General features: G+C 36.5%; 1 protein-coding gene across 1 annotated transcript; it reads left to right on the top strand.

Moving 5' to 3' along the window:
- Nucleotides 1–5450: 5450 nt before the first annotated feature.
- Nucleotides 5451–89559, top strand: TINAG (tubulointerstitial nephritis antigen; the record flags this gene model as incomplete). Its single annotated transcript, XM_080699729.1, has 11 exons — nt 5451–5802; nt 16847–16910; nt 17976–18065; nt 22194–22308; nt 32844–32967; nt 35835–35985; nt 38452–38632; nt 39927–39972; nt 43549–43672; nt 77643–77688; nt 89425–89559. The coding sequence occupies 11 exons, from the start codon at nt 5451–5453 to the stop codon at nt 89557–89559; spliced, it is 1428 nt and encodes a 475-aa protein (XP_080555855.1).
- Between the last annotated feature and the right edge of the window lie 32337 nt (nt 89560–121896).

Here is a 121896-nt window from a genome sequence, read left to right as displayed (position 1 = left end):
GTGTGGCCGGCATATAAATTCAAAGGATATGAAATCAGTATGTAGAAGAGACACCTGTATTCACATGTTTATTACAGCCCTGTTTAGTGTAGTCAAGATATGAAATCAACCTAAATGTGTGTTGATGTGTTGACAGATGAAAATAATATTCTGTGATTTGTGACAACCTGGAGATATTATGTTAAATGAATTAAGTCAGGCACATGAAAAATGGTACATTTTCACTTATATGTAGAACCTAAAAAAGTAGAACTCATACAGAATCAAGGAATAAAATGGTGGTTACCTGAGGCTGGTGTGGTATGGGAGATTAGAAAGATATTGCCCCCAAAATGTACATGTTCCATTAGGAAAAAGGAGTAAGTTGAAGAGATCTATCTCACATCATGTCAACTATAGTTCACGGTATCCTGTATTCTTACATCCTATATGTCTATATCTGAAAATTTTTCAGAAGGGCTTTTAAGTATTATCACTATCACCACAAAAGAAATGATAAATATGTGAGATAATTAATATTAAATAGCTTGATTCAGCTGTTCCCCAGTGTATACACAATTTCGAATATGTTGTACACTCTATAAACACTTTTTACATACATACACAAATGGATAAGTAGATAGAGGTTGTTTGTGGGTTGGGAGAGGGTCTTGATTCTTCAACATTATAGGTGAGAGGCTGGAGAGTATGAGCTTTGGCCAATAAATCCTTTAGATAGTGGAAATTCCAGCTAGGTTGGCCTCAAGTAGCAAGGATGGCAGCAATATAGGCTGGGTGGCCCTGGTGTCTGCTACTGTCCTACTACTAGACTAAAGTAACTGTAAGAGAGAGAGGTTGAAGATGTATGAAAACTAAGAAGCAAGGAAAGAAGAGAGATAAAGGGTGGCACACTGAAAGTCACAGATGGAGGAGTCATCTGGAATCTGAATGACACCTCATCTTCTGAGTCTGGAAAGAAGATGGGAAGGATGGTGTATGCAAAGGTAGACAGGCTCATGGGTTGATGACAGAATGATGTGGGGTTAGCATTGCTCTTTGTTTTCTGATAACTTCTGCAAGAAGCTCATCTATTAAACAAGTGAGGGGACAAGTTAGGAAAGGGAAACAAAGAAATGTGAGTACCATTTAAGAGCTCAGCTAAGAGATGGCACATACCTCTAATTCCAGTAATTGAAATCACCCAAGACAGGAGGATGGCGGGCTCCAAGCTGGTCTCAGCGATTTAGCGAGACTCTCAGAAACTTAGCAAGATCCTGTTTCAAAATTAAAGTTAAGCCGGGCTAGGTGGCACGCGCTTGTAATCCCCGCGCTTGGGAGGCGGAGACAGGAGGATCGCGCAGGTTCGTAGTCAGCCTCTCTGGCTTAAGAGACCCTGTTTCCAAATAAATAAAAAATATAAAATTGGTCTGGGAGTGTAGCCCGGAGGTAGAAGGAACCCCAGTACCACACAGAAAAATTAAAGTTAAACAAATGCTTGAGGTATAGGTCAGAGGTAGAATGCTCCTGGGTTCAATTCTCAGTATCAAAAGAGGCGAGGCTGGAGATATAGCGCAGAGGTAAAATGCCCTTAGGTTCAATCTCTAGCACTAAAATAAAATTGAATAAAATAAAGCTTAGCTAAGATATAACCACAAGATTTGGAATTAGTGGTGGTGCCAATTTAGCATAGGGAGAGAAAATGCAAATGACAGGACTTGTGCCCTTATTAAATAGATACGTATTGAACACCTACTAAGTGTCAGGCACTGTTCTGGGTGCTGGCAAGAAAACAGTGAACACGATAGATACAATTCCATGATCTTGTAGAGCTTACAATCTAGAGAGGAAATGCAGAAAATAAGGCCAATGGATAAAATTATAGTACATTAGAAGAAGGATTTAGTATTTTAGATAGGAAATATGGGCAAGGCTTCTCTCAGCAAGTGCTATTTGAGAAATGACTTGAAACAGGAGAACTGGTTGTATACAACTGTGACCCCAGTACTTGTGAGGCTGAGACAGGAGGCGTTCAGGTTTGAAGCCAGCCTCAGCAAACTAGCAAAACCCTGTTTCAAAATAAAAAATAAAAAGTAAAAAAGAGCCGGGGGTTTAGCTAAGCTGTGGAGTGCCCCAGGTTCAGTCCCCAGGTGCCACTCTCCCCCAAAAAGAGGTAAGGTATGGAGTCATGTGAATATCTGAGAACATATATTAGAGACAGAGAGAAGAACAACTTCAAGTGTTTGAAGAATAACAAGAAACTATGCTAATGAGACCAACATAAGCAAGGGAAGGACAAAGTGATATGAACCAAAGTCAGGGAAATCCCACGGGTGAGGCTTCATCTTGCATGGGACCTCCTGCTCTGTGGTTTTCCAAATGACTCAGTGCTGGAATTTGAGGGAAGATGAGGTGTGAGCCTAGAGCTGGTGGTGGGGAGGGTGGGAATGGTGACAAAGCATATTTCAAGTAATCCTTGAGAAAGAAAGTGAGTCTGAGAGGGATCTGGTACATCTGGAACCTTATGAAGAAGTAGAGAAAAGTCAGCAGAGAAGAAAATCACACAAGGCAAAAGGCAAAAAAGTTTCTAGGTAAAAGAGAGACTTGATAGCGATTAAATGCTGAAGAGAACTATTGACTTACCATGGGTGATATATTAAGTATTTTGTATCATCTCAGTTAAATTTTCCACACACTACAACATTTATATTTATCACATTATTGTTATAATTAAATATGAAATTTGATATATTAATATTGTAGCATATCAACATTATAATTTATTATTACTATTATTACCCCAAATTTGTAGATGAGGAAATTGAAGTCTTGAGAAATAAGTCCCTTTCCCCAGGAGGATGCTGACTGTGGAGGGCAGGATTAAGATTTGAACTGCATTAGTCTAGTTCTTATGCTCCTCTTCTATTCCCCACATTGATTGTGTAGCTGACAAATAAAAATGGAGTATATTTAATGTGTGGGACTTCATGTTTGATACACATATATATTTGAAATAATCACCATCTCCAAGGTATATTATCTCAGAGAACTGCCATTTTCTTCCTTTCTTCTTTCTTTCCTTTCTTCCTTCCTTTTCCCTCTTCCTCTCTTTCTACCTGTCTACCTTCCCTGTTATCACCTTTTTTTTTTTTTTTGCAGGTCTGGGATTGGAACCCAGGGGCCTTCAACCTCCGACCTACACCCCCTGCCCTATTTTTTATTCTTTATTTTGAAACCGGGTCTCACTGAGTTGCAGAGGGCCTCGCTAAGTAGCTGAGGCTGTCCGCAAACCACAATCCTCCTGTCTCAGCCTCCCAAATGCTGGGATTACAAGCGTGCGCCACCACACCCAGCTGTTATCACTTTTTTATATCCTGTTTCATCTTTATTTTCTTCCTTCTTTCTGAGCATACTTAAGATCTAACTTCTCAAGCCAGGAGTGGTGGCACACACCTGTAATTCCAGTACTTGGGAGGTTGAGACAGGAGGATGGCAGGTTTGAATACAGCCTCAATAACCTAGAGAGGCACTCAGCCACCCATTGAGACCCTTATCAGAATAAAAATAAATAAATAAATAAATAAATAAATAAATAAATAAAAGGGGCTGGAAGTGTAGCTCAGAGGTAGAAGGTTCCTGGGTTTAATTCCCAGTGCCACAAAACAAACAAACAAACAAACAAACCCCAAATATCTAACCTCTTAGGATGATGGAGAAGATCGAGGTCTAATGATGATGGACACAGGGACTGGGTATTATGAGATTATTGGTTGCAGTTGATGGGAACAAAGAGAGGACCATATGGTCATTTAGAGTCAATGGATGGCAAGAAAGCAAAGGCTGCATTTGTTGACTAAAGAGACAGGGGGATGATGAAAAGTGACATCAGATAATATAGTTTAAACAACAACAACAACAACAACAACAACATAAGCTGGGCTAGCCAGTGGCACAGGTCTATAATACCAGTACTTGGGAGGCTGAGATAGGAGGATCACAGGTTCAAAGCCAGTTTCAGCAAGCTAATGAGACTGTTTCAAATAAAAAAACCAAACAGGGCTGGGGTGTTGTTCAGTGGTAGAACCCTCCTCCTGGTTTCAAACCCTAGTACTCCATAAAATAAAGAAAGAGCCTGGTGTGGTGACACACACTTGTAATCCTAGCATTTGGGAGGCAGAGACCAGAGGACCAAGGTTCACAGACAGCCTCAGCTACTTAGCAAGGCCCTTTGCAACTCTGTCTCAAAATTAAAAAGACTAAAAACAAATAAGACTGGGGGTGTAGCTCAGAGGTACAATGCCCCTGGGTTTCACCTCCAGTACTGAAAAATAAGTAAATATAAATAAATAAATAAATAAATAAATAAATAAATAAATGAAGGAAGGAAGGAAGGAAGGGAGAAGGGAAGGAAGGAAGGAAAGGTCAGACCCCAAGTTGAAGACCTGTTTTTCTGGAACATATCTGAGGACCAGTAAGTTGAATTAAGGTCATAGAGCAAATTAATATCTGCCTTGGGGACCAGAGTCCATGTTTCTGATTGCTAAGATAGGTTTTTTTCCACTTGTCCACCCAGCCATTCCTGCTGAATCATCTGCTGGTTACTTATCCCATATCCAAAGGGAGTTACTGTAGTTAATGAATAAATAGCATGTAGCAAACCCCACTGTAAACGCATAGCTCTATAGACATAGTAAAGACATCTCGACCTTTGAGTTTTCTTGACACCCGCCCCTGGCTGTTTACAGAGAGCACTGACTTTTCATGGCTCTAAGTTGCCTCCCACCTTTTCCAGGTTTCCACTGATGCTAAGTAGGGGCTCAGTTGGAGAGAAATAAGGTCACCCCCAGGGAATTTCTAGCTGAATCAAGCTCCACTAAACCTTGAAATCAAAATGCTTTTGGTAAGTAGATAGGGTACAGATGGGAAATCAAGCCAGTATGTGACTGAATAAGATTTAGAGCATCTGTTATTGATATGACAGATCCTAGCAGACAACCTCACGAGCTCGATCTTGGTTGCAAGTGGGTGGAATCAATAATTGCGTTTGTGTTTTTGAATTTCTTGGACCTTGCCTATAATTTTTACACTGATAGTTTGGACCATGCATATACCAAGGAGGTTTTTAAGGATCTGTATTTATAAGGAGCCAACAATATTCAATGTAGCATCAATGCATAAAATTATAGGTAGATGTTTTGATGGCGATGTTATTTTTTACATGGCATGAAATATAAAATTGTAACTCTGGGGGAATAACAATAAGGTATTTCTAACGTTTGTATTGTCTTGGGCAAACATTGAAAATCTTGATTAATGTTTAACTATGGGAAGTATACTCAGTTCAAATAAAGGATCAGTTTCAGGGCTCAGGCTGAGGTGTCTTGATGATTAAAGTTGACGCTCTAAGGAGAAGCCCCCAAGACCAAGGATATTGGAATTAACTGAAAGTGGGAGAAGTACCCAACCTCCAGAGAATGGGGACCGGATATAAGATCTTACTCTTTTCTTATCTGACTACAGAAATTTGGATGGAGAGACATTATTTATCTCAAAGAGAAGTGGCCTCGGGAGATTATTTCACTCGGAATCACAGCACTTTGGAAGGTACTCGATTCAAAAGAGCCATTTTCCAAGGACAGTACTGTAGAAGTTTCGGTTGTTGTGAAGACAGAGATGACAACTGTGTCACTCATTTCTATGAGGCAAATGCATTGTGTTACTGTGATAAATTCTGTGAAAGGGACAATTCTGATTGCTGTCCTGATTACAAGTCCTTTTGTCTTGAAGAGAAAGAATGGCCCCCCACGCAGTCTTGGTATCCAGAAGGTAGGCTGTGGGGTTGTGTTCACAACTTATCCTTGTTTATTTTTAAGATCTGACCACCTTTGTCTTTCCTGCCTCTCTCTCTCCTTCACTTCCTTTCTTTTTCACTTTCCTTCCTTCCCCGTCTTCTCTTCCCTTCAATGAAATGCAAATGATTATTGTGGTTGCACACATAACTTCTTTGGACTGTTAAAGCTAATTTGGCTCAGGGAAGAGGTACTTGCATCAAATTGACACCTTCAGGAAAGTTCTGATCTGATGGCAACGAGTGCTGGTCTGGATACAGGGACTTAACGTTCTAGAACAATGACTTAAAAATCTTTCTTTCTTAAATGTGATGATATCAGAGATCCCAGATTTTTTTTTAGTGTAACCTCTTAGAAAATATCATGAAAGTCTGATAACCTGCAGATTGATGTAACATTTTTCTTAGTATTTCCTGGGGCTAATAGATCCCTACCATGGCAATCTGTGGTATTAGCAATGCTACTGAAAGCAGGATAAAAACACAATAGTCAGTTACTGCCTAAGCAATACCAAATATTTTTCGTATGTATTTTTGTTTTGTTTTGCCAGTCTGGTTTTTTTAAGGTTATTAAAAAAAAAAGAGGACTCCAGATAAAGTAGCAGTAAAAGTCTAAGGTTGAGTGGTTATATGCAAATGAATCACAAAGAGAATAGTGATGTTTACTATATTGGTCTAATTATATGAGAACAGCTAGTGATTGTAAGTAATTGATATAACCAAGCTCTGAAACAAAAACAAACAAACCCTATGTATACACTTAAGTGAGGCTCCACCTTCCTGTTTCTCATTATACCAAATCTTCCCAACAGAAATTCAGGCTTAATGAGAGCTCTGTCACATCACTGCAAATGGGGGCTCGTGACTAGAAATTATAGTTAGAAGACAACTTAGATAAAACAGGGACTTGATATCCAGAAACAGAACTAGTTTCAAAACCTAGATGCTGGTGCCTTCGTTTTCAATAATGTCATCTTATTTGTAAAATTTAAAGAAAAATACTTCTTTAAGTTATAAATGTATTATTTAAAAATTTCCACAGGACTGGTATTTATCCCAGGGTTTGCATTTTAGAAATGGACAGCTCAGCAAACATTTAGTTTTCAACATACAAAGTGTCAGGTAGTCCGTTAGGAATGGGAAATCAAGTCCTTTACCAACAAGTATTTATTGAGTATCTTGTCAAGATGTAGGGAATATGTTTGGTGCTGGGCCAACAAATGGGGGTGGGGGAAGATGAGGTCTTATTCTCATGAAAGTTATAGTCAATCGTGGAGGACTGTAAGGCATTTAATGCATTTGCTGTATGACTGCAAGTTGTGATAAATTCTCCAAGGAAAATATTGAAGGTGCTATGAGAAGATGCAGTGTGATATAGCACTCATAGGTAGCAAAACATGTGATGTGAAATGGAGCGGGACATCAGTGAGGGAAGACCTTTCAGCTCAGACTTAAGGAGTAAGGGCTGAGGTGACCTGGTGAAAGGGCTGACAGAGGAGTGTTGCAGACCAGAGAGTGAGGGGCCTGGCCTGGTCCAGGAACTGGACAAAGGCCATTGTTTCTTGGGAGTAATGAATGACCAAAGGAGGGGTAGTGACACGAGGCTGAGAGGAGAGTAGAAGTTATGGAATGCCAGGCTTTATTGACCATGTGAGGTACTGGGATTTCTTTTGTTGTTGTTATTGTTGTTATAAGAACTCATTGAAGGCCGGGTGTGGTGGCGCTGAAGATCACACCTGTGTTGGGAGGCTGAGACAGGAGGATCTCGGTTTGTGGACAGCCTCAGCTACTTAGTGAGGCCCTCTGCAACTCAGACCCTGTTTCAAAATAAAGAATAAAAAATAGGGCAGGGGGTATAGCTCAGAGGTAGAATGCCCCTGGGTTCCATCCCTATTACCACACACAAAAAAAGAATTCATTAAAAGATGTTAAGTCAGAACAAGGTCAGCTTCTTAGATGTGTGATGTGTAGTCATAGAAGACCTCGGTTCCATGCTTAGTTTAATGCTCTTATGCTGCTATCCTGAAATTCTTATGATTTTTTTTAACAAAAAGCTCCCAATTTTAATTTTCTCTTTGGTATCACTAATGATGTATATGCCACATTTTGAGCAGTATAGGTAGAATAGAAAATAAAGTAGCCTAAACTAGTTTTGTGTCTAATTATAGACTCAGATGGCATAAACATGGAAACTCCCTAAGACATGTCTTGCCCCTGAGGACCTTATAAAGACACATAGGAGAAAATTGCTATGGGAGCAAAGTACTCACTCTGATGGGACCCAGGACATTAGAACTGAGTCATAGAACATGAGCGAGGGCCATTTAGGGAAAGGAATGAGGGGGATGGGTTTGAGGACACAGGAAGTGCAGGATGAGTTTGTAAGACCCTGCAGAGTGCAGAGTCAGCAATTAGGGAGGAGGGAAAGAGAAGTGAGGAGGATGAGATAAGGAACATTCTTGAGTGATACCATTTGAGATTGTGTCAGAGGCCTCATTTTTCATTTTCATTTTTCAAGTTTCTAAAATGTCCTTAAATAAAATTAATTTTTTCTCCTTAGTGGCCTTACTTACTCTGTTAATTTTTGGGCACTTAGAATATTATTTTAAAATGCATTTAAAAAGTATTCTACAGCCAGGTGAGGTGGTACACACTTGTAATCCCAGCATTTGGGAGGCTGAGACAGGAGGATTGTGGTTCATGGACAGCCTCAGCTACTTCGTGAGGCCCTTTGCAACTCAGTGAGTCCCTGTTTCAAAACAAAGAATAAAAATAGGGCTGTGGGTATAGCTCAGAGGTAGAGTGCTTCTGGGTTCCGTCTCCAGTACTACAAACAAACAAACAAACAACAGTATTCTACAGTTATTGCTGCTTTAGATAAATACCATTTATTCATAAATGTTCATATACTATCTGACGTCCTTTTCCAAATCTCTTATTAGATACAATAATTCATTTTATTTGCACAATAAAGATTTTCATATCAAAACCCCAAATAAACTTTATGCAGAATGGAGAAATCGTAGGTGAGCTTCTTTAAAGATTAGTAACAAATCATGGATGTCTGAGACCTTTGCTACTGTTTTTAAAGAAAGTACTTGTTAATGCTTTAAGAAAAAAATAAAGTGAAATAGTCTAAGAAAGAGAAAAAGATATCATTATGTGTAAATGATGAGATGATCTACAACAAAAAATAGCATTAATGGACGCAAAGCTTAGAAATCAAATATTTTAGCCAGGCGTGGTGGTGGTGCACACTTGTAATCCCAGCAATTGGGAGGCTGAAACAGGAGGACCGCAATTCTCAGACAGCCTCAGCTACTTAGTGAGGCCCTTTGCAACTCAGTGAGACCCTGTTTCAAAAATAAAAGAATAAAAAACAGGGCTGGGGGTGTAGCTTGGAGGTATAATGCCCCTAGGTTCCATCCCCAGTACCGCAAAACTGTTCGGTGACACCTGGAGATTTTTTTTTTATTTATTTTTTTGCGATCCTAGGAATGGAACCCAGCAGCATTCTTACCTCTGAGCTATGCCCCCTGCCCTACTTTTTATTCTTTATTTTGCAACAGGATCTCACTAAGTGGCAAATGGCCTCACTAAGTAGCTGAGGCTGGCCGTGAACCGCGATCCTCCTGTCTCAGCCTCCCAAATGCTGGGATTACAAGAGTGCACCACCATGCCTGGCAACACCTAGACTTTTCATTTGGCCATGTGCTTCACCATTTGCTCTTTTCTCTCTCTGGCCAATTTCTTCTATTTCCTGCCAATGTCAATGCACCTGTAGTTTCCGTGAGTGGAAATACTTGCTGTTGCTCAATATTCTACTTGTGTAGATGTACATGGAAGCCCTGAGCCCCTACTTTTGTGTGTATTTTGAATTCGAAAGACGGGGACTATTTTGAAAATGCAAGCATTTCGAAGGTAAAATTTTAGCCAATTTTCTCTATTTTATCAATTTGATATGATTGTTAAAAATTAGTGAAGTTAAATACCATGAAAATACAGATTAATATATGCCTGGGCATGATACAGCATTAGCTGGCAATCATATTTTTGTTTCAAGTGTAATACCTAATATTGACACGATCAGGCTCTTTCTTCAATCAGGAGAAATTCACCAGCATATCGCACATAGTAGAAACTTAATTAACATAGGTCTCTGTAGCATACATAAGTAGCACACTTTTTATTGCCTTACTAACCTATTATTCCTTTTTCTGAGCTCAGATTTTTTGAATTCTTTCCACGGAGTAAAAAACCATCCCAAACAACCTTCAGTTCTTAATTCATTCATAATTTTATTCCACATTATTGAATAGGGCAGTTATTTTATGTCAACTATATAGAAAGCTTCTTAAGGGGAAGTATGGCAACTTATTTATTGTGTACTAATTACAGTGCCATCAGACAGAGAATCTTAGTAATTATTGATTGAATTTGGATGAACTTGATATCTACAGTGTTTTTATTCTATTCAAATTTACTATTTGTTAAACAATTTTATTTCTATGTAGTTGTAAAGAATATTTTAGAAGCATGATTTTTAACAAATGAAGTAGTTTTGAAACATGTTTGTAAATATCAGGACACTATTGTTTATTCTTTGTTTCAAAGGGCAATTCTTGCATTCTTCTCAAAGTTGGCACCTTAAGAATAATTGATGGCATTTAAGCTTGTTATACATCTATCCCTGCAGTAGGCATGGGAGTAATGAGGAAAGAGTATCATAAGGCCCAGGCCTTGAGAAATGACCTCTGTCAATAAGAAGATGTAGATATATGAAACAACTAGATAACCATTTTAGAAGACGAATAATCCAATGCCACAGATATGTTTATTGTGGACAATAATATAACCTGATAATCTCAACTAGGAAGCAGATTATATTAAAATGGCCGCCACTTATTTTAAAAATACCACACACCAGAGAAGATTGTATCAGACTAGTGATAACCTTAATTATCACACATATTTTTAACATATAAGGATATTTTGCCTGGATTCTCTATGTTATCAGAGACCAGGCTCCATCCAACTTTCTGCTCTACCATTATAGTCCTGTACTATACACTTTATTTACGACCAATTTGGTTCCTCATGCTCCAGGAGCCGCATTTCATATTTAAGTCCCAGTCAGTAAAATGGAGAAGAGCAAGTTCTCCATATATAACGGGACACTCTTGTGTGTACCTCTGATCCCACTTCTTTGACCAGAACATAGTCATATGGCCATGCCAACCATTAAGAAAGACGGAGTACCAAAGCTTGTCTCGTTCTGTTTCATTTTGCTGTGTGAAAATGTGTTTCCCAATGAACTGTATTCTGCTACTGAATAAAATCCAGTAAAAAATGATACTGGGGGCAACCACAAAGGGGGCTCTGCCAAACATAAAAAATGTGCTGTGTATGTATAACCCTATAACTCTGAACTTCATTATAATTTGTAATTAAAATCACCTATGAAATTATATTTTATAAAACTCATTAGAATAAAATATTTTTTGTGGTACTGAGGTTGGAAGCCAAGGGACATTCTACCTTTGAGCTACACTCCCAGCCCTATTTTTATTCTTTATTTTGAAACAGGATCTCACTGAATTGCAAAGGGCATTGCTAAGTAGCTGAGGCTATCCGGGAACCGTGATCCTCCTGTCTCAGACTCCCAAATGCTGGAATTATAAGCGTGTGCCTCCATGCCAGGTGTGCACCACCATGCCAGGCATAAAACTTTAAAAAATAGAATCTAGCATCTGATGAGTGTGGTGGCTCACACCTGTAATCCCAGTGCTTGAGAGGATGAATCAGGAAACGTGCAGCTTAGCAATTTTGTGAGATTCTCAAGCATCCTAGATAGATCCTTAGCAACCTAGTGAAGTCCTGTTTTTAAAACAAAAAGTATAAAGGGATTTAGAATCCACCAGGCATGGTGCTGCACACCTGTAATATCCCCAGTGCTTGGAAGGCTGCGACAGGAGGATCAGAGGTGCCTGGCCAGCCAGGCCAACCTCAGCCACTTAGCAAGCCCCTTAGCAACCTAGTGAGACTGTGCTTCAAAAAAAAAAAAAAAAAAAAGAGAGCCAAGGATCTAGCTTATAGGAAGAATGCCCCGGGTTCAATCTCCAGCAACAAGCAAAAAAGAAGAATCATCCCAAAACGGAGTGGATAAAATTGATTTAAGTGATTATTTCAATTTAATATTATCTTTCCTTTGCGACGTTGCCCAGTCTGGTCTTGAACACCTGGTTTGAAGTGGTCCTGCCTCAGCCTTCTGAGTAGCTAGCACTATATGAGTGTCACCACATCTGGCTTCAATTTTGAGTTTTGGTATCATAGTATAAGTTGTAGTACTTTTGATTTACCAAAATGTATTTGAGCTTTTCTGATTTAATATATAAGATTCTATTCAGAAAAGTAGTTGGTACTTCTTCAATTTTGCTCTCAAGCTAGAATTTTGTGAAGACTGTAATTGAAGGTCATATTTTAGGTAAAACATGTTTCTGGCATAGTTTTTGCTCTGTGCATTACAGAGGTAAGCAATTAATCATTTTATTTAGTAGCAAAAAGTTCACATTAAACTAAAATTGCTCTCATGAAGGCAATTCTTCCTTTTGTTTTATCTTGCTTTTGGAAGTAATTGGTTGAAAACTCAGAGTACTACACAAAATTGAAAAACTGCAAAATTAACAAACTAGAAAGACATTGGGATATTATTTATACTTTTTCACATATATAAAGCAACTTTCATTTGAGATGATAGGCTGATTATTCACTAATCTATTAGATATTATTTTTCAGTGGTTTACTTAGGTGGTAGAGCATAGTTTTTTATTATGCAAAGAGACCTTTGAATCAGCAACTTGAAACTGAGTACTTTAAGGTCTATAAAATAAACATGTCACTTTCATGTAGATGAAAGAATATATAAGTAAATATCTTCCTTCTGTGCTTTCCTCCATAACTTATGGTAACTTCCAGTAATTGGAATATTCAAATGCCAGGTACAGAAAAATGAGAATAGAATTTAAAATGGAGCCCGAGTGGATTTTCTAGATAAAATATTTTGGTGCAGAAGATCTAAAAGAAAATATAGTGTACCATTACGAAATTACACAGTGATAAGAAGACATGAACTAATCCATATCACCTCCGAAAGCTTCATGACATCTCAGGTTTTGCCCTCTTAAGTGTTTCCACATCAGCATTGCCTAATAAATGTACTGGAGACACATGATGACATGGCAGAGGAAGGGCTCTTACTCTCAGAGTGGGCAACAGAGAATAAAAAATATTCTTCCTGAGTGCTTGACTCAGTACACAGAACCAAGATCAGTCTGTGGGTGCCAGGATGTAACAGTACAAGATGTGGACCTTAAGAGATGGATATAAACCATGGTCACAAAGATGGGATACGCCATGGAATTATTTTAGCTAACCCACATAAATTAAACGCTGTTAATTTAACCAATGAGAGCCGATTAATTATATCTATTATGCTGATTAACAAGCCACTGATTTTTACCAATGAAAGCTCATTTTGGACTTCATTATGCTAACTCTAGGACTGATGAAAATATGGATAATGGAAGCTCTTGTAGCTGTTACCCCAGAAGTCTGGCCTCTCAGAATAAATTCTACTGACCACCCCTGGGGTGTGAGTTCTTGATGAAGGCAAATAACTGCTTTCCTACAGTGCAGTTTAGACCAGCACAGATATTTCTAACACATTGCGAGGAAGTATTTTAAAATAAATTACAAACATCCTGTTATCACCTCTCCTCAAATCAGCAAGACCAACTATTTCACTCCAAATACTTGATTTGCCTAATCTGGTCTTAAGGGTTGTTAGGTTGCAAAAACCTCTAGATTTTAATAATTATTCATTTTTTATGTTGAAATACTATGTATGTAACTAATTTGACTAATGCACTCTGAGAGTGCTTCATACATATTTTACTGAAATAGCAAAGCTACCCAATAGAAATTTTCTCATTTCTCTACCATCATAGATTTCAACCTACTTTCATCTGAGTTATTTCTTACTGTGAATTGATTTTCCCTCCTGGGTTCTGAATACCATCTCTTTGTATTCTCAAATTCTTCATAATTTTTTTTTCCTCTTTCCAAATACACAAATTTTTTTTCTTCTAAATTAATCATCAATTTACAAAATGTCCTTTGTACCTTTCAACTTACAAAAAAAGCCTTCCCTTGACTCCAAGCTCTTAACCAGCTGGCATTCTATTTCTTTCCTCCATTTAATATCTGAAAAAAGGCTTGCTTCCTTACTTCCAGGTGTTTTATGGACCCATTCCTACAGCATGCAGCTCTTTGCTAGGCCACACTCTGGAAGTGGTCACCGGCAGCTTCCACATCTGGAATGCACTATTCAGATGTATGCTGTCTTGTTCTTGACTTCTTAGTAGAGCCTCACACAGATGACCATTTTGTTTCTATGAAACACCTTCTTCTTCTGCTTTACACAATAGTATCTCCTCATTAGTCATGAATTTCCTGCTTCCTCCTTAGTTATCCCTTCCCAGTTTCCTCTTCTTGATATCTGTTAGCTGGAGTGCTTTGAACTCAGTACCGAACCACATTCTTTTACCTATAAATGCTTTCTCCAATAGACACTTATTTACTCTCAAGTGTTAATTCAATATGTTGGTATTCATCAAACACGACCAAGTAACTTGGAGGAAAGAATATTTTCTTATGGTTTCGGGTTCAGCCACAGACCTCCGATCTCAGGGCATTGCAGCAAGAGACAGAGACAGGGAAACACAGGGACTATGTCCCTCACAGAAGCAAGAGAAAAAGTGAGGGGAGGGGACCGTATATAATCCCCAAGGCCGCACCGCCAGGTACTCCCTACTGGCCTCGGCCACCACCCAGATAAACTTAATTAATTTAGATGGATTTAATTAAATCCATTGAAATGGCCTTATCCATTGCTGAGGTTACAACCGTCATGACTCAGCTACCTCAACTCCAAACACTAATTGATGATCTCAAGGGTCTATTCCATCTCTAAGTATAGCAGAGAGTCTTTTTCCTTTATTACTTTTGTAATTTCTTGTTTCTTTGTCCACACAACCAGTATGTTGGATACTCGAGAATCACAAGGTCTGATTAAAAAGTCTGTTTTGTTTGGGTCTCCGCTCTCTCTTTCAAAATGGTCAGGAAGTACTCCCCTTGCCTTTTAGTCAAAACTTGGATTCTTACAAAAATGTTTGCTTCTCTAAGGTAACATATCTCCTAGACTTTTTACCAACAGTATGTCAGTGCAGTTATTAAATATATCCAGTCCTGTGTAGTAATAAAAACTCTGGATCTGATTGAAGGCTAACTCTTCCCTCAACTCAACTGGCCACAGTAAGAAGCTTGTCAGGAGAGTCGTGGCTCCCTTCTCTCACCTCAAGATTGTAGAGCCTCCAGACGCCATGAGAAAGGGGTAAATAGATCCAAGTAGGCAGAAATTTAGACCCAGTAAGCAGAATATTGAATGGCTGGATGACAAAACTGTTTATTCTGAGGAGGGGCAGTTGTGAAATGTTTTCTATGAATTTTTTTTTTTAAGGTCCAAGACAGGCTGGATGTAGTGGCACATACTTGTAATCTCAGTACTTGGGAGGCTGAGACAGGATGATCACATATTCCCGACCAGCCTCAGCTACTTAGCTAGGCCCTCCAAAACTTAGTGAGACCCTGTTTCAAAAATAAAGAATGAAAAATAGGCCTGCGGATGTAGTTTGGAGGTAGAATGCCCCTGGGTTTAATCCCCAGTACCACAAAAATAAATAAACAAATAAATATAAATAAAATAAATAAAATAAAAGTCCAAGACAGCTAGTTACAGAAGCGGTTTTTGTATCATTGTGGCTAGTGCTTAAACCAGGTTCCTGGGAGAATATATGAAATGTTTTTTCTATGGTTTTATAAATAAAAGATTAGCATTTGTTTTGTTTAATTAGAGATCATGGATGTGATAGGCCAATTATATATTTTTTTGTGTTTCACTAGACAAAATAGAGTTTCTTTTGGTAATCCAGCAAATTAAATTTTCAAAAATGATTTAATTTGTAACTCAGGTACTAGTTTCATAATACTTTATTGATGTTTTTCATATAATGTTGAAGCACCATTGGTTTTCTTTGATCAGTCCCATGATCTTGTAAATCTGTTAACAACCAATCTCAGTTAATAGTTGAGTAACAGACTTTGAAAACAAATGGCTATAATTATATTGATTTCATTAATTTTCTTCTAATCTAAATTATGAAGGAAAAATAAAATTGATCTTTGTTAGTAAGGTTCAAAAAATGGTTTTCTATTTTGAACCACAACTATGAATTACTTGCTCCAGTCTTCTGCAAGTAAATAATTATATTCACTTATGAGATTTGATTATTTTTTAATGAGAAATGCTATAAATTGATTAGTGTTATATTGCTTAACTATTTAAATGTATTAATTATCTTTTCAGCACAGTTAGTGATTATATATTTATATATTTATATATTTATATATTTATTTATTTATTTATTTATTTATTTATTTATTTATTTATTTTTGTGGTACTGGGGATGGAACTCAGGGGCATTCTACCTCCGAGCTATATGCCCAGCCCTATTTTTTATTATTTATTTGGAAACAAGGTCTCACTGAGTTGCAAAGGGCCTCACTAAGTAGCCGAGGCTGGCCAGAAACCCGGATCCTCCTGTCTCAGCTTTCCAAATGCTGGGATTACAAGCGTGCACCACCACGCCCAGCTGTGATTCATTTTTTAATATTCTGTTTTTCACACTTTAGAAATCCTCTATGAAAAATTAAGATAAAAGCTCATGAGATAAGACTGGAAGAATTTGATAGATACACCTTAACAAAAAACAGGTTTGAATTTCTACTGGATTGATACTAAATATTTTTACATGTTTGCAAAACTAACCGTAATTTTACATTAGTTTTTGTTCTTATGTATTTTACTCACCTTGGTTTTCATTTGTGTTCATGTTATATTGACAGGTTGCTTCAGAAATGGTCAACGTTATGAAGAAGGATCAGTAATTAAGGAAAACTGCAATTCCTGGTAATGAATTTAAGTGACACAGAACAAAGTGCTATTGTCTGTGTGTTTTCTTCAACTAAGAGTCATATCTGTGAAACACATGTATTATATGCAAATAATCAAATACAAATATACAGAATCAGATGTCATAAGACGTGACATGTGTATACATTTTTATAAGCCTGTTTAGTGAATGTTGAAAATAAAATAATACATTAATATTTTTTTTTTCTTTTTGGTGGTACTGGGGTCCTGGAAACCCTTCTACCTCTGGGCTACATTCCCAGACCTATTTTTATATTTTTATTTGGAAACAGGGTCTCTTAAGCCAGCGAGGCTGGCTTCGAACCTGCGTGATCCTCCTGTCTCCGTCTCCCAAGCACAGGGATTACAAGCGTGCGCCACCACGCCTGGCATGCATGAATCTTTTAATGCCTAGGTTTGATAATGAGTTTTCATCAGATACATTACTTACCCATCAAAATTTTATTTTATTTTATTTTTATTTTTTTGGTACTGGGGACTGAACCCAGGAACATTTTTCCTCTGAGCTACATCTCCAAGCCTATTTTTTATACTTTATTGTGGAGGACCTCACTAAGTAGCTGAGGCTGGTGGGGAACCTGTGATCCTCCTGTCCTAGCCTCCCAATACTGGGATTACAAATGTACGCCACCACACCCAGCTACATATCATAATTTTAAACATTTTTGGAGACTATAGGAAAGGTCTGTTTTTAAGCATAATAAACTATGTATAAATACAGAGAGCTTTAAAAGAATGACCTGCAGAGAAAGTTTCCAAATACAAGTATACTGTCTCTACTATCCAAATTGTCCTATGTTTTTAAACATCATTATCTATATAGTCATTCATTTATTAATTACCTGAAGCAAAGGTTAAGAGCACACTGAGTGGTAGTTAATGCATGTTTCAAGATACATTTTCACTAAAAATGAAAAAGCCATATGGTAAACATTAATCAAGAAATTATGTTTTTGCCTTAGCAATGTACAGCTCTTGTTACTAATTTTGGAATATGCTCCATGAAAACCAGGCCGTCTTGTAATTTTTCTATTTTTGCAGCACATGCTCAGGAAAGCAGTGGAAATGTTCCCAGCATGCATGTCTCGTTCGTCCAGAATTAATTGAACACATCAATAAAGGAGACTATGGGTGAGAGAAATCTTGCTTCTAAGGCTTCTTGGCATTCCCAACTACTCCTCAGCTCTCAAACAATGTGTTGTCTATCAATTATTTCTAAAAAATGGTCATTATTTAAAAAGGAATAGCAGAGAAACCGGGAGATAAAAAGGCATTAAATTGGTAGAGCCTCATCTTAAATAACCTAGAAAAGAGCAGTTTCATGGGGGCAATAAGAGTAGGAGAGGGAGTTTTACATTGAGTAACTATTTAGGCAAAATCGAGAAATTGGCAAAATTGATTTATTCATGTCGGCCATTGACCATTTCCTCTCCGTTGCTGTCTTCACCAAGCCAAGCAGATGATCAGCTATCCTGGGTATCTGACCTTCGAGGACTTTGTTCTACCTTGATAATCTCTCAGATTAACAAGTTACTCTAGGAAATTTCCCTGCAGTGACTGATAGTCAACTTTACTATAATTGACTCAGAAGGCAGGCTGAGTCACTTTGCTTTGCTAGAACTATGTTACTATGAGTGACACTAAGACTTTGGAAATAACCGTTGGTTGCTCTGATATAGATTAGAACACTAGGCGACTTCTCCTCTTACAGAGGGGATTAAGCTATAAGCACCAACATCTGCGTTACAGACCTGAAAGAAAGAGAGGTAGGCTGGCCAATATCTACTGCATCATTTTCCCGTTGCTCGTAATCAACTCTCTGCATACTCTTGCTATCATTTCCCACATTCTGGAAGTGATTTTGTTTTAAAAAATTCTGTTGTTAAGCAACTAGAAAAATGAAGTAATCCTGAGATATGCATTTTAAAAATAAAAGTATTATTTCCTTCTACTCATAAAGCCATTATGTTTCCCAGCACTAAGGGACATTAAACAACAATGGACCCATTATGTTTTCCTGAAAGACACAAAATAATGTCACATTTATTGACATTAATATTTTTTATCATGCATTTTAGTTATATATCATAGTGAGCTTCAAAGTGATACTTAAATCATTTTAAATTCTTCTCTATGTGTGTTTAACTAATATTTTAGGTGATAACATCATAACATTTAAGTATTTCTAGAGGTAATGAATTATTTTTCTGTGGCTTAATGATATTTGAATTGTTCAAAGAATGTCATTCTTGAAACATGAACTGTATTGGGTTCCTAAGAGGATTCAAATGCAGGGCCTAAATAGCATGTACTTACAAAATACCATAGTAGAGCAGTCTACCTTTCCACTCTTACAGAGCACGTGAGAAACAACAGTGCAAACCAGTGTGGAAAGTACACAAGGGGTGCAGAAGTTACTGGGAATGTGCCATGCTCTCTATCAGGGTAGGCTTAGTTTTTTCACATATGAAAGATCTTCCAGGGTGTGAGTCACAGTTCTCTAAGGCTTGTCCTGAGCCTGAGATGGACACAAGTAGGTTGCTCACTTTTGTGCAAATCAAGCCATGGGCCAACCCAACACTCAAGGTTAGGGAAATAGGTTCCATCTCTTGATGGAAAGAGCGACAAATAATTTGTGGCCCTTTAAAATCAATCACATCTCAAAACTTGATGTGTCGTATGTACTCAAATCTAGTGTACTGGACACAGTGGCCCTGATTTTTCATAGGTTTCCCCAAATCAGCATATCCCAGGATGGTTAACTTTTTCTACTTATCCTGCCTCTACTCAGTCAACCAAGCCAGAAAATCTGAAGTTAGTTTGATTCTCCAACTCTTCTCCACCTGTATAAAATCTCAGTCATTATGTTCAGCTATTTCACTCACTACATTTCTCTAGTTTTTTACTTCTACCATTTTTTGGGCTCTATTTTAATGCATTTCCTTATCAAGTCTAGTTTGAAATAAACTGATTTGCGTCTCTCTGTTCAGTTTGATCACACTCCATTCTATTCTTTATACGTTCATAGCTATTCTTAAGTAAAGCCTTGTTTTTGCTCCCTGCATGCTTAAAAGTCCTTCTTCCATATGGAAATGTAATTATCCTTACAAGAAATGACTATCTAGCTGAAAAAGCCCGATAATAACTCATCTCTTACACCCTCTCAGCCCCTGTGATCTCATTTGCTCTTGTCTTTTATCTGCCACTCCCTACATGTGCAACCCAACTCCAAACCTGCATGCCTTGCTTAGCAGTTGTTTTTGTGCAACTTGTTCAGACCTAGTTTCAAAGAAAAGTAAACAAATAATTAAAAGAGTTGGGAATAGCCAGGAATGGTGGTGGTGCATGCGTATAATCCAAGCACTTGGGAGGCTGAGACAAGAGGGTCATACGATTGAAGTCAGCCTTAGCAACTTAGTGAAAACCTGTCTCAAAATAAAAATATAAAAAAATAGAAAGGGTTGGGGCTATAGCTCAGAGTTAGGGATTAATATCCTTGGGTTTTTGTTACCTTTGTTTAGAACAAATAGTCTATTTTTACATTTGACCACCAAACTCATTCTCATTCATCTTCACTGAACATTAAATTTACTTTCTATAGAATTGTGTCATTTTTGACAATAAAGGTCACCTACTGAAGTCATTTCTTTCTTTGTAGACTTTGTTAGGGTGTGAGCTCCTTGAGGGTAGAGAAATATATTCATTTCTGTGTACAACAGATAGTATGATAGCCAAATTAAGAAAGTTCTATGAAGGCTAAATTGGGTTTAGGGAAAGTGGAGAGTTTAGGTCAAAGATGATGGTGCAGGGTAATAAGGGTAGTAGAGCTTTTACAGATGTTTTGGTCATAAGTCACGGTAAAATATGCATTTTTACTTTATGATCTAATATACATACTTTCTACCTCCAAGCTACATCCCCAGCCCTATTTTTTATTTATTTTGAAACAGGATCTCATTAAGTGGTGGAGGGCCTCACTAAGTTGCTGAGGCTGGCTGCGAATCTGCGATTCTCCTGTTTCAGCATCTCAAATACTGGAATTACAGGTGTCCACCATCTTGCCCACCTATAAATAATTTTGATGATTAAGCTAGATAAAATTTCATTTTTCTCATTTTTCATTTACTGTCTCCAAGAAACTGTATCTTCAACTGTCAATATTAAAATTGGAAACAAAATATATTTTCCTAAGAGCACAAAATATGTTTTTAGAAAAATTTGCACTTAACTGAATGTGCTGTCATTTGCCTGTAATCCTAGCACTTGAAATTCTGAGACAGGAAGACCACAGATTTGAAGCCAGAAAGTCAACGAGCCCCTGAGGGAGAACCTGTTTCAAAATAAAAAATAAAAAGGCTGGGAGTATAGGTCAGAAGTAGAATACCCCTGGGTTAAATCTTCAATATCCCTTCAAAATGGACTGTATGTTACGTAGTTTCCCATAAGTTGATTTTATATCATTATTAGTAACAAGATTATTGAGTACTTGACACAATTTAATTCATTTAATATGAAACTTTCAGTATCTAATTAATTATCACTGAAGTCACTTTTTAAAAGCATAACTATTTTGTCTTCAATTTTCCTGTTACTTTTTTGTACCAGGCCAAATTTTTTCAAATCTGCATTGTAAAGAAAGTAGATTACCCTATTTAATATGCAAGTACATTTATGTAAATTGAAGCTTTTTTTTTTTTTTTGGTGGTACTGGGGTTCCTGGAAGGCCTTCTACCTCCGGGATACACTCCCACGGGCTACACTCCCAGACCTATTTTTTTTTTAACAATTTTATGTGGAAACAGGGTCTCTTAAGCCAGCGAGGCTGGCTCCGAACCTGCGTGATCCTCCTGTCTCCGCATCCCAAGCGTGGGGATTACAAGAGTGTGCCACCACGCCCGGCAAATTGAAGCTTTTTAAAACAATGCATGTGGTGTGGTGGTAACTGCATCTGTTGGCCTTACAAGCAATCTCTTTACAGCATTTAAAGATACCATTTTCTTAGTTTTACTGTGTATTAATATGGCCTTAGGTACCTCATATGAGTCATTAAAATTATTGAAGTGGACCAATTAAGGAAAGGTGTCTCAGAGGCTTATTAGAATAATCGATCGTGCATCACTGATATGAAGGACATCCAGCCTGCAGCGAGAGTTCCAGTTCTGCGTGATTTTCTGCTAGGAACTTTAGAAGTATAAATGAACGTGTATTAAAAAGTGATATAATATGCACATCTACATTTCTTCTTCATTGGTAAGGCAGATGGACAGCACAGAACTACAGCCAGTTCTGGGGAATGACTTTAGAAGATGGTTTTAAGTTTCGCCTTGGCACCCTGCCCCCCGGCCCCCTGCTCCTGAGCATGAATGAAATGACAGTAAGTTCTCCTCATGACTCTTATCTGTTCACATGTTTGCATAGGCGTGCTCATAGGTGTGTTAAACATTTTTAAAAATGTAGTGAACTTTATGTGATTTCAAATTCACAGAAATACAATTTTCTTTTGTCATCTAAATACAAATCTCTGTACCAAAATGGTTGTGATGTCCCTCAACATCCAGTTATACCTCTATCCTAAATAATGACTGGTTCTTTACCTTGCCAATAATTTCACAGAAATACATATTCTGATGGCTGTTCAGTTGTTTGCTGTATCAGTGCTTCAACAAGTCTTGGTTCATCGTTTTACTTTTATTACTAGTTATTTTGTGAATTTGTCAGAACTCTGTTGATGTCTCTTGGATTATCCATATCGTATGATATTGAAGTAAATGCTGACACCTTCAGACAAGTATTTTATGATGATTAACAAAAATCTGTCCTTGTCGGACTTGGTAGCATATGTCTATAATTTCAATACTTGGGAGGCTGAGACAGAAGGATCATAAGTTTGAGGGTAGCCTCTGCAATGTAGCAAGATTCTTAACAACCTACCAAGACTCTGGTTCAAAACAAAACCATAAAGAGCTGGGGGTGTAGCTCAAAGTTAAAATGACCCCGAGTTCAATCCCCAGTACAACACACACACACACACACACACACACACACACACACACACACACACACACACAATTTAAAGTAAAATAAAATAAAAGAAAGAAGGAAAAAAACAGATTTGTTCTAAAATATTCTCAACATTTCCATTAAGAAAATACCTTGAAATTTTGCCCGATGAACTGGAAAGCTTGTGAAAATTTTCTCAAAGTTTTCTAACATTCTGATAGTTCAGGCTCTTGTGTTGGGTTTTGCTTCCTTTTGAGGAGGTTCACCTGATAGTAGGTATCTTGCATGAGGAGGCTTCACCTCTTTAGGTACTGCAGACTCTAATGTCCAGAGCTGCGGTTTTCACTGTGTGTGGTGTTCCCAGGCACAGACACGTCCAGGTGAGACATCAGTCTATCCAAGGCTTGTTGCTAGTGCCCAGGGCAGAGCAGGGCTTCCAGGTTACTGAAGCACAGCCTCGCTAGTCTGCAATGAAGACATCAGGCCCGACCTGCTTAGGGACTTTCAGCATCTTGAGACAGAGGGAATGTTGTTTGCTGTGGGATGAGTTGTAAGCCTACTGGTGTCTCGTTAAACATTTAACTTGAGCTTTGCCTACAAGATGTGATTCGAGTCAAATGCCAGTAGCAGGGTATTACTGGTATTACTAGCTTGAGTATTACTGGTATCAGAGAACACAACACTAACTGACATTTATCGAGCAGCTGTATGTTAAGCAGAGAAGCACATTCATATTTTATCTCATTTAATTTCCTTAGCAGCACAGTGTAATGGGTGGCATCATTATCTACATTTTAAAGATAAGCAAGTTAAGATCAAGAAAGGCTAAGTCGCAATGAGATTTTGTGAGGGTAAGAGCTGTACCAGAATTAAATTGCAGATCTGGGACATCTAAGGAGATCTGTCCCTCAAAATAGTCAGCGTTCCAGTAGAGTCCATTGGCTTTGGCCAATTCAAAGCAGTAAAAAGCCATTTCATCTTCTAACCGAGGCTAAGTTTCATAAGAAGATCAGCTTCTCCCACAATCAGTAAGATTAAATCTTCAGAGATGTAGCTCAGTCAGATTCATGGTTTTTAGTGACCTAATTTTATAATCAATTGGAAAAGAGTCATTTATAGTCTGGCAATTTTCTTTTTCATTTTTGTTCCTAACTAGGGAAAAAGAATCAGAAGCCTTAAGAAAATGCCCCATTATTAGGGTTGTACTTTCACTTTCTTCTGTTGAAGGACATGTTGCACCAAACATTTATTTAAGATTCTTTATACGTATCCTTGGGATTATGCCTAACATTTCTTATTTTAAACTTTAATTTTTGCATCTAGGAATGATTTGTATTGTATAGAAAACAAGGTACATTTATTTTCCATGTTGCCACTCATCATAGCATAAGAAAGAAAATCTAATTAAATAATTTATTGGCTCCTGGGAAATTGTTTATATAAAAGTCTCAAAGTGATATTTAAATAAAAATTCTCACTGATTAGTAATTTAGGAGAATTGAAATTATTAGTGCCATGACTTCATAAACACAGTTGCCAAGTAGTTCCAGGAAAGGAAAACATTAAGGAAAATTCTGCTGGCCTATGAGCCCATTACTCACTTATGATGTAAGGCAAAAAAATAGCTTTTTAGTTCTAGGGCACAGTAGCTTGATGACTGATTCTGAGTGTTGGAGTTGTCCTAATATCTGTTCAAGTAAGAGAGAATCAGAAATATAACAAGTACTTCTAGGAAAAACATGAGGTCAATATGATCTGTATTGCAATGGAAGTCATAAAAAGAGCTAAAAATTGGGTTAATTCTTAGCCTGGGGGGGGACTACATAGAAAATACCCAATGCATGATAATGAACTGCTTCTAAGTACAGTAAAAGTGGACTTTTTGTGTGTTGTTATGCTACTGGATAACTGACATTGTCTCTCATCCTCTCTACTTTTAGTTCATTCATTCGTTCATTCATTCATTCATCCACCTATTTATGTGGTGCTAGAGACTGAATCAGAGCTTTTGACATGCTCAGCGAGGACTCTCCCACTAAGCAAAAACCTCAGCCTCTTGTTCATTTTTAGAAGTGTATTTTCAATACAAAATGAACTGTATGGATAGTTGGGATATGTGGTTGCCGAGAGTGTACACAGTTGCCTACTTTCATCATACTGAGAAATTTCACTGTCCCCTAATCCCTGGATCTCTCCATTCCCTGGCCACATTGCCTGGAAGAGTTGGGATTGAAGAGATTGCTTTCTTCTGGGTGAGAACAATAACCTTTGAATCCTCCCCAATTCCTAGGAAAGTTTTCTCTCCCCAGCTGGTTCCCTGGCTTCATTATTTAGCAGAAATCACAGAGCATGCTTTAACCCATTAAGTTCCAAGTTTTAAAATCTACAGCTACTTAAATGACACAGGTCCATTAAGATAGGTTGTAAATCATAATCTAGATCTCATACAGAAATCAATATTATAGTTATTATAATATGATTATATTACTATTCTCATTGTATGAAAAAATATGTTATATATTATATTTAAGTTTTTAACCTTAGATGATGGAACAAAATGGGATAGGAAATAATGAATTCAGTTAAAATCGTGAAATAAGAATGCTGGAGGGAGCCAAACTCTATTTTGAGGTAAAATAGAACTTTCTCAGCATCTCATAATAAAACAATGAGAGCCACTAACTGTTATGGCTGTATAAAAGATTGAGATCTTTTTGAGCCAGCAGAAGCATCACAGTTGAAATCACACTCAAGGGTCCCTGTAGGCTGGGGCTGTTGCTCAGTGGTAGTGTGCTTGCCTGCCGTGTGTGAGGCTCTGGGTTTGAGTCCCCGGACCAGAAAAGAGAAAGTCCTGAATTTGTCTTATTTTTTCCTCTCCAAATTAAGTTTCAAAGGAAGCAAGTAGTGAGTCAAGGGAAATACCTTTGGAAAAAAATAAAAATAAATATTTACAAATTTAGGGTTTCTTCTAACTACTCATAGATTTCTGAGATTTTTTATTTGATTAGAAATAACCTTGTCTGTATGAACCTCTCACTTTTTTCCTATTATACATGTCTCCTGTGTAAGCAGAAGCTCTGTATAAACCAAATCACTGTCTATAGAAGGGAAAAACGTAGTTATAGAGTTATGTACTTTACACAGTATTAAACAAAAGTGACCTTTTTTGCCCATAAAATTGATATTTGTCTCCCATACACCTGCACATAAAGCACACGTTCTCCGACATACAAAATACAGTAAGTACTAATGGAGCTACAGAGAAGGGTCCAGTCAGATGCTTTGTAGAGTCTATGTTCAAGCGCAGAGTTCCTTCAGCTCACCTCACAGTCTTCTCATCCATAGAGGTAAACAACCAAGGACAGAAGAAGATGCTGGTTTTTATTACTGTCCCTGGATTAAATATCTTAACATTCAAAACGCATCCAAATGTTTTCATATGCTTTTCAAGTTTCTTTCCTCTTTCCCTTCTTTTCAGAATGGGACCCCAAGCCCTTCAGTAAACTTTAGGAAACACACACACACAGAGTATCACTTCTTGTTCACCTGCACTTGTGACAGAATGTTTTATCTCTTACATCAGTTTTCAGGATTTCAATTTGATCTTTCTGTAGTAGCCACAGCTGGATGCATGACACTGACATAATTGAACACGACTCGGCTAACATGGTGGGCCTGAATTGAACACTGCAGGCTGGAGCTTCAAAAAGAAATGTGAAAATTTATTTTTTTACTCTATGTGAACAAATATTTGTGACTTTTGAAAAGTAGACTCCTTATGTCTAACATCCCACTACTTGGGAGGCTGAGACAGGAGGAACACAGTTTGGAAGCCAGTGTTCAGGGACTTAGTGCAGCTGTTTCAACACGAAAAATAAAAAGAGCTGGTAGTATAGCTCACAGGTAAAATGCCCCTGAGTTCAATCCCCAGAATCACACACACACACACACACACACACACACACACACACACACACACGGGCTTTAATCTTATTTACAATAAAAATGATATGAAGTAAAATAAAGTAGAGCCGGGTGTGGTGGCTCAGACTCGTAATCCCAGCATTCGGGAGGCTGAGACTGGAGGACCACGGTTCACAGACAGCCTCAGCTACTTAGCCAGGCCCTCTGCAACTCAGTGAGACCTTGTTTTAAATAAAGAATAAAAATTGGGACAGGGAGAGTAGCTTGGAGGTAGAATGCCCCTGAGTTCCATCCTCAGACCCACAAAACAGTAAATAAATAAAAAAGAGAAATAAGATATTTTGTATTGGGTCCAATTGTGACCATTAAAGACCATAGACCTTATTACTACTTCTCAGGACCTCACATAAATGGAATTTGTAAAAAAAAATATTGCAATGATGACAAAATTCTCTTTAATTTTCAAGACCACATTTCTTAGAAATGTTTGGTTAATCAGCTCCTTCCTTTTTAATTACTTATTAAAATTCCTCAGAACCAGTGTTCTAAGAGCTCATTTTGAGAAATATAATAGTTCATCCACTTTCTTATTATACATTTTTTTCAATTTTAACACCTCTGAAATGGAAATTCTTTCCCTCATTTGCTGATGTGTTCTAGCAGCCTTAATGGTAATTATGTGTGCTGTATTGTTATGATTAGACTCAGCTCTGAGGGACAACACTGTAAATGACAGAGCATAAATAAGATAGAAATTGATCTCTGCCTAGTAGATCTAGAAATTGGTTGACTTGGCCTCTGGGGTGTTGGGCACCCACCCCTCTTTCTTCTTGTTGGTCCATTGTCCACAATGTTTACTTCCAAGGTGCTATGATGGCTCCAGAAGACTGCCCCATGCCTACTTAAAATACTCAGATTCCTGAAATGACAAAGTATCAAGAAAAAGGAGTCAAACTCAAGTGTCAATTGTTTTTTAAAGAAAGTTATCAGAAGCTGTCAAATGACACTTTTGCTTACAAGTCATAAGCCTGAAAATGGTAATAGTAGTCCAGGGCCCAGGAAATTCAGTCCCTTTTTTGACCTTGTATGTGCTGAGATAAAAATTCTATTCCTATGAAGAAAAAGGAGAACTGGACAATGAGTACCTGCAACACTACAGTCCCTGGATAGTGATATTAACAAGATCATTAAAAATTACTCTATATTTAGAAACTAGAGAAATACCAAAGGATAACTCTTTAAATGTTAAGGCATGAAGGCAAATATCACTGAAGACAAGATTCTCATTTAGCCACTAGCAACCAGAAAATTAGCTCTTTCTTTCTCCATATCAAATAGTTCAGAAGAGATTTCTTGGTATTCAGGGCCACTGACCCCGGACTGGGAAGGCCAGAACATAATTATATCTTCTGTTGCTTTGCTTGGTTCTTAGGTCTCTCTGATTACCTAAATCGAAGTGGGGCAAGAGTGCAAGTGGAGGCAGAGGGGGTAATTTACACAGTGGGTTTTGTGTAGGTATAAAATCAATAGTAAGGACAGAAGGGGTAATTCACACAGTGGTTTTGTGTAGGTGTAGAGTCAGTAGTAAAGACATACAGAACTTATTCTGATATTCTTGAGACAACATATCAGTTTTTCTCAACCTGCTCTGTGATTAAATTCTCATTACTCCTTCAGAGATTTTAATTTGGTTAAATGCAGGAGTTATCATATAAAATTATCCAGTGTTTATCATTGCATTTGATTACCATATTTGTCCATGATATCGCTAACGTTTAGTGCCTAAATAAAAATATTAAAGCAGGAAAACATCAGATTTAAACTCAGATTTGACTAATGTTTATTTGGAAACATAATTAAATTATGACTGATTTTTTTCAACTAGAAATATAAAAAATTTAAAATGTCCATATAGAAATAAATCTAAAAACATTAGTAGTTTTTCTACATGCCAACTGTAAATCCACTGAAAAGAAATACAGAAATTATTCTATTCGCAAACCTCCAAATCTATTAAAGTCTTAGGAATAAATCTAAACAAGGAGGTGAAAGACCTCTACAATGAAAATTATAAAACAATAAAGAAAGTGAAGAAGATCTTAGAAGGTGAAAGAACCTCTCATGCTCTTGGACCGGAAAAATAAATACCATCAAAATGGCCGTCCTTCCAAAAGTGCACTACAGATTTAGTGTAATCCCTATTAAAATATCAAGGTCATTCTTTTCAGATATAAAAATCATAGCAACACATACATATCGATGTTTACAGCAGAACTCATAATTGCCCAACCATGGAACCAGCCTAGGTGTCCATCAATAGATGAATGGATTACAAAATTATGGGATATATACACAATGGAATTCTACTGAGCCATAAAGAAGAGCAAAATTATGTCATTTGCAGAGAAATGGATGAAATTGAGGAACATAGCTTAAGTGAGATCAGTCAATCATAAAAAGTGAAAGGTCAGATGTTCTCCCTCATATACAGAAGCTAGGGAGAAATTGGGATTAAGAGGTACTCCAGACAAAGGAGGAGAAACCTTAGAGGAGTGAAGGAAGGGACCCGAGGGAGTGGGAGGGGGAGGAAACTTGAAAAGGGAAACACCTGAATGGACATGATGTTCATACACAAACTTGCCAAAGCCAATCACTGTACTGAACACAGGAAGGAGAGAAGGGAGGCAGAGAGGGAATGAGGTGGGGACTGGGGGAGGGCTTAATGAGTCCTGTGTGCATGTAGGCCTGTTCACCCTGAACTTGGGATGGGAGAGGGAAGAGGGAAATTCTCTAAAGCACATGATGTACTTTAACAAACATATCAAAGGCAATCACTAAGCCAAGCATAAGAAGGAGGGAGGGGGAAGAAATGGGGCGAGAATTGGGTAAGAGCTAATTGGGTGATGTGTGCATGTATACCTCCACCATCTTTTATCCCATTAAGCTGTATGACTACAATACACCAATAAAAATATTAATAAAAATGTATGATTACAATGAACCAATAAAAATAAATAAATAAAATAGTAAATAAAAAAGTTTAAATCTGGCTTTAAAATAAATTTCTAGCCAGGTATGGTGGCGCACACTTGTAATCCCAGCATTCCAGAGGCTGAGACTGGTGGATCCTGGTCTGTGGCCAGCCTCAGCTACTTAGTGAGGCCCTCTGCAACTTAGTGAGACCCTGTTTCAAAATAAAGAATAAAAAATTGGTCAGGCGGTGTAGCTCAGAGGTCAATCCCCAGACCCCAAAAAAACAAAACAACAAAAAATAAATAAAATACATAATTCCTTGAAGACTAATTGATTTCTAGTACCAGTTTCTAAAAGCAGTTATTTTGTCCTGCTTATTTTTACTTGTACACTCTGAAAAACACTCTTACTATATAGGGGGATATGATAATTGTAGAATGATAGAATACAACATTTACTTTGTATTAGATGATCTGATATCATGAGGCCAAAAAAATGCAAGTTAATAAGTGGCCGATCAGCTTCAAGTCCTAGAAGCTCATTTTTAGGAAAAGCAATATTAATAGAGTGGCAAAAATCTTTGAAAATCCAATAAATGAACTTTATGAATTCATCTGGTTTAGTTGATTAGTAAAAATGTTTTCAATAAAAGTGTCATTTTAAGTTGTAGTTTCTCTATCGCTTTATCTAATTGAGAAGGATTGCCCATTTATGCTTTTTTTATTTTTAAAGAGTAAATCGTAAAACAACAAATGCATGCTGGTATAGGCACTTAAAGTGCCTACAGCAAAAAACATTTTTAAGAGATGAACTCTACCTGATATGTATTTTATCATTATTATTACCAAACTGAACATCTCCCATGTGCACAGTAGTCTGGTCTTCTCTGAACATGGAAAATGCATTCTGAATAACCTAACCCTTCGGAAATGTATTTGGAGTAATTGTTATATCTATTGCTTCAACAGAGCAGAAGGGATAGCCCTTAAACTTTGTTATTAAATTGAACATTTAAAGTGATAAAAAGTGACACTCTACCTTTCTTCTGGAAATTTGAAGCAACTTAATATGGCAAATGCTTAAATGTACACTGATAAATCGATAATAATAACATTGGAAGGTAGGAGTAATATACAAGATGTGCATTTCTGTCCCATTTAGAAAGCACCTTTGGAAACTGTTTTACTCAAAGCAATAAATTTATTCTGCTCCAACTCTGAGTTTTTGCTGTGCGGCCTTTGGCATTAGAATCCCAAACCACTTGGCTTTCAGATGGTTCCATTCTTTAAGTTATCGGCCGCCACCGTAAAATAATCTGCTTGCTGTTCTTGGCACTTTCTCCCATCATTTAAGTAGCAATGGTTTTAGCAATGGATGCAGGATTTAATATCATTCTTATCAGGCATTAGTAATTATTTAAATCAAAACTAATTCATCCATTAATGTTTAGATTTATAAATTATTTGTGATGGATACCTTTTCAAGCAGAGATGTGAATTCTAAACTTTCCTTGCTTTAGATTTTGAGGCTAATATATACTTGTCAGAAATACTTCTTTGCAAGATATCAGATAAGTATCTTCACTTGCTGAATGCATATTACTGAAACTTTTAAGTAGGTACAATTTTATCTTTTACAGACATTTTATTTCTGCCTCAAGGCACTGTACCTATGTATTTCTGATAAAGATGGGTAATTATAGGAATGGAGCAAAGTGTTAAGAATTTTAAAATTAAGCCTAGTTCCAGGAGTAAATTTTAAGTAGATGAGAGGCCTTAAGCTTGTCTTTTAGCTTTTAGAAGTCATTTACCTTATCCATTTAAAAGATCCAAGAGTTGGAGGTGATGGCTCACACCTGTAATCCCAGTAGCTGGCAGGAGAATCACAGGTTTGAGGCTAGCGAGGTTCCCTGCAAAGTAGAGAGACATTGTCCCAAAAAGAAAAGAAAAAAAAAATAGTTCCAGGAGTGTGTCAGAGGTAGAACGTCCCTGAGTTCAGTCCCCAGAAATACACACACACACACACACACACACACACACACACACACACACACCACCCCTCTTGTTATGTCGCAGAGATATTGAGAATATAAAAGAAAATATGGACTATCAAAACACCTTGAAAACTTTAAATCACTCTCAAAAAATGATAAGTGAGGGTGTATGTGCGTATGTATGTGAACATAAATACGTAAGTAAAGAAAAGTTAATAAATGAATTCTTACTTGAATCTGAGATGAGCCCTGATTTTTTGGAAGTGAGATTAATCTCTCTCTTGTAAAGTTTAGAATACAGTGGGTATTGTATGAGAGATTTTCTTTGGGACAGAAACAGAATAAATTCCATAGCAGTTAATTTGCCTGTTTAAAAGATAGCAGTCAAAATTGACCTTGCCAGGATTTTAACGTGGGCTCTAAAGACATCATGGTGTTGTATGTTTGGTATTACACACTTCCTAACGTCCTTTTAATCTTCAAGGATTTTATAAACATCAACCAATTCATTTCAATTTCATTTCTCAGTATCTGGTGTAAAAGTGATGCGTTCCTTGGGGCTCCCAGTGTGTTAATAGGTAGTTACTATAAATACCTAATTTCAAGATTACTTCTGCCTAGAATCACAGAAATTCTCCAAACTGTGAGGGACAGAGAAGTGAGTTTCTTTATGAGAACAAATTTAAATAACCTCATGTGGTCTTTCACATGGATGAGCAAACTCTGATCAAAATGACAGAAACTGGCGGACAGTTTTACACCTCATGGTAACTCGGAAAAATCATTCTATGCATTGTTCTTATGGTTTTGCATAGCGTTGCAATTTCCCACGTGAAGTTGTCATTTTTAAAGACAGCATGAAATAAAAACCCTATGTAACTACATTTTATTCAGAAACTTGAATGTACAAAATAAATTGTAGGTCATTAAAAACATTATAAAAGATCATGAACGCTTCTCCTGTTGGTTGTTGGGATTCATTTCGGAGGATCTAATATATCTGACTCTCTTTCCTCTAGGCTTCTTTACCTGCCCAAACTGATCTTCCAGAGATTTTTATTGCTTCTTATAAGTGGCCTGGATGGACTCATGGTCCACTGGATCAAAAAAATTGTGCTGCATCTTGGGCATTTTCTACTGCAAGTAATAAAGTCATTTCATTTACTTCTTTACAAAGTCCTCCTTAGAACTGAGACTCAAAGTGTAATTAAAAAGTTTTTTTTTTAATTAGAATATCTAAATGTTAACATGTGGTCAATTACAATAAAATCTTATTCTGTCTGGAGAAAACTATTTGAAGACTATAAATTTCAGAGTAGAAGTGTCTAATTTTAAGTAGAGAGTGAGTAAGAAGTTCAACAGAGTACAGATGTCAAAGTTGTTATTTTCTGTGGGTGAAGGCCAGATGATAAGAAGAGTATGAAGGTTCCTCTTTGCCCATCATATTACCTGCAATCCCAAGACACACATAAAAAATTTAAAAATCTAAAAATTTTACACCAAAAGTTTACACCAAAATTTGCCTAAATTTTACACCTAAAATATCCTAAAAATTTTACAATTTGGAGTGGTGGGTGTACAAATTTTACACATGCTTTTATAAGATTTTTAAAATTCTATGGTTACTAAACTATTTTGAAGTAAAACTAAGTAACAGTTACTCAAATATGCTTCATCTAATTTTAAGTATAAATAAGTAATTATATATAGTCTGGCTTTCAAATGATATAACTGATATTTTAATAAGTATAACTTCAAATTCATGTTAATATTAATCCAAGCAATGTAAAGAATACTTGTTTCATGGTTACTTTTATAAAAGTCGGTAAGTCCAATAAATAAATGACTCAGGCTAACCTTAAGATTTTGATATCTAAAATTATTCTCGAGGAAGTATAGGTTGTACTTAAGCAACTAAATAAAAACTGACATGGTAGAACTGGCCACTATCACAGATTTTCATAAAAAAATGGCCTAGCATTTGTAGATAACTCTAAAGATAGATTGAAAACACTGAACCCACTGTGGAGTGAGTGCATTGGCTCATAGGAAAGCCAGCCACCAAGCCGGCCTTCCTTGCAGTAGAGTCATGTCCTCTCTGTCCACAGATCATTGCCTCAGAGTCTGCTGGCTCATTCCAGAAATGCCTTTGGCAGAACACCATGCTGGCTAAGCTCACCTCTGGACTGGCCACATGGACACTACTGCCTGCCCTGCTGTGTTAATGCCCTCTGCCCATTCGTTTGCCCTGGCTGACTCAGGGTCACACAGACATAACCACTCAGGAGAACACATTTAACCTATATAGACTATTCTAGCCAATATAGCCAATTCAGACTATTGTAAATTTATATTATGCAATATCTAATAGCATATTTTAATGTTCATAACGTGATATAAATGATTATATTAGGCCTATTTCAGTAAACATGTATATATATATATACACACACACCTGTTATTCTTGTTATATATATAAAATATATAAAAAAGTGAGTAATTTTTAGCTAACTATGGTTATAACTATCATTAACTGTTAGAATTACTAATCAGCATTACTCATTAGTTTAATATAATAAAGTAGTTGAATATAGCTAAACATTTATATATATGTATATACCACATGTTATAATATTATATATAATTGGTGATATGTGGTATCATATAACTATGGTTAACTATTATGGTTCTATCAATTAATATTACTAGTTACATATATATATATATATATATATATATATATATATATATACACACACATTACCCATTTATGAATTAATCTCCTAGTCATCTGTTTACATAAATTTTTGCTTTGTTATTAAGTTAATTTCTCTCCTCAACACAATTTTTATATTTTTATTGGTGCATTATAGTTGCACATCATAATGTAGCTCACATGATAGTGACATATATGCACACAGCACTTGGGGGGACCACTAGGTCATAAGTACTGACTGTAGCATTGGAAATTATAATAGTGAACAAACAAGAGAGACTAAACTAGGGAAATGTGTCAACTAATAGCTGAAATATACATGTGTCACTATTTTGATTATTATTTAATGATTAATTGATATGAATAGTGGGAACATGAAAAAATCCGGGTAGATGTTATTTTATTTTATTGTGGTACTGGGGATGGAACCTAGGGGCATTTTGCCTTCAAGCTATACCCCCAGCTCTATTTTTTAGTCTTTTTTGTTTTTGAAACAAGGTCTCACTGAGTTGCAAAGGGCCTCACTAAGTAGCTGAGGCTGTCTGCGAACCGCGATCCTCCTGTCTCTGCCTCTCGAATGCTGGGATTACAAGCATGTGCCACCATGTCTAGTGGGTAGATTCTATTTCGATAACATATTTTGTTGTTGTTGTTGTTGTTAGTTACATTCAGTTAAAAATATATTTACCCATAACTTTATGCAAGACACTTTGTAGGTGAAGGAGATAGAAGTATAAGTAATATAGCCAGGCGTGGTGGCGCACGCTTGTAATCCCCGCGCTTGGGAGGCGGAGACAGGAGGATCGCGCTGGTTCGGAGCCAGCCTCGCTGGTTTAAGAGACTCTGTTTCCACATAAAAATGTTAAAAAATAGGTCTGGGAGTGTAGCCCGTGGGAGTGTATCCCGGAGGTAGAAGGGCTTCCAGGAACCCCAGTACCACAACCAAAAAAAAAAAAAAAAAAAAAGTATAAGTAATATATAGCTCTTACCCTCAAAGAATCTGCCACTTGACAGGTTTCTTAACAAAAAAGAGTTAAAAAGTGTACAAAACATAAAAGGAACAAGGAGATAAGTCAGTAAGTTAATGAAGGAATACCAGTATAAGACAAATTCTATGACTGAAATTATGATTCTGGCGAATTGGCTAGAAGACATATTAAGGCATTTGTCCTTCATTTTAAATGATGTATAGTTTTGAATATGAGTTTAGAATTTAAACAAAAAGGTTATCTAACATTACTAGAAGTAGCAGGCAGTGTGCCATTTGAGTATTAATCACTGTTCTCTGACACAGGTGTGGCGGCTGACCGAATAGCAATTCAGTCCAAGGGTCGATACACAGCCAATCTGTCCCCTCAGAATTTGATCTCCTGCTGTGCCAAGAACCGTCATGGATGCAACAGTGGAAGCATTGATAGAGCTTGGTGGTACCTGAGAAAACGTGGGTAAATAGAGCCCAACATGTGTTCCTATGATTCGTATGAGCACAGTTAAATTAGAGTAAGGCGGGGCGTGGGGGCGCACGCTTGTAATCCCCGCGCTTGGGAGGCTGAGACAGGAGGACCGCGCAGGTTCCAAATAAAATATACAAATAGGTCTGGGAGTGTAGCCCGGAGGTAGAAGGCCCCTGGGTTCCATCCCCAGTACCACCAAAAAAAAAAAAAAAAAAAAAAAATAGAGTAAGGAAAAATCTTCTTAATAAAACCAGGCTACATCTATATAAATATAATAAACGACATATTTAAATATATTCAATCCTTGATATTTATTAAGATTAGAAGGTATTGGAAAGAATCATTAAAGGATGCATATGGTTCTAGATAAATTCATGTGAATTTTACTTTTGAAGACCCAAGCAAACATTTTCTTCTTGCTCTGAGCCAAATGGTTCTACTGGGATCCACAGAGAGAATAACCAATGCTGTTGATAGCTCTGTCATGCTTTTTAGTTAGCCAGGTTGATGAATAAATAATTTGAGAAAAATTGGATTAAAAACCAAAGAAATGAAATAGAAAAAGCCATTTTCAATTGCTTCAGCTCATCAGCATCACTACTTGTTGACATCTCATTTGGTGAAAATTGAAAGGTTGTGTTTTCCTCCTCTCTCATCGTCTGGTGATGTCAACACAGGTCCCCTGCCTCTGCTGTAAGAACAGTTCTACTGAAGAGCTGAATAATTCAGCGCAGGAACCCATCGCTGACAAGCAGCAGCGTGAAAAGGGGCTCGCTTGTTCTTTCATCCACTCAGCGCTCCTGATCTCCGTAGAACAGTTAGAGGCTGTGGAAGAGAGAAATGTTAGATACTGAAGGGTGACAATCCATTTAAAGTTTTTTTTATATATTTTCCATAACAAAATGATGCTTTGAATGGACATTGCGAGCTGATATCGTTTGGCTGGCTTCTGTTTGGTACTGTGACAAAAGCAAAGGATCTTCAAAATATAAATGATCATTGAAGCCAAAGTAAACCTCACTGTATTCATTCTATTGTGCTACGGTCACAAAATATGGTAGTCTGGGTGATTTAAAAAATAGATGCTGTGCTCTGCAGGCTACAAAGTCTAAGATCAAGGTCCTGGCTGATTCGGTTCTTGGTAGGGGTCCTTTTCCTGGCTCACAGATGGCCACTGTTTTGTGGTGTCTCCCAGGTGAGAGAGGGCTCTGGTGCATCTTCCTCTTGTTATAAGGGCATTGATTTCATCCCAGAGGGCCCACTCTCACAACCTCGTTTCAACCTAATTATTTCCCAAGGTCTCAGCTCCAAATGCAATCACATGGGTGTTAGGGCTTCAACACATGAACTTTAGATTGATGCAATTAAGTCCATAGCACTAGGCATTTAATGCAAATGTAGCATATTTACTGCAGCATTTAAATTTTTTTTTTTTTTTAGTGGTACTGGGGTTCCTGGAAGCCCTTCTACCTCCGGGCTACACTCCCAGACCTACTTTTTATATTTTTATTTGGAAACAGGGTCTCTTAAGCCAGCGCGGCTGGCTTCAAACCTGCACCATCCTCCTGTCTCCGTCTCCCAAGTGCAGGGATTACAAGCGTGCGCCACCATGCCCGGCTACTGCAGCATTTTAAAATGTTTGAATGTTTTTAATGGCTTCATTTGCATCATGCTCCTTGCTCAGTCTCAGACTTTATTGTACATTATTACATTTTCTTGAGCCAACTTTAGTGGATATTTTTACATTTTTCAGCATTAATTATCTATAAACCACGTGGTTTTAGTTCCCTTATAATATGCCTCTTTATTTAATAAAATTATATTAGATTTGGAGGCAAATAATGTGTACTTTGGTATGTTCAGCTTCAATATCATAAATCAAAATATTTTTATTATTCTGTATAATTTATATATCTGATCACTTTCTATTTTATTAATTTTAAATATCATGTAATTATGATACTGTTTCCCCCAAATTATTATAAACTATAGGCATAACAATTAAAGGCTTATGAAGAAAGTATATAAATTAATAAAACAACAACAATACAACCATCATTCTACAACATATGTAATTTATTAAAATATCTTTAAATGATCAAATTATAATCTTTTTCCTATTTAATTTGGCTTTTCTACGTTATTAGTATATACACAGGTCGAAGGTGTCTTTTCCCTATTAATATTACCATAGCCGTTATCAATGGCCACTTTTCATGTTTGTGAATCATTTATCAACAAAGGATTGAAGTAAGATTTAAGAATTATAGTGAGGAAATAACTGGGTAGGGGAGAATACAATGTCATTGAGCCGCTGTGTGGGAGTCAGGTGACATTTCAAAAGTTACATATGTAGGTAGCCAGCGTGATTTATGAATGTTCAGTAAAAATGAATACAGATGGGATATTGTGATATTTCCTAACTATTATCTTTGCTTTTGGGCTTATTTCTCATAGATTGGTATCTCATGCATGCTATCCACTTTTCAAAGACCAAAATGCCACCAATAATGTCTGTGCCATGGCAAGTCGGTCTGATGGGCGGGGAAAACGGCATGCCACAAAGCCCTGTCCCAACAACATAGAGAAGTCCAACAGGATTTACCAGTGTTCTCCTCCATATAGAGTTTCTTCCAATGTAAGTCTGGTTACTTATTGATGGCTGACATCCTTCAACATAGGTAGCTCCTCTAGTATAGCTACTATTTTAAAATGACTTAACACTACTACAGCCCAAATTAAAATTTTATTTCAGATATACTTTGTTATGTTCTTAGAGTGCTCATTAAAGATTTTTCAGTTTGGGTGAGATTTCTAATCTTCATAATATTAACAGTATAAAGGATTGGCTGAAACTAAAATATGCCCCATGAAATGAAGTTTTAAGTTGTGTGTGTGTGTGTGTGTGTGTGTGTGTGTGTGTGTGTATGAACTTATGAATCAAGGACTAGAGCAAACCTTTTCTGTGAAGTTTTCCTGATTCCTTTTTAGTTTGTGTCCATGGCACTTTATGCTTGTCTTTATAATAGAACTTATTATATGATAATAAAATTTGTTGTGCTTTTATGATTATACTATCAAAATATAAATATATTAAGGATAGATGCACAGTAAATATCTCCTCCTCCTCCTCCTCCTCCTCCTCCTCCTCCTTCTCCTTCTTCTTCTTCTTCTTCTTCTGTACTGGGGATTGAACCCAGGGGTATTTTTCCTCCAAGCTATACCCCAGCCCTAATTTTTATTCTTCATTTTTTTAACAGCCCCTTACTAAGTAACTAAAGCTGGCTGTGAACCTGAGATCCTCCCGTCTCAGCCTACCAAGTACTGGGATTAAAAGAGTGGGACACGATGTTTCTAGTTTATACTTTGTGCTCCATGTGCACGTAAGAAAAGGAAGGAAGGAAGGAAGGAAGGAAGGAAGGAAGGAAGGAAGGAAGGAAGGAAGGAAGGGAGAAAGAGAAGGATAAAACAAATTTTCTTACCTCCTAGTCAGGGCACATTGGGTGGTAACAGAAATATTTGTATTGAAGCAACTAGGGAATCTCCTTAAACATTCATTTGTAGTGGTTCTTATGATCCAAATGTTGATGGTAACTTTTCTCCAGTGATAAACCTGGCTTTAAGCTTCCCTGATTATTTTTTATCTGAGACCATGCAAAGTGATTACATTTTCTTACCTCTCCCATATTATTATTTAGTGCTAAAATTTAATAAAATAAATGAACACATCATGTCTTTAGCAACCTCATCAATGTGATCTTTCACATGTAAGTATTTTGAGGCATGAACAAGAATAAATTGAAAACTGTCAAGTCATTTGGGATTATATAACGCCCAAGCTGATTGCACGGCAGCTAATATTGTACAACACGCAGTAATCTTAGGATGGCTGATAACAAAGATGATGCCTTTTGATTTATTTTTTATTCCAGGAAACTGAGATAATGAAAGAAATCATGCAAAATGGACCAGTTCAAGGTAAAGTTAAGTGGAATACAGTTTTGTCTTACTCATTCCTTAATAAACAACATTACGTTGAGTTCATGTAAAAAAAAATAGCAAAAGGAAAAAGATTACTTTCAGGGTCTTCATAAAGGTTCAATAGTTCTCAAATCAGCTCTGTTACAGGAGAGATGCTCATCAAATCACTTCATTAGCTGCCATTTCATTTTAAGGAGATAGACTCATTCATAAATTGAACTCTTAAATATTAATGGCACATTTGAAAAAAGTCTGCTATGTCTTTTCGAAGTGGTCATGAACCAGAGTCCAACATGTAGTGCCAAGTGCTTAAATTGCAGTGGGCTCACTATCCATTCGATCATATTTCAGAATCATATATAATGGTAGATATTTAATTACCTTCAGTTTAAGTGGATTAGGTAATGGATTTTAAAAATTGAGGATTCATAGTAGAAACAGAGTAGATATCTTCTTTTTTTTCTATTAGTTAAAGGAAAATCAAATAAGTCAGTATGATCTTTGTGTCTTACAGAAAGCTTTCAAATCTGACCAATTTTGTAAATGTGTTATTAGGAGTAAATTAACAGAATATAATAAAAATATATGGTAACATGCTATATGTTGATTTTGAGTTTTAAGATATTATCTCTGGCCAGGAGTGGTGGCATATGCCTGAAATCCCAGTATTTGAGAGGCTGAAATAGTAAGAATTAAATTGCTGAGGGCCTCACTGAATTGCTGGTTCTAAGTCAGTCTCAGTAACTTAGTGAGGCCCTCAGCAATTTAGCAAGACCCTGTTTCCAAATTAAAGGGCTAGAGGTGTAGCTGAAAGGTAGAATGCCCCTGGGTAAATACCCAGCACCCTACACACACAGATATACATTTCTATAATAGTTCCTTTTGTCTATTTTTAAAATTTTATTTTATTTTATACCAATAACAGTGATAAGGATAAATTCACAAAATTTATTTCCTGTGTGAACATTGTGTTGAAGTGTGTGGAAAATAAATTCAGTGAGGCTTGAAATGGGAATTCAAACTGTGAATACTGAAGGCCCCCAAATGTTTTATCAAGAAGTAGAATGAAAAATAAGCCACAATTAAATTTAAAATATTTGATATATACTTAAGGAAGATTTGGCCACTTCTTGTTTCTTCTTGCATTCTGAATTAATTAGTGTTGGTTCAATACATAGCAGGAACCATGGATTTTCTAATTGTGTTTAAATAGTTTATTTACTTACTGAGAAAACAAAGCTTACACTAAACGTGTCCTGAATTTAATTTAATTTAAAAAATCCTGGACCTTTCACAAAATTTAAAACAAATGAAAAAAGTTTTTTCCTGTTCCAGCTGTGAAGTTTATTAGTTGTTGTAAGAGTAGGGAAATTCGTGTCTGACTTCAAATTGGAAATTGAAAGGAGCAAAGACATTTATCTCAAGATGGACTTAAAATTCCAGCTTTGGCATTTTCCACTTAGATAACTTTTGGCAGTGTTAACCCTTCTAAATCTTGGAATCATTGTACTTCCTCTTCAAGGTGTGTTCTCTTGTTAATCAGCCAGAATAAATTTGAATCTGAAATTAAAAGTTGAGGATACCTAAGGTTTACTTTATGGGTATATGCATAAATGTTCACAGATTTCATATGATGAATCAAAAACAAAGAGAAAATTCAAAGTAATAAAATTAAAATGCAAATTATTCATTTGTTGAGAACCTGCCACCTGTCAGTCAGAGCAAGGAGTAAGAGAGACCAATCATGAAGGCCGCTCTCTTGTCTTCATGCATGTTAGAATTCTGTATAACGAGTCTACTTTAGCTTTCCAAGAGCAACATTTCACTGTAGTAGCTTATATACTTACATATTTATGGATTCATCAAGCCTGGTCTGGTGTCAGAAACTGAAGGAAGATGGCATCTTTGTGTTAATTACGACGGCTTCTCACCTGTTTCTTTAGTTGGTAATACTTTTCAGCAGTGAAGAATATATTTTATTCATGGTGCTCAGAAAGGGAATGAATCGTTAGAGTTAAGGAGTCAGTGGTTTATAGAGGAAGGGGAAATCACTAGCAATGCCTTTGCATTTGTGAATGGAAAGCTGCTGGGCTCTTGCTGTAGATGCAATGTGCTTGTCTGCTCATGCAGCCTTCCCCCGGCTTAATACAAAAGGTTGTCAGAGCAGTCGAATGGTGAATAAATAACTTTGCACATTCTTCAGAAATGAAAATAAGTATAAGTGATGGAAAAGAGGACAAAAGTAGAAAACTGCATAGAGTGCAGTTTTAGACATTCTTCAAATCCCAGGGGAATGTGTTTTAGAGGAGATAGAGAAGATTTGGCCTCCTTTGAGACTGTTTGAACGGCATCAGAACTAACACGTAACACTAAAATAGGCAATACAAAGTGGAACATTGGAAGATTATATTTGACCTTGGAGGGAAAACCTCATTTTGGGAGCTAGGAAGTGTTAGTGATCTTAGCTCCTATTTTATTTTAAATGCATGTCAAACTAAGATGGACAAGTGTTGTGCATAGTCATCAAAGTATACGTATCTAAATCTAATAAAAAAATCTTCAATCCAGCGAGGCCTGGTGGGGCATGTCGGGAAGCCTAGTACTTGGGAGGCTGAGATAGGAGAATGGGAGGCTCGAGGCCACTCTCAGCATGGGTATGGTGGCACACACTTGTAATTCCAGTACTTGGGAGGCTGAGACTGGATGATAGTAGGTTTGCTACCAGCCTCAGCTACTTAGGCCTTCTGCAATTTAGTGAGACTCTCATTCAAAATAAAGGATAAAATTAGGGTTCGGAGTATATCTTGGAGGTAGAGTACCCCTGGGTTCAATCCTGGGATGTAGCTCAGAGGTAGAGCATCCCTGGATTCAATCTCTATTACAAACACACAAATAAATAAAAACACAAGCAAATTAAAAAAGAAAAACAGCACATAATACAGAAAAGAAATAATGTAGGTGGAGGAGGGAAGGAGGGCCTTATGAAGTACAAGCTCTCCTTTATAAATAATACAACATTGGCTTAGCTTTCCAGACCTGGGCGGATGAGACCCTGTCAGAGTATTCTTTTGCCAAGGTTTTGCTGTTTATTCAAACTCTGCAAGGGAAGGTGTGTATATCTTTCTAAGGATTAAAGACAATTGCTTTAAGCCTGGTTTCCCCAGCTCACCTTTCTCTGCTGGCTTAATGGGGATTTTAAGAGGCTTCTGGTGAGATGAGGTTAATGGAGAAACAGCAATCACTGCAGTGTAGTGGTGCTTGGCTGCAAGGGGCTCCATTTCTCGTAATAGTGTCTGTGTTGATTAAGATTTGAGCAGCGTTTTAAAGGTACAACATGTACTTAAGTAAAAGTCTAAGTAGCTCAAAATTGTTTTCATAAGAATGTGTGAAAATATTGTAACCATTAAGTAGAAAAGAAAATTAGGTTGATTGTGCATTACCTTTCCATAGTCAGATCTTTGCAATTTACCCATGGATTTTTTTTTTTTTTTTTTTTTGGTGGGAGAATTTCTGGAGACTTTGAAAGATGACTTTTTAAAGCTGTGTCGTTTGTCCTGTTGGGTTTTATTTTAGCCATAATGCAAGTCCATGAGGATTTCTTTCACTACAAGACAGGGATTTATAGACATGTTATCAGCGCAAATGAAGAATCAGAAAAATATCGAAAACTCCGGACGCATGCAGTCAAACTCACTGGGTAAGGCAAGTTCTCAAAAATCTTCATTATTTGGCATATTGTTTTTTATTTTTGGAAAATGAAACCGAAAATTAGAATATGTAGTGCATTTATATACCAGAATTCACTTCTTTATGGGAGATTCTGACACAAATTTAGTAAGTCTCTGAACCTTGCTATTATTTTGTCATTATTTTAAGGAGAACTAAAGACACAGTGAGTATTCTTAGAAAGATGATCATTTCCTGACTCTCACTTTTGAATTTTGTCCGTAAGAGTCTGTTCTAAGGGCAAAGGAAATATGTTATTGGAATAGATTCTATATATGGCATAGTCAAAAGGAAGGTGCAAATTCAAAGTATATTATGAGCTGACAAGAAGGTTTATAATGGAATTACTAAGGATAGCGATTAAGCAGAAGGAGGGGATAGGGTCACCTTTAACTGGATGTAAGGTTATGCTGCATTCATGTAAGGATTGAAATTACATTGATCAATCTTGGAAGTAAAATATAATCACCTTTACAAGGGCAAGAAATGTGTTCAAATTTTGTGTGTTGCTTAGTGCCTCAAGAGTAGATAATTTCACAAATAGGCCCTCCTCTGAAAGATGGAGTCGTCATGAAACCACTTTCACCTGGACCTTCTCAATTGCATTCTTACTGTGGCCAATCTGTAAATTTCACAAAATGTCTCACTCCAATTCAAATATCACAGAAAAGTTTTCTTGTTTTGTTTCCATGCAAAACTCTAGTCTTACACCAGGCGCGGTGGCACATGCTTGTAATCCCAGCATTTGGGAGGCTGAGACTGGAGGATTACAGTTTGCGGGCAGCCTCAGCTACTTAGTGAGGCCCTCTGCAACTTAGTGAGACCCTGTTTCAAAATAAAGAAAAAAAAAATAGGGCAGGGGGTGTAGCTCAGTGGTCGAATGTCCCTGGGTTCCATCCCCAGACCCGCAAACAACAACAACAACAGCAACAACAACAAAACTCTAGTCGTTTCTCAACCTCCATAGTAAATCACTTTATTCCCTTTGAACATATTCTTCTTGACACTATTCTTGAGCCTGCACAAAACAACCTTACCTACAATTGAATAATTATATTCTACTGATCTTGGAAATTGCATCAATCCTAAAATGTATAGAAAACTTATTTTGTAGAATCTCTTCTTCTTTTTTTTGGTACTGGAAATTGAACCCAGGGGTATTCTGCTTCCGAGCTATACCCCAACCCTATAGTTTATTCTTTAATTTGAAATAGGGTCTCATTAAGTTGTGGAGAGCCTCACTAAGTAGCTTAGGCTTGCCAAGGACCTGGGATCCTCCTGTCTCATCCTCCCCAAGTATTGAGATTACAAAGCCATGACCGGCTTTGTAGAATGTCTTTAATCACCATCTTTCCCTATTTTAAATACTCTATTATTTGAATTATTAAATTACTACATGCCTTGAAATCTAAAATACAACTGATTCTATGACTTAACCTTGATTCAGAGATATCAAAATATATGCATCTCAAAATTTAAAAATACAGTGTTTTCTGCTTCATGTTTCTATTACCTTCTTCTACATAGTCTTCCACTATCCTACTTGTCACTACATTTTTATCTGAAATGCCTTTTCTTTTCTATTTTCTCTAGTTTCCATATATGAGAAAAAAAAACATACGGCCCCTGACTTTCTGAGACTGGCTAATCTCCATTAGTATAATATTATAAAGCTCCATCAATTTTTCTACAAATGAAATAATTTTTTTCTCTATGGTAGAATAAAACTTCATTTTTTGACATATATAAATGTGTCACTTTGAATTCACCATATTGTATGATCACAATGCACAAATAAAGTTATTTCTAAAAATAATAAAATATATGCTGTTTATTTTAATGTAGGATATTGATCCTTTTTTTTTTTTTTTTTTTTTTGGTGGTACTGAGGTTCCTGGAAGCCCTTCTACCTCCAGGCTACACTCCCAGACCTATTTTAACATTTTTATTTGGAAACAGGGTCTCCTAAGCCAGCGCGCAGGGCTGGCTTCGAACCTGTGCGATCCTCCTGTCTCTGCCTCCCAAGCACGGGGATTACAAGCGTGCGCCACCATGCCCGGCTGATAATTTTTTTTTTTTTTTTGCAATACTGGAGATTAAACCAGCTAGCATTTTACCTCTGACTTACACTCCCAGCCCCATTTTTTATTCTTTATTTGGAAAGAGGGTCTCACTAAGTTGCTGAGAGCCTCACTAAGTAGCTGAGGCTGGCTTCAAACCTGTGCGATCCTCCTGTCTCAGCCTCCCAAGCATTGGGATTACAAGCGTGGGCCACCACACCTGGCTGATGCTGTTGTTTTTTAGCTTTTGGCTGCATATGATTTCTCTGCTCTGACCCACCTATTCTTCTACCTTTTTTGTATTTGTTGTTTATTCTCCAAATGGCTCTAACTTTTGAAATGTTTAAAATTTTTTCTTCTCATTCATTTGGTTGTTATTTAAAGTCTTCTTTGAGTTATAGTTAGAGAATTCATGTGTGTTGTTTCTTTAAGTCTTTATCTGACTCTTCCAGTCCCCTTGACTAACTCCTTTCGAGCCCTATGTTCATTTCCTGCATTCTTTAGAAATTTTTATCTCACGTCTATGTGTTTCACTATCTGATTAGCACTTCTGACTTTTACAGTCTGCAACCTCTTTCACTCTGACCCCAACAGTTCTTTGTATGTTTCCAAGGAATTATTCCATTCAACACAGCCGCTAGTTCACAGTCTCCTTTACTCTATGCTATACTTTCTTGGTTAAAATCCCATGGGGAATCTTCTCAACCACTCTCCCAGATAGAACCTGAACTCTTTCTGGATGTATCATCTTAGCTTGGCAAAACCTCAATTCCAGTTCAATACAACTCATTCTGTTTCCTGCCTGCGGCTGTACATCTGAACATAGCTGGAAGAAACTAGTAGCTTTGCTGACTTCACTTTCATTTATCATGACTAATTTCAAGTAGTGGTCTAATACCAACAGGCAGGCACTCTCTGAACTTTGTTTATTCTCCTACTCTTCAGGCAATTATCTCAAAACTTGTCCTTTTTCCTTGAATCCCTGATACGTCTCCGCCTTTTACTCTTAGATGACAACCTTGTGTTCTATTTCACTGAAAAGACAGAGGTAATTAGAAAACACTTCCTGGAATCAGAAGTACCACCCAGCAGTGCATACTCCCTCGTCATCTTCCTTTCAACTTTTACAAAACTGAATCATCCTCACTTCTACCTAAATCTCTTTGTATATATTGTATACTCCGACCCCTCTAAACTACTTAATAACAGAGACAATTTTTTTCTTTTTATGCCTACTCTCTCTAATACATTTCATTTCTGCTGTTAACTGCTGTCATTTCTCAGATTTTAAGGAGGGGGATCAATCAACCAAACTAACCAAACAAAAAACCTTTATTGTACTTCTTTCCTTCTGTATCTCATTGACTTTCTTTCCTTTTTCTCCGTAGAGCAAACTCCTAGCAAGATTTGTCTGTGCCCACTTTCTTAATACTTTCTTCCTCCAACCTCCCAATTACTTTCTCCTTGTCCCTTTCTTCTCCTCAAACATACTTATTGCCAAGTTGCCAGTGGTTTCCACTCTGTTAAAATCTAGTGGTCAGATTCCGGACATTCCTCCTCCTTCTGTGAAGGATTTGCTTGGTGGCTACAACTTCCAGTTTTTTTTTTTTCTTTTATGTTTTCTGTACTTCCATGCTCCTCAGTGTGGCATGCCCCCATTTGAGGTCTTGGTCCTCTTTTCCCTTCTATTCTCACTTACAATCTGCTGAACTCATCAGTCTCTGAACTCATCCTGGTTTTCAGCACCATATAAGAGCTGCACCAACTGAATGATATCTCCAGCCAACAGCCCTCTTCTGCACTCCAGATTTATATATTCCATGGTCTATTTAGTAGCCCCACTTATAAACAGCTTATTAGCGAGGTAGATGCCTTACATCTAAGGCTTCCAAAACAGAACTCTCAATCTTCTCCTCTGTCCTTTGGAACACATTCACAGTTTTCCATCTTAGTGGGTGACAGTTCCATCCTCCTGTGTGCTCTGGCTGGAAACCTGTGGGTCCTCCTTTATTCTCTTCCTCACAACTTACTTTCAATTGGTCACACGCTCTTGGCTCCTTCAGCTCTGTCCAGAAGCCACCGCTCTTCACTCTTTGGTCCTTACCTGAGCCAGCGCTCCCCATTGGTTTGTACCTGGGTTGAGGAAGTCACTTCTGGTAGGTGTTCCTGCACTTACCTTTACCCTCCGACAGTCCATTTGCAACAGAGAAAACAGGCAGTTCCTTTCAGAATATTGGTTAGATCGTGTCACTCGTTTGCTCAGAGCCCTATGATCCCCATGTTTCCAGAGTCAAAGTCAAGGTCTTTAAGGTGGTCCAAAGGACCTGCAGACTCCCTGGGTAACCTGCTTCCACCCAGGAAAGTTTCTGGTCCCAACTTCTATTCACTGGTACCCTGTCCTCACTGCTTCTGTGGTTCTTTCTTGTGTCATGAGCACCCACCTCAGGGTGTTTCTTAAAATGGTCTCCTACCAGGTATCTAAGTCCTTAGTTTCTGTGTCATCCTCCAGTTTCTGCTCAGATCTCACCTTCTCAGTGTCCCCCACCCCCACTAATATACTATTTAATCTTCTACTTGTCCACAGTTCCAGCAATTCGGAGTCCCCTTACCTAATCTCTTTGATAAATGTTCATATAATTATCACTTTCTAACACAGGGTATAACTTAATTGCCCTTTTACATGATCATGCATTATCTGTCTCTGGTACTAGAATGAAGCTTCACGACAGTGGGTACCTGTGTTGTACAAAGATATTGTCAAGCTACCTACTACTTTGCTGGTCTGTAATACAGATGAGGTGTTTCTAGTCAACAAATGAATTACTTTTTAGCTTGTTTTCTAAGATTGTTCTCCTTTGCTATTACTCAGGTTTTTTTTTTTTTTCTTATTTAGATAACCCAGGTGCCTTCTACCTTTCAGTTTACATCCCAAGCCATTTTTCTTTCTTTCTTTTTGAATTGTGAAACAAAGTCTCACTGTGTTACTGAGGGTCTCATTAAATTGCTGCGGTTGAACTCGAACCTGTAATGCTCCTGTATCGGCCTCCAATTACTGAGATTATAGTTGTATACCACCAGCACTATTATTTAAATGGGGGCAAGTATGTTAAAAATAGAGAGAAGTTAGAGGTGAGAACAGAGGCACTCCTCAGCTTTGATTCAAATTTCTAAGTGTTGGATCTTCACCATCAGGTCAACCCTTCCTTTTGCTCTGGAGGTACATCCGAGCTTACCTTGCAGCTCAGAAGGTTTGGTGAGACATATGATACACCCCTTGAAGCATCTGCTGCCATGCGCTATTATGTGTCAGCCTTTTATACTACACTCTGCTCATCTTTCAACCATCACTTCTGGAAGGCAGGTTGTGACTCTGGTAACCCAACTATCTTCCAGTTTTCAGCGGAACCTCCGAAGATTAGGGAAGAATAGTGATGGTATCTCAGGTGATGGCTTCTTGCTGCCACAACCTGCAAATGGCTGTCACTATAGAAAAGATTTTTTCTATACAAGTCAGAAGTAAAGGGGCAGGACTGTGGTGAGCGTTCTATCTCTGTATCCATTCTTATTTTTGTACAACATAAAATGAGTTTTTTGATTCTCAAAATTATGTTTGGTGATTATAGCTGCTGGATTCACTAAATATGAAAAAATCCATTGAGGTTTTAAAACTTGTTCTGTTTTTCTCTCTTCTTAATTGGTTTAGTGTTTTTTTCAGGAAGGTGAAAGGAATGAAATTGCCTTCACACTGTTCCTGTACCTGGAAATTCAACTCTAGTTTCATTTCCCATCAGTTCAAAAGTCATAGTTTTCTAAACTTCCTGTGTTTCGTTATCAATTTTAATCTTCAGTGACATTCTTGACTCAGAATCATTTCCTCACTGCACATTAGATGAAGGATCTAAATTTTCTTATCATTCCAAGGACTCTGAAAATGCCAGCATTGACAGGGAACCCAGGTCTAACTGACAGATTATCGGCTCTGCCACCTCCTTAGGCAAGCCAATCATTTCCTCACTCTACTCCTGACTTCAGCCATGCTGGCATTGAATGAGATGCAAATATGTTTACATTTAACCACGATATGACTGTTTGTACATTCTCCATACTCTGTGTTGATTGTCGTAGTATGTTAATTTTCACAAACTCCTAGAAAATTGGGACCTTTCTGAAGTTACCTCATTTATATGACAATTAACAAGATTAATTTTGTTAGTAGGCACATTACTTTGGGGAAATACATCTATTTTTCACACACATTTTAGGGCACTTGGGCATTGTTAAGTGCCCTGGAGCAATGCATTTTCATTAATTTCCCCGTTAGAATTTTATTTGTTAATTACTACATTCAGGAAATGAATGCACTAATGAATTAGAGGGTAATGAAATAGCTCAAGTAAGTTAATGCTCCTTGTCAAAGAGCTAAATACACTAAAATCAAGTACCTGATAGATTTATCTCCACAAATTGTTTGCTGCCCTTTCTGTAGAAGACAAAGCTATTATTACATTTAACTTAATCGAAAAAATGAATTTTATCTAATATAAATTGTCCAGCATTGAAGAATACAAAGAGTATTAGTGTGCAGTTTTACTTGTATGTTTAGGAAGTGAGGCAGATACATCCATCATTGATTTTAACATAAGATGGTAACAACTGCACATTTCCACATACATGCAAAGCACAGGATAATAGTGCATGGATTTATGCCTTCCTAATGCCTTTTTTGCTCATAATCCGGTTGTACTTCTGTTTCCAAAAATCTCTGCCCATCTGAACTGTAGATGCAATAGATATAAAAGCACTTAAATAAACCCTGAAAATCCACGTATCTTGAAACCAAGGGACTATTTTATACACTCTTAATTAGAAAATATTACTGATTAAACTAAGAAGCTCCTTTGAATGTAAGACAGATCCTAATTTTAGATGTGGCAAAAGGTGAAAATGCATGTCATACAATCAACAAGATGTGGCATTTGAGATTTCCATCCAAGCCAATGTTCTCTGTTTCGTCATATTCCCTATCTCTATGCCCATCCCAGTTCGTCCTATATCCCTGTCCCCCCCAGGTTCTGAGCTTAATTTAACCAAATTCTTCATTGGTAGAGAGTGCATAAATCTCATTTATTTTGAATATGATTCTCATGAACCACTGCCCAAATTTTTATGAATAAATTCAGAAGGCCAGAATTTTAGAAAATTAAAGGGAAATAATTGGAGTAAAGGTTGATTTTTCTTTATATTGTTATCCTTGTTTGAGGAACAGAACCATTTTGAAGATACACTCTTCATAGTGCCAAAAGAAAATAGTAAAAAATTTAAGACATGCATATTTTGCCATGAGAAATAATGACTTATGAGTTTATTTATTTGACAAGTATTTATTAAGTACCTATTTGTGTCACATATTGTTTGAGGTGCGGGGGATATACTCATGAATAAAATAAACAAAGATTCTGGTCCTCATCAAAATTACATTATTCGAATTGACATATAACTATTATAATAACAAATATATTTTAAATATCCAGAATTTTGACACTAAACTTTTTATGTGTGTTCGGATTGAGAGTATCAAGTTGTTTTTTTTTTTTTTTTTTGGTGGTACTGGGGTTCCTGGAAACCCTTCTACTTCCGGGGTACACATTCCAGACATTTTTTATACTTTTTATTTTAGAAACAGGGTCTTTTAAGCCAGCGCGACTGGCTTCGAAACAGCACTATCCTCTTGTTTCTGCCTCCCAAGCAAGGGGATTACAAGCGTGTGCCACCATGCCCGGCTTCAAGTTTTTTTCTTTTTATTTATAAACATTTAGTAGTTTTTTCAGGGATAGAGGAGATAAACTGTTGTGAGATGATGATTAGAAAGAAAACATTCATTGGAATAGTCAAAGGTCATATTAAATGAGAACAAAGAGTATTTCCCAAAGTATCATGAATATTAATTGCTGTTTTTTGTTTAAATTAAACATCCTAAACACATCAAAAACTGCTGTTGAAAAATATTTTTTTATTTTTCAATTGAGCATTTTCCAATAATTACTGCAAAGAAATCTGGTTTGAGTGAATCATCAAAAATGAGTCCAAAATATTTATAAATTTTGATCCAAATTTATTATATGACTTAGAAGTTGGCATAAATGGAATGAGTTCCAATTTTCTCTTTTCTGTTTGTTCAACAAATATCAAAAGGTAATCCATGGTGTTCCTGGTACTATGTTGAGTATTAGGCCTGGTGAGCAAAATAATTCTTGAGCGAGGCATGGTGGCACACGCTTGTAATCCCAGCATCTGGGAGGCTAAGACAGGAGGATTGCGGTTTGCAGACAGCCTCAGGTACTTATAGTACGTCCCTTTGCAAGTTAGTGTGACCTTGTCTCAATATTAAGAATAAAAAATAGCGTTGGAGATGTAGCTCAGAGATTTAATGCCCCTGGGTTCCATCCTCAGTACTGCAATATGATGATAATAATAATAACAATAACAACAACAACAACAAAAATAATAATAATAATAATAATAATAATAATAATATTTTTGTCCTCACAGTGCAGTTAGATATTTAACAAAAATACAGAAAACTGTGAAAAGGAGACATTATATAAAGACAAGTTATGAAGTGGTAAGAGGGCATGTGATAATATAATGAGGCTATTTGCATACTCTAAGCAAAATAGTCTGTACTTGGTGAGGTGGTGGAAGAGTTATGAAAATGTGGTTAGATCAGTAGATATTTAAGCACAGTAGCAGACATGATATAGAATTGTAATGGAGCATGGTAAGGGAGGAGTCAAAGATGATGACACTTTGAGTTAGGGCTTCATAAACGGGATGTGGAATGGTGCCACACAGTGAGATAGAAAGGTGTTCACTATGTCTGATGACTTGGGGATGCCAATGAGACATGTGTGGGGCTTGGGATGTAGCTCAGTGGTAAGATTAAAAATTTTTTTTATTGTTGCACTGTAGTCTCACATCATAATGTGGACCATGTGACAATGACATATATTCACACAGTACTTGGTGCCTCCCCCCATTTGCTCCCCATTTTTTCTCCCTACCAATTCTGAGTGTCCAGATTAACATTGTTATGTTCACATGTATACACATATTCAAATGTAGCTTTTCCATTAATTAACCTCAGCTTTGCTTAGATTTCCCTTCCAATATCTGCAGTCCCTCTGGAATTCCTAATAGTCCCTAGCTTGAGCATATTAGAAAAAAAAATATATGTCTCTTTTCTTTCTGTGTGTGGCTAATGTCACCTAACATAATGTTCTCCAGGTCTTTCCATCTTCTTGGGAATGACATGATTTTGTTCTTCTCTTTTGCTGAGTAGAATTCCATGGTGTGTATTTCCCATAATTTTGCAATTCATTCATCTGTTGATGGAGACCTAGATTGGTTCCATATGTTGGCTATTACAAAATTGTACTGATATAAACTGTAGGTTTATTCCTAGGTATTTAATGGAATTGGTAGATAATTTAATGGAATTGGTTATTCCTAGGTATTTAATGGAATTTATTTATTCCTAGGTATTTAATGGAATTGTTTTCTTTGTTTCTTTCATTGTGGATTCATTGTTGGCATATAGAAGAGCAACTGATTTCTTTAGGTTGATTTTGTATCCTGCCACTTTGCTGAATTGGTTAATCAGCTCCAGTAGTCTTTTGGTTAAGTTCTTTGGGTCTTCTATAGATAGGATCATGTCATCTGCAAACAAAGATAATTTTTATTTCTCTTTTCCTATTTGAATTCCTTTGATATCCTTCTCTTCTCTTATTCCTGTTGCAAGACTCTCGATGCCTATATTGAAAAGGAATGGTAATAGTGTGCATCCTTGCCTTGTTCCTGATTTTAGAGGTACTTCTTGCAGTTTTTCCCCATTCCATATGATGTTGGCTTTGGGTTTATTTTATATTGATTGCCTTAATAATGTTGAGATACATTCCTTCTATTCCATTTTTCTACAGTGCTTTTAACATGAATGTGGGTTGGATATTGTCAAATGTTTTTTCAACATCTATTGATATGATCATGAGTTTTTGTTCTCCGTTCTATTTATGAGGTTAATATCATTTATTTAATTGCCTATGTTGAACCAGCCTTGCTTTTCTGAGATGAAACCATCTTGGTTGTTCTGTACAATTCTCTTGATATGGTTTTAAATGTATATAGCTAGTATTTTGTTTAGAATTTTTGCATCTATGTTCATCAAAGATATTGGTCTGTAGTTTTCTTTACTTAGGTATCTTTATTTTGCTTTGGTATTAACATGATACTGGCCTTGTAGAAGATGTTTGGGGGAAATCCATCTCTTTCAATTTTTCAGAACAAGTTGTGATGTATTGTGATGAGTTTTTCCTTGAAAGTTTTGTAGAATTCAGCTGGAAACTCATCTAGTCCTAGACTTTTATTTGATAGCAGAATTTTTATTCCTGTTTCTATTTCTTTGTTTGTTATTGTTTGGTTTAGGCCTCTTAAGTCCTCTTGGTCCAGTTTAGGCAGATTATATGTGCTTAGAAATCTACCGATTTTATCCATGTTTTCCAGTCTATTGGAGTATAAATTTTCAAAATAGTTTCTGGTGATTATTTGAATTTTTCCACTGTCTGTAGTAATGTTTTATTTTTCATTTCTGGTATTAATGATTTTAGTTGATTCTCTTGTTCTTTTGGTTAGGTTGGCCAGGAATTTATCAGTTTTATCTATCTTTCAAAGGACCAGCTTTGTTTTTTGTTGATCTTTTGTATTTTTTTACTCTCTATTTCATTTATTTCTGCTCCAATTTTAATTATTTCCTGCCTTCTGCTGGCTTTGAGATTAGACTGTTGCTGTTTCTCTAGGTCCTTGAGATGTGTCATTAGGTTCTTAATGACTCTCTCTCTCTGTTCTTTTTATGTGAGCACTCAATACTATAAACTTTGCTCTTAACACTGTCTTCAAAGTATCCCATTGTTTTTGGTATGTTGTGTCCTTATTTTCATTTAATTCCAGGAATTTCCCTAGCTCTCCCATATTTCTGAACTTACCCACTCCTCCTTCAATAGTGTATCATTCAATCTCCCTGTATTTAAATATTTTCTTTTGGTCTTTATGTTTTTGATTTCTACTTTCATTCCATTTTGATCTGAAATGGTGCAGGGAATTATATTACATTTTTAAAAATTTGTGGTGCCTGATTTGTGGCAGCAGATGTGATTTATTTTGGAGAAAGTTCTATGGACAGCTGATAAAAATGTGTGTTTTACTGTTCCTTATTGAAATATTCTATATATGTCTATTAGGTCCATTTAGTTTATAGTTTTCCTTAGTTCAGAAGAGTCTTTAACTCATCTTTTGCCTTGAAGATCTAGTGGCATATGTGGTATGTTGAAATCTTCCAATATTATTGTATTTTGGTCTATTTGAGATTTGATGTCCTGAAGGGCTTGTTTTACAGATGTGGTTACACTTACATTTAGGGCATAAACATTTACCATCATTAGATCTTCTTTCTTACTTGATTCATTTAATTAAAGGAAGTACCCTGCTTTATCTCTTCTGATGTGTTTTAGCTTAAAGTCTCTTTTACTAGATATCAGTGTTGCTAACCCTGCTTGTTTTTGATGTCCATTAGCATAATATATCTTTTTTAATCCTTTCAATTTTAGCCTATGAATATATTTGGCTGTAAGGTGAGTTTCTTGCAAGTAGTATATATTTGTATTATGTTTTTTAATTCAGATTGCCAGTTTATGTCTTTTAATTGGTGGGTTAAGTCCTTGATGATCATTGTTATTATTGAGATATGATTTTGTTTCCTGTCATTTTGTGTCCTATATTCTGTTTGATATAGTGTTATTTCTTCTTTGCTTAGTTGCCCTGCTAATTGAATTTATCTTTTTTCTGGTTCTGAAATTTGCTTTTTTGTTATTCCTTATGATTAATTGATGGGGTGTGTCCATACAGCGCCTAAGGAGATGCAGCCTCCCTCATGCAGCCTCCCTCGGCCTGAGTGGCCTACAGCCTAAGGCAAAACTTTAAGTAAAGTAATTCAGCAGAAAATGGGCTAAAGATGGCGTCTGGAGGAAGCTACGAAGGCATGGTTTCCCCGTTCATTATGGGAGGGGGTCCAGTGTAATCTCCAAGCAAGCCCTGTGACCCTGTGCAAGTGCTGCTCCCTGAGCATTATGGGCCTTTCCTGTGTCTGTAGGTTCTAACCCAACCACCTCAGGAGTGGGTGGCCAGATCTTAGCTTGCTGAGGTCCCCGTATCTACTCTGGGTGGTTACCTTACTGTCCTGCGGGCCTGGGTGTTTGGATGGCACAGTGCACCACTGTGGGTGCCAGCTTCTGGTGAGCTCATGGGCTTTTGGATCTTTTCTTCCATCCCTGAAGCATGGTACTGGTCACTTAAGATATTGGAGCTCTGCCACTGATTTCTGAACTTCAGGTCCTTGTTTTACTTTCTGGAAATTTGGGGGGCTGTGAGTCAGAGAAATAGCAGCAGAGGCCGACTAGGTTAAAAAAAAAAAGTAAGAATTGCTAGTGTAAGATTTCTTAGAAATCTGGAAAGCTGGAAGGGTTGTAATACAAAGAATATGTGTAGAGATTGGTTTTGGTGGAGCTGTATGGCAATATTCTGTATCAGTACAGAAGATGAGGTTAGGTGAAAATGTTTTAGTGTTTCAAGGAGTAACATGTTGACAACAATATTTATTAGATTGTGGCACTTAAAGTAAAAGGTTAAGTTATCTATAGAAGGAAGAGGCAGTGGGAGGGAAGCTTTATCAGAGTTCTGAGGAAAATTGAGATGGTTTGGAATGACTACCTGGATGTTTAGGAGAGGGAGGTGCAGAAAAGGAGAAAAAGGATTGCTGTGTGTTGGTAGTGACCTCACTCTGGACTCTATTGTGCTTTCTGGAGTTGTGGCCCACTGCTGAGCTGTACACAGACCAAAAGAGCTAGTTGAGTTCATCCAGAACTGATGTTTTTCCAGCAGGGTGCTGTAAAGAGTCATAAAATTGAAGGATTTGGGCTATAAATACTTAATGTGTTATTAGAATGACAGAAAGTGTAATAAAATATAAAAGGAGAGGCATTCGAGATTTGGAGAAAATAGCAAAATCTTTGGGGTATGGATTGTGATAATTCTAGTCTCTGTGATTTTATTCTCTAATTTTTTAGGCATATATTTTAGAATAATCTATGCTATTTTCAGACCACAAAGTATTAAAGTAGGTTTTTACTTTCTTCAATTTAATATTTTGGATTTTTATAATTTCCAATATATCCCCCAAATTCAAGAACTGTTGCAATATAGAATGCCCCTAAGACTAAAATATGAATTATGAGATATTAGGCTATTGTTTGTAGGTGGGCCACTTAACATGATTGTTCCTCATTAACTTAGGTATCTTTCAAAGTAATTAAGCTGGGAGTGGTGGCGCATGCCTCTAATCCAGCATTTGGGAGGCTGAGATAGGAGGATCACAGTTCTCAGACAGCTTCAGCTACTTGGTGAGGCCCTTTGCAACTCAGTGAGACCCTGTTTCAAATAAAGAATAAAAAAAATAGGGTTGGGAGTGTCGCTCGGAGGTAGATTGCCCCTGGGTTTCAATCTCAGTACAGCAAAAGAATATAATAAGAATTATCTATGAAAAAAGTTAAGTATGTAACTATACCGTGTACTAAAAGTCATAGTTTTCTGAATCAGGTTTCTAATTATGTTGGCATGCTGATTGACTATTTTGTAGTCATAAACCTTTGATATATCTATCATCTATCTATCCACCCATCTAGTATCATTCCTGGATCTTTCTGTAATGATACTTTCCTCTAAGATAACATAAATATAATGCTTTAGAGTTGAATTTCTAATATATTTCGGCCATATCTCCTATACATATGTTTTAAGAATTTGAAGAACATAAGTCATTATTTAGGGCATTTAAAAGTTATTTGTCTTAGCTTTATTGGGGTCACCACTTTTGTTTTTCCTCGTCATTTTTCCTCCTCTGTCCTTTTGAATAACAGCTGAATGGTAAGCCTGAATTTTCATGCTCTTTAATGTTTAACCCCTGACAAATTGATATATTCTGAGCAGATGTTTTAATTAGATGTTTTTAATGCATGAGGAAGTCTAAGACAGCTGAATGAACATTTCTACTATACTTATTTAGCAAATGCAAATAGTTGAGTGATAATTAGTATAGAAAATGCAAACATTTAATTTGGGTGTTTTGATGTATTTCAACTACAAAATACTTAGTTTTTCCTTACATCTTTTTTTTTTTTTCTGATGAGGGTGAACCCAGCTAATTAAACACCATTCCTTGACTTTCTCAGGGGAAATCAGGTCCAAGATCGATTTAATATTTTTGAAATTTATTATGTTTTCACATCACACATTTGAAATCAACATATATATTATTACATTATGATGTGATATAATATTTAGGTATATATTTTAAAATAATCTCTTCTCTTTCCAAATCACAGAAGTATTAAATTAGACTTTGACTTTCTTCAAATTAATATTGATTTTTACAATTTACGATACCCCAAATTCAAGAACTATTACAATATAGTATGTTCCTAAGACTCAAATGTGGATCATGAGATGTTTGGTATTTATAAGCAGGTAAGTTAACATGATTGTTCCTCATTAACAGGTATTTATCTTCCCACATGTAGTAATTCGGAGAAGAAACATTTTTAAAACAAACTTTAATTTTGTTTGCAAAAGTGACATTTGGTAATAGAGAAAACTAATGAAAAATTTAAAAGGGAAAATAGCTTTTATGTAAAATATGTGTAGAAAAAGCATGTTGAAACAATTAAAATAATAATTTTGGTTTCTACTTACTAAATTTTTCAGAACTCCTAGAACTCACTAACTGGAATAGATGAGTAATTGTTCTTTTTCCCATCAAATTGAATATGTTTAAGCTTTAAGCTCTAACTGTGTGCTGGTTCTTGAATCAAGACATCCTGTCTTTATAGTAGTCAGAAAGTATCCATTTAATTCTGGTAAAGTTTTTTAATTTTTAATTCACATTTTAATACATATTGATAAGTAAAGGATTCTCAATAAATCTAATAGTTCTATCATTTACCTGTAAATTTCATACTAATTATTATTTAGTAATTTATTATTATTAAAGTAATAACTATTATTTAATCATATTACTCTTTATGTTTATAGAATTAACGTTTATGTTATGAAGGATCACAGGTTTTTTACACCGATGAATATGACTTATTAGCAATTTGTTTCCATTTTACATTTTATAGAAGAAACTAATTTAAGAATTGTCTTATATAATTGCCTTTTTAGGCAATTTATAATAGTATATCATAACATGTTATTATATATCATATATAATATAATATATAATATAATATCAAAATACATTATGATGATTTTATAACATAAATTGGACAATTTTCAAACTTCTAGAGCTATTTATAAGGTATCTTTTCATTGCAAAACCTTACATGAAAGCTCTCTGGCTATAAAGCTATTTTGGAAAAGCATTGATTGATATCCTCATGATTCTCTCCAATACTCCTTTGTTAATATTTCTTTTTTTTTCCCATACCAGGGGTGGAATCCAGGGGAATTCTACCTCTGTGCTACACCCCAAGCCCTATTTTTATTCTTTATTTTGAAACAGGGTCTCACTGAGTTGCAGAGGGCCTCACTAAGTAGCTGAGGCTATCTGCAAACCGGGATCTTCCTGTCTCAGCCTCCCAAAAGCTGGGATTACAAGCATGCACCACCATGATCAGCCTTTTCAATCCTGATTAAATTCACTTTTTCATAAATTCATCAAGGCTGGTAAATTGATTATGATAATAATGTAATGATGGTAGTGATGATGATGATGATATTGAAATAGAAATAGTTGTCAATAATGTCCCTGTGTACTGCTTAAATTATTTAGCCCTGTTCTAAATGCTATGTGCATGTTATAGTCACCATATACTCAGTCCAGGTACAGTTAAAACTATTTGCCGGGCCTGGTGGCCCATGCTTGTAATCCCAGCATTTGGGAGGCTGAGACTGGAGGATCGCGGTTCACAGATAGCCTCAGCTACTTAGTGAGGCTCTCTGCAACTCAGTGAGACCTGGTTTTAAAATAAAGAATAAAAAATAGGGCAGGGGGTGTAGCTCAGAGGTCGAATGCCCCTGGGTTCCATCCCCAGACCCACACACACACAAAAAGAACTATTCTTTTTTTTTTTTTTTTTTTTTGCAGTATTGGGGATTGAATCCAGGGAAATTATACCTCTGAGCTACACCTATAGCCCTAATTTTATTCTTTATTTTGAAAAAGTCTCTAACTAAATTGCAGAGGGCCTCACTAAGTAGCTGAGGCTGGCTTCAAACCTGCAATCCTCCTGTCTCAGCCTCCCAAGTACAGGGATTACAAGTGTGTGCCACCATGCCCACCTTAAAACTATTCTTTAAAATGGAAAATGGATTACTTTGGCAAAATGTCAAAGAAAGGGAAAAAATGGAAAACAGAAAGGTACTTTAATGAGAGAATACTGATATTTTGGCTTAAAAACACTGGATTACATTTTTACTTGCATTTACTTTTATAGGACACATACATAGAATACCACATGTTTTTATGTTGGCAATGTTTTGGGGATAGTAAGGATTAAATCCAAAAACATTCTATCTGTGATCTACACCTTTAGTGCTGTTTTTGAGACAGGGCCTTGCTAAATTGCTGAGAATCTCACTATGCTGCTCAGGCTGGCCTCAAATCTGCAATCTTCCTGTCTCAATTTCCCAAGTACTCTGATTATAGGCATGTATCACCATGCCTTGCTATTTTTGCTATTTTTTTTAAAGTGTTATATGGGATTGCAGAGGGGAATAAAAACCTACAATATATAATTTTTTAATTTTACATGGAAATAATATTTTTCTACTTTGATAATATTAAAATATTTAGAATATTTTCTATGTTAATAAATAACAGAAATATTAGCTTTCTGCTGCATAAAAATTGTTTTTCAAAAAGCCTTTTAAAAAGATCAGGTTCTTCAGGATAAAGTTTTAAAAATCAGTTCTCAGTAACATACTACAGATACCAAACACAAAATTAAAATAAGAAATATTAAAATAATTATATTACAATAATTAAGAAATAAAATGAGATTATACACAAAGTTGAACCACCCAAGTATGAAGAAGTAAAAAAAGTAGAAGTTTCAATACCATTACAGAAAACCAAACAAAACTATAAAATAAATAGTAGATAAAGTTACTATTTATAAAATATTTATTTATAAAATAAAACTATAAATAAATTTAATAGGACAAAAGAATCATAGAAATAAAATCCTCAGCCATCTAGTTTATATAAAATAGAAACACAATAAATATCAGGACAGTGTCATAAAATATTTGTTGAGAAAGACGGTAACCTACTAAGCCTGTGGCATCTTGTTCCAAAGTAGTGTGAAGTGTTGTGAAGAGTATTATCCAAGCATCCTTTAATCTTTAAGTTTCTAGAAGAGGTATTCTGATTCACAATAACCCTAAACTCAGGTACAACCTTTCAGAAGTTTAGCTGTTTTCCTTATTCAGCTTCCTTTTAGTTTATTATACTTGCATTGTATATATTTCCATTCATTTGGTAGTCTTGTCTTCATTTCATAAAAGCTAAGCCTTTTTTTTTCAGACTACCCAAAATAAAAATTCAAACTCTGAGTTTGAATCATAAAAGAAGCTATAATAACTTTCCCAAGGCACAGGGTAACGTTTCACATCTTGCGAATATAGAATTCATTCATTTGCTCTGAAGTGACCCTTCCCCTTGTACCCCCTGTGAACAAAACCTATCCAGACTGTCTTTGCAAACAGAAAAGGTCTGTGGACTGTTCTAAGCCGAACTCAGCATCTTCTTGGTCTCTAGTAAAATCCCAGCCTCTATTCTGCATTAAAATTCCGACTGATGAGTGAAGCTCCAGCCCCATTGGCATTCCTCATTGACACTTTGACTCCAGCTCTGCTCTGCTGACTGACTTGTGCTCTGAGCCACTGAACACCAACACTACCAGGAATCTTCCCGACCAAGGCCAACGATTGCGCTTTCCTTATAAACAATGTGTCACCTCCAACATAATGCTTTACTTACTGCACTCTCTTTACAACTATCCTGATATTTTATGAGAATTCCTAAAAGGAAAGGAGAAGTTTGGAAGATAGGGTTGAGAGATAAAGACAAAGTAAGTGTAGAAGAGTTTGTACACTCTTGTTAGAGTTAGGCTTCCACACCTCATCCAAAATCAGAGATGAGTTATTTTCAAAGTGTTTTAACAGAAAACATCCATGATTTGTTTTTGTTTTTTAAATAAAAGGGTCCCTCTTGGCTTAGAGAATAGAATAGATGCCTAGAGAATGAAATTATGGGGTGAAAAGTAGACCAGAAAGAACAATGAGGAAGGTAATGTCAGAAGCCCTTATCAGGAAACAGTAGTAGGCTAGACAAAGTTGGTAGTTGTATGAATAGACACAGGTGAGGTTTGTTTTTTGATAGAATAGTCAGGGCATGATAAATTTTTGGATGGTTTGGTGTCGGGTAGCAGAGTTTTCTCCCAAGTATTATCCATGTGAATCAGATTGCACAGATGTGTCATTTATTGATAAGGTCAACGATGATGTAGAAGGAGAACCAAGAGTTCATTTTAGAGATATTGAGTTTGGAATTTCCAATGACATTCAAATGAAGATATCACATAAGCTATATATATAAAATATATATATATATATAATACACACACACACATATCCCTATGGAGTAAGCTATATAAGTATTTGTAGAATAAGCCATATAAATTCTTGTGTATTAAGCCATATAATTATCTCAGATATATACATATATTTATATTTTACTTCATATATATGTATATGGAGTGAAGATGCACTTTTATAGTTCAAAGCAAGACCATTGAAAATGATTGACATTTAGAAGGTAGATAAGATCATCAAAGTGAGTGATGAGAAAGACACGAGAAAATGGAATGAGAGCTTCTTACAGGCCAGTGCCTGAAGAAAACCAGCAGTGAAAGGTCGAACAGAAAAGGAGTAGCAAACAAAGCCAGGTGAATTGAAATGGCCAAACAGGGAAAAGGAAAACCAGAGACTTTCATATGTCATTGGCCTGGACAAGAAAGCTGGAACGGTTAGTAATGTGTAATGTCACTGAAAAGTCAAATAAAGCAAATGTTGAAAAATGCCCCTTGGAAGTCTATAGGGCTATGTGAAATATGGGCATGTGTGGAAAAAGAAAAATGCCACTTGAATCTTTGAATTATATATTTGAAATACATCTTTGAATCTGTTGTTATAACTGTGTGAATTGTTTTATCTCCATATTAAATCCTGACAAATTTGATTTCTCTTGTGAGTTTTTTTGACATCATATTTTCATATCATGTTTGTATGAACTCTATGTAAAAGGAAAAATACTAATTAATTAAGATTATATGAAGGCTAGGAGAATTCATTGACTAGATTAAATGGTTTCCAAAAAGAGTTAAAAAGCCTTATTGCAAAATGAAAAAATACAATCACATAGTTCACTTAGCTCCTCTGCAATTAGATTCTACTCAAACTTGCAATAAATTTTATTGAGCACACACACTCTATGTAGGTGCGTGCTGGAGATTCGAGATGAACGGCATGCACAGTGTTAATAAATAATATAAACTATGACCTGCGGATTCAATGCACCTATCAATCCATCACTCAGGGAAGCCACTGAGAGCCCCCCAGGGCTGCTGGGATCATTCTAGCTGGACTCACTGACAGGAGGCGAGGTGTGGAAAGGCTCGTGGGACATTGAAACCGATACAAGGCTTTCCTTTTTCTTCTGCTTGAGTGCTGGTCGCATTCTGTCGTCTCGTCTGTCAGTGATGAGTCAAATGGACAAGACAGTTTGTGCTTCAGCTGTTCTCTCTTGTTTGACACAGGAGTTAGGCAGATTTGTTATCTCAAACACTGACCAGCTCCATCTGGGCCCCTATAACGGCTGTAACCACAAACTGCCTTTTATAAAACAAACTGGCAACAAAACAACAATAGCCAAAGAGAAAACCTTTGATTTCATTTAGGCAAAGGCATAGTAAGAGTGTGGTTGTCAAAACAATTCTTAGAAAGCTATCTGGAAGCCAGTCCTGTGGTTTAGGACTGTAATCCCAGGAATTGGGGAGGTGAGACAGGAGAATTGCATGTTTGAGACCAGCCTCAGCAATTTAGTGATAACCTGTTTCAAAATAAAAAAAAATAAAAAGAGCTGGGGATGTAGCTCAGAGGTATATGCCCCTGGAGCCAATCTGCAGTACAAAAAAAATCACAATTTATTTTATTATTATTATTATTATTATTATTATTATTAGTAGTAGTAGTAGTAGTAGTACTGGGGGTGGAACCCAGAGGCTTTCTACCTCTGGGATAAACTCCCAGACCTATTTTTTATATTTTATTTGGAAACAGGGTCTCACTAAGTTGCTGAGAGCCTCACTAAATAGCTGAGGCTGGCTTTGAAGCTGTGTGATCCTCCTGTTTCAGCCTCCCAAGTGTGGGGATTATAAGCGTGTGTATGTGTGTGTGTGTGTGTGTGAGAGAGAGAGAGAGAGGGAGAGAGAGAGAGATCTGGATTTTTAATCAAGTGCAGAACTAACCTTGATTGTGTAAGAATGCTGTGCAGTAGAAAATACAATGCTTTAGAGGAAGGCTCGGGTTCAGATGGTCCTTCTGTCCTCCGTGGGTGCTCTCAGGGGTGTTATTTAATCTCTTTCCATCTTAGTTTCCTCAGATATTCCATTGAGATGAAAATGAGTTCTTCATTCCGAGCGTGAGAGTTAAACAAGAGAGTCGAGTCTGTCTTCTACAAGGCTGTTCATTACGTGCTTTCTTTTAATTTTTGGATTCATGCTCTCGCCAACATTTTTTTTATTACTTCAAACCTATTTTCAGAATTATTTAAAAATATAATTTTGAGTTTTTTATACTTTTCTTGGTGCCTTGTAGTTTATATCATAATGTAGTTTGTAGTGATGGTTACATCGGAGGTGTTTCTAATGATGGTATCGAGTACTTACTATGACACAATATGGACTTCTACATTTTTAAAATTTATCATTTATTTATATGTATATTATTTAGCTTTTAGCATGCATAGATAAATAAGGATGCTAGGGAAAATTGAATTTTGGTGATATGAGGAGATAATTTTAGGGGGAAGTATGATAAAATTCGTCATTGTCTTAAATAACCTGATTCTCTTTGTGCCAAGAGAGCCATGGTGGTAGGAATTTTGTCACATACACTTTGAAACATTGAATTATGTAAAAGTACTAGAGTTGTAAATTATAATTTTCTAGTTAGGAAGTACCAAGGAAAGGCATGGCATATGCACAATTACTTCACGGGAGGAAGGAAACTAGCAACAATTTCTTAGGTTTACAGAGAACTGGGTTGTGGTTTATCCAAAGTATGAGGTAATGCTTTAGTGAGTCTATGGAGTTTCTCTCAACTAGTTTCAATGTATGTAGATCAGATTTAAGGCGTGAGATGAAATTTTATTAATTAGCCCCTGCTATATTGCTACCTTCTAAAATTAGCTTTGTAAATTTTTAAAAATTTTTCTTATTTAATACATCTGTGGCATTGCCATCAAATTTTCAATTATAATGGAATTCAAATGGAGGTGTGGAGCTCTGAATTTCCAAAGATTTGAAGGTGGGGAAAAAGACATTGGGAGTTGTTTTCTTTCAGAGTTTGGAATATGTTACTCCAAGCCCTTCTTGCTCTCATGACTTGGTTTGGTTTGGTGTTAGGTAAGGGTCCAATTTTATTCTTTTTCATGTAATTATTATTTTTCAAAAATATTTAGTTAAAAGATTAGTATTTCCTCCACCAAATGTTCATGGAAACCTTGTCAAAAATAGCTTGACAATATATGGAAGAATTTATATCTAGGCTTTTATTTAACTCCAATGGTTTATATATCTGCCTTTATAACAGTACTACACTGTTTCAATTATTGTAGCTTTATAAGGTTTGAAATCAGAAAATATACATCTTCTAGCTTTGTTATTCTTCGAGATTGTTTTGGGTATCTAGAGTCCATATTCCATATCAGGATAGAATTTTTCTGAAAAATAAATAAATAAATAAATAAATAAATATATGATAGTTTCACCTAAAAAAAAGAAAAATATTCTCTGGTAAGAAAGAAAGCAAAAAGAAATATTGAAATGTTATCTTTAAGTCATCAAAAGCTTGGTATCAGACAAATGAAACTGTTATGTGAGATTATCATCATTAATTTTGGATAAATTGCTATAATACTAGATGTCAACCACTAAGCCAAGCATGGGAAGGACGGATGGGGAGGGAACGGGGTGGGGATCGGGTAGGGGCTGACTGGGCGATGTGTGCATGTATGTCTACAAAAGTATTTTCTTTATACCATTATGATGTATGAATACAGTGCACCAATAAAAAAAAATTATTAAAAGAAAGACATTGGGGTAAGAAGTCAGGTGGCTTCTGTCTTCTCTATGTCAACTGGGATATGGATTGGTTGTCCCTTAAAATCAAGAACCAGTGGATTCAACACTGAATATCAGTATCTAGCATATGTTAAGAGTTATCATTTCATAATCTAGCACCAGGATTTTATTCTGTGCTCCAAGAACATTGCAGGTATATGACAATTGTGATGAATGTATCAACTAGAGGCTTTTGTTAAAAGGAGCATCTTGCTACAAAAATTTTCAATGGCTTCTCTACACAAAACATCTAGTATATTACTGATTACTTCAAAAAGACCAAAAGAAGGTCAGCCCAAGTCTGTGCTGTAATAAAACGAGAAAGGTTGCCAAAAAAGAAAAACACATTTTACAGATTTTTAAGATTTTTATTTATTTAATTTTATTAAGTAAATAAGGCACTTGGTAGATTTAGCCTATCAGCCATAATTAGCCAAACCAAAGAGTACACACTATAATATCTGAATCTCCTTCCAGTGCTAAGATTCCATGAAAAGGTAAAAAAGCCATTTCTAACATCAGGGGAATAAAGTTAGCCCTCACAGTATCTCTTCAAAAGGTGTTACCCTAGTTAATTCGTATTAATGATGATTTATTCTATAAGTCAAAATGAGAATGTATAAAAGTAATTTCTATTCTTAACACCACAGGACTGAGTTTTCCCATAAATTATCTCTTCATAAGATACTGCCCTAATTAATTGTCATCAGTAATGATGGATGGCTCGGGTTTTTTCTCCCAAACCATTTCACATGACTGTGTACACTTTGACACACATTCTGTCAATACATTAGTTGTAGAGAAATCCTTCTCTCAGTTGCACAGCAGATCATTCTGGCCAGTTCATTAACTGGGCATAACCTCTTGTCAAGTTCCTTCATATTTTTTATGGAGAAAATTATAGACATATTATATTTGTAAGCCTTTTGCTTCCTGAAATATTAGGCAGAATATGGAATATGGTAGGCACTCTAGACCAATGGTGGGATGAATCATTAATATTAGTTGATAATATTAATAAATAATAATTATTAATAATCTTTGTTTTTTCATGCAAATGATATATTTCAGAAATTTCCATCCTCTTCTCAAATCTAAATAAAACTTGAAGCTTCTTGGCAAAACATATTCATAAAAGTGTTTTCTCTAAGATTTAGTGAACCCTGGCTTGATTTATGTTTAATTTAAGCAGAAAAATGATGGGTGTGTGTAGCAGAGGTGGAGGGCGGGGAAGCTTTCATTTCTCTTTTCTTTCCCACGATGTCTATTTTCATTCATCTCTGATCTAGCATTAATTAGCACTTTCTGATAGCTCCCTTTCACATTCAACACTGCCACACTCACCAGGCATGAATATTTTTTTAAATGAAACTTAGAAACGAGTCTCAAGTCTCTTTAGTGGAATATTCATAAGGAAATAAAAGCCTGCATATCTCTGCCTCGTTCTTAAAGCAGTTATCTTTTAAATCTTTATGTGATCTGAGCTGAGACTCTATCTTTGGTCCTACCTCAAAAAGAAAAATCCTGTATGCAGAATACTTATTTCATTGTTATAGACTGCAAGTCCATCTGGTGGCTTTTTTATACTTGTATCCTACCTTTTATTTCTGTAATAAGAAGGATTGGAGTTTCATATCAGGCTCTCTGATACATTTGTTCCCTGTTTGCTCAAAAATGTTCTGTTCAAATGGGCTGTACTGCATAAACTATATTTGTGAAACTTTATTTTTATCTGTTTGGATTTGTATTCACTAATACAGAATCAGTCTGCCTAAAAAAAAAAAAAGAAAGAAAAAATTGAATTTCTGTTGTCCTGAATACCTAATTTGGATAAGATTTTAAGTGGTATTTTTCTTCCCCATGATTTTTGATGATTTTGCCATTGAGGCCCATGCTAGGACCCCAGGAAAAGCACATTTTAGGATACTAGAAATAGCAGATATTTAGAAGCTTTGCAGCATGTTAGTCTGGGTGATTCTGCTGCAGTGTAGTCTACTTACCAATGAAATAAAATAGAGCAGACTTTTTTTTTTGCAATCTTCTAACTACAAATTCTTAGATGAATGTAAGATCTGTTTAGGATACTCATTCCTAAGCAAATGTGATCTTAATATGTCAGTTAGAAAATAACGATTCTCATCACAGCATATTTTCTCACTGTGCAGAATATCTCTTTCAGAATTTAACAATCAACTTTCCTTGGTTTGAGATGAATTACCTGTCAATAATCCTGAAATGCCTATATTCAAAGGCTCACATACAAATTCATCATCAGTAAAGATAACTCAATAAATAATGGAGCAATTTTGTAAATACAGTCTCAGGCAATTTTACAATAACTTGATCACCAGAAGCACATCTCTGTGTGATTTAAAGTGTACCTTAAATAACATGCATTTGATGACTTATTAATTTAACCTTGAAATCTTGGAGTAGAACTTTCCTGTCTATATAAACTAATCATCATTTCCATCACATTTACCTCCTAAGTAGCTCTCAAGTGTGTGCTCTTCTCATTCTTACTGCTACTATTCTTCTATCTATTGACTCAATGAATATATTTAGAATCAACTATTTGATAGTCGCTACCCTAGTATTGGGATACAGCTATTAATAGAATAAACAATATTTGATTTAAGGGTCTCATGTTCTTGCTCAAAATATTTATTTATTTATTTATTTATTTTTGCTTGAACCATAACATTCATCCTTTACTTCGCTTCCATCTGGAATCTATTCCCCACACTAACAAAATCTAGGTCCTATTACATCCCTTATTTTTGGACAATACTTTTTTTTTTTTTTCAGAACTAGGAATGGAACCCAGTGGCATTCTACCTCCGAGTGACACTCCCTTTCCTATTTTTTATTCTTTTTTTTTTTGAAACAGGGTCTCACTGAGTTGCAGAGGGCCTCACTAAGTAGCTGAGGCTGGCCATGAACCACGATCCTCCCATCTCAGTCTCCCAAATGCTGGGATTTCAAGTGTGCGCCACCTCGCCCGGCTCCAGATGATTCTTAATTACCAATAGTGTAGGTGCCAAGATTGGTAGTCGCAGCGCTCTTTATAGCCCAAGTAACAACAGCTTTTCTAACTTCATTTCCTACCACTGCCGCAAATATTTTAGACAAGACCAACTCTTGTTCTCAGAGTAGGCTGCACTGGAATTTTTAAGGCGACTTTGCACCCAGTAAGCCTCAAATTATGCACTCCCATTTCAACCAGAGAATTTTCTCCTCAACTCTGTGAAGGAAGTTATTTTATCTTCAGCAGACAATTTTTTATCTGTTCTGAAGAAGTTTACAAAACATGGCATATAAAATGGCACTTAGAGAGTTCTAATACTTATATTCTTGTATGTCTTCCATTCTCCAACATATGCCTATTAGCTTCTTGAAGGCAAATCATGCATCTTCTTTGCACTAAACAGTACTTGGTTGAATAAAGGAAGAAATTAATGAATAAAATATGTAAAATATTCTTTGCACTTTTAAAGGGATATTTAAGTGAGTGTAAATATTACTTTAATAGTTATCTTTTGAGTTATCTCATGTCTCATCTTACCACCAATGGGGATATGGGCCTCCATGGCAAAATCTACCAAAGCCAAGGAGAAGGAAAAAATGATCATATAAAATCATATCCAAATTTGTTATTCAGTACTTGTAATTTTATAGTCTAGACATAGTTTAAATCAGAATTTTAAAAAATTTAGTTTGTTTAACATAGTTACCTTACAATATCGCCTTTAAAGAGAATATGCATAAAGTTATCCATAACCTTAGAAGTACAAACATTTATATTATCCTTTTATTTTAAAAGCTTTTTTATTGGTGCATTGCATTTATACATGAGAATGAAATTCATAGTATTACATTTCGATCTCTTTTATGGGCTTTAATGCCTTACTCTGCAGAAACATCATGAAAAAGTCTCCCTGTAAGTATTTGATAGTGAGAATACAGGCTGAGTCATGCAGTGGTCATGGGCACCCCGTGAGATGACCTCCTACCCACAGCTCAACATAGGGAGGACAAGGGCTCAGTCTGCAGTCACAGAAGGTGGTGCTCGGGATAGGAACAGCACAGAGTTTCTTTTTTCAAAACCATCATTTTCCTGATGTCACTAGATTTTTGAGACAAAGGAAGTGTTAATGAGTCTTAAATAATTGAAAAGTTTTAATTCAATGAGTCAGAAAATTTTCAAAAGAGTGGTATAAAGGTCCAGAATTAATTGGATTTCCTTACAGCAATGAAAGTCTCAGTGTTCATCTCTCAAGCTTATGAACCTACAGTTTACCTTTGATTAGCAAGGTTAAGCAAATAATGTCAGCAGAGTAAGGGTTTGGTCTGTCTGAACGAGTATTAGCTAATTAAATAATCCTTAAAATGAAGTGGTATGTAGGGAGAAAAATAGAGTGTAAAAAGTTATGTTTATAACAAATACAAATGCAATACAAATCCTCAGGTCCTCAAAGACAGTAGTTGATGTACAAAAATATGTAAATTCCTAGATTTTTCAGCCCATTGGTGTAATGGTAAGCAAAGTCCACAACTGAGGATCATACACATGTGAGGAAAAATGTTCTCCATAGATCAAGAAAAGATAAGTTTGATTCTATGAGTGAATAATATAAGTAATATTTTTTCTTTGTCCTAGTTAACCTTATTTGTATAAAGGTTTGAACCACATGAATTTTCAGTAATACCAATGGGAAATCATCTGGGTCAAATTGACTTTTTCCAGTCTCTCAGAGCATGGGATATTTAGTAAACAAGCCACAGATCTATTTCTTTGCAATACTCTGTTGCAGTTCTATGGGATATTTGATTACCATCTTAGGAACTGTCTGCAAAAGATAGAAGAGAGAAAAGGTAATAGATGGTCTCTGTGCAAATGTTAAATTCTGTGATGAATGGATCCTGCTTGTCATTTCACCCAGAGGCTATAACAGAGGTGAACTGAACACAACTTCTATAGTGATTATTTTTCTGTGTGTGATAACTTCTTTCCATACAATTTTTGCATAAGTTTTAACAATCTGTTTGAAATTTTCTCTCACAAGCATTCTGATCTCTAAAACTATATTACTCAACTGCCTTAATATCTTTTTGTCCCTCACTTCTAGCTGAGGATTTTATTGTCTTTGTCATCCATTTTGAGAGATTTATAATAATCCAAATGCCAATATCCTGAGTCTAAAGGGACTGGTGTTTTTCAGTAAATGCTGCAGAGTAAAGGAAACCCTAGTACACTATTGGCGATGTCACAGGAGAAGGGCTGATTTCAGGACTCAGGATTAGTGGGGTCCTTGGCTTGCATAACAGAAAAGAATTTCAGCATAATGCCAGTCAGAAACTCAGACAGACACTTATTTAAGAAAGTAGTAAATACACATCTAAGGAAGAATGCAGCCACCACAAAAGTTATAGAAGCCCCTTTGGGGATTTATGATTCTTCTTTTAAAGGTAAAAGGGTGGATACAAGAAGGTACGTGAGGATGGCCTCAGTCCAGTGATCACAGGGCGGCTTTGGGTGATCTGGTTATCCTCAGGATCTTGAGGGTGATCCTGGTCTATGTTATCTGATCAATAGATAAGATAAAAAGTCCCCTAAATTATAGGTTTGTCATGATATGTACCAGTCTTAACAGCATACAGGAAAATTATAGCTTGTGTTTATTTATTTACCTATTTATTTGTTAACTTCAAGATTTACAGATTTCCCAGGAATTTAGAAGAGTTACGCCTGGGAGAGAGAACTGGTTTTGGGGGTAAAGATATAAGGAATGTTAGCACCAGGGTGTTATTAAAATCTGTTTTCTACCTATTTCTTTCATTTATTTATTCATTTATTTATTTTTGCTGTACTGGGGATGGAACCCAGGAGCATTCTACCTCCGACCTACACTCCAAGCCCTATTTTTTGTCGTTTTGATTTTTGAAACAGGGTCTCATTGAGTTGCGAAGGGCCTTGCTACGTGGCTCAGGCTGTGGGTGAACCCCGATCCTCTGGACTCAGCCTCCTGAATGCTGAGATTACACGTGTGCACCACCATGCTGGGATATTTCTTTTATTTCTCCTAGCCTACATCTGTGGGAATGTGAGCATATAAATTAGTGTATAGCTACTATGGAAATCAGTATGGAGGTTACTAAAAAAACTAAAAATAGAACTATCATATTATCCCGCTGTACCACTCTTTAATATAGGTCTAAAAAAATCAGAGCCAGTATGCTTTAGTAATACATGATTTCCTATGATTCTAGAAGTATAATTCACAATAGCCAAGTTATGGGTTCAGCATAGGTGTCTGTTCACAAATAAATGGGTAAAGAAATATATATATATATATATATATATATATACACACACACATATATATATATATATATATACATGTATACACACACACACACACACACACACACACACACAAACATACAATGGAATTTTACTCAGCCATAAAGGAAAATAAAATTATGTCACCTTCAGGAAAGTGGATGAAACTGAAGAGCATTATGTTAAGTGAAATAAACCAGACTCAAAAAGACAGTGCCATATGTTTTCTATCATATGTGGAAGGTAGAAAGAAAAAACAAACAAACAAAGAAGAGCGACCCTTGGAGAAGGGAAAAGGGACCTGGGGGAAGAGGGAGGGGAGAACAAGACCGGGGAATGAAGTTAGTCAGATTATGTTATATGCCTGCACAAATATGCCACATGGAACACACTATCCTGTATAATTAATATGCACCAGTAGAACATTCCAAAGATGGTTAAATGGTGCTTTAAGCAGCTTAAAGTTATAATGAACATACTCTTGAAAAGACATGTGCAACAACTCTAAAGAGCTGATAGATAAGAATTGTTGCTTGTTTTAGATCACTGATAATATTACTCAGATGATCACAATGAAATTGATAGAGGCATAATAAGAAATGTCGCTCTGTGAACAAGAGGAAAAGTGAAAATTTGTAGTTTTTAAAGATTCCTGAGCTAAGCAATTTATTTCATCTTCAATTTATATATCAATATTGAAATAAGGAAATTATTTAAGTATATTATGAAATATTCTTCCCCTTTGTGAGGAACTGTTCAATTTCCCTAGCATTTAGTGTTTGTTGATAATGGACTTTGGCTGGTCTCTATGTTGCTGAGTCTGAACCCTACAGGAAGGTGAGGACCTTAATCTCCTACACATTCCATCAACATTCCTAAGAGTCCCTACTGAGTATCTCCAATGGGGATATTAATAAATTCAGTACTTATTTCATGGTATATCTTCTTGTTTGCTTTTCTGTTTCCTATGAAATGCTATGTGTTCCTCCAGTTCTCCATCCTCTATGCACTAAATCCCAAAGAGCTCAAAAAATAACTTACAAAGTGGGAAAGAAACCCGGATCACTTTTGGCTTACCCAGAGTTTTTAGTGAAACAGCTCTCTTAGGTTTTAATGAAAAATCTGGCTTGCCCCTTTCCTAGCTTCAAGCTCAGTGAGTCCAGTGTGAGAGAGCTGAGATCTGAGTGATAGGGAGGAAATTAGAGTCTCTGCCCTTTATACCCAGACTTCATTATTGAGCCAAACTTGTCATGCCTGGATAGCTGTGTGTGTGTGTGTGTGTGTGTGTGTGTGTGTGTGTGTGTGTGTGTATGCTTTTACTGATGCATTTTAATTATACATCATAGGCTCAAAATGATATAAACATACACGCACAGAGCACTTGACGTGTTTTCCTCTGGATCCCACCCCATTTGCCCTACCCTGTACGTTATTAGTGAAATTGGTAGTTGTACTTTCAGTTCTCCTTTTCTTGTCCCAGTCTCTTCCCCCAACAACCTTCCACTTCTCAACGGAGACATCATTCTTAGAAGGTCCCATAGTGGCTGGTGTAGGACCATCTATAACTTCTCAACACAGCTCTTGGGATCTCAGATATGAGGTCTCTCCCCCACTGGTATAATCTCAGAGTTGCATACTTTCTTAGATTCTTCCGATTTAGTCTTGGGTTTGGTATCCTTGTAAACAGCTGCCAAAGTTATTAGTCATAATACCTGAGAGAAAGTTTGCTTGAGTGGTAAAGGCTTTCTGAGATGATCATGATAGCGATTACAAATGAATAGAAAATAAGCGATTGAAGATTTCAGATGTGATTTACTACTTGAAGTAGGCAATGGCCTTTGACTATTTGGGGGAACTTATTATGAATAATAAATATTTTTCAATGGTGGTGACTTTTTTAAAAGAAATGGTACAAAGTTATATGTGCAATTACTAAGCCACAAAATGGTTTGGAAATGGAACCAAATTTCCACTTACACAATATACTGTCCAGAACATTTTGAACAGGTTACTGCTAGTCTTGTGTAGTGGAGAACAAAAAGGTCTAGCAATCAGTCCAATTACACTCCTAGCCTCTATAAGGAGCAGGAGAGAGCGAAGCTATTCTTTAGAGCCCCACCCATCAGTTTTTTGTTCCTCAGTCTTATGACAAGAAATCCAAATTCATTAGGAATGTCCTACAGGTCCTACCCTAACCTGTCATCTTTAGGTGGTACCTTTATACTGTGATAACATTCCTCTATTCTCTACTCTATCAAAGATAGCCTTCCACAAGCTGACATATCACAAAGTATTCTGACAAGTTTATATTCTCCTAGGAATATGTGCATTTGTGATGGTGTGCTGTAGTTTAGTGTTGAGGAGCTCTTATGATGTGAGTTTTGATATTAGAAATGGATTAATGGAGTGAGAAGTGACAATTAATTACATGTTCACAATCCCTCAAATTACATGTAAATGGTATTCTATGTGCTCTCTCCCCTTAAAACAGCAGCTAGGGCTCTATGTCTGTTTATTAAAAGCAATATAATATGTGACCAAGAGCATGAGATTGGATTCCTGGTTTAATATTCCTACTATTTGAACAAGTGTCCATTATCTCAGTATATAGAACATGTGACCTTTGCAATGACCTTAGTTAACAGAAAGACTGAAACATTACACATTTAAGTCTGTGGGGTGTTGTTTGTTTTGTTTTATGGTACTAGGGATTGAACCCAGAGATACTCTACCTATAGCCCTTTTAGTTTGTTTTTAAATTTTGAAACAGGGCCTTCCTAAATTGCCTAACCTTGCCATGAACCTGCAATCCTCCTGTCTCAGCCTCCCAAAGTACTGGGAGCAATAGGTTTCTGAGTGTGTGTGTGTGTGTGTGTGTGTGTGTGTGTGTGTGTGTTACTGGGGATTGAACTCAGGGAAGTCCTATCTCTTGAGCTACATTCCAGCCCTTTTTCCTTTTTTCTCTTGAATTTAGGTCTCACTAAACTACCACACATGCTGGCCTCAAATCTGCTATCCTCTTATCTCAGCTTCCAAGGATTGAGATTACAGGCATGCATCATCACGTGTGTGTGTGTGTGTGTGTGTGTGTGTGTGTGTGTGTGTGTGAGAGAGAGAGAGAGAGAGAGAGAGAGAGAGAGAGAGAGAGAGAGAGAGAGCTTTACTGAAGATTAAACCCAGAGAAATCCCATCTCTGAGCTACAATACAACCCTTTTTTATTTTTGTTTTGAAACTGGGTCTTACTATGTTACCATCCATGCTAGCCTGGGACCTGTGATCCTCCTTTCTCAGTCTCTCAAGTGCTAGGATTACAGGTTTGTGTTTGTAAAATTCAGAGTCTTTTTTGTTCTTTCTTTTTCCTTTATTTATTTATTTATTTATTTATTTATTTATTTATTTATTGCGGATCTGGGGATGAAACCCAGGGACATTTTGACCTCTGACCTACACCCCCTGCCCTATTTTTTTTTATTCTTTATTTTGAAACAGGGTCTCACTAAGTTGCAGAGGGTCTCACTAAGTAGCTGAGGCTGTCCTCGAACTGCGATCCTCTGGTCTCAGCCTCCCGAATGCTGGGATTACAAGTGTCCACCACCACACCCGGCTCCAAATTTTTATTTTTGTATTTTGTTTTCTTTTCCTTCTTTCTTCCTTCCTTCCTTCCTTCCTTCCTTCCTTCCTTCCTTCCTTCCTTTCCTCCTCCTCCTCCTCCTCCTCCTCCTCCTCCTCCTCCTCCTCTTCCTCCTCCTCTTCCTCCTCCTTTTTCTCCTTCTTCTTCTTCTTCTTCTTCTTCTTCTTCTTCTTCTTCTTCTTCTTCTTCTCCTTCTCCTTCTCCTTCTCCTTCTCCTTCTTCTTCTTCTTCCTCCTCCTCCTCCTCCTCCTCCTCCTCCTCCTCCTCCTCCTCCCCTTCCCCTTCCCCTTCCCCTTCCCCTTCCCCCCCTTCCCCTCCTTCTCCTTCTCCTTCTCCTTCTCCTTCTCCTTCTCCTTCTCCTTCTCCTTCTCCTTCTCCTTCTCCTTCTCCTTCTCCTTCTCCTTCTCCTTCTCCTTCTCCTTCTCCTTCTTCTTCTTCTTCTTCTTCTTCTTCTTCTTCTTTTTGGTGGTACTGGGGTTCCTGGAAACCCTTCTACCTCCGGGCTACAATCCCAGACCTTTTTTTTTATATTTTTATTTGGAAACAGGGTTTCATATGCCAGGGAGGCTGGCTTCGAATCAGCGCAATCCTCCTGTCTCCGCCTCCAAAGTGCAGAGATTACAAGCGTGCGCCACCACACCTGGCTTTCTAGTCTTTATTTTGAAACAGGGCCTCACTAAGTAGCTGAGGCTGGCTGCGAACCCGGATCCTCATGTCTCAGCCTCCCAAATGCTAGGATTATAATCATGTGCCACCACACCCAACTAAGATTCAGATTTTTTATGAACTTATTTTTGCTACACTGAAGATACACGAGTACTGTAATATAATATTCAGTTTCTATACAAACAAGTATATACAAAAATTAGTCCCTTGCCATTTTATAAAATAATACATGTATATTAATATTTTATTGAAACTTCCTCCTCTATAGCCATCATCTCTCTTTCCATTATTATTTTTATCAGAAGTCTTAAAAATTTTTTATTTAGGATAGTTTGAGAGGGCTAGATATTAGGATCTGAGGTACAGTTAAGTATATTAAAATTTCTATACCTCAGTTGCCTTAGAACTTCTCTTTTTTGGTCAATTAGTTGGATTTCCAGTTATTTGGAGATAGATGATTGTCTATATGAGAGGACTATTATGTGCATTCAAATAAAATTATGGGACAAAAATTTTACCAACACATTTCTTTAGGGCAATGACAACATTTTCACTAAAAACAGGATGGGACAATGGAAAATTAAAAAAAATACCAAAATGACAATAAACTGTGTGTTCAAGATACAGGTCAAACGTTTTGAATTGAACCAATATTTCTTCTTATTATTTGTAGATGGGGCACACTAAAAGGAGCACAAGGGAAGAAAGAAAAATTTTGGGTATGTAACTGTTTCCATCTGAAACTCCTACTGAATGGTGTAGAATGTTCTGTCCCTCTGCCTCTACACTGTGCTATTTCATCACATCCTAAGTCACTGTAATATTGTTCATAACACTGGTGATTTCTCCAGAACAAACTCATCGTGATCATTTAAATTATAGTCATAGTTTTTCTCAAGTTCTATTATTATTTCAAACTGTGAAAGAAGAATCAGTATTTTATTTTTAAGTTGAGATTAAATTGAGCTGGGCATGGTGGTACATGCTTATAATCCCACTATTTAGAAAGCTGAGACAGGAGGATCACAGGTTGGAGTACAGCCTCAGCAATTTAGTGAGAGTCTTGGCAACCTAGCAAGACCCTGCTCCAAAACAAAAATAAAAAAAGAGCTGGGAGTGTAGCCTGGGTGTAGAATACTAGGGTTCAGTCCTTAGTATCACAGAAAAAGAAAAAAAATTAATAAAGGAGAGAGACTCAATGGGACTGTGTTTTGTTCTGTTTTGTAATCTACATTAGAGTAACACTTCCTTCAATTATCCACGTATGTCAACCAACTTGATGTGTTTGTTAAATAAATATCATATATTGCATTAGGTATGATATATGCATATATACTTTCTAGAGTTAAAAATGTTTTCTTCTGAGTATACTATGAACATGTATATTTACTGAGAAAAAAGTCAAAGCCTAGTCTTACAATAACATAAATTTCCAGGTAAGAAACTAAGACATATTACTACAAACATTCAGTTAATTATAATGGATATGTTCAGTTGTCCCAAATCCTTATATGTTTTTGAGGTTGAAAATGATATTTGACATAAAATTTTAATTTGAATCTACACAGTGCAGAATACATTATAGATCATAAAATATTAGGTCTTAGAACTCGTGCTCATCACAGAGACTCTTTCCAGATTTTTTCATTAGGCCCTCACAGAAACCAACCGCCCAAGTACATGCTCACACCTTCATGTATGCTTGATACATAGAGTTATTATGCTTTTAAGTAGAAGAATTCTTTTTTACATTTAAACTTAGCTTTTAAAAATATTTTTTTCATAAAAATAAAAATTTAAATGGTTGACGATTGCTATCCAAAAGTCAAAATAAACACATGGTACAAAACAAAGCAATGTATTACCTGAAAATTTCTGAGACATTTTTACTAAATGAATTTCAAGGATATTCAATTTCATACTGTTTAGAGGCAGAAGTTCTTTGATTAATGTCATGTGCAACAGTTCTTAGCACATAGCATTTAAATAGCTATTTGTTGAATGAATTTGAGTAAATGTACAGAGGAGATCATTTTGTGATCCTTTAATCTGCAGCTCTATGTTCATTTTCACATAGAGCCCCATAGATGGTATTCACACACACACACACACACACACACGCTCATTCTTTTTCTTTTTATTTTTTTTCAGTACTGGGGATGGAACCCAGGGGGCATTCTATCTCCAAGCTATACCCCCAGCCCTATTATTTATTTATTTATTTATTTATTTATTTATTTATTTATTTATTTATTTATTTATTTATTTATGCTACTGGGGTTCCTGGAAACCCTTCTACCTCTGGGCTACACGCCCAGACCTATTTTATACTTTTTTATTTTTGGAAACAGGGTCTCTTAAGCCAGCAGGGCTGGTTTTGAACCAGCGCGATCCTCCTGTCTCTGCCTCCCAAGCGTGGGGATTACAAGCATGCACCATCACGCCTGGCTTTTTATTCTTTATTTTGAAACAGGGTCTCAGTAAGTTGTGAAGGGCCTCACTAAGTAGCTGAGGCTGGCTGCGAACCCAGATCCTCCTGTCTCAGCCTCCCGAATGCTGGGATTACAAGCGTGTGCCACCACGCCAAGCCCCTAACTCATTCTTATGTATTTACAACATACTTGCACACTGTATGTCTTTTGTGTGTGTGAATAGTACTGGAGACTGAATTCAGTAGTCCATGCAATACTAATATTTTATTTTATTCTTGAAACTGGGTCTCACTAAGTTGCCAAAGGTCTTGCTGAGTGGCTGGGGAGGGCCTCAAACTTGACACCCTTCTGTCTCAGCCTCCCAACTACTGGGATTATAGGCATGTGCTACCATTCCATACTATACTTCTCAACTACTTTTACTGTACTTATTATTAATTCTAAGTGTACTTCTCATCAAAATATTCTCAACGAAATGATATTTCATGGGTAGAGGCAGGATTTCCTTCTGCTATATTTTTGGATAAATTGTTGAATATAAGTGGTAAGTATTCAAGAACCAAACTGAACTTGGTAATAATTTATTAAGTTGCATATTTTAGTTGGCTGTGTCCTTCTCTAATTTGCATACTCATCTTGGATTAAGACCCTGTCTGCTTTATTTATTAATGTAGCCTAAGGGCAAAGTATAGAGTGGCACATAGTAGGAATGTAAATGACCGGCAGTGCATGAGTGAATAAATAACTATGCCTTGAGGGCAAGCTAGTCATGCCAATACAATCACTGTCATTTTATGTAAAACTTAATAACAGTGTGAAATCTTTAAGTATTATTGAACTATTTGAAAAGAATTGTGAAGTGTCTGAAATGTTATTGCACACGTGCACACACAAACACACGCACAGAACACCTGGGTCAGAAGCAAAGCGTGTGTATGTGTGTGTGTGCGTGTGCGTGTGCGTGTGCGTGTGTGTGTGTGTGTGTGTGTGTTTGTATTTGTGTGATGTGTGGTGCTGGGGTTAAGCCCAGAGGCATTTTACCTCTGAGCTATTCCCAGCCTCATTTTCTTTTTTATTTGGAAACAGAGTCTCACTAAGTTGCTGTAGCTGGCCTGGAACCTGTGATCCTCCGGTGTCAGCTTCCTAAGTATTGAGATTACAGATGTGCACAACTGCAGCTGGCCACAAAGTCTGGTACTCAAACCAGATCAATAGCCAGAGTCATCATCACAGCATTGCAGCGTCAGTCCTCACTCCTTAGTCTTGTAGGTGGCATCTTAAGGGTCAAAGGAAGTTTTCTACACAATTAGCAATATATATATACCTCATCACTGAGGACCAGAGAACAATTTAATTTCTCCAGTTATGTACAGGACAGAGACAGGTAGTTGTCTCCTTTTTGAAAGAGGAAGAAAAAAGAATTTATTCCATTAAGATGAGATGGGAAGGGTCCTGTGTTCTTGCTCGAGTGCTTGGGAATATAAACATGTCTTTCCAAGAGCTAGAAAAACTCCAGAAAATGTGTGCAGTACTGGACCTGACCCCTTCTGACACATACATACTGAGGGAGATAATATTCCAGTAGTTTTGGCACCTTGGGGCTTACTTTAGGACTGTGTCTGTGTCCTAACTCTGCAGCTCCCTTGGGGAGATAGAAGTTTTATTATCCCTTCAGGTCTGATCAGTTAACTAGAGAAATGACAACAGATTTAATTCCCGTGGTATACAAAGAGTAAATATTTCTGGGAGAAGTGAGAGAAAACATCCCTTACTTTTACATAATATATAGTTTGTTTATTTGTTTTGGCTTTTTGCAAGATCACTGAGAAACCCAGGTAGTTTTATTTTCCCACAGTTCCATATAAATCTTTAAAAATATTAAAAAAATAGGCCTAAGTAGTAGGCCTATTTTTTTAATAATAGAAGTAATTGGGTGGCTGTTATTATTGAATAACACGTAATAGTTAACCCCATGCAATCAATTCCACTAAATAGGTAGAAAATAACAATATAACTTTTTTGAAATTTTTTATTATTCTTATTTCTTCTTCTTCTTCTTCTTCTTCTTCTTCTTCTTCTTCTTCTTCTCTTCTTCTTCATTATTATTACTATTATTATTATTATTATTATTATTATTATTATTATTATTATTATTTTGGTGGTACTGGGGGTGGAACCCAGGGGCTTTTCTACCTCTGGGCTATACTCCCAGACCTATTTAATATTTTATTTGAAAACAGGGCCTCACTAAGTTGCTGAGAGCCTCACTAAGTAGCTGAGTCTGACTTCGAACCTGTGTGATCCTCCTGTCTCAGCGATAATCTCCAGTATCTGCCTCCTGAATTCTGGGATTACAAGCGTGTGCCACCATGCCTGGCTCACACTTATGTTTTTAAAGAAATGGCAGATTCCTCTGGAGATTTTCTGTCCTGGGAGAAATTGGTAGGTCTGGGTTCACATTGACAGCTGGAATTGTAGTCGGCAGAGAAAATCATCAGGAGGAGAAGGCAAGTGGGTTGCAGTTGAGAGGAATCCAAAACGCACAGCCGTTCCTTCCCATGGGAAGTGTACTGAGCACTGGAACTGGGTCATAAGCTCAAGACAAAGGATACAAAGGCAGAGACATAAAGGCTTCTGCAGCACTGCAGAGCCTGGGAAAGAGTCCAACCTCAACACAGCCCAGAAAAAACAGGCGGCCCTCCAAATACCTGAAAACAGTAGTGACATGTGTAACAAAGGCTTCTCTCCAGCTCTGATCCTAGTCTATTCCTGAGGAAACCAAACTGAGCAGTCCTTCGCCACATCTGTCTAGAAGAAAGGGATAACATTGTTTTGTGGAAAAGAAAACCCAAAACTAGTCTCTAGGTTACCATAAAATGTCCAGTAAACACTTAAAAATTATGAGACAAGTGAAAAAGAAAATCCGTAACCAATAACCAAGAGAAAAATCTATCAATAGAAATAACAGGTAATTCTTTCAGGATAGACTTAAAAGTAAAAGCATTCAATAAACTATAGATAAAAAGATAGAAAATTTTGATCTATGAAAATGAAAAACTGAATTACTGAATTTGTGAATGTCATATCTCACTGTCTGGGGTAAAAACCAGAGAGAATTAATGTTCCTAAATACAGTTCAATAAAATATGTCTGCATTGTAACATATAGAATAAAATGCAATAGAAAAAATAACAAAATAAATTTAGAACAATGTGAGGAGATAGGGAAAACACTATCAAATGATTTGACATTGCATGTAATTATAGTCCCAGAAGGATAACAGAGAGAATGAGAAGAATTAACATCTGAACCCCTGCAGGCTGAGTTCTCTAAAACAAAAAGAGTACCCCAAAGATTCAAGAAGCTCCATAAACTCTAAGCAAGAGAAGTCAAGAAAACTATGCCAGGAAAATTTTAAGTGGCTGAAAAAATAAAAGATAAGGAGAAAATATGTAAACAACCAGACTTTAAAAATAATACATTACCCTTAAAAATCAGACTTAGAACTGGTAATTGACATTTCAACATCCCCCTCCACCCAAAAAATAAATAAGAGAAAAACATGATAACGGTGCTCTAGTGTTAAATAAAAAATCAATGATGATGATGGTGATGAAATATACACCGATCTACCTAAATTCTTGCTTCAAAATGAAAGCAAAATCAAGACATTTTGAAGCAAACAAGCTAAAATGACATAGTTTCAAAACTAGCAAAAGTAAAAAAAAATAGATATTTTTAACACATTTTAATATCTCCTAAGAAGCAGCTAATATCCAAATAAAGATGTAGAAGACTGGAAAATCTATTAGATTATTTTCCATAATTGGAAACAACACACTAATAATGAAGAAGATGCATTTTCTTAGTGTGCACATGAAACCTTTGCCTAATTTTAGCTAAGGCATTATGGAATTTAATAAAAAATGTATGAGCTGGGTGTAGCGGCACATGCTTGTAAGCCCAGTACTTGGGAGGCAGAGACAGGTAGATCCTGGTTCACGGCCAGCCTCAGTTACTTGGTGAGGCTCTCTGCAACTTAGTGAGACCATGTTTCAAAATAAAGAATAAAAAATTAGGGCTAAGGATGTAGCTCTGAGGTAGAATGACCCTGGGTTCAATCCTGGGTATCGCAGAAAGAAAGAAAGAAAAAAAGAAAAAAAAAAGAAAGAAGGAAGGAAGGAAGGAAGGAAGGAAGGAAATAGATAGTGGTAAAATAATCCAAAGAGTTATTATTTCGAAAAGACTAAATTCCTAAGATGACTGACAAAAAGAGAAAAAACAAATTACTATAGAAAAGAAAACAAAGGGTGCTTTTTCAGATTCTGTAGCTAGTAAGTAGGCAATAAAATGATATTATTAAAAAAAACATGCTATTGTATTTTTGAATATAGAAAAATCTGACAAATAATTAAAAATAAAACTTTTGAAAATGTACACAAGCTAAAAATAGCCTTAAGAGCTCTTGGTGATCTGAAAGAATTTACTGTCCACTGAAGACACTTTCATAAAGAAACCCAGGCTCGAAAGAATTCACTGGTGAGTTACCCAAATATTTAAAAAACAAATGTAACCACTTTTACATCAAATTCTTTTGAGTAATAAAAAACAAGAGACAGTTCCCTGCTCATTTTATGAATCAACCTCACACTACCACTGAACCCTGACGACAGTGCAATACAGGAAAAATTACAGACCAGTATCTTTTATTAACGTAAAATTCTAACAAGACATTGCAGCTGAGGAATATATTCAAAGCGCATTCCATCCTGACCAAGTGAGGTTTGTCTCAGGAAGATAAGGATGACTTTAAATATCAAAATTAATCTATATAGCTGGGCGCGGTGGCACCTGCTTTTAATCCCATTACTTGGGAAGCTGAGACAGGAGGATCACAGTTCGCAGACAGCCTCAGCTACTTAGTGAGGTCCCCTGCAACTTAGTGAGACCCTATTTCAAAATAAAAAATAAAACAAGGTTTGGGGGTATAGCTTGGAGGTAGAATACCCCTGGGTTCAATCCCCAGCACCACACACAAAAAATTAATCTGTATAGCTTGCCACATTGTCATTGCCAAGGAAAAATAACCCTCTGGATTATCCTAATTGATATATAAAATGAATTAATAAAATTCAGCATCAAATCCATTTTCTCTTGTGCAATAAATGAGACAGGTTCAGGAACTTAAATAAGGTACATTTATTACCTGAAAATTCCTATGTGTCAGAAGACCAGTCCATTTAGCTGGCCTCGATGACAAAGTCTTGCAAGGATGAACTGGCTGTGTTTCATTCTGGAGCCTGGAGCTCCTCTTCTAAGCTCACATGATTGTTGGTAGAATTTATCTTTGTAAATATAGGGCCAAGCCCTCAATGCCTTGCTGCCTAGGACCACTCTCACATCCCAGAGGATGCTCCAGGTCCCCTTCCATTTGGCCCTATAGTTTCATAGTCCATTATAAAGTATGAAGTCAAAATGACCAATAGACACATAACAATGTGTCAACATTATTAGTTATCAGGGAAATGCAAATTAATACCATAATGAGATATTGCTGTACATATACTAGATTGGTAAAAATTTAGAAGATTCATAATTTTAGATTATCAATCTAAAACTTTAGCACTCTCATATTACTGACGGATGTATATATAGATAGTATGAGTAATCATGCTATTATCAACAGGAACATGGTTAAGGAAATTGTGGTATAGTAATACAGTGAGCATATACATACAACAATGAAATGAAGAAATTACTTATTTTTAAACTTTTGTAACATACCTTTTTTGGTGTATTTTGATCTCACATCATAATGAAGTTCAGAGTACTAGAAACATACGTGCATATAGCTCTCAGTGACCTTCCCCCCAACTCCCCTTCCAAGTACATGATATTGAGATTAGTATTGATAATGCTGTACGTGTTCAAAGTGTCAGTGGGGGACAAAGTCTGGGAGAGGAAGGAGTGGGGGAATTATTTGAACATGTCTAAACATGGACAAATCTCAGAGGCATTATTTTGAACTAAAGGAGCCAGACATTAAAGGATACCAACTGTATTCTTCTATTATTGAGAAAAATTGGGGGGAGGGGGACGGTGGACATTTACATGTGTGATCTGATAGATCTGAGTTGCTATAAATGGTTTCTATCTTGATCCAGGTGGAGATCACACAGGTATAAACTTCATAAACACGCCTACATTCATTAAAACCTGTACTTAAGATTAACGTACCTTAGCCAGGCGTGGTGGCGCACGCTTGTAATCCCTATGCTAGGGAGGCTGAGACAGGAGGATCGCACAAGGTTCGAAGCCAGCCTCAGCTACTGAGTGAGGCTCTCAAGCAACTTAGTGAGAACCTGTTTCCAAATAAAATATAAAAATAGGTCTGGGAGCATAACCTGGAGATAGAAAGCCTCTGGGTTCCACCCCCAGTACCACCAAAAAAAAAAAAAAAAAGATTAATGTACCTTATTCATATGACCATATCACAAATCTCAATACAAAACTTTTATTGTTAAATGCAAACAAATTCAGCCATTTGAAAGAAACAACAACAAAAGCAAAAAAAGGAAAGAAATGAAAAGAGAAAGAATAAGAGGAATAACTAAAATACATGTCCTGAGGTGCCTTTTATTAGTGCTAATTTACAAAGCCACACGCTTCATAGTTACATTGCCTTTCTTGCAAACCTACGGTTAGCTCTCATTAGCACTTGAATTTGCTTCAGAGTTCTTCATACACTCACCCCAGATTCACCAAAGAAGTAACGCTGAAATTTTCAATGTTAATCATGTTCAGATAACCAGATGAGAATATGTACAGTGCTTCCTGTCATAGTTTGAAAAAATTTTAAAGTGTTATATTCTTCAAAATTTATCTTAGATTGTGACTGATTTTAATTTACTTCCTGGCCTTTGGAAATAATGTATATTGGCACTGACTAGAAAATATGAAAACTGGAATTAAATTCAGTTTATTGATGCTAAAACTCTCATACAGTTTGATTCTGAACCATTTCCAGCTATCCAGTCCATTCCATCTTCGAAGTGACAAATTAAATTCATAATTTTAGAGAGTATTTGTTTAAGGTATGAGGGCTGATTAAGGAGGCCAAGAGCCAGTTCTTAAAAAGAAATGCAAATGACAGTCGGCTATTTATTTATTTATTTATTTATTTATTTTTGGTGGTACTGGGGTTCCTGGAAGCCCTTCAACCTTAAGGCTACACTCCCAGACCTATTTTCTTTTCTTTTTTGATTTGGAAACAGGGTCTCTTAAGCCAGCAGCGCTGGCTTCGAACCTGCGCAATCCTCCTGTCTCCGCCTACCAGGCGCGGGGATTATAAGCGTGCGCCACCATGCCGGGCAGTCGGCTATTTATTAAAGCTGCTGTTGTCACGACATTTTTTAAAGCTGAGTGGATCCCTTTCCTGCATGGTAGAAAACAGTGAATGCTCAGTGCCGCACCATAGGCCCTGAGAATATCAGTCCAGCTCATGCCCTAGAACATTTTTCATTTTAGGTCTACTGCAGGGTGAACAGGAGCCAAGTGGTGCAGGTATCATTGGGAAGTCTCTGATTCACTGGGCTTGTCAGATGCATTTGGTTGTGGTCAACTAACTCCCTTCTGTGCACCCTTCTGCCCCCATGATATTCTCTGTAGTCTCCATGTAGTCTTTGACCCTTCATATACTTACGTAGTCAAGCTTTACATTTAAGAGGCATTCAAGACCTATCTATACCTTTGCCATCCTCCATATAAAAAGACAAAGATAGCCAGGCCTGGTGGTGCACCCTTTTAATCCCCACGCATGGGAGGTGGAGACAGGAGAATCGTGCAGGTTCGAAGCCAGACTCACTGGCTTAAGAGAATCTGTTTCCAAATAAAAATATAAAAATAGGTCTGGGAGAATAGCCCGGAGGTAGAAGGGTTCCATCCCCAGTACCACTAAAACAAACAAACAAACAAACAAACAAACAAACAAACAAACATAAAGCAGACACAGGGCTACACACCTGCAATCCTGGTATTTGGGAAGCCGAGACAGGAAGATCACAGGTTCAAGGCCAGTGTGCAGTGACTTAGCAAGACGCAGTTTCAAAATAAAAAATAATAGGGATAGAGGGGTAGCATAGTGGTACAATGAATGTCCCTAGATTCAATAAGAGAAAAGAAGGAAAAGGAGAAGGAGGAAGAGAAAGAAGAAGAAGAAATTTTAACTCTTGTTTATTGTACTTTCTGAAAACGCCTCAAATACTTTATTTATCCTGCCCCAGTTAGGATATTTGTCTGAATTATCGTAAGAGTCAGCTCACCAGTCTCCCACCTCTTGTCTCTCTCCTCGTATATCCATCTATTCCATAGCATATGGGATGAAATAATACCAATATAAATGTGTCCACCTTGTGCCTGTGCTGGGGCAGCTCAGTGACTTGCCACCACTGTCACCACGGTCTTCTTAGTGTCCTGTCTTTGCAGCCTTATGACCAACCTGCTTTGGTCCTGATGACTGAAGTGTAACGTTTCATTATTCAGGCCACTGCTTCCTGTTTCTGCGCTTTGGCTTTTACAATTTCCTTCCTCCCTTTTAAGTCTAGTCAGTCGTGCTCAGGCTTTTTTTTTTTTCTTTTACTGTTTTATGTTTGTTTTTGGTCCTAGGGATGATTGAACCCAGGGACATTCTACCTCTGAGTTATACCCCCACAGCCCTTTTAATGTTTTTATTATGAAATAAGGTCTCTCCAAATTGCAGAGGCTGGCCTTGAACCTGTGATCCTCCTGTTTCAGCTTTCTAAATACTGAGATTATAGGCACGTGCCACCATGCCCAGATATGCTTAGGCTGTACTACATATCATTTTTTTTTTTTTTTTTGGTGGTACTGGGGTTCCTGGAAGCCCTTCTACCTCCGGGCTACACTCCCAGACCCATTTTTACATTTTTATTTGGAAACAGGGTCTCCTAAACCAGCGCGTGCGCGGCTGGCTTCGAACCTGTGTGATCCTCCTGTCTCTGCCTCCCAAGCGCGGGGATTACAAGCGTGCGCCACCACGCCCGGCCTACATATCATTTTATATGGCAATTATTCTACCTGTTTCCTAACCCATCCAAATACATGAGACGCACCTATGCTGGTTTCAGTAGCACACTATCCTTATTTCTGCCTTACTATTTGACTTATATTAGCTATTTTTATTAGATTATAAGTTTCTTTGCCAAGTGTGGTGGTATATGCCTGTAATCTCAGTATTTGGGAGGCTGAGACAGGAGGATGGTAGGTTCAGGGCCAGCCTCAGCAACTTGGTAAGACCCTATTTCAAAATAAAAAATAAAAAGGGCTGAGGATTTAGCTCAGAGTTAAAATGCTTCTAGGTTCAATGCCTAGTACCTTACTTCCCCCCAAAAGACAAGAAGTTCCTTCCAATGAAATAATATTTATCTTTTCTTCCAGTACCTAGCACAAGTTTGGTTACATAGCAGACTTCTGTAACTGTGGCTTGTGTGCCCTCGTGAATAATGCATTTAAACTCTAAGGCACATAAGTCATACCAGATCAAGGTATTGCCTAAATATTTCCAGACATGATTATTAATGTATCATAAATAATAAAACTCTTTGGAGCCAGGTGTGGTGGCACATGTTTCTTGTAATCCCAGTACTTGGGAGGCTGAGACAAGAGGATCACAGGTTCATGGCCAACCTCAGCTACTTAGTGAGGCCCTCTGCAAATTAGTGAGACCCTGTTTCAAAATAAAGAATAAAAATCAGACTGGGGGTGTAGCTCAAGGTAGAATGGCCCTGGGTTCAATCCCCAGTTCCACACACACACACACACACACACACACACACACACACACACACACGTCTTTATTATTTAGAAAACACTTAGGTTCTTAATAGTTTATAATAAGTCAAAGGAATTTTATGCTACACATGGGTTTCTGAATTTTTTTTAAAGATAGGACTTAAAAATGCCAAAGTATGATACTCAACCTTCTCCTATTTTGTTTTTCTGCAGATTGCTGCCAATTCCTGGGGAAAGTCATGGGGAGAGAATGGCTATTTTAGGATTCTTCGAGGAGTAAACGAGTCTGACATTGAAAAGTTGATTATCGCAGCTTGGGGCCAACTGACAAGTTCAGATGAACCATAACGTATTAAATGTAGATAAGGCCCTGTATTTAAGTCACTCCTCAAATTGGAGTTTAACAATGTGAGGTTCGCTTCCCCTTATAAATTTAAGGTCCCTCTTTGCTTATTTTACCCCAGGCTCTGTTGTTCTGTTTCCGTTCTATTACTGAGTATATGAAAACACAAGTAAAGGACAGCAGAGTGGCTACATGCCTTTAAAGTGCCCGGGTTGTCTTTATCCTTCTCTCGTGATAGTTTCCCTTTTGCCTTTAATTAGTTCACAGTGTGACAGGTTCTCTAAAAGCTCATAGTCCTCATTTGTAGAAATGTTGCTGCCCTTGTCTTGGGCCTATGAGGACTTCACATAGCACAGAGCAGATAGGAAACTCAACAGTGTACCATCCTTCTCACCTTCTCAAATAAATACTGCTCCCTCAATTCCAACCTTGCTTATGTTTTGCTGAAAGCAGTGGAAATAAATTATCGTTCTTTCGATAAGCTACCGTTTATTGTCTTTTCATTTGCCTAAATCTAATTTGTAATCGGGTCACAGGAGAAATGTAACTTTGTACAGAAAATGACTCCTCTCTGTGGTACTGCGTAATGGTCAGAAGCAGGGAAGATGTGGAGGGGGGAAAGCTTAGAGGCTCACAGTAGAAGTACGGTTTTGACATACACACATTCCTATTTTGGGGAACTAGAACACTTAGTGTAAATTCTATTAGAATAGCCGCAAAACTGTATTTAGAAAGATAACAGATTTACCTCGGAAAACAGCGACAACACGCTGCCATGAGTCAGAAAGAAAAAAATACACTTTTATCACAACCATTTCACAGTTCACCACTTGAAGTTCTAAAAAGTAAGCTAAATTAGCACTAATTTGCATCTAATTATGATTTTAGTTCTCTAAAGCCAGAGCAACCAAAATGGCAGCACAATAATGGTTGGGAAAGGATCTCATCTTTTAATAATTCACCGGCGTGTCAGTGGCAAGCTGGTCAACGGAGAAGCAAGGCTGGCCGGTAAGTGTGCGCGGCCAGCTATAATTCCCTTGGAGGGAGAGCGCTGGCCTGCATTTCTGGACACTCCATCATCTTCATTTTCAGTGTGGGGTTGTTTCATGCTGTTGGTCCAAAGGTGCCCTAATTAGATAAGCAGAAGTGCTGAAAATTTGAGAAAACAGAACACAGGAAAGTGATGGCTGCAGTTACTATTCTCATTAATCACTGAAGCTTTATCGCAAGAAGTATCTATTCACGTGGCTCTCCCCTAGAAAATTTACACAAGGGTGACTCACCTTGGCCATGTGGCACACGTTACTTAGAGGGCTGAGAAATAACTTGAATTTTCTCCCCCCCACCTCAGGCTGGGTTGTCTAGAGGCAGACCCACAGATGAGATTTGGTGTCCAAATAACTTGTGTGGATGGTGAGGGGTACACTAGAAGAGGGTGGAGAGTGATTGTCTGCTACTGTGACGGATAAAAGGTATAATTGCCAGGCAAAGTTCTCCCTGGCAACTAATTCTTACCTCCCTGGGGGCCGTTCATACATTTCACAGATCCACGCCATTCAAGGAAAGGGCAGCCTTGGTAGCCATGAATTGCCACTTTATCAGAAAAGGAAAGCCGGTGGGAAAAATAAGTTTCAGGGTCAAGAAAAATCCCACAAGCAAAGAAAAGCAGGCCCTGTTGGTTCAATGTCAGACTGGTGTCCACTGACGGGGCACAAGCAAGGGGAGGTGGCAGGACTTTGACAGTGTCTGCTGTGGGTTTTAAAGCACTTTAAAATGTCATTACACATGGAAGACTATGAAAACAATAAATCACAAGGCGCTAAAATGCCAGATGACTAACATCCTTTTTAAAGAGAAGTAAAGGATTCACTCCCATTTATGTCATGCAAATAGACCAACTGTATTAAAATTGATTTTTACATTATTTGTGTGCATAGATTGTGCTGTTTCAAACTTTCCTGCCCTTCTCACCATCCCAAGTGGGGAGGAGCTGCTCCCCAAGAGGACTAAAAATGAAAGAAAACACCGCTATAGTAAAGCTCACGGGAAAGCAGAGGCATGTTTATCCCGCAGTTATAGAATAAGAACTACAGGAGAGGCATAAACTAACTGGAATCGCAGTGTACCAAGGGGATAAGCAGAATACTTTTGCTAAAATGTGGGGAGTCCCAATCCTTCCTTGAATAATGTTGCTTCTCATTTAGACAACTTTATTTATGTAGCTATTTATATTTTGGTATTGAGGAGTGAACTCTCCAGTTGGACAGGTGAGTAGTGTACCACTGAGCTACATCCCCAGCCTTTTTTACTTGGGGACAAGTTCTCATTAAGTTGCCCAGGCTGGCTTCCAACTTGCAATTCTTCTCTTTAAGCCTTCCGAGTAGCTCTCATTACAGGTATGCACCACTGCACCTGGCTACACTGTAGGAAAAAAAAAAATAAAAAGGTAGGGGGGGGATTGGAATCTCGGGTACAACTATTTTATAAAATGTTTGAAGAGAGAAAATCATCAGTCCATTGGGTGCTATTGTATTAGAAAAGAAACTGCGGAGAAAACATATACATCCTCTCCAGAAAAGTCAACAAAGAAGAAAAGAAAATCAAAATCAGCTTAATGCTGTAAATAGGGAAGTTTCTCCATCTTTATTTGTGAATACTGCTGTATATTGTTTTAATACCGTCGATGATAGAAATGTTTAAAAAGTCATTGACAGGAGAATCCAATAAAGAAGGATTACTCTTCAGAGACACCACCAGGAAGAGCTGCATTAGTTAAAAAAGAGGGACAATAATTCTTCCCTTCTTCTGTCACTAAACAGTTTAGTCCTGTGTTTCCCAAGATATAGTCCAGAAAAGACTTGTCTTCTGAGATTATAGGAGGAAAATTTTTTTTGAATTTAAGGGATGTCTTTATTTCATTATCTGCTGGGAAGATACACAGGTCAGTGAGGTGCTAAGGAAGGCAGCGGTGAAGTCTAGCACCCCTGGACTTCAGCCATGTCTTCTGTGGTGACCAGCATGCGCAGTTTTGCACCGTGGCTTCACATGGGACCTCAGACTCTTTGGTCCTGCGGAGTCCCATTAAAGCACACTCAATGCAGTCTATATTTATCATATCCCGACAGCGTGGTAGCCACTGCGCTAGGCATACATCAGACAACCCCAAAAAGAATCCCTGTCTCTGCTTGCTAATTGCTGTTTTGGAAAGCACATTTTGGGAGACATTGACCTAGATACAGTTTTGAATGGAAAGTTCTATAATGAGTACATAGAGAGATGTTGGAATACTCTAACCTCAGAGTTTTAATACAGCGGGGAGTATTTGCATGCAAGTACAGATTACCTTTTGTACCTTTATCAGAATGCAGACGTGGGCTGAAGTGCCTTATGCCTGAGCTAGTCTGAAGTTTCTTATGATGATGCAGGAATACATAAAGATCATGGTGCAAAGATGCCGTACAAGTACATGAAAGATTATTCTCCATTTAGAACCAGGACTCATTTCTGTAAATAAGAACTTAGTCATTGTTTTATATAGGCCTTGTAGTTGATGATCCCTGACTTGCCAAGTTTTTGTGAGCCACTGTGGATGGTAGACCAGCGGCAGCTCCGTGGTGAATCATCTCCATTGTTCCCAATAAGAAGTGAGAAGGCCACGGGAAACTTTGGGAGGTGATGCGTAGGTTTACGGCGATAGTTTTGGGAACGATGTGGACTTATGTCCAGACTCATCAATGGATATATAAAACTATGTAAACTTTTTGAATACCAGTCATGCCACAGTAAAGAGATTTAAAAAGAAAAGATTCACTTTAGGTATAAAAATAAAACCCATAGTAATTCTATAATGTTAGCAACTGACTGAGAGATCCTTATATTTTCCAATATTAAATATTTTATATTATCTTCTGTAGCAGTCTCCTAAAATATATATAAAAATATATAAATATATATGTAATACAAGTGCATTTTAAAGTGACAAATAAAAGATAAAAACACTATAAATATGATTTTATTTACCTGGATATTCTACCTATTCTAATGTCTTGTTTCAGAGCTAGAGGGGATTACAATCCTAATTTTCTGTGTATTTTTTGGACAATTTTATTATATATTTACAGTACATAGTACATGTATTACCCAGTTTATTTAAGTGCTTCAAAATTGCAAGCATACTGTATATAATCTTCTGCAGTCTTCAACAATTTATCTGTTTTGCATGAACCTATACTGCAGTTATTATGATAATCCGCATAAGTGATCTTAGCGTGTATGTAGACATATTGGCCATTGTGAAAAGGCTGCCCTGATCATTCATGACAGCAACTGTCTCCTGGGTCATGAACAAACTTCTTAAGTGTAGTAGTTCTAAAACATGGTTCTGGGATCAGAAGTGTCAGCAGATATGCAAATCCATGGGTCCCATCAACCCTGAACTACTGAATTAGAATCTCCAAGGAGGGATCCAGAAAACGGTTCACAAACTCTAGAGGGGTGATTTTAGTGCATTTTGAGAATCATTGTTCTATGGTGGGTGTGTGTGTTTTATAGATACATAGAATACCCACAATATAAAAACATAATAATATGTACACAAAATTATCATACATAAATTGCATATAAATTTATATATAATTATATATGAATTATATATATCTATATATAATACCTACAACACACACACACACACACCACACACACACACACACACACACACACACACACACCACACACACACATGAAACCCATTAGGTGATGATAATGATGATTCCTCGGTAAGGGGGATTGAACCCAGGAGCATTCATCACTGAGCCACACCGCCACCTTCTCAAAATATTTTATTAGTGCATTACAATTAGACATCACAGTGAAGTTCAAATCAATGCCAACATATATTCACACAGCTTTTGGTTTATTTTCTTTCATATCACACCCCTTTTTTCCCCATTCTCCCCTCCTTCTTTCTCATACATTCTATGAATTTGATAGTAATGCTTTCTCCCCAGCTCGTTTTATTTTTCTAGTTTGAAACAGGGTCTTGCTAAGTTGCTGACAATCTTTCTGGGTTGCTGAGGCTGGCCTCAAACCTGTGATACTCCTATCTCAGCCTCACAAATACTGGGGTTACAGGCATTCACCGCCATTGGATTATAAGATGTCTATATACTTTTTAAGATAGTGATAAATGGCTTGTCAATTTAAATTATCACCAGCCATATATAAATTTCTATTATGCTTGTGTTCATCAATGTTTTTCTATCATTTTAGTTATAAAATTCTATCCCATTATGTTTTTAATGAAAAGAGAACGAGAGAGAGAGAGAGAGAGAGAGAGAGAGAGAGAGAGAGAGAGAGAGAGAGAGAGAGAGAGAGAGAGAAGACATATAAGCATTCTTTTGGGAGATGCTATATCTTATTGTATCTGCTATTTTCACTTAACAAACTCTTTCTTCCTCTATCAATAAATTTTTATTTTATACCCAGTCCATATTGTTCCCAATGTATTCTTTATAATTTATTTGTCCAAATGTGAATCCAAACTGGGGTAATGCATTTTATCTAAAGTCATATCACCTTGAGAGACCTTTTATTTTTATTTTTTGCCATTATAAAAAGAAAGCTTTATTTTTTATGTAGAGCATATTGACAATGGCATCCATTCAAACTGTGGTTGGTGCCTTCTCCCCCCACTTCCCCTTCTCCCCTCCCAACAATGAGTTTTTAAATGTCACTAATTATTGAAAGACAAGCCCAGACCAGTCAACCATGTGGTCCTTCTTTCCTTCCTTCCTTCCTTCCTTCCTTCCTCTCTCATCCTTCCTCCCTCCCTTTCTTCCTTCTTTTTTTCCTTCCTTCTGTCCCTCTCTTCCTTTTTTTCTTTTCTTGTAGTACTGGGGATTTGAGATCAGGGGCATTTTACTTTTTAGCTGAGCTGCACCCTCAGCCCTTTTCATTTTTATTTTTATTTTTTTTATTTTGAAACAGGGTCTTGCCAAAGTACCAAGCACTATCTTTTAACCTACAATCATCTTGCCTCAGCCTCCTGAGTACTGGATTATAATTGTGTGCCACTGCACCTAGCTATGGGTGTTCAATTGTATCAAATAAGCTTTTCTTAAATCAGAAGAAACAATTATGCATTTTATTTTTATTCTATTAATATGACAAGTTGTGCTTATAAATTTTATATATTGATACTCTCCTTTTCAGAATAAAGCAAACATATATAAAATATCACTTTTTAAATCTCTGAATTTATTTTTCTAAGCTTGTGTTCAGATTTCTGCATCTGTGTTCATGAGATATCCCTACAGAATTTTTTTTCTTATTAAAACCCAGGTTTTTTTTTTTTGTTTTGTTTTGTTTTTTTGAAGGGGTTGGTGGTACTGGGGTTCCTGGAAGCCCTTCTACCTCCGGGCTACACTCCCAGACCTATTTTATATTTTTATTTGGAAACAGGGTCTCTTAAGCCAGCGCGGCTGGCTTTGAACCTGCGCGATCCTCCTGTCTCTGCCTCTCAAGCGCTGGGATTACAAGCATGCACCACCATACCCGGCAAAACCCAGGTTTTAATAGTAAGATTATTCTGATTTCACTTAAAGGGTTGGAATAATTTTCCCTTCTTGTTTAATTAGTTTAGAGCAGGTATATAAGATTTTAATTTTTTGTTTATAGAATGTTACAATATGTTCACAAAACCACTTAGATGTGATATTTCTTAAAAATAAACTCGATTACCAATTAAGTATCTTTATATATTTATCTTGAGTTACTTTTCTATTCATGTGACACATATGATATATACCCATTTTATGTAAATTTTCATATTTTAAAAATATATTAATTTATTTTTATTATATTATGTCATACTTACTATTAAACTATTAATATTGTTAGGCTCTTGCTAAATTTGAATTTATTTCTCACTTCTTTTAACTATTTATTTTTAATTTGTGGATTCTCTACATTTTTATACTTTCTTAAACAAGCTCATCAAGGCTTTATTCATTTTTTTCAAAGAAACAGAGATTTATTTATTTATTTCTTGGTACAGAAGATACCCAGGGACATTCTACATCTTATCTATACCCCCAGCCATTTTCAGTATTTCATTTTGAAACAGTGTCTTGCTAACTTGCTGAGGGCCACTCTAAATTGCTGAGGCTAGCCTTAAACCTGTGACCTTCCTGTCTGAGTCTCCCAAGTACTAGGATTACAGGTATGTTCTACCGCACCCAGGTGTCATGTTTGGTTTAATGGAAACTCTTTACTGTACCTTTGTTTTCAGCTTTCATCTTTATTATCTTCCTCCTTCAAATTTCTTTGCATTTATTTTGAAATTTTTAGCTTCTTACATCATACTCAGATCATTAAATTTGAGTTTTTTTCTTTTTCTAATTTAAGCATTTATTTAGGGTGCTAAGTGATGCCTCTCACTATAAACATCGCATCCTTTAGCTCTTTAAAGTTATAATTACACAGTTTTCTTAAAAAAAAAAAGAAAGCACATTTTTAGAACATTCAAACCAGAAAAAAATGTTCCAATTTTAGTGTGTCTTATATTTCATGAAATCTTTCAGATCATCTCTATTGAGACTTTATAAACACAATGTAGAAATATTTCAATAGCAGACTGTGTGAGTGGGTTACTTAACTACACTGATTTATTTTTTTAATGAAAGAAACATGTTTTACCTACCTGATCTATGAATGTACACTGGGAATTCATGACAGGGTACTCCATCAGGGTGTTTATGCATGAACACTATGTTTCTAACGGCAAGTCCACTGTCTATAGTCAGATCATTAAGTGGTAGTTTATTAATTTAATGTGACATTCTCTTTCTTAAGAACTAAATGATATAGATTATTTTTTCTTAGCCAACTAGGGTCCCACAGAGACAAAAAAATAATAATAGCCAAGAGTCAGCAGAGATATAAATGACTTTGGCATTTAAGATACTACTTTATGTCCTGCAGAATGTTATAGTTCTCTGTAAGATATTTTTACACTTGGGCAAATTAATTCACGAGTATGTTTCCAGCACAGTTATTGGGCCAAAAGGAGTCAGTTTCATTCTTCATTGGAATTACTTTGGATAAATGTCATGTGTAATCCCTTTAGCATTTAATCAAATTTGTCTAATTTATGTTTGTATTTATGATTTATTATTCTATAAGATATCTTTATTTGAAAATAAGTATTAGTTTAAAATTGGAATAGCTCTATGGGTAGATAAGACCACATTTTAATTATTTGCCAGAATATTCTCTTTATTGACATGAACTGTGCTTAAAATGATTATGAAATGATTTAGGGGGTGACATAGTAAAGTAAAAAGAATAGCAGATTTCTTATTTTAACACTGGGTTGAAAGGCACCTGTGAAACACAGTGAGACTCTGTGTATATTAAACTACCAGGAAAAGTAGCTTTGAAATTTTACAGAAGTGACTAAATCTCTGTGGTTTTGTTTTATTGCTCAACTAAATTATCATATCATTTGTGTTAATATTCAGTAAGCCTTGCTGTACTGAATTTTATAATAAGTGCAGTTCATAGTTTCTCACTTAATTTGGGCAGAGCTCCTTGCAGCTGAAGAAGATATAACTTAATTGGGGCAAAGGCTTGTGTTCATGATTTATTATCTCTTTAATGGCAGTGCTTTCTCCCCAGCCTAATGTGAGGCCAGGTGTAGAGAAGGCAGAAAGAGAAAAAGATCTTTTAAAGAAATATTACACGTAGTTTTCACATTTCCTGGACCAATCATTGGAAGCCTGATGAGATCTCTGCAAATATATTTAGGGAAATTATGACTGTTCTACAAAGTCTTAGACACATTAAAACTATCTGTAGAGGTCTCTACGTAGATAACTGACACTTTTCTAAGTGTCAGGTTATTTTCAAAGAAATTCTAGGGGTGAGGTAGGATAGGTGGGGAAGGAGATTAGGAAATAAGCAAGAAGAAAGAGGACTAGGGCATGAGCTAGGTAAGATGTCAGGTTTTTCCCTGGACCATCTAGGTTGATGGTGTTGACAGTCACTGTGATAAGGAAGAAGGAGGAAAAGAAGGCAGTCAGAACAAAACCTAGTGCACTTGAACATGCTGAATTTATGAATCCGAGTTGTTCACAATTCTGAAATGACATGTAAGACTGAAGTTTCTTATTTATCAGACAGAGACAGAGAAATAGCAATAGTGGCCACTAACTTTAGATGAATTGGACAAAATGGAGTAGACTGGAGAGTGACCGTGAGATGGCTGTCTCACTGGCTCATGGTATCCCTACCTGGCAAGAGAACATCCAGTGCCTGTGTGGACAGGAACAGAGGAGGAAGAGCAAACATCGCCCTCCCTCATGCTCCAGTGAGAGCAGAATCAGACTGAGGAATTAGCTACCTCTCAGAATTGAATCAAGGAAGAAGCACAAGGTCCGCTAACTAATTTGGGCATAAAAAACTCAGTGTAGCCAAGAATTGACTAATATTGCATTTCCCCATAATAGTGGATGGATAATTAAAATAGAAAATAACTGGTATTATAAGCTACTGACTAAAATATATACTTGTGCGTGTATACACACACATATACACATATACAGGTAAATACACACACACATAGAGAAAGAGAGGTAGAGAGACTGTTACCAATGTTTATTCTTTTCATTGTTCATGAAAATATTGAAAGAGAAAACTTTTGTAATCTTAATAACACCTATGTAGAACTAGTTTTAAGCTGATGGGTACCCAGTATTTTAAAAAACAAAGAAGCTGGGAGTCGTGACACACGCTTGTAATCCCAGCTATTCAGGAGGCTGAGACAGGAGAATTGCAGTTCACAGCCAGCCTTACTACTTAGTGAAGCCCTTTGCAACTCAGTGAGACGATGTTTCAAAATAAAGAATAAAAAATAGAGCTGGGGGTGTAGCTCAGAGGTAGAATGCCCCTTGGTTCCATCCCCAGTAACACACACACAAAAATACTAACAATACAAATTATTTGTTGAAAAATTTTGGAGAGCATTCTAATATTTGGCCAAGTTCTTTTTTTAAAATCAGTATTATCCATAGTATGAGATAATTAGGATTATTCTATGAAAACTCTTAAAAGTCTAGTTTTGAGGGCAGCAGAAATTTTATACACAAAAATTGTTACAAAAATTTAGGTCATTCCTAAATTCATTCCTTGCTTACATATGTATTCTCTATTGATGCCATTCTATCCTTTAGTAATCTGAACAGGAATAAAGTATCTAATTATATAAGTGATCAAAACTGAACGTGTCTGCTATTTTGGGCCTAACAAATGCTAAATCAACCATAAAAGCTTGTTTTTAAAAAGAGAGAGAGAAAACATATAATCTCCTGAAACTTCATGCCTTTTGGTTCACATACACACACCAGGTAAAACAGCAGAACAGCACAGGCTCTGCCTTTTGACTTTGTAATGCTCGGTATGAAATCCAATTTAGACTTGGGGGAAATTATATCATCACCAGAGCAAGCTTTATACTTAAAGAATTAATGAGAAATGAAGGACTTTTCAGTGAAGTGTAAAGAAAAGATCCTTAGAAAAGGGGCAAAATAAAAGATGAAAAGACTTTGATTTGGGCTCTGTGGGGAAATTGAGAGCTCTTGCAAAGAATGCATTACTGATTGTGTTAATTAAAACTAGCAGGGTCATCAGAATTCTCTGCCTCACTTTTCAGATACTCCTGCTTTGCTTCCTAGAAATGAATTTATACCTCTGCAGTTGGGGTTACTCAGGAATTAGTAAAATGAATAGTGCAAGTAAACAAAAACAACAGATTCGCTCCTTTTCACGACTGTGTTCCAAGCAACAGTGCTAGAAGTATGCGTATAAGTGAAATATTAGATTGTCTCTATATTATTATAAATTGAACTCTGCTAATGAAATCTTTCCAAACCCAACAGAGAGTTATAAGCAGAGAAAATTATGTGCTGAAATTAAATATTATCTTTAGTGGTTCAAACAATTATGCGTATCTTTTTCTTAAGACATCAATCACCAATCACTTTGTACTACCTAATAAACTGTACTATGTGATATATAAAAATGGAAAACCTATTTGAGAAATGACTGGAACAAAATATTAATTTTTTGTAGCACTAGAAATTGAACCCAGGGGCATTCTACCTCAGAGTTATACTCTCAGCCCTATTTTATTTTCATTTGGAAACATGGTCTCACCAAGTTGATGAGAGTCTCACTACTTGCTGAGGCTGTCCTTGAACTTGCAACCCTCCTGTCTCAGCCTCTCAAGTACTAGAATTACAGGTGTGTGCCACCATTCCCGGCTTAGGAACAAAATATTATTATATATAAAGATTCCTGGATATTTTTATCCTACAGAGTCAAATGTGATCATAGTACCATACATTTCCCTGAGATATTTCTTCTTTCTTTCTTTCTTTCTTTCTTTCTTTCTTTCTTTCTTTCTTTTCTTTCTTTCTCTTTCTTTCTCCTTCCTTCCTTCCTTCCTTCCTTCCTTCCTTCCTTCCTTCCTTCCTTCCTTCCTTCCTTCCGCAGTACTGGAAATGGAAGCCAGGGCATTGCACCTTGGAGCTATACCCCCAGTCCTATTTTTTAGTCTATTTATTTATTTATTTATTTATTTATTTATTTATTTATTTTTGTCTTGTGGTACTGGGGATGAAACCCAGGGACACTGTACCTCCAAGCTATACCCCCAGCCCTATTTTTTAGTCTTTTTATTTTTTGAAACAGGGTCACACTGAGTTGAGAAGGGTCTCGCTAAGTAGCTGAGGCTGGCCGGTGAACTGCTATTCTCAGATTTCCACCTCTGGATGCAGGGATTACAAGTGTGTGCCACCACGCCCAGCTTCCCTGGAATATTTCTTATATAAAATTTAAATTACTAGGTGAGACTGCCATAAAATTAAGTTTAACTTTTGTAAACAGGGTACATTGTTTTACAAAACTATATCAAATTAGGGTAAGTTATACAGAAAAGCTGTTGACTCATACAACAGGAAAAAATAGAGGTGGAACTAGGTATAGGATCAATTGAATATAGAGAATTGAATCTAGATTCTAACTAATATGTCTAATAACAAATTTCTCCATCAATCTCCTTTCTTTGTAATTGTTTTTCTCTGAAACCCTTTAATCGTCAGTTTAAGCACATATTTTAATTTTTTAAATGAAAAGGAATTATCCACATTGCAAAGGAGTGAGTCACGAGTGGTCTTAGTGATCGAGGAGGAATGGTTCTTAGGTGTGGTCCTTAGATCAACATCATCAGAAATCACTGAAAATGTGTCAGCAATTCATTCCCAAGGTCACCTCCTGGTCATATCAGACCTATCTACATGGACAAACCTGACTAGGGCCTCCCCGCCCACAGTCTCTATCTTCACAAACATTCTAGGTGACTCTGAAATATGCTAACATTTAAGGACCTTTTCTCTAGAAAAAAGATAAGATGACTCTTCCTTTAGGGTACAGAAATGTCAATGTGGGACTCTTACTGGCTTAGCCACTTCATTTGTATTTTAGATTCATAGATGGATGACAAGAGGCAGAGAAGCATAGAACTGTAATGGGTATGGTCCAAAGAATAAACATCTGGGCAAGGAAATGCGATGTGTTTGGCAACCCCTCCAGAATCACATAGATGAAGCAACAGAAGGGGATATTCCCAAGGGTCAGTAAAGTATTCCCTGGTGAAAGAGGAAAGGATGCAGAGTTGATACTAACACAGAAGACTGGACTTTCTTTTCTAAGCAAAAAAAAAAAAAAAAAAAAAGACCACTATTTAATATTTGCCACATAGTATTTCTTGAAAGTAAGGGAAAACATGATTAGATATAATTGATTCCATTTTCATATCAGTATGCCACATTAATCATATCACCATCGGGGAGATTTATTTCAACTAATCCCAAGCAAGAATGGGCAACAACTATGTATTATTGGCTTTACCTTTTAACACTGTGAAAAGTACAATGTATAAAGGTTAAACAACATGTTCAAAGTTATTCATCTAATGATAAAGTCAAGGTTAGACTAATGTACAACTGGGAAAGCCAAAAAACAGTCCATTTTTCCAAATTTTGCAAATATGTAGTTTTAGCCAAACAAGGTTTTGCTAGTGGTGGGTTTTGCTAACATTATGTCTGACTATATCTGGATGATACTACTTTCTTTTTGTCATATTATTTAACTTTATTTAACTCAAGCAATGCTGCAGAAAAGAGAGAAAATAATAAATTACAAATTAGATTAATTATTCAAGGCAAGATAATATGCTTTTATTGATGAGGAATATCTTGTAAAACAACTTAGAAACAATAGCATTTGATAAAGTTTTACAAAAAAGTAAAAACTAAAGGTCTATATTAAGAAAAAATAAAGTTTAGCATTAAATCTTAAATTTAACAGAAGTTCAATTCTGATACTATAAAAGTCAGTATGCCTCATTAATCATATCACCATCGGGGAAATTTATTTCAACAAATCCCAATGCTACTTTAGCTCTTTGAAGAACAAAGTTTCGAAACCTACTTTGATTACTTTTCCAAACATCCACTATGAAAATACACAAACTCTTCAACTTTTATAATTTAAAAATAAGGTTTTTCTCACACCTTCTTTCTAGGGAAGTACCTGGGAATCAATGAGCTGTGAGCCCTGAACATAAAGAAAAGAAAAGGAAAATAGAAATGAAAAGAAAAGAAAAGGAAGAAACTTATAAGATGATCAATTTTTTTCTTCTGGTTTTCTTTCTATCTATCTATCTATCTATCTATCTATCTATCTATCTATCTATCTATCTATATGAATGACCTTTTCACAGGTGTAATGACTTCCTACATTCAGAGGTGTTCCAAATCTTTTGAGCTTTCCCTCTACATTTTGACGGGCCTCTGTATTTGAATCCTACATTATTGAATGCTGCCTTCTTAAGATGGAATTAATAAAATTATATCCCCCAGCTTCCCTTTCCTCTACGACCAGATAAGAGATTTAGCTTCCTCCAGAGTGAAACAACCTCCTGTGGTTTAATTTGTAATTTAGTTACATGAAGGAGCCGGCTCAACATGGAAAATGTACTTTGTTGTCCCTGTAGAATCAGAGACTTGTTTCCGTAGTTGACAGGGTGACAATCAAGGCAGCTTAGCATGGTGCTTCTGAGGTCATCAGTCAGGAATGTGAGAGATTCTCAATTTAAGACTCTCAGTTATGGAAAAGTCAGTTTTTTTTCTGGCATCCTTAGGGTCAGAAGAAATCTTCTCAAGCCAGTTCTGTGATAGGTTCCTTGTGTTGGAGCCAAAAGTCCAATGATTCTGTGAGCTTCCAGTATGGAGGAAATTAAACAAGCTAAATTATATCGTGTTGAGGGAAACTAAGAACTCTACAATAGGAAGTGAAGCATTCTGAAAAGTGGTTGCATATTTAACTGTGGCATAATTGATACTTTATTATCCAGTTCTGTGAGAGTACACGTTGAGACTAATCGATGTTATTTATTTTTTCTCTTGTGTGTGTAATGTGGATTGAACCCAGGGACATTCTACCTCCCAACTACACCCTCAGACCTACTTTACTTATTTTTAATTTCTTATTGGTACATTATAGTTATACATCTTAATACAGTACAAAAAAGGCAGGGGCATACATGTACACAATACTCATTAGCCCTTCTCCACTTCCCATCCCATTTCCTCCCCTCTCCTTCATCATGTTTGGCTTAGGGACTGACTTTGATATGTTTGTGAATGTACATAATGTACATTAGGAATTTCTCTCCTCTCTCCTTCCATCCCTCTCAGGTTGTCTTATTTGTCCATCTATGTTTTTAAAATTATTTTATTATGCTTTTTACAATTTTTTATTGGTGCGCTGTACTCATACATCTCAATGGAGTGCAAGATGGTAGAAGCATCCATGCATTACCTCAATCAAATGGCCCTTACATGCCAGGCGTGGTGGCGCACGCTTGTAATCCCCGTGCTTGCGAGGGGAGACAGGAGGATCGCGCAGGTTCGAAGTCAGCCATGCTGGCTTAAGAGACCCTGTTTCCAAAAATAAAAAAGGATAAAATAGGTCTTGGAGTATAGCCCGGAGGTAGAAGGGCTTCCAGGAACCCCAGTACCACCACCACCAAAAAAAAAAAAAAAAAAAAAAAAATGGCCCTTACACAATTCCCACCCCATTCTCTCCCCCTCCCTTTTTGGCTTAATGATTGACTTTGATATGTTTGTTAATGTATATCATGTACATTAGAAAATTTCCCTCTTCCCCGCTCCCATCCCCTCAGTTAGATCATCTTATTTTCTCCTCCTACAACCCATTTTCTCCTTAGCTTCCACATATTACGGAGAGCATCTGATCTTATTTTTTGTGACTAACATCACTTAGCATAATGTTTTCCAGTTCCATCCATTTCCCTGTTAATGATGTAATTTTGTTCTTTGTGGCTGAGTAAAAGTCCATTGTGTACATATGCCATAGTTTTGTAACCCATTCATCTGTTGATGCACATCTTGGCTGGTTACATAGTTTGGCAATTGTGAATTGTGCAGCTATGAAACACATGCATTAGTTTGGTAGTTTGGTTTCCATTCTTTTGGGTAGATACCCAGAAGTGGTATTGCTGGATCATATGGTAGGTTCATGCCCATTCTCTTGAGGATCCTTTATACTGTTCTCCAGAGTGGTTGCACTAATTTGCAATGCCACTAACAATGTATTAGAGTTCTCACTTCTCTACATCCTCACCAGCATTTGTTGCTGTTTGTGTTTTGAATGATTGCCATTCTAGCTGGAGTTAGGTGAAAATCTCAAGGTAGTTTTGATTTGTATCTATTTGATTGTTAATTATGTTGAGCATTTTTTTCAAGCATTTATTGGCCATTTGAATTTCTTCTTTCAAGAAGTGTCTATTTAGTTCACTTGCCCATTTTTTGATTGGGTTACTTATTTTCTTAGTGCTGAGTTTTTTGAGTTTTCTGTATATTCTAGATATTAGTCCTCTACTGGAGGAGTAAGTGGCAAAAATCGTCTTCCATTTGTTGGCTCTCGGTTGAGATTATTGATTTTTTTTTCTGTACAGAAGCTCTTCAGTTTAATACAGTTTAATACAATCCCACATATTGATCTGCCTCTTAGTTTCTTATACCTTTGGGGTATTGTTGAGAAAGTTTTCACCTTCTTCTAAGGATCCTTCATACTGTCTTCCAAATTTGTTGCACTAATTTGCAATCTCACCAACATTTATTTAGTTGTGTGTGTATGTATGTATGTATGTATGTATGTATGTATGTATGTATGTATTTTTTAGTACTGAAGATTGAACCCAGGAGCATTCTATCTGAGCTGAGCTACACTCCTAGCCCTATTTTTCATTCTTTATTTGGAAACAAAGTCTCATTAAGTTGCAGAGGGCCTCACTATGTAGCTGAGGCTGGTCGAGGACCCACAATCCTCCTGTCTCAGCCTCCTAAGTACTGGGAATACAGACATATACTACTCTTCCACTGGATTGTTTATCAAATTGAACATCAATGGAGGAATCAAGTTAATGTATATGTTTTCCAATGTATTCTGCCATAGGAAAATTAACACTAGTACACCACAGAGAGATATATTATGTATATCTTTTGCTTCTTCTGTCAGACTGGTGTAATATGATATCTATTAATATTATTTTATCATGGGTATGGATTAAAAGGAACCATGCTAGAAGGAGAAATAAACTAAAATTGTAGTAATGTAGGTTCAATATTACCATGAGAGTAAAAAATAAGATATTGTAAAATACTTCTTTAGAAATTATAAATTCTAGTTGGAGTTAGGTAAAATTTTAGGATAGTTTTCATTTGCATCTCTCTGATTGCTAATGACGTTGAAAATTTTTATACATTTATTGGCCATTTGAATTTCTTCTTTTGTGGAGTGTCTATTTAGTTTACTTGCCCAATTTTTTATTGGGTTATTTGTTTTTTTAGCTGTGAGTTACTCGAGTTCTCTTATATTCCAGATATTAGTCCTCTATTGGGAGAATAGTTGGGAAAAATCTTCTCCCATTCTGTCAGCTCTCTGTTGAGGTTCTTTATAGTTTCTTTTGCTTTACAGAAGCTCTTCAGCTTAATGCAATCCCATGAATTGCTCCGCCTTAGTTTCCTGTGCCATTGGAGTCTTGTTGAGAAAGTTTTCACCTATGCCTATATGTTGAAGTGTTGGACCTATGCCCTATTCAAGAAGCTATAAGATCTCTGGTATAATTTCTATGTCACTAATTCATCTTGAATTGACTCTTGTGGAGGGTGAGAAAGTGAGGTTCATGCCCATTTTTCTGTATATGTTTAACCGAGGCTATCTCTTTTTCAGTGAGTGTTTTTGCAATCATTAAATCACAAATAACAACAACAAATGTTGGCTAGCACAAATAACAACAACAAATGTTTGTAGAATTGCAAATTAGTGCAACTACTTTGGAAAACAGTATGAAGAATCCTCAGAAGATTGGGTATGCACCTACCATATGATCCAGCAATACCACTTCTGGGTATCTACCCGAAAGAATGGAAACCAAACTACCAAACTAATGCATACATATCTATGTTAAGAGCTTGGCTGCACAATTCACAATTGCCAAACTGTGGAACCAGCCAAGATATCCATCAACAGATGAATGGATTATAAAACTATGGGATATATACAAAATGGAATTTTACACAGCCATAAGAAGGAAAAAAATTATGCCATTTATGGGGAAATGGATGGAACTGAAGAACATTATGTTAAGTGAGTTCATAAGCAAAAATAGAAATTACCAATCAACAGTTTTCTACTTGCTGGTTTCTTCTTCTCTAAGGATTACAATCTCCAGACCTACTTGTAGCTCCTGGAAAATTCCTTTGCTTTAGATACCAAAAAATCTATAAGGAATTAGAAATTCTCAGGATAAATTAATGGCACATATGGACCCTAAGAAGATTCACTCACATACTAAGTGGAAGAAATCTATTTTCTTTTGATGGCCACTTCCTCATTGATGAATCAAAAACTTGTTTACAGTAAAAAAAAAAAAATGGAAAGAGTGATACCTTCATGCTTTTCTCAAGACTCTTCTCACACTTCCCTCCCTCCTCCAATCCCTTTCCACTGTGCTACTGGTCTCTCTCCTTATTATCACAAAGTCCATTTTTTTTTCTTTTTTTCTCTTTCGCTTCCACATATGAGGGAAATCATAGGACCCTTGATTTTCTGAGACTGGCTGATCTCACTTAGCATAATGTTTTCTTGTCCCATTCATTTTCCTGCAAATGACATAATTTTTCTTTATGGCTAGGTAAAATTCCATTGTACTTACATGTACAGGAAGGGAGGAGTGGGATAGCAGAATGGGGGTAGGAGGAAAACACACCAAGAGATGTAGTGTGCGTGTAGAATTTTATCACTTTGAACCTCACTATGAGGTATAATTGTGTCAACAAAGTTTGAAAAAATTGAAATAACTTAGACTTTATTGTAAGTCTTGGAATGTGGAGTAGAACAGAGAATCTAGCAATAGAAAGAAGTAAAAATTATTCATACCTCTCTAGTCTATAAAAGTATAAGATGAAAACTGTTACAGAAATAAAAAGTAGAAAGCAGAGTTGTATTAATAGTAAATTAATTAATTAACTAAATAATTTTGTGGTATTGGGTACTGAACCCAGGAGCTTTCTATCACTGAGTTATACCCCCAGCAGTTTTTATTTTTTATGATTTTTGAAACAGTGATTCACTGAGTTGCGTACTTTGGCTTCAAATCCACAATTCTCCTGTTTCAGCCTTTCAAGGACTGGGGTTAAAGTTGAGTACCACCCAGCTTATTAATAGTAATTTTAAATGTCTAGTTCCTTAGGTTTCATAAAAAATGAAAAACTATAGTGAAAAGCAAAAGGAGAAAGAAGAAGAAAATAACAGGAAGTAATGTCAAAAGATATTGTAAAAAGAAAGTAAAGACTAAACTTGATACAAATAGAGCTTAGTAGGAGTTGAATGTAAGGCATATATGAAGAGTGCATGGGGAAAGAAGAAATTTATCATTTTTTCTGGTGCTGATACCTAAATCTTTTCCCTGCTTTTAATTCGTTTTATTCATTAGACATTTACTGAGTGACTGTGATAAATAATGGCTGTAAAAAATTAAATGTTTTTTCAATGTCAGTGTTGAGAACAAAATTATGTGAACAAAGGAAAGAAATGATGTATTTTAGGGTGTGGTAGAGATTTTTTGAGTGGTCTCACCGTTGAAGAAACATTTAAACAGGTAATGATGGAAAAGTAGGAATTCTTCAAACTGAGAAATGGAATGGAGGGAGACTAGTAAGTGGAGAATGTCACAGAAAAATTAAAAGAGCAGCAGGTAAGTTAATTATTTTCACCTCTACCAATGTACATCTCTCATTTCTGTGTCTAGGCCTGATAATGGCTACACTTTGCTAGCTCAAGTTGAAATTTGTGGGGAGATTGCAGAATTAAATTTTTGAAATTGAGCTTTTTTTTAGAAAAAATTCTGAGTTTATCCCCAAAACTTATTAGTTTCCTCATTCCTCAGCCCCTCATTTGAATATTTAAATACACTTTTTTTTTTGCTGGTCTGGTCTGAAACCCAGCGGCATTCTACCTCTGAGCTACAAACCCTGCCCTATTTTTTATTCTGTATTTTGAAACAGGGTCTCACGGAGTTGCAGAGGGCCTCGCTAAGTAGGTGAGGCTGTCTGAAAACCGCGATTTTCCAGTCTCAGCCTCCTGAATGCTGGGATTACAAGCGTGCGCCACCATGCCTGGCTACATCATTTTTTTTTAGAGAGAGATCTTAGAGGGATGGAGTGGTTAGGAACATTAAGAACTCTGTCAACAAGCAATGGAAATTTTATTCAAGCAAATAGTCATGGCCCAAATGAGACTGATCTGGGTTGTTCTTATGCAAATATTTATATCCATTGATACAGCCTGGTACTGTGACATCTTTCTTTCTAAATGAGTCGTATATTATCAAGTACAACTGTGTTGGTTACTACGATTCCCCATGTTAACATAGTGTCACCTCTTCCCACTTGTATTTCTTGTTCATTCATATGAAGACAGGACTATATTGCAGAAGAACATCTATCTGGGTGGGTAGATGAGCCTACGTACTTCTCATCTTCTTTCAGATTATTTTTCATCTGTCCCTGCTCCATGTTGGATAATCAATTTCCTTTATTTTGAGTTATTAGGAAAATGTCTTCCCCTGTTCTTTGTAATTCGTTCCTCAAATCCTGTTCTGAATCTTTCTACTCTTGAACCTTTTCTCTTTCACCCCAGGGTTAGTGGATGTAGGGATGCTTATTAGACTAGAAAAGAAAAGAAAAGACAAACAAACCAGAACAAAATGCAACCTTGTTACTATCAGGAAAAGAAAAGCAGAAAAATCTCTTAGCACAGCTGTGGTGTTAAACCAGGAGCAACAGTCTGTCCACGGAGGGTTCCATTTTTCATTCGAACACACTTTCTTTCCTGTCTTTCCTATGGTGTCTACTTCAACTCTGATGCAGAGATTTCCTGGAAACTTGATACACTGAAATTGTGCTGATTTAGGAATATAGGCTTTTTTATGTATGTATTCTTAGTCTGAAAGGGATTATTTTTATTAGCAATTACAAATTTCTTCACTTCTGTGTTTAATAATTGCCTTTCTTGCTTTAAGAAACCAGAAACAGTTCAATAAGTGTTATTAACATACATACAAAATATTCTTCATTTTATGTAACTGGGCAGATACCACACATTAGAGAACACCACTAAATGGACATTGATTACCCATAAGTGTGAGCAGGAGAACAGCACGCCGTCCTGTTTGCCCTTTGATGGAGTTCTATTTCTCACAGGGCTCGAACTTTACATGGAGCTAAAAGGTCTGCGCAGTTGATAAGACCTTCAGCAGTAAAGGACAAAGCGGAGGCAGTTAGCTTCCTGTCGACCAGAAAAACCTCAATCAGGCCACAAGTACTAATCACCATGACGCTGGCAATCACTAACTCTGAAATAGAAAAGATGGCCGAGTCCCGGTTAAAATTCACATTGCAATGTTGAAACAGTCATATACTTTGGGAACGGTGTATTAGCAAAACACAACCCACTGGCTGAATTAAAACTCATTAAACTTGAGTCCTAAGAAAGTTCCAAAATTCTTCTGATCTAAGTTAAAGAGAGTTAAATGAAACGTTGGAAGCATTTTTTTCTACACATTTTTTCAATGGTAGGCATTTTAAGTCACAATAAACTGTGCAACAAGTTCTCCTTCACGATATGAATTTAGAATTCAATATTTATAAGTGTAAATTTATTTATTTATTTTCCGGTACTGGGGATGTAACCCAGGGGCATTCAACCTCCGAGCTACACCCCTTGCCCTATTTTTTATTTTTTAATTTGAAACAGGGTCTCACTAAGTTGCGGAGGGCCTCACTAAGTAGCTGAGGCTGTCCGCAAACCACGATCATGCGGTTTCTGCCTCCCGAATGCTGGGATGACAAGTGTGTGCCACCACGCCCAGCTCTAAGTGTGAATTTAGAATTTAACTTAGATGACAATATGGGGAAGTGTATCATAAACTGCATTATAACAGTATTGATCTGGCACTTTTGTGCTAATATATTGCAATTTTTTTTATTTTAGTGAATGAGAGATGTTTCATATGACTTAGTTTCTACCTCTTGAATATAGTTGACAAGAAAAGACAATTATAGTATTCCATCTGACTTCCAGGATTACTAGAAAAATGATCAAGTTGTACAAGTCACAATTGAAGATAGGCTTAGATTAGTGCCAAATTCACTCCTCAAGACAAAGTGATTTATTTAGTTATTCTTATTTCTTTTTAAGAGTAATTGCCTTGGGTTTTTATTTAGAATGAGTAAAGCTATAGGAAGAGTTGGGGCTATATAATAATTCTCATTACTCATCTTTTTCCTTGTAGGTAAAATGAGAAGAGGTAGACAAGAGGGAACGTTGAGTCCTGAGGTAGGGGAACCAGATTTATAAAGCCGGTGACAAGGGGGGCTCCTGTGGCCAGGGCAGTCATGGATGGGCTCCAGTGTTGCATCCCGGCCCTGAGAAGAGGCAGGCAGCCTTCAGTTTAAGAAGGAACCAAAGGAATTGCAGAGAGGTTTTACATCTGTTAGCACATGTTCCATTTTAGGCCTAGCAATGGTCTGTGGGTTTTTTTTTTTTTTTTTAATGCCCAAATGTAATGCGAGTGTTTATTTTCACTATAAAATTTGGGTGCAATGGTTGATTCTTGGTAATCAAGATAAGTATTTGGTTTGTGAAGTTTGAAGATTAAATCTTGGTTTATATTCATTTATCCTTGAGAAAATTGCTGATTTCTTTGAAATGCTCCTAATTTGAGCATCTTTATAAGTAAATAGAAGGCTTTCACAGTTTGAAAATACTGTGTAGGTCTCTTAACACTGAGGCTCTGGAAGAAAGACCAGGATTTGGCACATCTGATTACAATTCCATAAAGTACCGTAGTAGTGCACATAATATTTTAGAAAAACTTTGTAATATAAAATTAAAATTGCATTATTCAAATAAGGATTTAAATATCTTGCTAAGAAAATGTGGGCTGACATATTCAAATTAGTAAGACTCATTTTAAAGTCATGTCTTAAGGTAAATCACACATTTAAGTGGTCATATGTAAACACAGTCAGTAAAATTTTGTCATTATATATTATATAATGCTATTATTACCTTGTGAAGATCTTGCTAGGCAACACTGTGCTGATCATTTTTCAAAATTCCTTGTGATTTTCCATCTCCATAAGATCATCTTTTAAAATTCTACTCCCCTAGCTGGGCGTGGTGGTGCACTCTTGTAATCCCTGCGCTTGGGAGGCTGAGACAGGAGGATCAAAGCCAGCCTCAGCTACTTAGTGAGGCTCTCAGCAACGTATTGAGACCCTGTTTCCAAATAAAATAGAAAATAGGTCTGGGAGTAGAGCCCGGAGGTAGAAAGCCTCTGGGTTCCACCCCCAGTACCACAAAAAAAAAAAAAAAAAATCCACTCCCCAGATTCCTGTCTATTTTTACTATAGAGATCCGCCTACCTTTCAAGATAAGTATGGATGTCCCTTCTCACCGCTAGCCCTGAGGGATCTGCTCACAAGGGACTCTTTTCCCCCATTTTCATCACCTTTAATCTTACCCTGGTTTCTTCTTATGGCAATTGATATATACTTACAAATCCTTTATTCTCTTGTAAACTTATAAGAGGTAATGACAAATGCATTCATACCCTTGGTTTTTTGTAGTCTTTTCTCTATCATTGATATAAAATATTTATTATGTGAATAAATTTAATTTTTTTCATACTAGGGATTGAACCCAGGAACATTCTACCTGCCTCTGAACTATAACACCGTTCATATTTATTTTATTTTTTACAAACAGCCTCTCACTAAGCTAATGAGTGTCTCTCTAAGTTGCTGAGGCTAGCCTCAAACCTGTGATCTTCCATTTCAGCCTCCCATATACTAGGATCAAAAGTGTGTACCACCATTTGCTGAGCATGGTGGCGCATGCTTGTGATCCCCGTGCTTGGGAGGCAGAGACAGGAGGATCGCGCTGGTTCTGAGCCAGCCTCACTGGCTTAAGAGACCCTGTTTCAAAATTAAAAAATATGTAAAATAGGTCTGGGAGTGTAGCCGGGAGGTATAAGGGTTTCCAGGAACCCCAGTACCACAAAAACAAACAACAACAACAACAAAAACCTGATATCTTTATGAGTGAATATAAAGAAATATGGAAAACAAACAAACAAACAAACAAACAATAAAACCTAGGAATATATTTTTTTCTTTCTTTGGTACTGGGGATGGAACCCTTCAACCTCTGGGCTACCCTCCCAGACCTATTTTTATATTTTATTTGGAAACAGGGTCTCTTAAGCCAGTGCGACTGGCTTCGAACCTGTGTGATCCTCCTGAGTCTGCCTCCCAAGCTCGGGGATTACAAGCGTGCACCACCACGCCTGGCTAAATTTAGGAATAAATTTAACCAAGATATGAAAGACATCTATAATGAAAATTTTATAAAACACTAAAGAAAGAAATTGGAGATCTTAGAAGACAAGAAGACTCCAGATGCTCTTGAATTGGCATGATAAATATATCCAAAATACCCATCCTGACAAAAGTGATGTACAGGTTCAAGGCACTTCCTATAAAATGCCAATATCATTCTTCACAGATCTAAAAGGTCATCCTAAAATTCACATTAAAAAACAAAGGACCAAGAATAGCCAAAGAAATTCTGAATAATAAGAACCATGCTAAAGGCATCACAATATCTGGTTTCAAATTATGCTATAGAGCTATAGTAATAAAAATATTATGATACTGGCACAAAATCATACAAAGAAGAGAATAGAAAACAAAACTTATTCTCATACTTATAGTCATTTGATCTTTGAAAAAGGTGCAAATTTTATACTGTGGAGAAAAGATAGCCTTTTCAATGAATGGTGTTGTGCAAACTACTTATATACTTGTAGAAGAATGAACTAATGAAACCCCAATTTCTCACCCTTCACAACAACCAACTCAGGATGAATAAAATACCTAGAAATCAGAGGCTTTGCAATTACTGGAAGAGGACATAGGACTAGATTTCCAACATATACACAGTGATAAAGATTTCTCAATAAGACCCCCAATGCTCACTTAATAAAAACTAGAATTAATAAATGGCATTTTATTGGATTAAAATGCTCTCTGCTTCAAAGGAAACCATCAAGAGTCTGAAGAGAGAACATACATATTGGGAGAAAACCTTTGCCAGCTGCTTCTCTGATAAAGGACTAATATCTAGAATATACAAAGAACTTAAAAAATTAACATTGGAAACAAAATTGACCCAATAAAAATGGGCAACGAATCTAAATAGAGAATTCTAAAAAGAAGAAATACAAATGGCAAAAAATATGAAAAAATGTTCAACATCATTAGCAATTAGGGAAATGCAAATCAAACATACACTGAAATTTTATCTAACTCCACTTAGAATGGCAATCACTGAGAACCAAACAAGAATAAATGCTGGCAAGCATGTGAAGAAATAGAAAGCCTTATATACCATTGAAATGGAAAGCCTTATACACAAAGAAAATAATTCCATTCACAATAACCTCCAAACCAATAAAATACCTAGGAATAAACCTAACCCAAAACATAAAAGACCTCTATAATGAAAACTATAAGACATTAAAAAGAAAAAAATTAAAGGATACCTTGGTAGATGAAAAGATCTACCTTGATCATTGATAAGCAAAATAAATATTATCAAAATGACCACTCTGCCAAGTGATCTACAGATTCAATGCAATTCCTATCAAAATACCAATGACATTTTTTATAGACCTAGAAAAATTAGTCATTAATTTTATATGGAGAAAGAAAAGATCCAGAATAGACAAAGCAATTCTCAACAATAAGAACCATGCAGGGGGTATCACTATCCCTGAGTTCAAATTATACTATATGTTCTTACATGTAGTAAAAACAACATGGTATTGGCACAACAACAGGCATACAATGGAACAGAATAGAAGATACAGAAACAAACCCACGCACCTATAGTCAATTGATCTTTGACAAAGGGGCCAAACTCATATGCTGGAGAAAAGACAGCCTTTTCAACAAATAGTGCTGGGAGAACTGACTATCCATTTGTAGAAAGATGGAACTGAATCTTTACCTCTCACTGTGCACAGGAGTCAACTCAAGATGGATCAAAGACTTGAAAATTAGACCAGAGACTGTGAAGGTATTAGAGGAGGGCATAGGCACAACACTCTAAATACAGGCACAGGTAGTAACTTTCTCAACAAGACCGCCAAAGCACAGGGAATTCAATTAAAGCAAGAACTAAGAAGTGGGATGGCATCAAACTAAAGTTTCTGCTCATCAAAGGAAACCATCAAGAATTCAAAGAGAAAGCCTACAGAATGGGAGAAGATACCAGCTACCACGTTGATAGAGGGCTAATATCAAGAACATACAAAGAGCTAAAAGACTCTGCACTAGCAAAACAAATAACCCAATCAAGAAATGTGCAACTGAATTGAATAGAAGCTTCACAAAAGAAAAGATACAAATGGCCAATAGATAAAGAAAAAATGTTCAGTATCACTAGCCATCAGGGAGATGCAAATCAAAAGTACACTAACATTCCATCTAACCCCAATCAGAGTGGCAAACATAAAGAAGTCAAATAACAACAAATATTGGTGAGGATGTGGGGAAATTGGAACTCGTTTACACGTTGGGGGGAGTGCAAACTAGTTCAGCCCCTATAGAGATCAGTGTGGAGATTCCTTAGAAAACTGGGAATGGATCCACCATATGATCTGGCTATATCACTCCTGGGTATCTTTCCAAAGGGGTTGAAATCAGATAACTACAGTAACACATGCATACCTATGTTCATAGCAGTACAATTTGCAATAGCCAAAATATGGAACCAACCTAGATCTCCATCAACAGATTAATGGATTGCAAAATTATGGGAAACACAAACAATGGAATTTTATTCCACAATAAAGATCAAAATTATGTCATTTTCAAGAAGATAAAAAGACCTAAAGAACATTATGTTAAGTGAGATTAGCCAAGCACAGAAACTGAAGGGACATATGTTTTCTTTAAATGCTCAAGCTAAGAACTATTAGGGATACCGGAGGGACTCTCCAGCTAATGGAGGGGAAAACAAGCAAAGCCACCAAGGAAGGGTAGGGGAGAAAGAAGGCTGAGGTTTATTATAATGGAAATGTGAGACTACAGTGAACCAGTAAAAATAAAAAAAACTGTTAAAGGAAAATAAAAATAGGATAATATTTGCACCAATAAGATAAAAAAAACCTATAAGAGAAAATTAAAATGAAAAAACTACAGAAAAAGGCAAATGGAAATGAAATATCACAAAAGTAAGAAAATAGAAAGTGAAAAATAATTTGGTATAACAAAACCGAACATATTTGTTAAATTAATAAATGTGAAGAGTCTAAATTTTTATTAAAAAGACATTTTAATTTTTCATTAAAAAACAAATTGAACATCATTGAACACTTTTATTATGCAAGAGAAAGAATATTACAGGTAAAGTAAGCACGTCTAGGATGTATAAGTATAAAAGATGCAATCTTTAAGTAGGCATGAAAAAATTATAACCGCAAGTAACCATCTCTTTATATAAGTAAAATCCATCCTCATGTGCCAGTTTGGTCAGAATAGGTCCTACAACATGGCCTTGGAGCCATTCCTATGCCTTTATGTGCCTCAACAAATCATGCTATATAGGTCTTTTATAAGGTAAAACAAGCCACAGTAGATTTTCATGAAGCATAGAGAAAATCCCTACAGAGCAAGCTAAAGACAAACGTAGTTCCTGACTTAACCCACAACCCACGGAACTAACTCCTTCCCTTTGTTTCCTTCTACCTCCCAAAGCAGTCAACTGAAGCACGATTGTTGGCTAAATGAAATTATCTCAGAGGAGAAATGAAGCCGGAAGATGCAGTCACATTCACACTTACGCAAGTTTCTATAAGTAAAGTATATTGAAGGTCATGAATAAAACGCCCCCTATATAAAATGGCAGTCCAGTGATTGGCATATATAGTTGAACATGGAATTTTGACCCTGTTTTAAAATAAAGAATAAAGCTGGGTGTGGTGGTGCACGCTTATAATCCCCACGCTTGGGAGGCAGAGACAGGAGGATCGCGCAGGTTCGAAGCCAGCCTCACTGGCTTAAGAGACCCTTTTTCCAAATAAATATAAAATAGGCCTGGGAGTGTAGCCCGGAGGTAGAAAGGTTTCATCCTCAGTACCACCAAAAAGTAAATAAATAAATAAAAATAAAAAATAAAGAATAAAAATAGGGCTGGGGTGAAGCTTAGCTCAGGGGGTGAAGTTTAGCTCAGAGGTAGAATGCCTTTGGGTTCAATCCTCAGTACAGAAAAAAGAAAAGAAAAAGAAAACATATCCTGAACTTTCATTTTAACACAACACAAAGATGTCTTTTATTTTATTTATTTTTTATTTGTTGGTACTGAGGTTCCTGGAAGCCCTTCTACCTCCGGGCTACCCTCCCAGACCTATTTTATATATATATATATATATATATATATATATATATATATATATATATATATATATATTTTTTTTTTTTTTTTTTTTATTTGGAAACAGGGTCTCTTAAGCTGGCTCTGAACCTGCTGGATCCTCCTCCTGTCTCCGCCTCCCAAGAGCGGAGGATTACAAGCCTGCGCCACCACGCCCGGCCAAAGATGTCTTTTTAAATGACACCTACTTCCCTTAAATCTTTGACTTTCATATACACACTTTGTTTTTTCACAACCTTTTCTTTACCCAAGTGTTTTCAGTTTAGACAAAACGCCAGCGTAAAGCTCAAAATGTAATTAGGCCTGAGCAAAGCGAACTTCCTCAGAGAGGCCTCCACTGACATCTCTGTCCAGTGGAGCTCCTCACACTCAGGTCTACGCCCTTTGTACAGTAATCAATGTCTTATTTCCTTCATAGACCTTATCACAATCTGAAATGTTTAAATCTTTTCATTTTATTGGCTTTTCTTCCTATAAGAATGTTAATTTCTCTCTTTATTTTTATTTTTTGGGGTACTAAGGATTGAATCCAAGGGCATTCTATCTTTGAGCTAAACCCTAGCCTTGCCGGGCGTGGTGGCGCACGCTTGTAATCCCCGCGCTTGGGAGGCGGAGACAGGAGGATCGCGCAGGTTCGAAGCCAGCCGCGCTGGCTTAAGAGACCCTGTTTCCAAATTAAAAAATATAAAATAGGTCTGGGAGTGTAGCCCTAAGGTAGAAGGGCTTCCAGGAACCCCAGTACCACCAAAAATAAATAAATAAATAAATAAATAAATAAATAAATAAATAAATAAACCCTAGCCTTATTTTATTATTTCAACTTGAAACAGAACATCAGTAAGATGTTGAGGGGCTCATTCAATTTCTAAGGCTGGTTTCAAACCTGGGATCCTCCTCTCTCAGCCTCCCAAGTACTGGGTTTACAGGCAAAAAAAAATTAAAAAAAAAAAGAATGTAAATTTCTTAAGATAAAAAAATTATGACTTGGGGCCATTCTTTACCCTCAAAACCATTAACATTGCTTGATATACACTAGGTTTTTCATAAATATTTACGAAATTTTTTGATAAAAATATATCTGTTTAAACTTACAGAAGTATTGTCATTGCATATGAATATCCTATTTTAAATCATGTTCATTAGACAATATATTTGCAATTCTTTTTCTACAAAGTTTCCTAATATTTTAAGGTAATATATTCAATTAGATCAACCAGTCCCGGTCTTCTTAAAATTTATAACAGTATAACTTGTTTTTCATAATGTCAGTGTTTGCTATGTGGTCTAGTTTAGTAGTCCTTTTCTTAAAGGAATTTCATTAGAATAGATTTTGATATGAAGTGTTATGGTTCATCATATAGCAACATATCCTCTAGCTAATGGTTGAAATAGGAAAACTCTCAGCCATTTTCCTTTGTGTTCTCAGAAAAAGATAAGAATGGTAAATAAATAGCTATCATGAAGTTTATGTTGTAGAAAGCATATGGAATTATGGGAATTTAAAAAAAATTTTTTTTGAGTAAGAATTCTACACCAGGAGCTGAGTGTGGTGGCGCACGCTTGTAATCCCAGCATTGGGGAGGCTGAGACCAGAGGACTGCAGTTCACTGACAGCCTCAGCTACTTAGGCCATCCACAACTTAGTAAGACACTGTTTCAAAATAAAGAATAAAAAACAGGGCAGGGGGTGTGGCTCAGAGGTCAAATATCCTGGGATCCATCCCCAGACCCACAAAAAAAAAAAAAAGAAAGAGAAAAAAAATCTATATCAGATGAAGTTGTTGATTATTTGGAGGGAGTGAATGCTTAAGACAAGAAGGTCCTAGTACAAGAGGAGAACATAGATTCAGATAAATTTGGTAATTTTGCAGAAAGAAATATAAAAAATTAAGAGCTGTACATATCAAAAAATATAGTCTAGTATAAAAGTTTGAGGCAGCTTTTCTTTGATGTGGTCCAAAAGTAAGAGGAAGGTGCAGAAGTATTCTCAATTCTAATATCTTAGACACTTGCTATCCTGTTGATGTCCAAGCACAAAGTATGGATACATGTTTACTCTGGATAAATTTATAGTAACTTACGACCTACAAAGATTAAAGTGTGAAGAAGTAGAAACAAGGGAAGAATGACAAGGAGATTTAATCAGCAATAATGATTAAAGAAATCTCCTATCAAAGAAAATACCAAGACTCGATGACTTTATAGATAAATTCGACCGAACAGTTAAAGAGGAATTAATATGATCGTTCTCAAATCATTCAAAACATTTATAAGTAGGACACATGCAAACTCACATTAAAAGGTGAGCATTACCCTGATAACAATAGCTGATGTAGTCTTGATCAAGAAGAATAAAGCCCAGAGGCATCGCACATCTTACTTTAAATATAATATAAAACCGGGTGTGGTGGTGCACACTTGTAATCCCAGCATTTTGGAGGCTGAGACAGGAGGATGTGGGTTCACGGACAGCCTCAGTACTTAGTGAGGCCCTTTGCAACTCAGTGAGACCCTGTTTCAAAATAAAGAATAAAAAATAAGGCTGGGGGTGTATCTTGGAGGTAGAATGCCCTTAGGTCCCATTCTCGGTACCACAAAAATATATAATATAAAGCTATAATAATCAATATACTATAATTCTGTCATAAAACACATAGTCCCATAAGCAGAAGAGAAACCCCAGAAATAAGACCATATGACATAAATAATTATGTCATAGGGAAGAGAGAATCTCTTCAGTAAATGGTATTTGGAATAAAATAAAAATCAACGTAGAAAAAAAAGAAAACAAATTTTATCCAATTTTGTAATTCATAACAGAAAAGCAACTTAAAAATAGGTTGAAGAGTTAAACTTAAGATCTGAAACCACAAAATTCTTAGAAGATAACATAGAAGGAGAGCTCTACAACATACAACCTGTCACTGATACAGACGGTATATCACTCAAAACTACTGTCAATGAGTAGAAAATTAAACAAGTTGGACCACATCAAGCTAAAATAGTTCTTCATAGCAAAGGAAATAATCAAGATAATGAAAAGAAACCAACAGAAGGATAGAAGATTTCTGCAAATCACATATGCAATTAGGGATTAGTACTCAAAATTAGGCAAAGACTCTGAATAAACATTTCTTAAAAGAAGACGTGCAAACGACCAACAGATATGTGAAAAGGTACTAAACTTCACTAATCATCAAGGAAAGGCGAATTAAAATCACAAAGAGATAACAGCTCACACCAATAAGGATGGCTATTTTCAGTCTGTCAAAAGATAACAAGTGTTGGGAAGGATTTTGAAGAAAAGGAACCTTTATACATTTTGGGTGATTATGTAAATTGGTTAGTAATAATGAACCACGCTGAAAGTTTCTCAAAAAATTTAAAATATAGCTGGGTGGTGTTGACTTACGCTTGTAATTCCAGTACTTGGGAGGCTGAGACAGGAGGATCACAGGTTCTCAGTGAGCCTTAGGTACCTAGTGAGACTCTTTGCAACTTAGTATAATCCTATTTCAAAATAAAGAATGAAAAAATATGGCTGGGGGTGTAGCTTGGAGGTAGAATGTCTAAAATAGAAAATAAAAAGTGATAGGGGTATAGCTCCATGATAGAATGCTCCTGGGTTTAATCAATATTGCTCCCATTCACACATGAAATAGTAACTCCCATGATCCATATTACCAAATTATCTACCTCCATAAGAATATACTCACTTATTTTGATTAACCATCGATGCTTTATGTATTTATTAATGGTTTTATCTTTCTCAGAGATATCTGGCCACCCATTCTGAACAATCTCCCATTGTTCAGAAAACCTCAGTGTTTACTCAGTTAAAAAGGAGGTCAATAGTATTTTCAGACACTAAGCAGTTGATAATTGGTCCATGGTTGCCATTGGTTACTTCCTCTCAAATGGCATGGAAGCTGATGGATGGCATGTATGAGAAATGATGATTTTTCTTTTTATCACAGTAAGGATGTTTTTATTTGTCCAGGACCCTGCCAGAACCACCATGATGTTCCACATTGAGATCCAAAATTGTAACACATTCTGTTCTTATGCTTATGCTCAGTTACTGATCCACACGGCAGCCAGTACACCAGCGAGTTGGTTTACTAACATCATCT

This window comes from Muscardinus avellanarius (genome assembly GCF_963383645.1).
Source record: "Muscardinus avellanarius genome assembly, chromosome: 8".
Lineage (NCBI taxonomy): Eukaryota > Metazoa > Chordata > Mammalia > Rodentia > Gliridae > Muscardinus > Muscardinus avellanarius.
This window is presented reverse-complemented; position numbering and strand designations above follow the sequence as displayed.